At 39.8% G+C, this 127,327-nt stretch overlaps 2 protein-coding genes across 2 annotated transcripts; one reads left to right on the top strand and one right to left on the bottom strand.

The window, feature by feature from the left end:
* The first annotated feature begins 33,499 nt into the window (after positions 1-33,499).
* Positions 33,500-51,310, top strand: S1PR3 (sphingosine-1-phosphate receptor 3). Its single transcript, XM_070736290.1, has 2 exons — positions 33,500-33,873; positions 48,495-51,310. Exon 2 carries the CDS (start codon positions 48,656-48,658, stop codon positions 49,784-49,786), a length of 1,131 nt encoding a protein of 376 aa, XP_070592391.1. The 5' UTR covers positions 33,500-33,873; positions 48,495-48,655; the 3' UTR covers positions 49,787-51,310.
* Positions 51,311-59,132: 7,822 nt separating this feature from the next.
* On the bottom strand, positions 59,133-116,408 carry SHC3 (SHC adaptor protein 3). Its single transcript, XM_070736291.1, has 13 exons — positions 115,887-116,408; positions 96,105-96,175; positions 92,001-92,064; positions 90,654-90,773; positions 86,412-86,465; positions 85,826-85,877; positions 78,324-78,450; positions 73,082-73,214; positions 67,847-67,943; positions 63,988-64,120; positions 63,926-63,951; positions 61,849-62,144; positions 59,133-59,261 (listed from the first exon to the last, which is right to left on the bottom strand). Exons 1-13 carry the CDS (start codon positions 116,406-116,408, stop codon positions 59,133-59,135), a joined length of 1,824 nt encoding a protein of 607 aa, XP_070592392.1.
* Between the last annotated feature and the right edge of the window lie 10,919 nt (positions 116,409-127,327).

The raw sequence follows: 127,327 nt of genomic DNA on the forward strand, positions 1-127,327 counted from the left end.
GTTGGGCCAGAGCTAACCACAACATTGTTTGCCCATTCTTACAGTTCAAAAATAAAATAACACAATTTGTAAATATGATACCAGCTGGTATTGCCTGTTTCAAAATGAATGGTGATCTCATCCAGCTCATCTAAAGCCACCATCCCACTTGCCCTTGGACTTCTGTGGTAGACCTCAATAGTTATTCTTACATGAACTGATCTAAGAAGGCTATTCTAAAGATGGAAATTTTGAATATGTTTGTGTTATAATATAATGGGTTCTCCTATTATGCAAGATTTCAAAGCTATAAGGTATTTTATCTTCCTTCCTTAATGGGTTTTTGGTTATGAAAAAAAAACAGAAGATGCAATGGGGAAAATAAACAAGTGTTACTAATGGCAATAATGGGCATCTAGATTTTCAGAAGAGTCCAGATCCAATGTTAAGTGCTTTCATAATAAAAGCCCCAGGGATTTCATTATAAAGAGATATCTAGCAAAAGAAATTCCTAACTTCCTGAAGTTCTTCTAACTAGAAATTCTGTACACTGAATCTGGAAGTTTCTGTGCAACAAAATCAAGACTTTTCTATATACTGGTAATTGTTTCAAATAATCACATAGTGGTCTTTATTCAAACTTGTGTATTTTTCTAGAATTAAAACATGCAAGCGTAGAAGTTCCTGCCCATTTCATAAATGGCAAGAAAAATCAATACTGAGAAATAAATTAGCAATATGTATCACTGTGATTAGGTTGTGATTGGCTGCCAATCAGTTTCCGGTCACAATTCAAAGTGATGGTCATGACCTTTAAAGCCCTACATGGCATTGGACCAGATTACCTCCGGAACAGCCTGCTACTGCATGAATCCCAGCGACCGATAAGGTCCCACAGAGTTGGCCTTCTCCGAATCCCGTCGACTAAACAATGTCATTTGGTGGGCCCCAGGGGAAGAGCCTTCTCTTTGGCGGCCGCGGCCCTCTGGAACCAACTCCCCCTGGAGATTAGAATTGCCCCCATCCTCCCTGTCTTTCGTAAACTACTCAAGACTCCTTTATACCGCCAGGCATTGGAGAGTTGAGATATTCCTTCCCCCTAGGCCATTACAAGTTATGCATGGTATGTTTGTATGTATGTTTGGTTTTATAAATAAGGGTTTTTATTTGTTATATTATTGGATTGTCACATGTTGTTTTTATCATTGTTGTTAGCCGCCCCGAGTCTACGGAGAGGGGCGGCATACAAACCCAATAAATTATTATTATTATTATTTGGTTCCCACAATCCATTCATTGACTTCTGTTTGATGGTGGGACAAACCTGATAATCCCATCCTAATGAGCATAATTCTTAACTCTTAGTAACTATGTAGCCCTAATGTGATTGCCTCTGTCTCTTCCCCAAACCACTACAGAAACTACCTAGAGACCAAGGTTGGGTTCCACTTACCTTTGCCATGATTTGCATCACAATGTTTCACACACTTCATGCGAATTCACTTCCGTGCACGCTCAGAAGGTGATTTCAGCCCGAAACACAGCAGAGTAAGAAATAAAGGTCGGTATTAACCCACGAGCGGGCAGGAGGGCTTTTTTCACAGCAGAGGATGAGGAGAAGCCATAAAAAAATTGCCAAAAATTACCAAAAAAAGAGATGGTGGTGTGTACGGACCTGCACAGACAGAAACTGATCCATGACGCCATCTCCATATCACCAGTGAGTCACTAACAGTTCAGGCGATCTGGTCTGAACCAGGAGGAACTCACACCTGCTAGAGACTTACTTACTTACTTACTTACTTACTTACTTACTTACTTACTTACTTACTTACTTACTTACTTACTGGTTGATTGTTTGATTGGTCGTTTGATTGGATTTATATGCTGCCACTCCCCAAGTACATGATGTGCTGGTGGAGGAATTATATTTTTGAAATTTTTCTGACATAATAACTGCCAAAAGAACAGTTAAAGGAACCTCAGGAATAACTCTGGAATAAATCATGGGATAATGATCTGCCCAGCTCCCATTGGTCACTTAACTCTGAAAGCATGTCCTCCTCCCACACCCAAATTTGACTGCTAGGCAATGACATCATTTTATCTTGGCTGCAAGAGAGATACTGTAGTTACACAACCTCTTTTCTTGTTGGAATTTTTTAAAATGAAACTGTTAACCTATTGGAAACATATGATGGGGTTTATATAAGCATGTAATGCCTCATTAATATCTTCATACCTGTATTAAATCGCACTTTGAGATCAATACATTTGCTAGAGAGAGATCTAGATTATAGCCCCCAGTTGGTAGTCAAAGGGCAAGTAAATCTTCAACTCAAAACCAATTAGGTAGATAATTCTAAGTTAGAAAGACCAACAATAAGATTCTTGCTAGGCAGTTTTTTCATTACTAAAACAAAAATGTCTACACTATCAGAACAGGAGTAGACGACTAGACTAGAACAGAACAGAACAGAATATATTTCTTTATTGGTCAAGTGTGATTGGACACACAAGGAATTTGTCTTTGGTGCATATGCTCTCAGTGTACATTAAAAAAAGACAAGATACATTCATCAAGAATCATGAAGTTCAATACTTAAATGATAGTCAGAGAGAGAGAGAGCAATCAGGAAACAATCAATATCAATATAAATTGTAAGGATACAAGCAACAAAAGTCATGCAATGATAAATGGGAGGAGATGGATGTTAGGAACAATGAGAAGTCTAATAGTAGTAGTAATGCAGCCTTAGTGAATAGTTTGACAGTGTTGAAGGAATTATTTGTTTAGCAGAGTAATGATGTTTGGGGGGGGGGGAATTGCAAAACAGGAAAATATAACTTTTGAATATTTTTTTCCAATTATCTGGAAAAAAATGTAGTATTTTGTTCTGAATAGCCACACAGGAGCTGTGCTTCTTAACCATCATAACTAATCAGTCACAATAGAATTCAGAATCTCATTCCTATTCAATCTTGTGTAATCAGAATTAATAAGTTTGAACTGATGTTCATTTATCTTAAAAACCAGTTGTTCCTATATGTGTTCAGAATCATCTAAAGCAAGGCTGACAAACTCTCGACCCGCAGGCCAGAGGCATCATGGGCTGGCCACACCCACGTATGGTTTAGCAAAAGGGGGGAAAGTCCCAATACACCATGTGACACCACTGTGGCAATGTGCGTTTGACACCCCTGATCTGAACAATAAAATTATTTACAAGAACACAGCTAACATTTCCCCTTCCCTGTTCATTAATAATCTGCAGTCTTAGTGATTTTGTCAATTGATGTTTGTTGAAATCCTTCCCCTTTTGTACAGAGCCTTAAAAGACTTAAAGATACGTTTCTTAGCTACATGAGATGGGATTTCACACTAGCAAAATCACCTAAATTTGCAAAGCAAGAAATCTAGAGCAAGGCCATTTCTAAGGATCAGGTATGGCAAGTGTTGTGGTTGGCTCTGGCCCAGCTCCTGTCCCAGGGAATGGGGAGGTGAATGCAGGGGAAACTTCAACATGTCACAGGCCTGTGTTATTGCCAACAGAATCAGTTCAGAGTTTAGTTTCCTTGGACGAAGAAGAAGGTGGGAGTGACTCGGCAGAGAAGGGCTTGGCACACAGCCAAGGCAGTCAATCTTCCTTATCTTCTATAGCTTCAGATGATGACATTTTGGACCCACGCGAGTGCAGAATTATGGGTAGAAGAGAACAAGTAAGAACATATTACAGGAAATAAGGGAGGCCACCTGTGTTTGGGTGGGGCTCCAGTAATTAGGGCTGCTGCTATAAATAGCAGCATGTGGGTTTGGCCATTGTGGAAGAATATCTGTTGCAGTTTCATCAGGAATCTTGTGTGCTGGACTTTGTAGTTTTTCACATCTTTGAAACTAAAGCAGATCAATGTGTGTGTGTGTCTCCCTTTGTTAGAAAAGGAAGGGGTGTGAAGTTTCTCCACAGCTGCTAGCTAAGTACTAATGACTGCTTAAGGGACATTGTACCAACTACCCGGTTATTTTGGGAAGAGTGCTCTTTGCAATACAAAAAGAGTGCTTAGTTTATTTTGACTTTTGTGATAAAGAACATTGTTTTGAATTTTCAAACGTGTGTGCATCTGAAATTTGTATCCTTGAATTTTCGGGAGGCTTCTATCAGAGAGCCTGGCAGAACAGCAAGTGGCATTTGCTGCCATATAATAAGTTTCAAATTACATCTCGCAATGAACAAATTACCTTCCCATCTTTCCAGAAAGTCCTTAAAACTCAACATCATCTTAAAATCACAAAAATGACACACTTTTGATGGTGTGCTTTCAAGTTAAAGTGAGTCAGAAGCAGACACAATTTAATTTGGGAGAGACATACTGTATTGCAGAATTGAACCTTTGAATGCTGATCTCTGGGTGCGGTTAAATAGTTAATGCTGTTACTGCAAATGCAGCATTAGAATTTTATCCCAAGCATTAAAGACTTCCGAGATTTAGCACTAGGCTTTAATTCTAGAATAGGGGTTATTTCTCAGGCTAAATCACCCAAGGGAAAAAAATGACTGGAGCCTCCTTCATTATAATGGTGCTTCCTTTGTCTATAGCTAAGGACTGAATTGTGGTCTACTGCCTTAGACAGGAAATAGCTGGAATCTCGTGTGTGGGCAGTAGGGACTACCATACTTCCTTTCTGTTCAGAGCAAGTCCATCTCAAGGGAGATTTGTTTTGCAAGGAGTCAAGGACAATCTCATGTATCCTCTTCTAAGCATTTACACCTTCTCACAGATGCCTGCCCTTCTTTGGAGAACTGTATAGTGATCTAGATAGCAAAATACTTTAGCATCCAGTGCATCTCACTCTTTCTATTACGCTTTGAATTGCTAGATTCAAACCCAGAGAGCTTATGTATTCTTTACATTTAGATCTACTGAAGCAGCAAAACAATGACAGCTGCTTGCTCCCTCCTAGGAGCTATGGTAGAGTACAGAGTAGCAGATTCTATTATTGTTTGGGATTTGTCATATTACCTCTCTGTACCATCTATATTTGTGCCGATTCCTCACTATTCCTCCCTCTTCTTCCAAATCATCTCACTAACGTTGAAGGCTGGCAATTTTTTAAAAATTTCCCATGTCTCCCAACTCTTTTCTTCTGGCCCTCCTGGATGTTTCGGCGGGTTTAACTGTGTTGATGTATGTAGCTTTAATGTATGCTATTTCTGATTGGTTGATTGTGTTGCAGGTTGCCATAAGAGGGAGCTAGAAATATTCTTTTCTCTGTAGTATCTAAGCTGTGTTTATACCTTGGTATCTATGTTTACTATGCATGACACATACAACTAGTAAGAAAACTTTGGATATTCTTTGGACTGTTATTCTATTATATGTATGACCTGGGCTGTTTATTGGATTGTGCTATTTCTTAAAGTAAACTTTAACTCAAGTTAGTGCATCTGTTTGTGGCTGAATAATTATTCACAACTATGCTCATAAACATTTCCATGTGCATACTCTTGTTATTCAAGGGTTACTTTTCACCTACATTAACAGCCAGTAAATGCCATCTCTGACTGGTCTCACACCTATTTATTCTCTGTCTAAGTCCAAGCTAATCAGGAATTGGGATTTTTCAGTAACCTTCCTCTGGAGTGGGGTGGGAATGGAGATTTCACAGAATCCTTCTTCTGCGATGCCCATCAAGCCACGCCCACAAAGTCACAACCATAGAACTGGTAGTAAAAAAATCCTGAATCCCACCACTGCATCAATCATAGTACCCTTCTGGATTTGCTGTGTGAATTGGGAATAAGACTGTCTTTGATGGTTATCCTCCTTCTTCCACTGCTGGTACCAAATGGTAGGTGTGGACATGTCCAATTGTAAGCTCCTAGAATGAGGGGTGTCTCAGGGTCCAAGCTGTTGAATCCTATGTAAATAGTTGGTTCCAGGAGAAACGTTGTCTGAGCTGAAACAGGAAGTCGCGCCTGATTGGCTCAGACGCTGGCTGGCTCTCTTTGGCGGGAGCCGCAAATGTATAAAAGAGCGGTTACTCTCCAGGTTAGCCAGACGTGTTCCCGCTGATTGTCACTTCCCTTTTAAGAGCTGAATAAAGGAACCGTCTTTACTTAAGCCTTTGTCTCTGGACTTTTCACAATCCTAATGGGGTTGTAACCTCTAATTCATACTTTATACCAGTACTAAACTGTTCCTTTTTAACATCTACATGAAGCTGCTGGGTGGAGTCATGATAATGGCATTATACCTGGTAGGTGATATCACTTTAATGTTAAACCATTGCCTGAAGGTTGCAAGAGTCTGGATGGGAAGGAGTTGGCTCTGGCTCAACCCTAGCATGACAGAAAGGATTGGAGTTTTTGGCTATTCTGGGTCCAGTGGTGTATTATTTTTGGTTTTTAATGAGGTAACACTGCATCAAAGCTGGTGTACAATTTGAGTGTTCTCCTAGACTTGCAACTCCAATTCAGGTAGCAGGGAACATGTTTGTGGGTACTTTGCAATAATTGTCTTGTGGAATAATTGTGCTTATTCCTGAATAGAGAGGCCTTGCTCATGGTCACTCATTTCCCAACTGGACAGCTCTACATGGCCTTTGAAGACCACCCAGAAATTACAAGATAGCTAGCATAGTATTGGTTTGGGCCTTGATTTGAGCCCATCATGTGTCCAGGTTACATCATTGCTGCATGAGCTACACACTGGCTCCTGGTTTCTTTCTGGGTACATTTAAAAGTGCAGGTTATACACTAAATGGTACAGAGTTAGATTATTTGTGGGACCATTTTTCTCTGAAGTATCTGCCTGTTTCACCACATCACATAAAGTGGACACACTCCCGGTTTCTTCCCTTAAATATAGCCAACTATCAGGACCAAGGACGCATGCCTTTTCACAGGATCTTCCCCTTGAGATCCAGAAGGCATCCAGCTTCTGAACCTTGCAGAAACCTATAAAGATTGTGGAGTGAATCAAACTGTTGTTAAATGTAAATATTGTTGCTTTTAATGCACCATTATACCATATAATAAATATAGAGGAAATGAAAGGAAAGGTAGAGAAATGGATATTAATAAATTAAGGAGATTTATGTGTATTAGTAAATACGAACCAAAATGGTTACAAATGAATAAGCTGCAAAAACCAATTATCCTGCAATCTAGCAGGTATGTTTATTAAGTTCTGGTACCAAAACTGCTCTATGTATAAAGCATAATGCTTTGTTTTGTTTTGATTGTATGTATGTATGTTTCTTTTTTCTTTTTCTTTTCTTTTTCTTTCTTCTGTCAATGTTGTGTTGTTTCTTTTTCTAATGTAAATAATTAATAAAGTTTTTTTTTTAAGAAAAAAAGATTACGGAGGGGATGGGGCTCCCCCAAGCATTGGGATAATAAATTTGGAGCCTGGAGATCTATGATGGGTTACATATTGTTTGTGTGTTTTGTTTTGTTTGTTTGTTTGTTTGCTTGCTTACTTGCTTGTTTATTATTTTGTCAAGTATGCATTGGTAAAATACATAGATATAACATTGTTTATTATCTATAAGATGGGTACTGATAAGGGATAATATTAGGACAGGGATGGTAGGCATGCTGGTGCACTTAGCACCGTTGACTGTGTTCAAGGCATTTATATAAATATTTTAAATAAATGCAATAGGTTAAGGAGGTGTATTAATGGCAGAACTAATGAACGGCTTTGATTGAGGCTGCCGATTTCTCCTCTTGTAAAGGTACATTTCAAGGTAAATGGGAAGTAGCACTCTTTATGTTGAAGTGTCTAGACATTGGCCAAAAGTTGGGGAGAAATAAGTATGTGATCTTACTGGTTACAAAAGAGTTCTAGGTTATTGCAACGTTTCCATGTCCTCATGCAGTCATGGTTTTTGTAAATGTCAAGGAAATCAATGGGACAACAGTAGAAAAGCAATGTAGAGTCAAATGGAAAACAATTGGTGGTTTTATGACGAGTCTAGACAGGAAACCATAAGGTTTTACTAGTGAAAAATGTGCTGTGAGCTTCTCTAGAAAAAAAAAATCCAGTGTGATAATTATTTGCTGCTACCTGTCAGAAGGAGCCTGGTAGCATCTTTTCAGACCAGCAAATGTGATTGAAAGGCATAGGTTTTTGTGAACATTTTTCCCTGAGTAAGAGTTCCCATCCCAGACAAAAGGCTGCCCAACCATTGCTTGAAAACTTCCAGATATGGAGCCCTCACAGTTCAAAAGGCAGGCTGTCCTACTGGTTAATAGTTCTCACTGTCAGGAAATGTCTTCTTATTCTGAATTTAGATCTTCCTTTGTAATTCTTCCACCTTTCTTCTCGCACCCTTGAAAACTCTGGTGGATAATTCCACACTTTTCACTATAACAGTGCTTGAAATATTTAAAGATTACCATCATAATCTTTAAATATTTGAAATATTGAAAATGTCCAAAGATACTTCACCAGAAGAGCCCTTCACTCCTCCACTCGAAATAGAATACCCTATGAGACTAGACTTTCAATCCTGGGCCTAGAAAGTTTATACCTAAGACGCCTTAAACAAGATCTAAGTATTGCCTAAAAGATCATATGCTGCAACGTCCTGCCTGTCGGCGACTACTTCAGCTTCAACCACAACAACACAAGAGCACACAACAGATTTAAACTTAATATTAACCGCTCCAAACTTGACTGTAAAAAATATGACTTCAGCAACCGAGTTGTCGAAGCGTGGAACTCATTACCGGACTCCATAGTGTCATCCCCAAACCCCCAACATTTCTCCCTTAGACTATCCACGGTTGACCTATCCAGATCCCTAAGAGGTCAGTAAGGGGCGAGTACAAGTGCACTAGAGTGCCTTCCGTCCCCTGTCCTATTGCTCTCCTATATCTCCTATACCTTTCTTCTATTCCTATATCTCTTCTTCTATTCTTTCATTGATATGTTCTATTACTATACCTTATTTTCTATTATTTCTTAGATATATTTTACTATGAGTATCTCCTCTATAACCTTCATCATGTATTTTACTATGTGTATATAGATATATACCCACTAAAACCCTCATTGTGTATTGGACAAAATAAATAAATAAGTGAGTGAGTGAGTGAGTGAGTGAGTGAGTGAGTGAGTGAGTGAATGAATAAATAAATAAATAAATAAATAAATAAATAAAGTATCTTCTCATAGCCTAAAGATCCTCAGTTCAGTTCACTGTTCTTCATAGGATTTAACCTCTTGAGCCATTTAGCATCTTCATTTGGTTCTTTTCTGTCTTTTTTCTCGTTCCTGGATGTGAGCAACCTCTTTGTATTGTGGCAGTCAGAAACTATCAACTCTCATCATTTCTTTGTCCATATTATCCATTTCTTGTAATCTAATCAAAGGAATCGTTTCAAGCATGCTATAAATAGCATATTGTTAGTATATAGTTTCAGCTACACTTTAAATAGAAATTGAAGTGCTCTCAGAAAGGGATTATTGTCTTAGAACACAAGTGAGGTCTAATTACTTTTTGGAAAAATCAGAGAGAATAGCCTGTGATCTTTCCTCTTTTTTTTTTTAGCCCAACACTCCAGTGTTCAACATTCATGAAAGAAACTGACTTTGTTTGCATTGCTATGTAGACATTAAAGATTCCCTGAGCAAGACCTTGGGAGCATGTTATGTTTTACCATGGGATAAATGATTTTTCCTGATGTTTGTCAGCTGTCCCATCACAAGCAGGCAGATTAAAAAGATGAGTTGCAATTTTTTTCCCCCAGAGGCAGTTTGCTTAGATGCAGTGAGAATTGGATCTAAATATTCCTGTAGAATACATTTGCACATCTAGAGAAAAATAAGCTATACTCCTTGGTAGACTCACAGGAAGTCAAATAGAAGTGTTCTCTTTTTGGAGTTAGGTTGTTCTCTTATTTGCACGTTCTGCTTCTTCCTTTGAAGGAAGAATGTCTTCCTTCTTTCATTTGAAGAACTGTTTAATTCAACTTGGTGTAGAGATAAACAATGATAAGAATGCAAAGTGGGGAAACTTCAAGTTACCTTTCAATAACTTTTTGCATAAGAGAATCAGCAAAAACACTGATACCCCCCCCCCCCCCCTGGTTATAGTAGTTCCACTCCATGGTGAGATATATAACATTTAAATTTTCATTATAATATTTAGTCCTGAATTTAAGTCTTGGAATGTAAATTAGCATAGACATTTTCTATTAGGGTAATGCAGCTTTCCTTTTTTTTTTGCTTTTTATAATACCTTTCCTGGTGTTTGTACAGGTGGTCTTCCGCTTACAACAGTTCCATTAATGGAGAGTCTATGGAGAGGGGCGGCATACAAATCTAATTAATAATGATGATGATGATGATGATGATGATGATGATGATGATAATAATAACCTTTCAAAATTACAATGGCACTGAAAAATATGACTTATGACCATTTTCCCCACTTATGACCATTGTGGCATCCCCATGATCACCTGATCAAAATTCAACCACTTGGTGTCCTGGAGTCATGTAATTCCCTTTTGAGACATTCTTCCAAGCAAATTCAATGGGAAATCCAGATTCACTTAATGACTAGGCTACTAATGTAACAGTTGCAGTCATTTACTTAACATTCATGGAAGGAAGTTTGTAAAATTGGGGGGGGAAACCACTCAACAAATGTCTCACTCAACAGAAATTTTGGGCTCAATTGTGGTTGTAAGTTGAAGACTACTTATATAAATCCTCTTGAGTCAATGGATATAAATCACTCCCTGGTTTGTATAGTACTGTTTGATTCAAAAATGAACAAGAGTGTTATCAGAATAGAGTGAAAATTATGATCAGGACTCATAGGGAATAGGGAATCATGAACAGGTAACTGCAGATAAATACTTTTGATAAATACATTAGATAAATACATCTGAACCTTTTAAAACATTTAGAAGAGTTTTTCAAAAAACAAGATAATATACTCTGCTCAAAAAAATAAATAAAGGGAACACTTAAACAACAGAATATAACTCCAAGTAAATCAAACTTCTGTGAAATCAAACTGTCCACTTAGGAAGCAACACTGGTTGACAATCAATTTCACATGCTGTTGTGCACATTCAACTTTGTACAGAGCAAAGTATTCAATGAGAATATTTCATTCATTCAGATCTAGGATGTGTTATTTGAGTGTTCCCTTTTTTTATCAGTATACAGTACTTTAAAATACAATAAAAAGTATCCCAATATTTGAAGTGCTATCTCACTTCAGGGTGTGAAGAGGGGGTGTCAAACTCTTTTCCAAAGCTCCGGAAGACAAGAAAGAAACAACCAACAGATGTAAACTAAATAAGGAAAGAAACAAGCTAGAACTAAGGGGAAATTTCCTAATACTGACAACAATTAACCAGTGGAATGGCTTGTTTTCACATGTTGTAGGTGCTCCATCATGGAGACTTTTAAAAGGAAATTGGACAACCATTTGCCTGAAATGATACCGGGGTCTCCTGGTTGAGCAGGGGGTTGGACTAGAAAATCTTCAAGGTCCCTTCCAACTCTGTGATTCTGTGTTTACTACATTAAAATTTTGTGCTTTGTTAAAATATGCAGATACTGCAGGTGTGTTCAAGTTAGGAGAGGTCAAACAAAGTATTAGTTAGATCACCTGATAATTAAAGAAATGCATGGTCTAATTTAACCTTAACTAACTTATAGTAGATGTGATTACCCAAAATATGTTACGAAGTATCGATAGAGAACAAATCAATTCTTCAGCTGATTTTTATTTATTTGTTATTTACTTATTTATCAAATTTACATAATTGGCCCATCTCACCTGAAGTGACCCTAAGTGGCATATAACAATCAAATAAATCAAAAAGCAATAATTTAAAAAGCAATCATAAAAATATGGGCAACAATTATTAATATTAAATGATTATTCTTTTTAAAAAATCGAATATACAAACCACAAACAGAGTAAATATAGCAACCACATTTTCTGACTAACTCATCCATTTCGGGAATGGAAATAGTCCAGAATTAGTTTTTTTCTTCTTTTTCTTGTTCCTATCAGAATTCTGGATTGGTCAATTTACGGATGCATTTGAGTGAAATGCCAATCCTCTGGGAACATTTCTCTTTAATTTAAATGGTAGAGGAAACGCATAAACTATTAGGCCCTGACCTTTTGTGTCCTTTTGTCTGGTTGTTAGCAGTTGGCAAAACTTCAGCTTTGCTGTTTTCCCTGAAACAAAACAGATTTTTGAGCTAAAGTGTCCGGGTAATGTCAACAAAACATGCAAGGCTCAATTGCATATAAATAGAGAATGAGAATGTCTAAGCAGCTTTGTAACACCTTCAATTGATTTACTGGTGATTATTTTAAACAGCAGTAGTCATTAATACTGTTCTCCAGAAGTGATAGCCACTTCTAATTTTTTCCTTACCTCCAGTCATTGAAAGAAAAATATATTATTTCTTTGCCTCCTTATCAAGTATGCAAAACCACATAAGTGCACTGGTGTGCCTTTCGTCCCCTGTCCAATTGTTTTTCCTTTCTCTCACTTATCATATATATTTTCTTTCTTTCATATATCCTCTCTTCTAAGTTCACTTTTACCCTTATATATATTACTACATGTCTATTTTTCTTCCTATGTATTTGTGTATTGGACAAATGAATAAATAAAATAAAATAAATAAACTATCTTTTGCTTCTAAGGAAAATAAACCATTGCTATCAGATAAGGTCACAGAAATAAGAGGCTATTATCCTTGTTTGTTTTCCAATCCTTGGGGTCCCCTATGTGCCAATAAAAATATAAAAAATATACAAAAACAAAAGCCTTTCAAATGATGAAATAACTTAACTGGACTTAGAAGCAAAACATAGAGTTTGCATACCATATGGCCCTTTCAAGATTCAATGATTGATACTTCATGAAGTAGTTCGATGTTTCCTCCACTAATTGCCTCCAGTTACAGTATTTGAGGTCTATAATTCCAGAATTCTTAGCCAGGTTGATTAAATTGTCTGGAAATGCTGGGACTTATATTCCAAAGAAACTTGAAGGTTGGGAATAACTAATATAGGCTCTCTGAGTTTTGTTGAATATATTAAAAGTGTGCGATTTGCCTCTGAAGGTATGGAATGTGCAGAATTTCCTCACGAATTATTTAAAACATTTCCTAATGTCACATTGTTGGGGAAATGTTATTGCTATTGTTATATCAAGGCAACAATCATTAGAAAATGCTATAAAATTTTATAAATCTTTATTAGGCTTAGACTTGTTTTTCATCTTTACTGTGTTTGAATTAGGTAAGCATAAAAAAAAATCTAATTCCATTCTTGATGACCCCAGAAAAGTATGTCTCACTATACATTCCTATAACCAAGTATTTGTTTTAGCCACTTGGCCGAATATAGCTTGTTTTTAGAATGTAGTGCTTAAAAAACAGAGAGATGGTATAATATCCCAAGTATTACAAAGAATCTGTAATGAACCTGGACAATGGACCATTACAGCCATTGATACAAGGTGAAATACACATTTATTTTAGAAACCTTCTGAAACCCATATTACAAAATTATATAGAGGTTTTTGTTCTATATCTTCTACCCATCAAACATCTGTTTATTTTCAGTTACAAAAACTGTGTACATTGAATACACCATAGGTTTGTTGCAATTTTATGGTCTATGCAATATCTTATGAAATTGATAACCTGGCTAGATTAAAGTCTTCAGGATGTCTAGTTGCTGATATTGCCATACAGGAAAAGATAATCTGAAGCTGCAAAGATAGCATTTCAATAGGACCAGTGAATCTAAGAGGTATAAACATAGGAAAGGTCAATGAAAGATGAAATAAAGAACCAAGAAGAGTCGGAATTCTATAAAATCTGGGATAGGGTCTATATTTGGTTGAATAAAAGAAATTCTCAATGAATTCAATGTTATATACATTTATTTTTCTGAAATGTATATAAATAGAGAAATGAAGTAGATATATTTTTCTTTTTTCTTTCCCTCTGAAATGATCTAAGCAACAAAAGTTTTCCTTTTTTTACCATGGAGACTTCAATTCTGAGCGGAGCGATTGTAGCTCCTTTTTTGTTATATGTCTTGTATTGTACTTTTATGTATGTGTGTTGTGTCTTGCTTTTAAAAATAATAAAAAAATTATATTAAAAAAAGATGAAATGAAACAACTACAAATTGACATCTTAAACATCAGGAAATTGAGATAAACTGGGATTGGACACATTCAGTCAGAAGATTACACTATTTATTACTTAAGGCATACAAAAAGGGTGTGATGCTTTTATAATTAGGAATGGTACGGCAATATAAGTGCTTGGCTATAATGGAATCAATGTCCAGATAATATAAATTTGACTTGATGAAGAACACTTTAATACAGCAGTCACCAACTGATGGTCTGTGAGAAAATTTTGGTGGTCCACAGAAAAATGATTTGCATTTTTAATATTGCACTAAATCAGGGTTCCTCAAACTACAGCCCTTGGGCTGGACACGTGCAATGAACATTTGCATTGCTGTAGAGAGTCTCCCTCTTCAGGGTCTTTTTGTGCAGGTCAGGGGAGGGGTGGGGCCTTGGAAAGGCTGGAGGGAAATGACACTAGTGGCTAAGAGCCGGAGGGCCTTGTTCCAGTGGGAATGTGCCGTGGCCTAGAACTGGCTGACCTTCTCAGCCCACTAAGCCTCCAGGCACCACTACTTGGTCTTGAACTCCTGCAGGTCTTTCCGCTGCGTGGAAAGGCTAGGCTCATAGTCCTCAGTGAGGTGCTTCTTCTGATCCTTCTTTTTTGCCCAATCCAATTTGAACTGATCCAGCTGTTTTGCCAACTCTTTCTCATGGTGGCTGCTTAGCTCTAACAACTGCTTCCTGTTGGAGCCCTAAGGAGCCTGGGCAGGCGAGGAATAGCTAGGAGAAGAGGGGCGACTAGAGGCTGGTGAGGCAGGCCTTCTTTTTTTTTTAAAAAAAATATATTTTATTGGTTTTGCACATAGTTACATAAACAAACATAAAACAGTGCACAGTGCATGTGCCCATCACCCGACTGACAATACCACCACCACCACCAATTGAGGGGGGTTCAAATATTTACTAGTTTATATTTTTTTATTTCCTTAGCTCTACTTTGCATTTGTTATTATTAAAAGAGTGATTGGAGTTAATTTTTCACATTTTCATCACAGATTCTACTCAGCATATAACCTTTCACCTTATTCCATCGTGCCATCAGCTTCTCCAATTTGTTTTCATCAAAGTTGTTTAATCTTATTTCCATGATTTCAAAATGAATATGATCCACCATGTACCGATACCAGTTCTGTAATGTCCATTTTATAGACTCTTTCCAACCCAATACCACTACCGCTTGAGCGCTTTCCAGTGCTGCAGTTTTTATTTCTTTAAAATCTCTTAATTCTCTTTGTTTAATTAGTATTGCTATTTCTTTTGTAATTATCCAGTTAATATTTAACATTTTATTTATTTCATTCTGCACTTCCTTCCAAAATTTCTGAACTTCAACACACTCCCAGAACATATGCATGAAGATTCCTTTCTTTTGGCAACCATGCCAACAATTACCTTTCCCTTTCCCCTGGAAGTGTGCAAGTTGTGCTGGTGTATAATACCATTTATGTAAAATTTTTCTTCTCATCTCTTTAACTCTTGTATTCTTAATCTTATATACATTTTCTACTATTTCTTTCATTTCACTTTCATCTATTTGTAAATCATTTTGCCAGCATCTTGTCAAGCCTTTTATTACTCCCTCTTCTGCTTGCGATAACATTCTATATATATTACTAGCTTGTGCCCTTCTTAACATGATGACTTGGCCACACCAGTCACCCAGTCACATGACCCTATAGCCATGCCCAGCCAGCCAGTCATTAGGCAGATCATATTAGTGGTCCGCAGCATTTAAAATTATGCATTTAGTGGTCCCTGAGGTCCAAATGGTTGGTGACCCCTGCTTTAACAGATAAATCATTCAAGCTTATGCTTCCAGTGCAGAAAAAGAAGAAGGTTTATTACTTCTGTAATCAAATTCAAAATGAAATGGACAAAACATGCAAGTAAGATGTGCTGTTTGTGATTGGAGACTGGAATACCAAAGTTGGAAACATGAAATAAAAAATATAGACTTGGATTGTTTAATTTAGGAAATTAAAATCAAGCATGAGAGCAATTTATCAATTTCTGCCATTCCAATTATTTCTTCCTAGTTAACACTGTTTTCAGACAATCAAAATGATGCTTCTGAACATGGTCATCATCAGCTGGAGTATGTAGAAATTAAATTGGCTCCACTATTGCCAAAAGGAAGTGGGGGAGCTCAATTATAGCATCAAAGACACGGCCATGTGCCAATTTTACAACTGTTCATGAATTGCTTATGTTCAAGCTCCAAATTAAGCTAAGAAAAATCTAGTTAAATTTCTACAATATGATCTTGAGCATGTATCACCATTTTCCAGGAGAACATTCGGAATCACTCTGAAGTCTCAAACTGGAGAATCAAGGAATTATCAAGGAATTATGGAATGAATTGTAAGAAGTCATTAAGAATATTTTTATTTTATTTTATTTATTTATTCATTTGTCCAATACACAAATACATAGGAAGAAAAATAGACATGTGGTAATATATATAAGGGTAAAAGTGAACTTAGAGGAGAGGATATATGAAAGGAAAAGAATATATAAGGTAGGTGAAAGAAAGGAAAGATAATTGGACAGGGGACGAAAGGCACACCAGTGCACTTATGTACGCCCCTTACTGGCCTCTTAGGAACCTGGAGAGGTCAATCATGGAGAGTCTAAGGGAGAAATGTTGGGGGTTAGGGGTTGAGACAATTGAGTCCGGTAATGAGTTCCACGCTTCGATAACTCGATTGTTGAAATCATATTTTTTACAGTCAAGTTTGGAGCGGTTCGTATTAAGTTTGAATCTGTTGTGTGCTCTTGTGTTGTTGCGGTTGAAGCTGAAGTAGTCATTGACCGGTAGGACGTTGCAGCATATGATCTTGTGGGCAATACTCAAATTGTGTTTTAGGCGCCGTAGTTCTAGGCTTTCTAGGCCCAGGATTGTTAGTCTATTTTCATAGGATATTCTGTTTTGAGTGGAGGAGTGAAGGACTCTTCTGGTGAAATATCTTTGGACATTTTCAAGGGTGTTGATGTCTGAGATGTGGTATGGGTTCCAGACAGATGTGGGGAAAAGGGATTACCAGAAACAATGAAATAGAAGAAAGCAAATTGGATGTCAGCATAAAGTATGGAAATTGCCAAGGTCAAAAGAGAAGGCAGAGCCAAGAAAGACAAAAATCTCAGAAATGAAATTAGCAAAGAGTTCAGATAGCTGTTAGAAGAGACACCAGGCAGTATTACAACATCTGTAAAGACACTGTGGATGGAAACAGACATGGAAAAACCAGGGAAGTCTTTCAAACAGGTTCTGAATTCCAACCTCAATTTGGTATGCTAAAGGATGCCAGTAGACAGATATTAACCAACTAAAAGGAGATAGAAGGATGAGGGAAGGATATACTGAAACCTTATAAAACAGAAGTCAACATCCAAAATTCTTTAGAAAATATTTCTTATTTACAAAAAAACCTCTAGCACTAGGAGATGAAATTAGATGTGAACTCCATTCATTGCCAAGTAGAAAGGCTACAGGAGATAATAGAATATCCATTGAAATATGGAAGGGAAACAAATGAAGTATAACTTTCAAAGTTCTAACCAAGCTATGCCAGTAAATCTGGAGGGTGACACAGTGGCCAGCTGATTGGAAGAAGTCAATCTACATTCCAATGCGCAAAGTATATATAACATCCTTAATTTCATATGCTAGCAAAATAATGCTTAGGATCATCCAACACAGATTAGAATCCAAATGGGAAAAGCTATGCCAGATGTTCAAACTGGCTTTAGAAAAGGCCAAGAAACATGAGACATTATTGCAGATGCACATTGGACAATTGAGAAAGCTGAAGAATATCAAAAAGAAATCAGTGTGTAGTTCATCAATTATAGAATGTGGTTAAATTGTTCCGGAAAATGCTCAAACAATGGGAATCCTGGAATATCTCATTGTCTTCATGAAATATTTATACAGGTCAGGAAGTCACAGCATGGGCAGAACATGGTGAAACAAACTGGTTCCAAGTTGGCAAATGAATGCAAGGAGGCCCATGCTCTCCCCTTATTTATTCAATATGTGTATATTTTATGGGAAACTGGCTTGGAAGAAGCCATGAATAGCTTTAAAATTGATGGATGAAACGTCAATAATCCATGCTATTGCCAGTAACACTGTCCTGATAGCAAAAAATGCAATGAAATTGCAAGCCCCAGTATTGCATTCCCTTAGCAAGGCTCATAGTTGGTGCTTCCAATAGTTTTTGGTGTTTCTTTTCCGCTTTAGGGGATATTTTCCCAATGAAATCTGTCATTTTAGGAAGAAGAAGAAGAGGAAGAGGAGGAAGAAAGGGGAAGAGGCAGAGACTCTTTAATCTGAACTTTATCTGGAAATGTGACGAAAACTACCAATTTAATTTAGGGTAATTCTGCCCTTCAGCCTCAGCTGCTTTCTCATGTGCTCCCAACTGTTCTTAAGTCAGCTTCAGAAAATCCATTTCCAGTTTGACTGCAGTGGTTTGTTAAGGTCTGAGCTTGTATTCAGACTAGACTGTGGATTGTGTAAGACCTCATTGACAGTGATGGGCTGCCAAAAATTTTACTGCCACACTGTGGGCTTGGCTTATTTTGTGGGTTGATAGTAATGTGACCAGTAGGAGTAGCTTGCCAGGCATGTGACCAGATGGGAGTGGCTTAACAATCATGTAACCAGGGGTGGCTTAAAGGTCATGTGACTGGGTAGGAGTGGCTTACCGACCAAGATAAATTTTCAAATAGGTGCTTGACCAGCCTACCAACACTGCTTCTTTTAGGGATTGTTCCCTCCTAACTAGCCCCATACTGTTGAATTACTCTGAAGCTGCAATAATCAAAACAATAAGGAGCAAGTTATTCTTCTGTTCCTCATGTTGTATCCTGTAATGGCTACCTGGTAACTCTGTAAATAGTTTGTTCCTCTTTCAGCGCTGTCTGAGCCCAAGCAGGAAGTCGCTCCTGATTGGCTCAGACGCGGCCGGCTCTAGCTTTGGCGGGAACCGCAAATATATAAAAGGAGCGGTTCCTCCAGGCAGAGTCAGTCGGTACTCGCTGAATTGTCACTTTACCTTGCTGAGCTGTCACTTGTTCTCTGAGCTGAATAAAAGTACCGATTGCTCAAAACCCTGTCTCTGGGTCTACTTCACTGGCGACGAACGGACGGAAGAAACTTCGCGTGCAACATGGACAAAATCCAGATCGGCCAGGCTCCGGAACTCTTCGATCCCGAGAAATCGACATGGGACGAGTACATGGCCACCTTCGAGATCTTCCTCGAGGCGGCGGGAATGCAGGACGCCGAAGCCGATCGCAAACGGGCTATTTTCCTTAACTACTGCGGCGCAGAAATCCGTAGACTTGCCCAAACTCTCACCGAACCGGAACAAGCAAGAGCCACAGCGTGGGACGTCCTACAACAAAAACTGGCGAGCCATTTCAAGCCGACCAAACCAGCCATGGTTTTTCGGCATCAATTCCACATGATGGCTCAGAGGGAAACCGAGTCGATCAGCCAGTTTACAACGCGGCTTCGAACGGTACTTGCCCAATGCAAGTTTAAAGACCCGGAAGCTCGCCTCACCGACGCCTTGGTTTTCGGCATGAAAAGCAGCACGGTGAGAAATAAACTCCTCATCGAAGAAGAGCCGAGCCTACAAACCGTGATTAAACTGGCGCAAACCGCAGAAGCAGCCGACGCAGCGGCGAGAGAATTGAAAGAGCACGGAAGGCGAGAACTCATTGCAAAAATCGACTCCGCGTCTCCCAGCGCCGTGGAAACAGACAACAGCCAACAAATTCCCAGCGGAGACAACTGCCTCCTGGTGCAAGACCAGCCGAGACACCTGAGAGCTACTCACCCAGCCCCCTGCGCGGGCTGCCGGGGAAATCACCAGCGCCATCGATGCCCCTTCCGAGACGCTACATGCCGCCGTTGCAACCGGAGAGGCCACATCGCCATCGCATGCAGAGCAACAGCGCCAGAGGAAACATTTGCCACACCGCAATACCAGCGACCTCAAAACCAGACCCCCCAAGCGCGAGAAAGGAGACCATTCCGCAACGCGGGTCAAAGGAACTACTCAACCGCTAACCGCGACTACTATAGAGGTAACTCTCAATTTTCCGTGAATAACACGGCAACCAAAAAAGGGGCTAAAATTGTTATATCACTGTTACTCAATAACCAACCTTGCTCAATGGAGCTGGACACGGGCTCTAGATATACCATCATGCCCTGGGAAAAATTTAAACTGTATATGCCTAATGTATCTAAGGCTGACCTAAATCAAACCTCTTTGGTGATTAGAGACTTTCAGGGGGGAGTAATCTCGGTCCTGGGAACAGCAAATGTACCTATCGCATTCAAGAATGTTAAATGTACCCTTCCCATGCTTATTGTAACAGGGGCCAAACACTCTCTTCTGGGTTTAGCATGGATGGAACCACTGGGGATCGAGATTTCGGGTGTGTGCAATGTAAACTGTTATGATATGCCTAACTTTGTGAAAGAGTTCCCTGAGGTGTTCAGCCCCACACTGGGATTGTATAAGGGGCCCCCTATATCTTTCTCTATTGACCCCAAGGTCCCACCGATCAGACTAAAACCTCGCAGGGTCCCCCTGCCGCTCCTCCCCAAACTAGACATACAGCTGGACAAACTCATTAGCCAAGGTATTTTGGTCCCTGTGGAGCAGGGGCCATGGGAAACTCCCATAGTTACCCCTCTGAAGCCAGATGGCTCCCTAAGAGTTTGCGCTGATTACAAATCGACCCTAAACAAGGCGCTCCAACACCACCCCTACCCCATCCCGGTCGTGCAACAACTGTTACATTCCCTGGGGGAGGGGAAAAGGTTTGCAAAGATCGACCTGGCGCAAGCTTACCAGCAACTTCCGGTCGATGAACAAACAGCAAACGCTCAAACAATTGTAACGCACAGGGGGGCTTTCAAATGCACGAGGTTACAGTTTGGGGTAAGCATAGCCCCAGGAATATTCCAGAGCATTATGGAATGCCTATTGTCAGGGGTAAATGGGGCCATTCCATACTTTGATGACATCTTAATTGCAGGGGAGAACCAGGAACAAGTAAACAAAAGGATAAGGGAAGTACTTAAGAGGTTACAGGACAAAGGTTTAAGAATCAAGCCTGATAAATGTGTCTGGGGAACCAACAGTATAGAATTCCTAGGATATAAAATAGATAAGGAAGGAATCCACCCCACAACAGAGAAGTTGAGAGCAATTAGAGAAGCCCCAGAGCCACGAGATAAGAATGAGTTGCAGGCATTTTTGGGCCTCCTTAATTTTTATTCCGTCTTTTTAAAGCAGAAGGCAACAGTAGCAGAGCCTCTCCATCGTTTACTCCAGAAGGAAGCCCGCTGGACATGGGGGAAAACTGAACGTGAAGCTTTTTCTCAAATAAAAAATTTATTAACTTCTAAAAGTGTAGTAGTCCAATATAGTGCTTCACTACCCATTAGGCTCACGTGCGACGCTTCGCCGTACGGCATAGGAGGAGTCCTAGCTCACGTTCTACCTAATAAGACAGAGGCCCCAATAGCATTTTTTTCAAGAACCATGACCAGCACAGAAAGGAATTATAGCCAGTTAGACAAGGAGGCTCTAGCATTAGTGGCAGGGGTAAAGAAGTTTCACAATTACATTTTTGGAAGAAGCTTTGAGCTAGTCACTGACCACAAACCTCTACTAGGCCTGCTAGCCCCCAACAAGCCCACTCCACCTTTTATGTCTCCAAGACTAATCAGATGGGCTCTTTTCCTCTCAGGGTATCAGTATGAGCTCACCCACAAGGGGGGGAAGGAAATCAATCATGCAGACGGTCTCAGCAGATGCCCCATAACAGACTTAGTGGAAGACCCTGTTCCTTCCACAGATGTGCTAATGATAGAACTCGAGGAAAACCCACTAACCACAGCAAAAGAGGTAGCTGCACACACGCAGCAAGATCAAATCCTTAAACAAGTGGTGAACTGTGTTCTAAAGGGATGGCAAAATGATGTTGTGAAACCTGAATTGTGTGATTTTAAAAACAAGAGACTTGAGTTATCATATGTAAAAGGTTGTTTGCTGTGGGGGGATAGAGTGATCATCCCCAAAAGTCTAAGGGGAAAGGTACTCAAAATGCTACATGTGGGTCATCCTGGGATTGTCAGGATGAAGAGCCTAGCAAGGGGGCATTTATGGTGGCCAGGGCTGGATGCTGATATTGAAAGCTGGGTTTCAAAGTGTGATCCGTGCCAAGAGTCACGGCCCAGTCCCCCCAAAACAACTCCGGCTGAGTGGGAACAGCCTGCTGGTCCTTGGTCTAGAATCCACATTGATTTTGCTGGCCCAGTGGGGTCTCAGTATTTTTTAATAGTGGTTGATGCCTTCTCCAAATGGTTGGAAATAATAGCAATGAACAACATAACCACAAGTGCCACTATCAAGGTATTGAGCAGACTGTTTGCATCCCATGGTTGCCCAGATCTCTTAGTGTCTGACAATGGGCCACAGCTAACAGCCAGGCAATTCGAATTGTTCCTAGATGGCCTAGGGGTCAGGCATGCCCTCATCTCGCCTTATTCGCCCTGGGCTAACGGATTGGCAGAACGTTACGTACGGGTGGCAAAGGAGGCATTGCGCAGGTCAGGCCCTGGGGATGTGCAACAGAACTTGGACCAATTCTTACTCACCCAACACATCACCCCTAACTCGCACACACATGTAAGCCCTGCAGAGTTATTGATGGGAAGGAAGTTGAGGTCACCACTAGACAGGTTAAACCCAAGGTTCTGTGTTAATAATAACCAAATGTGTACCAAACCTGAAAGAGAAATGTATTTGGGACAAAATGTATATGTAAAAAGTTTTGATGGAAATGTAAACTGGATGAAGGGAATCATTGTGAAGCAAAATGCACCTAAGACCTATGTTGTTAAACTAAAGGATGGTCGTTTGTGGAAACGACACATAGACCACATTCGGAAGCGAACAGAAAATCAATTGCCACAAACCGCTGACATGGACTCTCCCCCTTCAACAGACTTTAGTACATTGCCCGAAATAAGAGACACGCAAAGAGACTTATCGGGCCAGGGGGAACCATCCAGCGACGCCGAACCATCCTCGTCCTCCGAAGCCTTCGTTGGGCCCGCCAGGCCAAGTCCGCCACACCGGGAGAACAGCGGCGAGCCATCCTCCACAGTCGGTGGCGAAGGAGAAATTGAACTGCGCAGGTCAGCGCGAGCTACTCAGAGGCCCCACCGATTGGACGACTTTGTCACATGGCTTTCTTGATGGATGTGTCCAACTATGAGGGGAGGGGTGTTGTATCCTGTAATGGCTACCTGGTAACTCTGTAAATAGTTTGTTCCTCTTTCAGCGCTGTCTGAGCCCAAGCAGGAAGTCGCTCCTGATTGGCTCAGACGCGGCCGGCTCTAGCTTTGGCGGGAACCGCAAATATATAAAAGGAGCGGTTCCTCCAGGCAGAGTCAGTCGGTACTCGCTGAATTGTCACTTTACCTTGCTGAGCTGTCACTTGTTCTCTGAGCTGAATAAAAGTACCGATTGCTCAAAACCCTGTCTCTGGGTCTACTTCACCTCATTTCTTCTAGGATCTATGGAAATTTTGCAGCAAGGAACAATGGTAAAATCAGATTCACAAAACGTAGCATGTCCATGAACAACCTCATTCTGTTTTGTCGCTTCCACCCTACCTTAATGCCTGTAACTTAAAAGCAAAGCTATCTTGGAATTCAGGCTTAAAAGGTTTTCAAGAGACCTGTGCTCAGCCCTTCTGGTATATTATAGGTAGTAAGAGTAGGTGTGTTACAACTACTCCTTATTATCTATAATAAACATGATGCCCTTTCCCTTCCCCTGCCTATCTCTCCTGCTATCCTTCTTCTGCACCTATAACCTCTTACCTCTTTCATTCATATTACATCTACTCTCTATATGTAGATGGTGAACCTTTTTTCCCTCAGGTGCAGAAAGAGCGTGGGCACATGCTATCGTGCATGCATGATAGCCCACATCCATAATTCAATGCCCGGGGAGGACGAAAACAGCTTCTCTTGTCCCCCTGGAGGCCCTCTGGAGGCTGGAAATGGCCTGTTTCCCAATTTCTGGTGAGCCCAATAGGGTCGTGTTTTGCCCTCGTCAGGCTCCAAAAGCTTCCCTGGAGCTGCAGGAGGGTAAAAACTCCTCCCCCATCCCCCCAGAGGCTTTCTGGAAGCCAAAAATGCCCTCCCAGAGCCTCTGTGTGAGCCAAAACTCAGCTGGCTGACACACACATGCACTTTGGAGCTGAGCTATGGCAACAGCTCGCGTGCCAGCAGATAAGGTTCCATGTGCCACCCGTGCCATAGGTTCGCCATCACTGCTCTACATAATTATGAGAGAGGGGGGTGGATTTTACTTCATAATTAAGTCATGGTTCATTTTTCATACATTCCAAGGATAACTTTCCATGCTTACCACTAGGTGAGTCCATAGATACAGAACTTCACTATGCATGACTGAAGATGACAATTAGCAATCATATGCACATTATCTCCTAACAGCATGCAGACTACCAGACAATTTTGGCATATTTTGCCCATTATGCCACAAGTACAAACAAAGCCCAGCTTTATCTCAAGTTGTTCATGTGATTCTGTGCAAAATCCAGTGTCTACCAGTCATGCTAACATACTGTTACCTATATCCTATCAACTTGGAAGCATTGTTGTTTGTAAACATTCAGAAAATTACTGCCAGGCCGGGTGCATGTTTCAGACCCTGGTGTGTGCATTGGAGGCTTATTATTATTATGGCTTGTACCCCTGGAACAACATCTGGTGTCCATAGGTTCCTCAAGCCGGCTGTACTGCTTCTGATTAGAAATTAGTTCTGTGCTACTTGGAGCATAAAAAGAAAATGTACTAATCCTCCCCTCGAAAGCTACCTTTAGGGAAATGTTGAGAAATGCATCAGTCCAGAATTAATTAGAAGTGGGACAAGTTTCCTGTGTTCAGTTTGACTTGGCTTGGCTTTGCAATGAGCCATTCTCTTCCAGAGAAACTCTGGAGAGGGCTGGTTACATCTCTTATGCCCCATAGATCTTGTCTCATGGTGTGCTGAATTCTTTCTTTCATTGATTGATTCATTAATTCTTCTCTCCATGCATTATCGTTACTGCCACTATAGCCATTAAAACCCCATTCATCCCAAGGTCAAATGTGGCTCATGTTGAGACTTCAATGCCATAAAAAAACCGTAAACTGGTAACAAAAACTCTGAATCTTAGCCTTGCTAATTTCATCTCCCTACAGCCCAGGATATGTTCAAGGCATCTCCTGGACATGAATAAATTGCCCATCACTAAGTTAAAACGTCAGCATCTGTTAGGCAGACCAGGAATGAGGCTATTTTTGGTATATTTGCTTGGGAAACTATAAAAGCTAATTTGTATTAATTCAGAGTGCAGTTTCAAGGTCAAAATTCCCTTCTTCCGCAGCCCCATCACACAGCCAAAGGGTAAAAAAAAATTGAGAGCCACAAGTGACAAAAGTTGACAAATGAGCTGCATCCTCATACTTACTGGAAAGCTGGTAGGGTATGATAATTACTCTTGCTTCGTAACTGATGCATTCAATAGCAGGACCATGCATTCTTCCGAAGCAACTTCATTTGATATATTCAAGCATTTTAAAGTGTTTGATGATGCCCCGAAGCATTTGTCAGATTTTCAAATTGTGCATCTTTTCCCAACTGCCTGTTCTGATATTATTGTCCGTGTATCTGGAATTCATTCACTTTCCCAGAATTCTGTGTTCTTGTTCAGCATCTCTGCTCCGGTCAGCTTGACCTCCCCCAAGACTTGTACTGTGGAGAAAAGGTCAAAAACTAACAGTGTCTTTGCTTTTCTCTGACGCATCAGTGGCAACCATCAAAATAAGTTTCACACATGGTGTCTGCACTGCCCCTATTGGGCTCTGGAGATATTTCACTGCCAGGATGACAAGAAGTAAAGGAATGCCAATATCTTCAAAACGCCTAAGTAAACAAAACGATTGTGGGCTGTTTAAAATTATATTTCTACCTCAATGCACAGTTCGAAGACTGTGTGTTTATATTTCTGTGATAATGTTCAGATCCAAATCCCAAAAGTGCTTTTTCAGGAGGAAACTAGACTTTCTTGTTTTCTTTCCTTTTGAAGATGTTTCACTTTTCATTCAAGAAGCTTCTTCAGCTCCGACATGATAGTGGGGAATGGAAGGATTTATATTCCTTGCAGACAGCTGGTAATTTCCATCCTTTTAGCAGTCGGGGTCATTGAAACACTTGAAGGTTTATCTGTGTTCTCAGGGTCACCTGAGTAGTGCTCCTGGTTCCTTTAGTCTGCAATTTCTTTGGAGGGGGGGGAATCCATTCCTTCTCCCACACCATTCAAAGGGTGTTCATCTCAAATAATATAGCTAAAAGTCTGTAGAGACTCTCAGTCATGGTTGCTGTCTGCAAGAAATATACAATGGTACTTCTACTTAAGAATGCTTGGCTTTGCAATGAGCCATTCTCCTCCAGAGAAACTCTGGGGAGGATTGCTTACATCGCTTATGCCCCATAGATCTTGTGTCATGGTGTGCTGAATTCTTTCTTCCATTGACTGATTCATTAATTCTTCTCTCCATGCATTATCATTACTGCCACTATAGCCATTAAAACCCCATTCATCCCAACTTTTCTAGATAAGAACCGGGTGTTCAAGATTTTTTTGCCTCTTCTTAAGAACCATTTTCTACTTAAGAACCTGAGCCCAGAAAAATTTCCCAGGATATTTGAGAGCGGCACGAAGGCCCAGCCAGTTTCCTGCCTTCCCCTTGGGTTTCTCTCTCTGGTGCAGAGTATGGGAGGCAGCCTCGCACCAGGTGTGTGGGAGGCGCGTGCTCCTATTTGCTGCCTCAGAGTCCCTCTTTTTTAAAAAAAACCTTAAAGTTTTGGATTTTTTTGATTCCCCTCATCTCACCTTCTTCTTTCAGCAGCAACCGTCCTCCTCCTCTTCTTCCTCCTCCTTCTCCCTCCCAAATTCCAACCTTTTATTTCTTTCCTAATGGGTTTGCGCGCACTATTTGCTTTTACATGGGAAAAATTGCTTCTACTTACAACCTTTTCTACTTAAGAATCTGGTCATGGAACGAATTAAGTTCTTAAGTAGAGATACCACTGCAAATCCTTCCATTCCCCACTATCTTGTAAGAGCTGAAACAGCTTCTAGGATGAGAATTGAAATGCCTTCAAAAGGAAAAACATGAAAGTCCAGTTGCCTCCAGAAAAAGCACCTTTGGGACAACCATGACCTGGACAACTGAGAATCTCTACAGACTTCAGACCCAAATATTATTTGATGTCTTTCCAACTCCCATTGAAAACAATGTACATAATAACCACCAAATCAAACCCACACGTGTCTAATTACAGTTGCTGGACTTGCAAACATGTTTATAGTAAGTGGGTGGTTGGCTCTTCTTACTTATGATAAAGTAGCAATAAAGAAGTGGGTAGACCCAGGGAAAATATTAAATCTGATTTAAAAGCCATCAAATTAAATGCTTAAGTACAATTATAAAATCCTCTTCGTTATGCAAATTAAAATTCGCTGGCCATTTTTGCAGGGGCTCTGTGAGTTACATACTGTACATAAAAATGTAACCGCATCCTACAGTGGAATCGACACCAACGGCTTCAGGGATACTACCTGGACAGCTTGTCAATTTCTCAAATCTACAATGCTGGAATCCCCTTATGGCTTTCTTCTCATACTGACCAAGTTTAAGTTCAAAGCCCAGGCTGAGCTCATAGGAATTAGTTTGTGGGAATTCACAAAGGAGGGGTGGATTCAAAGCAGGGGGGGGGGAGAAGACTGCCACATTAAAGTACAATCCATTAGTTCTTAAGCTGGCAAAAAAAAAAGGTTCCAGTACAAGTTCCATTGGCTGTTGCTGTCTTTATGTAGGACAGAGACCGGTGGATTCCTGTAGCTTTATTTTGCCACCCACTGAGCATTATTTGCGAGCTGGAAAAACAACCGCCAATTGTGCTCTTTAATATGTGGTGGGGCTGGTCGAGTATTATGTAGACGGGTGCTTTGAATTGTAGGCTTAGCCACCTTTCAAAGTTGCCGGACTTTCACAGTTCTGCAATGAGCAATTGTAAAGCCATGTCCAAAATAGGCCAGCGGGCAGATCGCAGGTAGGGAGGAAGGCTGGTGGGACTTTCCCAGTCTTCTTGCTTAGAGCATTCACATCAGACTTCTCAACTCTCTTTCTCAAATGCTCCCCACACCCGTCACCCATACATACTCAATGGGAAATCACCAGAGTAATGCAAAGGATTTCAGAAGTGAAGTGAAAGGATGGTTGGAGGAAGTTGGAAAACTAAAGAACTGCTTCAAAGCCCCAGGTGGAATCTGACCTGAAAGTACATTTCTGGCCACAGAGCAGATGTCTCAAGGTTTTCCAACCCTCCCTGGAACAGTTCAGAGGAAATAAATGAGGGACTTTCCTTCTCCAAGATATCTTGCCCAGATTCTCCTCCTTGTGCTCATACACCACTTATATTTCTCCCTCCCTCTTGTTCTTTGTTGCACAGACAACAAGACAACCCCAGAGATCTTATATGAGATGAAGAGCAGAACAAAAGCCGATCCTGGGATTTTCCCAAGGATAGAGGGTCTTGAGATGCCCGGCCTTTTCTTTCCCTAAACCACAAGTCTTCTCTGGCATCTTTCCTTTCTCCACTTCCGGAGTTCAGATTTTACTCTGGTCCCTGCAACTCATCAGCTGCCTGTCTGGAACGAGTCCCCTCCCTCTCCCAAACCACAGAACTAAAAGTAAAATAAAGAAATGAATGAATGAATGAATGAATCCATGCGTAAACACAACTGCCCACCATCATAGTGTACACAAAATGATTACGCATGATTCCTCCTCTCAACAACCTTTTCCTTTCCCACACCCGACATACTGTCCTGTTTCATCACCAAAGGAGACACAGAATTGGAGAAGAGACAAGATCTGAGAGAGTAAGAAATCTCATGCAGAGTTTTGTTTTGTTTTGATTTTACTTTGGCCATTTCTACAGGGATGATTGAGAACATCTCCTTTCTGCACAGCACATGTTTTAAAAAGCAGACCTACAGCTTGCTGAAAACAGTGTCAAACCCAAATAAGAGCTTTAGCTAGACATTATGCAGGCAGTGTCCGGTCTCTCCTGTAACCCACACTCTTTCAGAAACTCACATTCTAATCTGCACACTCTTTCGTGGCAAATTGGCCACAAAAGAGTGTGCATGTTCTGCCGGGCTCTCTGGTATGAGCCTCCCAAAAATTCAAGGGTACAAATTTCAGACACACACACACGTTTGAAAATTCAAAACAATGTTCTTTATCACAAAATTCAAAAGAAACAAAGCACCCTTTTTGTATTGCAAAGATCACTTGTCCTAAAACAACCTTGTAGCCTGTACAATTCCCTTAACCAGTCCTTAAGTACTTAGCTAGCAGCTGTGAAGGAATGTCACAGCCCTTCTTCTTCCACGAAGTGTAACACACACGTTGCTCTGCTTTGGTTTCAAAGGCGTGAAAAATCAACAAAGTCCGGAAAACAGCAAAGCACGGTCCTGAAGAACTGTGATCAGATAATCTTCCACAACAGCCAAACCAACACGCTATTTGTATCAGCAGCTCTAATTACTAGAGCCCCACCCAAACACAGGTGGCCTCTCTTATCTCCTGTAATATGTCCTCAATTGGTCTCTTCTACGCATAACTCTGCGCCTGCGTGGGTCCAAGACTTCCGTATCCGAATTGACCGAAGATAATGGAGATTGGCTTCCTGGGCTGTGTGCCAAGCCCCCCTCTTCCAAGTCACCCCCACCTTCTTCTTCGTCCGAGGAAACTGCACTACCTGCCTCTGTCGGCAATAAAACAGGCCTATGACATGTTGATGTTTCCCCTGCATCCACCTCCACATTTCTTGGGGCAGGAGCTGGGCCAGAGCCAACCACAACAGTGCAGATAGGGCAAACAGTGCTGGGCAGACCCCAGTTATGATGATCTTAAGGGCACAGAGGGCCGCAAGAAAGGACATATGCAACTTATCACAAATTTTTGTCCGAATGGCATTGCAATGTCACACCTCAAACTTCAATCCACTAAGGCCATGATGGCAAACTTATAGCATGTGTGACATAGGTGGTATGTAAAGCCATATCTGAGGGCACACAAGGTATTGCCCTATATCTGCTTAAGTGTACATACACGCACTGGCCAGCTGATTTTCAGCCTTGGGGAAGGCCATTTTTGCCCTCCCCAGGCTTCAAGAGCCTTCCCCAAAGCCTCTGGAGTGTGAAAAACAGCCCAACAGGCAAACCTGAAGTCTGTTTTTCTAAACTTCTGGTTTGCCTGTTGGCCGTTTTTCACACTCCGGAGGCTTCAAGGAAACCAATGGTGAAAAATGGCCCAACAAGGGGGCACATGCATGGGAATGCACACATGCGCAGTGTGGCATGCATGGGGGAGTTGTGTGCTGGTCCTAGCACACATGTACACTTCAGCGCGCACACGCACTCCCATTTTTGGCATGCAAGAAGAAAAAGGGTTTCCATCACTGCTCTCAGGTATGAGTGCAATGTCGTAAGTCACAAAGAAAAAGGTTAGGACTGTGACGCTGCTTTCATCAATCTGACTTCCCATTAATCCACAACACTGCTGGAGGCAAATGGTGAAACATGTATAACCTCATTGCATGCATGTCACGATCTGGGCTTCGTCACTGCTTGTGGTGGATGCAACCGATCTCACACCTTAACCACATCAAACATCCCAGCATCAGTGAAATCTCCAAAGGAAAAATTGTCTCAAAAGAGGGAAGACACTGCTTTAGAACCAACACTGCTAAGGGGTACTGAAGCAGCCTTAGCTGCAGACAAAAGCCATGGTGACAAAGCGACATGGTGACAAAGAAGTTCGCACACTGTTGGAGGAAAGGGAGGAAAGGTCCAGAGAAAGCCAGCAAAAAAGAGACCAGAAATTACAGAGAAAGCCAGCAAAATGAGACCAAATGTCCTTGATTTACTACTGTTCATTTGGTGACTGTTCAAAGTTCAATGGCAGTGAAAAAAGTGACTTATTTCCCTAGGTATGCCCATGTTACACCAATACTCCGCAGTCTGCATTGGTTGCCAATCAGTTTCCAGTCACAATTCAAAGTGTTGGTTATGATCTATAAAGCCCTTCATGGCATCGGGCCAGAATATCTCCAGGACCACCTTCTACCGCACGAATCCCAGCGACCGATTAGGTCCCACAGAGTTGGCCTTCTCCGGGTCCTGTCAACTAAACAATGTTGTCTGGCGGGACCCAGGGGAAGAGCCTTCTCTGTGGCGGCCCCAACCCTCTGGAACCAGCGCCCCCCCCCGAAATTAGAACTGCCCCCACCCTCCTCGCCTTTTGTAAACTCCTTAAAACCCACCTTTGCCGTCAGGCATGGGGGAATTGAAAAATCTCCCCCGGGCCTATACAGTTTATGTATGGTATGTTTGTGTGTATGTTTGCTTTTAATAATGGGGTTTTTAGTGTTTCTCTTAAATTATTAGATTTGTTATATAGTGTTTATTATTGCTGTGAGCAGCCCTGAGTCTACGGAGAGGGGCGGCATACAAATCTAATAAATAAATAAATAAATAAATTTTTCACACTTACGACCACTGCAGCGTCTCCATGGTCATGTGATCAAAATTCAGACACTTGGCAACTGGCTCATATTTGATTGTAAACTGCAGCGGTTGCAGCGTCCTGGGGTCACGTGATCCCTTCGGTGACCTTTTGACAAGAAAAGTCAACGAGGAAGCCAGATTCATTTAACAACAGTGTTACTAATTTAACAACTGCAGTTATTCACTAAACAACTGTGGCACCAGGGGTTGTAAACTGGGGGGGGGGGGATTCACTTAAAAATATCTCGCTTAGCAACTGAAGCTTTGGACACAATTGTGGTCATAAGTCGAGGCATACCTGTACTTTTCAGAAAATACACAGAATAGAAATATTTTCAGCAGATATAACATCATGTGCTTCTGAAGTTCCTATTTATTGGTTTTCTTTCTTTATCTTTCATCTTAATTTATGCTACTCAATTAAAAAAAAAATTAAAAAAAACTACTGCCAATCTGCCTTCCATTGAAGACTTGTATACTGCATGAGTCAAAAACAGGGCTGAGAAAATATTTACTGACCCCTCACATCCTGGACATAAATTGTTTCAACTCCTACTCTCAAAACGACACTCTAAAACACTGCACACCAAGACAACTAGACACAAGAACAGTTTTTTCCCCAAATGCCATCACTCTGCTAAACAAATAATTTCCTAATCACTGTCAAACTATTCACTAAGGGTGCGTTACTATTACTATTAGCCTTCTCATTGTTCCCATCACCTATCTCCCCCCATTTATGGCTGCCTGACTGTAACTTTGCACCCTTGCAATTTATATTAATATTGTTTCCTGATTATATATTTGTACCCTTTGACAATCATTAAGTCTTGTACCTCATGATTCTTAACAAATGTATCTTTTCTTTTATGTACATGGAGAGCATATGCACCAATGACAAACCCCTTGTGTGTCCAATCACACTTGGCCAATAAAGAATTCTATTCTATTCTATAGGATTAGATTGCTTATTTGTACCTGGACTATCATTAAGTGTTGTACCTCATAATTCTTGACAAATGTATCTTTTTTCAAATGTACATTAAGAACATATGCACCAAAGACAAATTCCTTGTGTGTCCAATCACACTTTTGACCAATAAATTCAATTCTATTCTATTCCTTTCCTAAAGAAGTTATGGAAAGTATTTTATAAAATATGCCCCACAGCCTCCCACATATCAGTGCGGGGAAAACGTCCCAGTTCTGGAAGGGCTGAGCTCCCTTAGATCAAACGTTAAAGTGACAAGCAGAACTCTTCTCTTCCTTCCGTGCGTTTGCCATCCCGCGCCCATTGCCTCAAGAAGGCCCAGGGAATTCAGTCGAGCTCCTTCTCCGCCCAGGGCCGCAAGAGCGCACCCACCGGCCAGAAACGGGCCACCTTTTCCAAGTCCTGCTGGCTGAAGTACAGCGGGACTCCTTTCCCACTCCGCGGATCCGGCTGGGAGAGAGGAGCAATTGGCAAGAGCGCGGAGCTCAGGGCTTCTTGCCGTGGGAGGTGCGTTGGAGGACACCAGAGGCAACCGGAGAAGGAATATTAGAGGCAGCCCAGCGGGGAAGAGAACAGGGGAGGATGTGGCGGCGCGTGTGAACCGGGACTCGTCGCTGAGGAGAGTCCGGCGGGAGGAGCTCCGCGCAAGGCCGAGAAGAGGAGGCGGCGGCGGAGCGAGAGAAAGGAGGAGAGGAGGGGTGTGTGAGAGGTATCCGCTGGCAGCCGGCCGGAGGAGTTTTCTCCCCCTTCGGCTGGACGGCGCGGTCTGGAGGCGCTGCTCGTCCGCGCGCGGCTGCGCTCTTGTCTTAAAGCGGGAACTTTATGGCCCCGGGAAAGTGGGACCGGGCAGAGCAAGCGCGCTTTGGCGCCAACAACCCCCTCCAGCCGGCATGAGGCGCGCCGGGCGAAGAGCGGGCGAAGGGGGAGAGGAGCGGACGCCAGGTGAGCAGGAAGGCAAAACGCCGCGCGGCGGAGTTGGAGGGCGAAGCGGGAGGGGGGCACCTCAGAATGCGAATAGGGGCGAGTCGCTTGAAGAACTGGGCAGTTTGAAGGGCGACGGCGCCGACCGCCAGCCGAGAGAGAAAGAGAGGCGGCGACGCCCCCCTCAAAGCGCCAACCGTGCCATTTGGTAGCTACAGTATTTGGGGTCGAGGGGAGGAATTCGGCTCGGGAAGGGGAACGAGGTGGGACCGTTTTACAGATATCGCGTCGCCAAAAACCAGGATCCGGGAGGCAAATCCTCGTCCCCCTTTCTGAACTTGGTGCCCCCACAAGTATATCCCTCCCTTCAATGAGGCGGGTTGTGCTGGGCGCCGGTTCTAAGCGAACTTCAGTTCACCCATCAGCGGTTTCCAAATTCGTTATGTTGGGCGGGGGGGAGGGTTGAAGACTCCTCCCCCCCCGGTGGGACCCTCGCCCGGAGCAACTTTCCTTACGCGCGGGTTAAACAGACCAAAAGGGCCAATTCGGAATCTGGGTTAGCGGAGGTCAAGCTTGGCCTTTCCAGTTTCGGATGGTCAAGACGTTCAGACGATGGAATCGAGCTAACTGACCGATTGGGGGGAGAGACAAACTAACAGGGGAGATGTGCATGGGATCGCCTTGGATCGACCGTTCCCAAACCCGACACCTCAAAAAAAAAAGTGGAATTAAAATTGAGGATTGTGGAAGAGTGCCAGACGGGAAAAATTTAATTTACAGCACCAGTTTTTAAGCCAGGAGGCATTGTTCTCCTCCCCTGCTTTGGAGTTTGCTTGTGCGTTTATTTGGTTAAAATGTTTTTTATGTACTGAATTTACACCCCTCCTTTCCTCCAGGGCAGCTCAGGGTTTAGTATACCTAGCGTGATCCACCTAGGTGAGTTGGACTGAAAGAATATGACTGACTTCAAATTTACTCAGAAAGGCAGACTTGAAGCCCAGTCTTCTGGTCCTAATTCAACATTCTTTGTGTTTGCCTCTGGTATGATCCGGTTAATTCATTTTCAGGACCACCCTATCTCTTTTGGGGAGGGAAAGTTCACAAAAAGTGGATGAGATTCAGGATAACCGCAGCAGGATTTTTTAAATGGCCATTTTAAATAGCTATAAAGAAACGACTGAGATTCAAAAGTTTGGAAGATGAGGAGAGAAGCAATTTTGAGGAAACAGCCTAGTCTTTGAAATGAGAAGATCTCTATGAAGGTAGCTTCTGAAAAATAAATATTCTCATTGTGTTCTTTGGAAGTATAATGGAAGAAGATAAGAGTAGTAGAATAGGAGGTGCAATTCCAAAATAATGGTAAATTTAGCAAAATGTGGTAATAAAATATGGGCAGCCATCCAACTCATGAGCCAACAAATGCCATTCGCTTGCAACGAAGCATGCAGCTTCTATTGAGCCAATGATTGTACAAGCCTTTGAAAAGTATGTTAGAGGTTGGATTCAGGAGGTGGGTGGGTCAAATCCAGAAAAAAGATGGCGTCTTTTAAAGGTTTTAGCCTTTTTTGCATTAAGGTTTAAAGTGAAATTGAATGATGGTAGCGAACAGTTCAAATCCTTTCCTATATAATTAATTACTAAGCAAACACACTTAATTTATTTCCTATTCCATTACAGATTACATTTAAATCTCTTCCCATTTCAGACATAAAACTGCATATATGAGTTTTCAAAAGTTTTTTGGGAAAAGGTAATTTAGACTTCATTCAGGACAGTATCTCTTTGCTACAAATTAAAGTAGCCACACTTCCCCCCACCCAGGCAATTAAAACTGAAATTCAAAACTTCTGCATACTGTTAGTGAATATCACATACAGTGGAACCCCGACATAAGAGCTGCTCTACTTAAGAGCAACTCGAGATAAGAGCTGGGAGGGGAGAGATATTTTTGTTCTACTTACAAGCCCAAATTCGAGATACAAGCGCCAAGGAGCTGTCTCCTGAAGCCAAACGCTAACTTCCGCGTTCGGCTTCAGGAGACAGCTGCGAAGCGGCGCGCGTGTTTTAAAAGGTTGCAGCCGGCCTGGGGGGCTCGGGGGGGTGCTTGCAGCTTTCTTTCTTGCTCTTTTTCTTTCTCTCTTTTACCTTCTCTTCCTCTATTTCTTCTTTTCTTTCTCCTTCCCACCTTCTTCCCTCCCTCCCTCCCTCCCTTCACTCATTCCTCTCTTACTCTCCCCTTTCATAAGTTTCCTTGCTTCCTTCCTGTTCCTGTCCCTTCCCCCTTTCTTTCTTTCTTTCTTTCTTTCTTTCTTTCTTTCTTTCTTTCTTGCTCTTTTTCTTTCTCTCTTTTACCTTCCCTTCCTCTATTTCTTCTTTTCTTTCTCCTTCCCACCTTCTTCCCTCCCTCCCTCCCTTCACTCATTCCTCTCTTACTCTCCCCTTTCATAAGTTTCCTTGCTTCCTTCCTCTGTTCCTGTCCCTTCCCTCTTTCTTTCCTTCCTTCCTTCCCACCCTCCGTCCATTCATTCACCCATTCCTCTCTTGATCGCTTAAAGCCGGTCCCTGGTGCAAAAAGGGTTGGGGACCTCTGTCCTACAGGATTGGGTGGCAGAGAAGTTGAACTTATGTAAATTTAAAAGTTTAAGAAAGTTTACAAGTTAAGTGAAAGAAACTTCATTATTCATTTATATGTACATGTACATTTCTTCATTAAAAACATGTCTTTCTGCATAATTTAGACTAACTTTGTGAGTTTTTTGAGGGCTGGAACCAATTAAAATTATTTACATTAATTCCTATGGGGAAAAGTCGTTCGAGATAAGAGCTGCTCGACTTAAGAGCCCAGGTCCGGAACGAATTAAACTCGTATCTCGAGGTACCACTGTATAGGTGTTTTGTGCAAGAAAATTTAATCTGATATGCACACAAGCTACAAGGAAGGACAATCCAAATATTTATTTTATTTAAACAATTTATATGACCACCCATCTTTCTATTATGCCTTTGGATGGAAGGATCCTTCCTTCCTTCCCTCCCTCCCTCCCTCCTTGCTTCCTTCCTTCCTTTTTTCTTTCTTTCTTTCTTTCCTTCCTTCCTTCCCACCCATATGAATGGATTTTGCATAAAATGCAACATGTTATAAAATAAACTAAATTGCAACTGGGAAGTTCTGTAGTGGTTGACTTCAAAAATATCTTGTCGATCAGTTTGAAATGTCATGTCCCAGTGTCATTGTTTTATCAGACAAGCAAAAACATGCTGGGCAGACGGTTACAGATCATACAAGGTCAGAATATTCACATTACATCATATTCGGCTTGTGGAGCTATTATTTCATTTGTGGACTGTTCTGTGGGGTATTGTAGCTAGATCAGAGTGACAGTAGTCTTAAATAAAATGAATATGGACTGGAATTCTGCATAAACATGATTACAACAACTTTCTGATAGTAAATACAATAAAGCAGCCCTGTCTTTTTTTCAGGCTGGCGCCGGATCATGATTTTAATGAGTAGAAGAAGTTGTGAGTTTATTCAAAATCTGAAGCACTTCTCTACTTGTTCACCCTCATATTCACACTCTCTCCTGCTCTTTCTCTTCCTCTCTGTTGGAAGTGAAGGACAAGGGGGGGAAATAGACCCGCATCAGGGGACAGCATCTGGTGAGCCTGGCAAGGACAATCCTCCTCCGCTTATGATTTCATGATTCTCTCTGGGTTCAAACTTATGGGAAGATGGTTTAAAGGTACATGGACTGCTTCTCATATTCACTCCCTTTCCCACAGTCTCCCTCCTGTAAGAATCCAATTTCAATGCATCCACCATCTGGAAAGAATATTAGTTCAGCTAGACTTGAGGAACATGAGAACGCTTTTCTTCAAACAGCCAGTCCATACATCCCCTCAGCTTCACAAATATTTATACAAATCTAAAAACCCCAATAATCTTAACTAAATCACCTTTTTTGGGACTAGTATATCCCAGTGATATTGAGCTGCAGTGCATGAATTGACTGGTCTGCTTTTAATTTCCTCTCATAAAATGATGTCATTTCACTGCTTTCTTGAATATGGAAACCTAACATTGAGTTTGCTGTTAATTTTGCATTCATTTTACAAGACCTGAATAGTCTATTTTCACCATTCTTGGTCATGAAAAACTGGGGTGCTTAGGCAGAATACATCTGTCTGTCTGTCTGTCTGTCTGTCTGTCTGTCTGTCTGTCTGTCTATATCTATCTATCTATCTATCTATCATCTCTCTCTCTCTCTCTCTCATATCTATATCTGTCTATCTATCATTTATCTATCAAGTTATCTATCTCACGTGTGTCCCTATCAAACAGCTAACAGTCAATTGGTGGCCCCGATATCAAATATGTAAATGGGGTTCGGAACACATCAAATCCTATCAACTAGAGCAGGGATCCTCAAATTTGGCAACTTTAAGACTTGTGGACTTCAACTCACACAAGTTTTAAAGTTCCTAAGTTTGAAGATCTCTGAACTAGAGCACAACTTGTAAAGGGACAGGATGATACTGATAAATTAAAAATCATTGCAGGCTGCAAACAAATACTCGGTGTGCCATTCAGCTATTCTGCAGCTAATGGAGAAAGGCAATGAAATTGTTGCTTGCTAAAAATTACCAGCAGGCCACACAAAGACTGCTTCATGGGATACTTGAAGAGCTGGGGTGGCGCAGCAGGTAGAGTGCAGTACTGCAGGCCACTGAAACTGACTGCTAGATCTGTAGGTCAGCGGTTCAAATCTCATCACCGGCTCAAGGTTGACTCAGCCTACCATCCTTCCGAGGTGGGTAAAATGAGGACCCGGATTGTGGGGGCAATATGCTGGCTAAGTTAAAAAGTCCTATTGCTTACATGTTGTAAGCCGCCCTGAGTCTAAGAAGGATGGCATTAAAAATACATACATACATACATACATACATACATACATACATACATACATACATACTTGTGGCCTGAAGATCATATGCTATGCATAGGAGCCTTTTTTTCAAATTATAACAAGCATGCATTGGTTGAAGTAGTTAGTGCACATCTAAGGGAATACATATTGACACCTTTGAATGTTCTGATATCAGTTAGATATTAGATAAAATCTCTGAACATTCAAAACAGCCAGAGCTACACAAGACTTTCAGTTTCTAGAATAATTGCTTAATGGCATCATTACCAGGTTGGGTTTTGAACCTGATACTGATATCGCTCATAGGTTGATATTCAAAATAATAGAAGTATCTGCTTTGCCTGGTAGTCTTTCTTTATCAGGGCTCTCAAACCCGTGGCCCACAGGCCAAATGTGTTATGCACTGGCCACGCCCACACCCAGTTTAGCGAAGGGGGGAAAGTCCCAATGCACCACATGACACTGCTGTGATGATACAAGTTTCACACCCTTGCTTTAGATTAATCATTTCCATTTGTAAACAGTAAAGTCTGAGGTGACATACAAGTAGTAGTAGTAGTAAAAGCCATGGGTGCTGGAGTTCCAATGTCTTAAAGATGTACAGTGTTCCCTCGATTTTCACGGGTTCAAACTTCGCGGATAGCCTATACCACGGTTTTTCAAAAAAATATTAATTAAAAAATACTTCACGGTATTTTTCCTATACAGTAATCCCTCACCTATCGCGGGAGTTACGTTCCAGACCTTGCCGCGATAGGTGAAATCCGCGATGGGGAATTTATCCTCCTTCCCACCAGCTCCGGATGCCTGGAGGCGAGCAACGGCCGGCTAACCTTTCCCCCCCACTACTACTTACTCTGTTCTTTGCAGCAGTTCGGCCAAATGTTGTGTTTTTTGCCTTGCCCCGGCTGTAAAGTCCCTGGTGAGCTGCCCCGGCTGTTTCTTTTTTTTCTCTCTCTCTCTTCCGCCCTCGAGCCCAGTCTGGAAATCCCTGCCGCGTCACGTTCCTTTCTTTTTTTTCCTTTCGGCACTGGCGAGGGGGATTGAACGAGGGGACGGGCCTCCGCCGGAGCTCAGTCCCCGCCCCGCTCATCATTTGGGAGTCCCGCTGGGGGATTCTAGCGCTTGTTTGTGTGGTAAAATCATTCAAATGAAGCTGACTTCAAAACCCGCGATGAAGTGAAGCCACGGCAGGTGAAGCGCGATATAGCGAGGGACTACTGTACCATGTTTTTTTCCATCTGATGATGTCATACGTCATCGCCAAACTAATAATTTTTGCAAATAAATAGCAAAAAAAATAATTATCGTTAATAAATAATTATGTTTATAAATATCAGGATCACTATTCAATGGTGAGTACCAGTAATAATGGTGAGTAAATGGTTGTTAAGGGAATGGGAAATGGTAATTTAGGAGTTTAAAGTGTTAAGGGATGACTTGTGATATTGTCCATAGCCAAAAATGGTGTATTTACTTCCGCATCTCTACTTTGCGGAAATTCGACCTTCGCTGGCAATTTCGGAACGCATCCCCCGCGGAAATCGAGGGAACACTGTATAGCAGCATCTTTATAACAGCATTTCTTCAAAGACTACAATCCAACAGTAGGCAGAGTCGGGATATTTGAGTGAGTGAGTCTCTCTGTGTGTGAGAGGGAGAGGGGACGGGGAGATTTTAAAGGTTCCCTTTATATCCACCTGCTGTTTGCTTTTAGCATAAAGTTTACATGAAATGCTTTATTGTCTTGGGCCCCTGGACATGAGTATCTGTAAGAAAGTATTTCCCAGATTGCCTGTGCCCATCCCTTCCAATTTTCTGAGTGAAGAAAGACATTTCCGGAATAGATAATGCCTTGGAGAAGCACACATAATGGACAGGGCTGAAGCAAGCAGCAAATATTGGCTGCAACCCATAACGGGTGAGGATATTTATCCTCTCGTGCCCATCTTTTTTCTTCTTTCTGTTATCTCTCACTCTGAAGTGGCAGATATTTTACGGAAGGGTTGTGAAATTAATATTTCACAATAGGACGGCAGGCTGATCATCTAGGACAAGGAATGAAAGTGCTGGACAAAAGACTCTATGTACATTCCTTTGACAGGTATGAAATTATTTTTCATAGAATAGCCAATAGATTGATAAATAATAGATAAAGCTGCCACAATGTGCCAATTAATGTTATGATTTGGTGTGTGATCTGCAGCTATCTGTCTGGCAAGTTTGTGTGGTCTGGAATTAGCCCTTCAGAGGGTGCATCAAAGAACTAAGACCGTAAATGCTTACATATGATATTGCCTTGAAATGAAATGAAGACACTTCTTGGATGAGAAGTGAAATATTTTCAAAGAAAGAAAAAAACAAGAAAATCCAGTTGCCTTTTGGGGGAAAAAAAAACCCTTTGAGATAATTATGACCTGGATGGTTGAGATTCTCTATAGACATTGAAAGTACGTGCTTTTTTTCTGGTGCATCATTTGTGGATCTGATTCACTGGAGTGGAGTGGAGTTGGATTGGAAGTTTTCCATTGTTTGGTTTATCAAGAAAAAAAGGAGGCGGGAATCAATGTATAAATAGGAGCGTATAACTGAGTAATTATCTGATGAAGATTTGTTCTGCCATGGAAATATACACTTCGTATTTTATCAGGAGATACTCTTATTATCTCGTCTTATTGTTTCTCCAAAGCATTCACAATGCCATACATGGTTTCCCAACCCATATCTTATCTTCACAATATCCCTGTGTAATAAATTAGAAAGGGAGATAACAATTGGCTTAAGATCAGCCACTGAGCTTTGAAGAATGGTGGGATTTCCCAAGGTCTATTTAATCTTATTTGTTGATTTATTTATTCGGATTTGTATGCCGCCCAACTCCCAAGGGACTCTAACCTAACTCTTTTACCCAGAGGGTAACATTAGTTCTGAGTTACTTTCTTAGCCTTAGTCCACTGAGTCAGATGATGCTTCATAATGAAATCGTGTATATACTTGTTTTGCTGACATATTTAACTGTTCTTATCCAACAGAGGGTTTAAATAAGAGGCTCTCCCATAGTTTGTCAGGTTCTAGGAGCCAGCCCTGCTTTTTTCAACTTGAAGCCCTCTTTGCTGGTTGGAAATTCTTGGAAATGTATCCAGGGTGCCCAGATTCCCGAGAACAGGTGGAGAGGTTTTATGTATTAAACCTGTCTTTGGTTTGGACAATAGAAATGATTCCAGGTCAGCCTTAACCAGAATTCTCCACTTCTAATTTTCTGATTTTTAAACTGCTTATGTTTGCATAAATATTAGAACAGAAGTAAAGTGTGTTGTGTTTGGTAATTAGTTACTTAGCTGGATCTCCTTATAAGAACTACTGGAAAAATAGCAAAGTTGAGATCTAGGAAACTGGAGTGTTTTGCTAAAATTTTGTTAGGAGCTTTTTTTATTGCCACCAGCAACTATACAGAAAAGAGGTAAACCGGTAAGCAAAATTTCCATCTCTAGGCCAAAGTAGCTTGTTGGCAAGTCCCCCTTTTTTTCCATTTCTGTATTTTTTTCTCTGCAGTTCTCTTCCCCTCCTTCCCCTATTTGGAAACTCTGAGTTTGCAAATAGCATCCCAGGGCTGCCAACTTGCTCCCCTTCAAATTACTTCTCTTGTTCCCTTTCAGCAACCAACATTTGTGCTTCCAGTCTTGCTATTACCTATACCTTCTGAGTGCTCTGTATAGGCTTGCATGTGCAGTTCTAATTATTTACAGTTGCTAGGAGATTATGGGAACCTCCTGTTTAAGGTGTTAAAAGTCTGTAGGAGAGTGCCAACAGTTTGCTCTTCACCTTTAGTGATAAAAGTGATAAAAGAAAGACAATGGCAGCCCTCTTTTTCTGCTCAACTTATTGCATATTCCCCTGCTGGAGAGTTCCTTCTTTCAATTTCTTTGGGTAATTCAGCTATCTTCTCCCTACAGTAATGGAGGTAGTAGCCCAAGAAGGGAAGGAGGGGATCCTTTCCAATGGATGGAAACATTCTCTATATGCAAAAAATACTACAAACTCCTCCTATTTTCTGCAGGAGGACTCGATGCTTAAAAATGAATATGGATGTCTGCTAGAAATGGGACCAGAGCAGGAAGATTCATAGGCTTTGTATGTGGTGCAGTGGTGAGCCAAAGAGACCGTGTCAACCAATATTGATCTGATATTAAAAATGCCAATATATGAGGGTCGTCCAGAAAGTAATGCACCACATTTTTTTTCTTCAACAATTATTTATTGAACACAATGAAACTTACACATAAGAAAGAATGATGTTTCTTCTACACTCCCTATTTTTCCACGTAATCTTCGTCCCGTTCTATGGCCTTCCTCCAGCGAGACACAAGGGCGTGTATGCCCTGTCGGTACCACTCCTTGTTTTGGTCACGAAGCCAATTCTGCACTGCGCGAATCACCGAACCCTCTTCTAATAATCTTACCCTCTGTGACCAGTGACTAATCGTACTTCTGTCGACTGCAGATTCTCCATAAACTGTACACAAACGTTTGTGAATGTTCCCAACAGTTTCTTTCTTCGCAGTGAAAAATTCAATGATGACACCCTGCTTGTAATGAACATCACTTACAGATGCCATTTCGAAACACTGCTGCAGCTACGCTATCTGTCTAAAGAAACGCAAAATTTACACATGCACTCTTGACAATTCAAATAATGTATATCTAAAGTTTTGCATTCGTACCATTACTGTAGGCTGAGAAAAAAAATGTGGTGCATTACTTTCTGGGCAACCCTCGTAATGTTAATAAATCTGTGTGCTGAACATCCATTCTCTTTTTTACCTTGACTTTAATATTTGCATGAAGACAACTTCCATGCCAGAGCTGCATATTTCTTCAAAGTCAACCCCAGAATTTTTCTGCAAGGTGCCATGAAATTATAATTTCTAATATAATATCATAGTAGAGAATAGCTAGATAACAGTCGTATTTAATTTTAATTATTTAACAAGCCAATGCATGCCATGAAAAGAGCTTTTGGAAGCATTCCGGGCATTTGTTAACCAGCATAAGCCTTTCAGTATAAGAGAAGGATAGAATAAGTTGTCAGACTGGTTAGGAAAGAGGCTGCTCCAATGCCAAATCTCCGTTTTATTTCAGTAGTCATCCTGGCATTCATTGCCAATTCTCAAGCATGTCATTGGTGGCTCAGCATTTTTGACCGGATTCACTGACAGGAGAGAGAAATGTTCCCTGGTCAAAAAAACCCTCAGTTGCTAAAGAAGTCATGATCCTTGGACACTCTTGGTTGACTGAAATGCATTCAGTGGCTTCAAGAGGAAGGAAGAACTGAAGAGCCTGCCTGAGGGGAGACCCCTTCAAGGAGGTCAAGTGATGCAATAATGTGCTGTTGTTTTATTCATCCAATCATTTAAAATGTGATAATGTGAAGTTGTAATTTTTAAAGGACCCTAGAGCAATGATGGTGAATCTATGGCACGGGTGCCACAGGTGGCATGTGGAACCATATCTGCTGGCACACGAGCCGTTGCCCTAGCTCAGCTCCAACATGCATGTGTGTGCCGGGCAGCAGATTTTTGGCTCACAGGGGCTCTGGGAGGTCATTTTTGGCTTCCAGAGAGCCTCCAGAGGGCTGTGGGGGAGGGAAGCATTTGGAGCCTGGGGAGGGCAAAACATGAGCCTTTTGGGCCCACCAGAAGTTGGGAAACAGGCTGTTTTCGGCCTTCAGAGGGCCTCCCGGTGGGGGGGGGCAGGGGAGGCTGTTTTGCACTCCCCAGGCATTGAATTATGGGTGTGTGCACTTGTGCATGTGCAATAGCGTGCACACAACCTATTTCGTCACCGAAGGAAGAAAAGGTTTGCCATCACTGTCCTAGAGCAATGATGGCGAACTTATGGCGTACATGGGTATGCAATGGGTGAGCAGTGTGGTCGGGCAGTAGGAAAAGCAAGTAGGATGCTTGGCTGCATAACTAGAGGTATAACAAGCAGGAAGAGGGAGATTATGATCCCGCTATATAGAGCGCTGGTGAGACCACATTTGGAGTACTGTGTTCAGTTCTGGAGACCTCACCTACAAAAAGATATTGACAAAATTGAACGGGTCCAAAGATGGGCTACAAGAATGGTGGAAGGTCTTAAGCATAAAACGTATCAGGAAAGACTTAATGAACTCAATCTGTATAGTCTGGAGGACAGAAGGAAAAGGGGGGACATGATCAAAATATTTAAATATGTTAAAGGGTTAAATAAGGTTCAGGAGGGAAGTGTTTCTAGTAGGAAAGTGAACACAAGAATAAGGGGACACAATCTGAAGTTAGTTGGGGGAAAGATCAAAAGCAACGTGAGAAAATATTATTTCACTGAAAGAGTAGTAGATCCTTGGAACAAACTTCCAGCAGATGTGGTTGGTAAATCCACAGTAACTGAATTTAAACATGCCTGGGATAAACATATATCCATTGTAAGATAAAATACAGGAAATAGTATAAGGGCAGATTAGATGGACCATGAGGTCTTTTTCTGCCGTCAGACTTCTTCTATGTTTCTATGCCACAGGTGGCAAGGGAAGCTAAAAAAGGGCACATGAGGTGTTCCTCTATGTCAGCTTCAGCACGAATGCGCGTACTGCCCAACTAATTTTTTGGGCTTCCTTTCTGCCAGTTTCACTCTCCCCATGGCAAAAAGTGACCAAAGGGCCAACCGGAAGTTCACTTGTGTGCTCACCCTTAACTTCCTTTTTACTGTCAGAGGTCTTCAGGAATGTCTTCGGTTTTGGACAATTTGCAGGCAGGCCTCTCACATCCTGGTCCATTTCTTCTGCAACCAGGAAGGCTTTCCTGAAGGCCTCTGCAGCTGATAATAGAGTTCTGTTATCAGCTGTAGAGGCCTTTCCTAAAGGCTTTTCCAGAAGGCCTCTGCAGCCTATAACACAGCTCTGGATCAATCCGGAGTTCTGTTATCGGCTAGAGGCCTTCAGGAAAGCCTCCTCGGCTCCAGAAGAAATGAGTCAATGTGTGTGAGGCCAGGTTGCAACTGTCTGAACGTAACTAGTAGGGCAGCTCCATTTGCTTTCATTTCCAAACTTCCAGTTGATCTGTTGGGCCATTTTTCACCATCCCCAGGCTTCAGGAGGCTTTCCTGAACCTCAAGGAGAGCGAAAAACAGCCCAGCGGGGAATGGCTGAGCAATTCTGGGAATTGAAGTCCACAAGTCTTAAAGTTGTCAAGGTCGCAGACCCCTGCTGTAAAGAACAAAGTGACAGTTTCCTACAATTCTGGCCTGCCTGCAATTGTGCAAAGCTGAAGAAGTTCCTGAAGACCTCTGACAGTTCTGGAAACATGGTGATGATTTTGGCTGAGCCAAGTAAAACAGTAGCAGTGATTCGGCCATTTTGGAGGGCAAGAAGAGCCTCGGCTTCCCCCCTTGTTTCAGGGGGATCCTTGGAGGCCGGTTTGGCCGGTTCGGGAATCAGCCCTTACTTTGGCCCTTTGGGTCATAAGTCACTTTTTTTCAGTGCCGTCACTAAGTCAACTGTTGTAAATTGAGGACCACCTGTAAAAGAAACTGAGGGATGCAATTTCCTCCTTTGTGGCATCTTCACATGAATTGCGATTAGGTCCCACAGAGTCAGCCTTCTCCGGGTCCTGTTGACAAAACAACGTCGTCTGGTGGGACTCAGAGGAAGAGCCCTCTCTGTGGCGGACCCGACCCTCTGGAACCAGCTCCCCCCGGAGATTAGGATTGCCCCCATCCTCCTTGCCTTTCGTAAACTTCTTAAAACCCACTTCTGCCGTCAGGCATGGGGGAACTGAGATATCTTCCCCAGGCCTATATAGTTCATGTATGGTATGTTGTGTGTATGTTTTATAAATTATGGGGTTTTAGTTTTTTAAATATTAGATTTGTATTCTACATTGTTTTCTATTACTGCTGTGAGCCGCCCCGAGTCTACTGAGAGGGGCGGCATACACATTTAATAAATAAATGAATTAAATTAATTAATTAATTAATTTCATTGAGGGCCGCATCAGGGTTGTGTTTGATGTCAGGGCTGGGGTGGGCATGGCCAGAATGGGCAAGGCCAGCTCGATGTCACTCATGTAGATTAGATTAGATTAGATTAGATTTATTGGATTTATATGCCCCCCCTCTCAGCAGACTCGGAGCAGATGTGGTGACCCAAGCGCTCTGCTAGAGAAAATGGGCTCCCGAATTCCATTTTCAGTTGCGATGGTCTCCTGCAACCCTCTGCTAATGAAAAAGGAGCTCATTTTTGCTGGCAGAAGTTCTATAGGCCACTCTTACCGGTGCGGCTCTGTGGGCCAGATCTAAGCACCTCATTGGCCCAATGGACCCTTGGGCCTTGTGTTTGACATCTCTGGTCTACAGGATGCTACAAGTGGTGCTACCCATCATTGTTGGGGTTTTTTTAATACAATTGAAGTGTCTTTGTCTAATAAAAGGGAGAAGAACAGATCAGATAGGTAACGTGCAGAAGAGGAGGAGGTTAAGAAACAAGAAGTAGAGGGGTGAGAATTTGGATGGCTTGGCAGGAAGCATTTCCCCTATGAAGTGAAGGAATTCTATTTCAAGTTCTATGCAGCATTTTCCCAGGCAAGGTTTGTATTGGATTGCAGTCTGTGGTGTATTTAAAATGCCATTTCAGACAGTTGCAGTCAGGACCAGTTCTATAATTAGGCACAGCCTGACAAGTTCAGACAGCACATTTTGGGTGTTTTGAAAGGGCAAAAATGGAGAAGTTATGAATTTATTAATAACACACTATTACTGCCAGAAATGAGATGTCCTTGTGGCATTGCTCCTCTCCTGTGGTCAGCTAATTTAACAGGCCTTGAATTCTAGTCAGATGATTCTGTGGCAGGGTGGACGAGAAGAGGATAATATCATCTAATGCTTGTATTTTAGGTGATAAATATCAAATTTATCACCTGAAAGAGCCGAGGTGGCGCAGCAGGTAGAGTGCAGTGCTGCAGGCCACTAAAACTGTCTGTAAATCTGAAGGTCAGCTGTTCAAATCTCATCACCGGTTCAAGGTTGACTCAGCCTTCCATCCTTCCCCAATATGCTGGCTCTGTTAAAAATTGCTATTGCTAACATGTTGTAAGCCGCCCTGAGTCTAAGGAGAAGGGCAGCATAAAAATTGAATAAATAAATAAATCAGGGCTGCCCTGTGTGTCAACAATCATATCTATATTTTAACTCATCTATACTTTATATTATTTTTATCTTTTTAATTTTTATTTATTTATTTGTCAAACAATTATAGGGTGATAATTTATACATATTAAACATTAGATAAGTAATGATAAAAAGTAACAAAAGAAGACAATAGGACAGGGATGGTAGGCACAATTGTGTAGCATTGTTCTTTTGTGTATGAAAATCATTGCTTGGAAATTCATTCCTATACTAATTCTGCCCTTCCCCTTAATATGTAATAACTTGCTCCAGTTTTTCAGCCCCATGTGATGATATAAAATCATCTTAGCTTTTTTTGGCAGAGTAGCAATGTATTTGATAAGGAAAGTCCTTTATAATAGTAGCGTCACCTGTTTGATAATTATCTCCTTTGCCTTGAGCATCTGATTGCTCTCTATTTAAAGGAGAGTTGCCTGTTCCTACTTTGTTACAAGGGAAGATTTGTGAAGTTAAGCCTATTGACTAACATTGTCTTTTGCTTGTTTTTTAAAGGTCCTGACACCCGAGCCTGAAGATGCTGAGATGCAACCAGCTTGGAGACATCTTTCAAGAACCTCACTTTAAAGAGTGTGGCGTGAGCTCCCCCTGGTGGAAAACGATTAGAACAAAAAGTTCCTTGATGTTCAAAGTGCATCGCTCTCAAATTTTAAGTCATGGCTATTGTCAGCACAGCCCCGCCCAGTTTATTTTTATTTCAGGAAAATGAAGCCATGGACCCTGTGATAGTACTTCATTACAATTATACCGGAAAGCTTAGCCGTGGAAAAGAAAAAAATTTGACCATCATTGCACTTCTCATTATCTGTGGCTTTATCATCCTTGAGAACTTAATGGTGTTGATTGCCATCTGGAAGAACAACAGATTTCATAACCGCATGTATTTTTTTATTGGCAACCTGGCCCTTTGTGACCTGTTGGCGGGAATAGTTTACAAAGTGAACATTCTGATGTCAGGAAACAAGACTTTGACTTTGTCTTCCAGGATCTGGTTTGTTCGGGAAGGCAGCATGTTCGTGGCGTTGGGTGCTTCTACATTCAGCTTGTTAGCCATTGCCATAGAGCGGCATTTGACCATGATCAAAATGAGGCCATACGATGCAAATAAGAAGTACAGGGTTTTCCTGCTTATTGGAACGTGCTGGCTTATCTCTCTTTCTCTGGGAGCTTTGCCCATCCTTGGCTGGAACTGTATCGGCAATTTAAGAGACTGCTCCACTATTTTACCACTCTACTCCAAAAAGTATGTGGCGTTCTGCATCATTATCTTCATAGCCATCCTAGTGGCCATCGTAATCCTCTACGCCCGCATTTATGTCTTGGTGAAATCGAGCAGTCGGAATGTCACCAATCACAACAACTCGGAGAGATCCATGGCCTTGCTGAGGACTGTTGTGATTGTGGTTGGGGTTTTCATTGCCTGCTGGTCTCCCCTGTTCATTTTGTTGCTGATCGACGTCGCCTGCCGAGTGAAAGAGTGCTCCGTTTTGTATCAAGAAGATGGCTTCATAGCTTTGGCGGTCCTCAATTCCGCCATGAATCCCATCATCTATACGCTGGCAAGCAAAGACATGCGCAGGGCCTTCTTTCGCCTGGTGTGTGGTTGTCTGGTGAAGAACAATGTTGCCATGTCTTTGCCTATCCAGCCCACCCCGGATCAGAGTCGAAGCAAATCCAGCAGCAGCAACACTCCGAAACTGAACGAAGACTTTCTGAAAACAAAAAGTTTGTCCTACATCACTGAAAAGAATAAACCTCCATTTTATAATGGAAACATCTGCAAGTGAAATCTGCTGACTGGGCACTTCAAGGATTCTTGTCCTGTGGCTTTTACAGAGCCCAAGAGAAAGGGGTTTGTTGTTTTTTAAAGTGGCATTTCCTGCACTTAACTCACAGGAGGGGAAAACTTGAGACGGCTGATTAATTCAAAGCGCCTATTTTGAGCACTGAGTTTTAGGTCTTCACCAACTGATTCAGGAAAAGTTTGGCTGCCTCTGCAAGTTCCCTTGAGGGTTGTGTAAAGAAAAACAACATGCTGTCCCTGACATTGTATTCTTGATGCAATTCAACTGAAAAAGTGTACTTACTAGAGAGACAATGTAGAAATGGCCACCGATTACTCTAAAGCACTACATGAAATTCACTTCTTATGTTCCAAAATGCAACTGTGGAAGCCCTTACAGGACCCCAGCAGAGCCTTCCTCGGCCCACATAGCAGTAGCACTTATATACTGCCTCATACTGCTTTACAGCCTCTCTAAGCGGTTTACAGAGTCAGCATATTGCCCCCAACAATCTGGGTCCTCATTTTACTCACCTCAAAAAGATGGAAGGCTGAGTCAACTTTGAACCTGGTGAAATTTGATCTGCCAAATTTCAGGCAGCCAGCAGTCAGCAGAAGTAGCCTGCAGTACCGCACTCTAACCACTGCGCCACATCCATCTAGAATCAACGTTTAGGATTTAAGAATGGGTCTGGATAATTTAGCATTATATGACTGGCTTTCTCTTCAGTAATAGAGACACTTATAAACATTCTGTGATGTCCTAGTAATTCAGCAAGCAGTCTAGGGAATAGGGCAAAATAATTTCATGGTGATGGCTGGTCAGCCGGTTGTATATGTGTACAAAATGCCCTTCTCCACTGTTACTGTTCATTGACCACGGAAGACAAGACTTTCCCTCCTATATCCTAATATACAGATATTCTATCCAGGCTGCACGGTTACTGATTTCTGTTAACATTTTCCCAAATATTTATTTATATATTTTGAGATTTGTTTATCAAGAAATCAGGGCTTAAGTTAGAATGCGGTGGTTTATTTTGCCAGGCCTGACAAGCAGTCCCAGGCCCAGAATTTGCTGTGTTGAAGTACACCGATCAAGGTGTCTTAGGGAGAGAAAAAAAATAAGAGGGATTTTAAATTGGGGCACCAACCTTTGTTTTTATTTTATTATGCCTGCTGTGTGGCATAGGTTTACATTATATGGCATTATAATATGCTAATCTGTATAATATAACTCGTTAATGTAAGAAGTACTGTGAACATGTAATCTTCAAATATTTTTTTAAGTAAATGAAGAAAACATCTTTAAGTTTTGTGAGACAGAAAATAGATGCTCGGTTAATCCAGTAATGAGTCTTGCATTTATAAGTGCAAACTTCCAACACAAATGCAGCAATTGTGACTAGAAGCCATTTATTGTTATTCTGTAAAAAAAAAATCATAATCATTGTTTTTCACTAAACCAGTTTTTTTTTATTATTATTTAATGTAGTTCGATGGTAAAATTAAAACATGTGACTTGGAATATCATGTGCATTTCACCTATATATATTTCACCTATATAATGTGGGTTTTGGTTTTTTACTATTTGGGAAGAAGGTTTCAGATTGAGAAATCAGTCCCCATTATTGTTGTTTAAAAGAGAACCAGATAAATAGTCTATTGGAAATGATCTCAACTTCCCCCAAATCATGAAAAGACAAAACACAGGAAAATTGTGGTTACTTAAACAAAGATATACAAATCACAAATTATATTTCACTGTTGGTGTTCATTGGCCAATTGGCCAAATATCTTGGTCCAAATTGAAATCTCTTCATTGGGATCTTCCTATATATTAATGCATTCTTATCTGCCTAAGTGATGGCAAACCTATGGCACGGGTGCCATAGGTGGCATTTGGAACCATATCTGCTAGCACGCGAGCTGTTTACCCTAACTCAGTTCCAATGTGCGTGTCTGTACTGGCCAGCTACGTTTTGGCTCACCCAGAGGCTTTGGGAGGGCATTTTCAACTTTCAGAGAGTTTCTGGGGGGATGGGGAAGAGAATTTATGCCCTTCCCAGGCTCCAGAAGAGCTTCTGGAGCTTGGAGGGGGGGAAATGGGCCTACTGGGCCCACCAGAGTTTGGGAAATGGGCTGATTCAAACCTCCAGAGGGCTTCCAGGGCGACAGGGGAGGCCATTTTTGCCATCCCCGGCTATTGAATTATGAGTGTGGGCATTTGCGCATGTGCGATAGCACACACACACGCTTTTGGCACCTGATGGAAAAAAGGTTCGCCATCACTGACCTAAGCCTTTTATACAAGCCGTCCTCAGCTTGTGACCTTTCACTTAATGACTGTTCAAAGTTACAACGGCATTGAAGAAAGTCTTTTACAACTAAACCTTGCGTTTATGACCATCACAGCATCTCTACGTAATGTGATCAAAATTTGGGCATTTGACCGCCACAATGGTTGTAGCATTCCAAGAGTTATTTATTCCCAATTTTCCCAGCCAGTTTCTGACAACAAAGTCAGTTGGGGAAGGCGAATTTCCTTAACGACTGCATGATTCAGTTAACAACTGCAACGATTGCTTAACAACCACAGCAAAAAAAAGTGGTACAATCAAATGTAACTTACTGAACAAGCTTGCTTTGTAGCAATGGAAATTATGGTCCCTTATTGTGGTTGTAAGCCAGGGATTCCCTGTATATGCTCTCTGCTTATTTTGGACTTAAACCTTGTTTTTCTTCTCATTGCTTTGTTAATAGATCTGGCCTTTTGTTTGTCAAGATCAACTTCTTTACTCTCTACACTGGCACCACTCTCCAGGAGGCTTAGACATTTCCTTAAATATATGGCATAATGAATTGCTGTTCCACAATCCATCTGGCAAATATAATGATTCTCAGAGAAACTTATTTATTTATTCGATTTTTTTATGCCGCCCGTCTCCTTAGACCCAGGGGGGATTACAACAATCGTACCACTGACTGGCCCCTCCCCTCCCACTCACCCGTTCTCTCCTCCTTCTTGGGCTCTTACATACAGAGAAAATATGAGGAGGCGAGAAGTAGCCAGGTTGTAGCCAGGAAGTAACCAGGTAAGTGTTGTACCTTGTTAGCAAATGTATATTTTCTTTACGTACACTGAGAGCATATGCACCAAGACAAATTCCTTGTGTGTCCAATCACACTTGGCCATTAAAGAATTCTATTTTATTCTATTGAACGCTAGAAGACTTGGCTGAACTTTTCTGTCAGTTCTGTGGCAGAACTACAGAACCGGTAGGGGGGGGGATTTGAATGTCACCCCTGAGTTATGCATATGAATCAAAATGGAAGAGCAAGAAACCAGCCCTTCTCTCTCTAAATGATGGCAGAAAAATGAGACAAGGAGGGCAAGAGCAGATAAGACTGTCAAATACATCTTGAAATGCCGGAGACTGTCTGAGTCAGTCCTTTTCCTAAAGCCAAGTGGGTCCACCCATCAATCTGCACAGCCCACAAAATGTCATGAGCCGCAACTATCCTCCAGGAAACGGGTGGCAGGAAAACGGTTCTGGCTTTTTCTGCACTCAAGCCAAGGCTGCAATGATGGATGAGATGTAAAACAAAACTCAGCTGGTTTTCTAAGGAGGAGGGAGAAATCCTTTAGATTTCCAACTTCACATACAGACATCTAGCAAATACCAAGGTATCAAAACCCTGTACTGATGTTATCATTAGTAAGGATGTTATTATTATTCAGGATACGTTTATAAAAGGAATCTTTCTCAGTAGTCCTGGGGTTTTGGTGGACAGCTCAATGAAGATGTTAACCCAGTGCGCAACAGCAGTAAAAAAGGCAAATTTCATGATTAGGGAGGGAATCTAAAATAGGTCAGCAAGTGTTGTATTGCCTCTACAAATCGATTATTATTATTATTATTATTATTATTATTATTATTATTATTATTATTATTATTATTTAGATTTGTATGCCGCCCCTCTCTGTAGACTCGGGGCGGCTCACAGCATACAATAAGACAATTCATAACAAATCTAATAAGTTTAAAAAACATTTTTAAAAAAACATTATTAATGGGTGAGATCACATTTGGAATACTGTGTACAGCTCTGGTCACCGCACCTCAAGAAGGATATAATGGAACTGGAAAAGGTGCAAAAAAGGGCAACAAGAATGATCAAGGAAATTTATTTATTTATTCTTCTTTTTTTTTATGCCACCCTTCTCCTTAGACTCAGGGTGGCTTACAACTTGTTAGCAATAGCACTTTTTAAAATAGAGCCAGCATATTGCCCCCACAATCCGGGTCCTCATTTTACCAACCTTGGAAGAATGGAAGGCTGAGTCAACTTTGAGCCGGTGATGAGATTTGAACCGCTGATCTACAGTCAGCTTTAGTGGCCTCCAGTACTGCACTCTATCTGCTGTGCCATCTCGGCCCTTATGGAGCACCTCCCTTATGAAACCAGGTTGCAACGCCTTGGTCTCTTCAGCCTTGAAAGATGGTTAAAAATTCTTTTCTCTATCACGATATCACAAGGGGGCACTCCTTAAAGCTCAAAAGTAAGAAAGTGAGGACAAATAAAAGGAAATATTTCTTCACCCAGAGGGTCATTGGTTTATGGAATTCACTTCCAGAAGAGGTCGTAACAGCTGTCAGCCTGGCTAGCTTCAAGGCAGGATTAGACAGATTCATGGATTCCAAGTGTATCAGTGGTTATTGAAATGGATCTCCAAGTGCCGCCTCTATGTTGGCTGAGGCAAGCAGGATTACCTTGGCTACCATTTGTTGGGGGTCAAGGGAAAGGGAGGGTTTTGCCTTCTCTTTCTACTCAAGATCCCCATGTACAATTGGTGGGCCACTGTGTGACACCTTACACTACACCGTACTGACTAAAAAAGGTTTGGACCAGTAGTTCCCAACTTTTTTTTTTGCCATGCCCCACTTAAGCATCTCTAAAATCCTGATCCTCCCCCCCCCCCCTGACATACAATTCTTACTATTCAAAAAGTGAACTCCTATTCACGCAGAGGAAGCCTAAAAGGCCATTAACTTGGTTAAAACAAGGTTCCAATTGTTCCCATTGAAAATCAAATTGCTCTCCTGTAGAGCATGGGGCTAGTTGTAGAGCTGGTATAAACAATTAGATATCCTCTATATGTTGGGAACTAATTTCATCATTCTCAGCAAACATGGTGATTGGTCAAGAATACTGGGATCAAAATATATGAAGAATATATTGCCTGTCTTGTTAACTGTTCCAGGCAAAGTTAAAACTTCAGAATATAAAAACTACTTTGCATTTCATAGACTATGAATTGCATAGTCAACTAGCGAAGTGCAGTACTAAATCTAATTTGATATCATTATTTGATGGGCAATGCTGAATTTCTGAGAAAGTAATAATTATAAATCAGTACCCCAAACCTCTTGGTTTGAGAATTGGATGTCATAGCCTTTATTATGTGTTTGGTGATTCAAAGGTTTGGAACTGTTAATTTTGAACAGGAAAATACATACTTTGGGAAGGTAGGAGAAGAATTGCTAGTTAACAATGCTCTGGGCTTTGAAGCAATGTTTCAATAAAATATATTAAATCAGGTAATTATAACTGCTCCATTACATTCTTTAGGATTATAGTTACTTGAAAGATTCAGTATTCATCATATTCAATTTTGAAGAAGAGCTCCAGAATTTTTATTAATGAGTTCAATTTGTGAGTTCTTACCTTCCCATACTATTCAGCCAAATGATTTGTAATCTTAGATGACAGAGCTGTAATATTACATATCTGGAAAGTATAAATTCAGAGAAAGCTGTAATACTGCATTTGCACACAATTTTAAGTACCTTTTTGATATGTCATCAGGACAAAGTAATTACATTAAAAATGTATAGATAAAAACAGATATGATTTTTAATTGTAATGAAAAATTGAATCTTTCAGATTTGCAGTTTGCTGAAATTGTGGGCAGGAAAATCATGTTTTCTATATTTAACTCCCTCCCGTTCCAAAGCAGCCAAGAGCCTTGTTTTATGTTTTTCTTTCTTTTTTAGAAACTGCCTAGGATGGTTAGCAGCTGTTCTTTGTGAAGTGACTTGAATCATAAGCAATGTTTCATCAGTCTCCAATTTAAAAGTCTCTGTAAGAAATTATGTTTTTTCCCCCTGAAATAAGTTGGAGACAAAATACTATTGTTCAAATGGTAATATAGCTCATGAAGAGACAACTTTCTGCCAGCTGGGCTGCTAGCAAGGAGGACTCTTCAGTTATCTTCTCCAGATGTTATTTTTCTAAAATAGAAATGGCTTTTTGTAAGATTTGTTGAATGTGACCTTGCTACAAATACATAGCATTAAGAGTTAAATATTGACATTATAGAAAGTTAAACCTTTTTTTTTTTGCTTCCACGGTTCCTGAAATGATGAGATCGATACAGACAAAAGTGGCTAGAGATACAGGAAAAAACACATTTTTTAAAAAATGTACAAAGCGTTTGGGAATTGAAATTCCAAAAATACAGCAGACACCTATAATTATCTTCTTAATGGCAAACCATTCATATGTTAGTTATTGCTATGTTATAGTGGTGGGTTTCTACCAGTTTGGTATGATATAGTCGTAGGATACTACCAGTTCGGCACAGTTCAGCCGAACTGGTAGCAGCAGTAGGAGGAGGCTCCATTTACCCGCCCATATGTCATCATGGACATTCTGTGCATGTGCAGAAGCATCACCGCCCCGAGTCTTCAGAGAGGGGTGGCATACAAATCTAATAAATTATTATTTATTATTATTATCAAGTGCGCCCATTCCCATTCCCGAACTGATAGCAAAGGTAAGTGAAACCCACCACTGATATAAATATTCCTGCATCGGGATCTGATTAACCCACCTAAATTAAATTAATATATTTCTTCTTAGGCTATTATTTTATGCAGCTGATCCAAAAAGAATCCTTGAACTGCACATTTTTAAGGTTCCAGAAACTGTTTGTTGTGCATACCTTAAAGAAGTGTTAGTCTTAGTTTTGTGAAGATGAATTGCAAACTGCTTCAGTTCTTTAAAGTCAGAACTCACTTCTAGTAACAAATACCACTAGAAGAATCACAAGTCAGGTGTGAAAGATCAAATCCACCCATGAAGGTCCAGTTAAATTGATTTATTGCTAATCACGCCTAGGTACAGGAATCTTCTCAACTAAAAGTTAGCATCTGCTTGGAGTTAGGTCAACAGAATTCAAGGGAGGTTGGATAGTTCACTTGTGCCTAGATAGGGATTCTAGGCTGATCCCTCTTTTAATTCTGCCCCCAGGTTCTCCCACTTCTTAAAGATTAGTGATTTAATATTGTTTCTATTAAAGGAAGTGTTGTCAATTAATGTAATTTATAGATCTAAATGTCAGAGCAGGTGGTTGCAGAATAAATGGGTGGGTCTTTGGATGAGAAACCACCAAAACGTCTCTAGACCAGTGTTTCTCAAACTTGACAGGTTGAAGATGTCTAGAATTTAACTACCAGAATTATCCAACCAGCATGGCTGGTCATGGAATTCTGGGAGTTGAAGTTTACACATCTTCAAGTTGAAAAAGAGTAGAAAAATGGTTGTTGTCTTCAGCGGATTGACTTCAAAAATAAACACTGGTCTAGCATGTAGGCAGAAATCTGCAGTCTAAGCAGTAGACTAGGCTGGGAAGCTTCAAACCAAGTCCAGAAGATGGCAAAACATTTATATTTTGTTGCCAAAACCACAATCTAATTGAGGTTAGATTAGATTAGATTAGATTTATTGGATTTATATGCCGCCCCTCTTCGCAAACTCGGGGCGGCTCACAACAAAGTAAAAACAATACATAATAACAAATCCAATACCCACCAATCCAATTACAATTTTAAGCTTAAAAATTCATAAAAAACAACCCCAGAATATTAAAAAACAAGCACACAATCAATCTAATATACAGTATTATACAGTATTGGCTCAAAAGTGACTCCATTTTTATAGCTGCCGATAGGCTTATCTTTCATTAATTGAACCAATTCAACATTTTGCGTCTGCAGACAGAGGAGGCATACAAATCCAATAAATAAATAATAAATAATGTTTTTTAAAGCCTCAGAGCAGTTAATTTCATAATGTGAAGTGTGGTTGGATTTTTTAAAAAAAATTCTATTACATTTATAGTATGAATAAATGTAATTATGAAGTAAATGTGTATTTTAGTAATCAAAATTCTTATGATAGGATAATAATGTTCTTTATTATTTCCTTTATTAATTTTAATCTTAAATACACTATTGTGTTTCCAGCAGGCTTCATATAGCTATTAAATAGATAGCATCATCACTCCACCCCCACCCCAAAATCAGTAACAGATCGAAAACAGGAAACCCTATTCTAATTTGTAATGTTATAACATTACCACTACACCACTTGCCCCTAACTACATATGCTTTCTCCACCACCACCCCAAGCATTATTGTAGATAAAGATGGGCCCATAATTTTAGGCTTGACTGCAAAAGAAGAATTACATGTCTAAAATAATCTTGATACTGAACACTCTTTTATTAAATCAAAGTAATTTCATACAGCATATTAATAGAAAATTCAATGCATTTACTTCATACACAGATCACATCAAGTCAAAGTCAAAACAAATCGCAAACAATCTGGAGTAGTGTTATATACGAACCGAAATGAGACATCTGAATTGTGGCAAAATGATCATTTACTTGAGAAACAGGAATGTGCTAAAAAGTTGATTCAGGATAACATTGCTTGTTGGAATACTATCTCACAGAGTCATTTTCCTTTGTCTGATGCTTGCTCTTTGCTTTTTTTCCTGTTTACTTTCTACTATTGTGCTTATTATATTACATTTCTACTCCTACCTTTTTTTAAAGCTTTAATTTTCTAAAGGAAACAAGACTTGTGTCACTTATATTCTAACTTCACAATCATACACAACTCAGATCTTTTCTTCTGTTAAAACTGCGCTGAAGAGTAGAAAAATGGTTGTTGTCTTCAGCGGATTGACTTCAAAAATATAACTATCTACCATGTCTATATAGAATGGAACATGTGTGTATGTACACAAGCAGTGTTCCTGTTAAGGAATCAGAACACTTTGAGTAAAGACACTTTTCTGAAAATCCTTCTAAGAAGTGGTGGTGGTTTTTTTAATGCTTCCCTATTCCGAAGTCCTAAAACCATATTATTCTAGTACCCTGCAGAACTGGTATTTCTTCAGCCTACAAAAACCTCAAAGGAGGATGTTCTTTTTCTATGGATCTGCAGCTACACTTTATTGTGGCTTGTTGCACATCTTACTAGCCACAGGGCCAGTCACTGGTTTTTTTCAGCAGCCTGTTGGAGGCAGAGTTCAGTTCCAGAAGAGACAATGGGTAAATTGTACTCAAGATGATGCTTGATCAGGTGGCTAATGCTATCAAAAGTACGATCCTTTGTACGAATCTGAAAATAAGAAAAGATATGGGATCATATCATTTGCCAGATTTGATGATGCTTTACTTAAGGCCCAAGCCAGGTGAAACAATACAATCATATGAATTTGATAGGCATGGCAGCCTGGAAAATTATAGGGTTTGGAAAGTCAGGCTGAGAGAAAACCAATTAAATTAGTGAGGGATCAGCTTCAAATTGAACATATTTCTTTGGTCTATATCTATTTAGCTTTTTGAGCAGAAAAAACAGAATGCTACTTCGCAAATGTGTCATATTTCTCTCTTTATGAAGCATCTCATCACCTCGAGGTTCAACTACTGCAACGCTCTCTACATGGGGCTACCTTTGAAGAATGTTCGGAAACTTCAAATCGTGCAGAATGCGGCTGCGAGAGCAATCATGGGGTTCTCCTGTTATGCCCATGGCTCATCAACACTCCGCGGCCTGCACTGGCTGCCGATCAATTTCCGGTCACAATTCAATATGACCTATAAAGCCCTACATGGCATCGTACCAGAATGCCTCCGAGACCGCCTTCTGCCGCATGAATCCCAGCGGCCGATTAAGTCCCACAGAGTTGGCCTTCTCCAGGTCCCGTCGACCAAACAATGTTGTCTGGTGGGACCCAGGGGAAGAGCCTTCTCTGTGGTGGCCCTGGCCCTCTGGAACCAACTCGCCCCAGAGATTAGGACTTCCCCCACCCTCCTCGCCTTTCGTAAGTTATTAAAAACTCATCCTTGCCACCAGGCATGGGGAAATTAACACACACCCAATTGTTAAGATTGATGTATGGTTTGATTGGATTGTGTGATTATTTTATTATAAGGGTTTTAAATTGTATTTTTTTAAAATTGGATTTGTACACTGTTTATGTTGTTGTGAGTCGCCCCGAGTCTTCAGAGAGGGGCGGCATACAAATCTAATATATTGTTATTGTTGTTGTTGTTGTTGTTGTTGTTGTTGTTATTATTATTATTATTATTATTATTATTATTATTATTATTATTCCCCTTGCTTTGCAACCTCAGCCTAATATGGCCTCATTGATGTGGTGAGAATAATCTTTGACTGCCCTCTGCTGTTCAAACATGAAAATTACACCTATTATTTCTTAGTTCTCCATCAAGAACCAGCAACCAGCCTATAAATTTAGGGCCCAGAAAAAGGGTGGTGCATCCTACTGATGTTTTATTGGCATTGGGGATTATACAGAATCATTCTTTCTACTTCAAATGATATCAAGACAAAAAAAAAATCCCTCCCCTTTCCCCCCTTCTCTTTCCTGATGAGAAAGCAATTCCCTTCTAAACTAAGGTAGATCTAAGCCATTTCAGAGATGGTTTCAGGGAATGTGGTTTAGCAGGTTCATATGGAAAGTTACTCAGTTTTGAAAGAAATCGTTTGGGAACCACAAGTAGATCTGCTGGTGTATTCTCGGAATAGAGATTTATTTGTAAATAAAACTGATTCCACAGAAAGAATCAGCATCAGAAGAAAATGATTCCATGTACAATCTAGCTAGTTATGCTGATCACTTGAAATGAATTTGATACATACTGTGTGTCAAATCATGTAGACTCTTGCAATTTTAAGGATCTTGGTTACTTCATATCCTTCTCAGAACAGACTTCTCTTACCAATAAACCTTTCCAACTACCCTGGCCAGCCAAGTAAAGAACTTGTTTTTTTAAAAAAAAATTAAAAGACTTTATTTTGAAATTAGAATATAATATTCTTTGCAGTGGTTCCACACAACTGTGTTAGCTTTTGGATAGGCAATTCAGGGTTATCAGGAACTGCAGTGGCGCAGTGCTTAGAATGCAATACTGCAGGCTACTTCTGCTAACTACTGGCTCCTGCAATTTGGCAGATCAAATCTCACCAGGCTTAAGGTTGACTCAGCCTTCCATCCTTCTGAGATGGGTAAAATGTGGACCCAGATTGCTGGGGGCAATATTCTGACTCTATAAACCGGTTAGAGAGGGCTCTGAAGCACTGTAAAACGGTTCATAAGTCTAAGTGTTATTGCTATTAGGCTGCCTTGTTCTTCTCTTACTGTCTTACCTGAAAAGAAGTTGCAGAGATAATATCTCAAAACATAATTGAGGTTATTAAGATGAACCTCTGCAGCATTACACTCCCTTAAAAATTTGTCCCCCTTTTGCTTTAATCCCATTCGTCGTCTCCCCCATGAAGCAGTTGTAGATATTATGATGTTTATGGTTTAAACTTTTATTGACCCATTACCAGCTGAACTAAATCGTACTGCTTATGAATTTCAAAATGAACCAAATGAATCAAAATGAATCAAATCACACAACTATTGAATCTCAGGTTATCGAGCTGAATGAAATCGGGGCTAATTTACACACACTGAACCCTTACAGTGGGTTTCATTAAGCTGAAGCATCTCTTCAAAATTGCCCTGGTGGTTCCTAAGATAAAATTCTCTATTGCTTTGAATATTGTATTGCGCCACCACATTATGTGTGAATCAGTCTGCTTTAATGATGAAACCAGATAGTGCAGAAGGCTGGGTCTTATCTACAAGCTAAAATAAAAGAGGTCTTCCATCTCCTTGGGATAACATACTTACAACTCCTTCAGGATCTACCAACAGAAGATGTTTGGCTTGTCCATTCTGTAATCCAGTGAGTACATAGGATCCTGGATTGGAGGTACTTTTTCTAACCAGAAAGTCTCCACTTTTCTTTAAGAGATGTTCTGCTTCTTTCCTGGTCATTTCTCCTTGATACCAGGGCTCAGTGCTCAGTTCTTCAGCTATAGCTGCCCCACTTGCTCTATAAAGAAGAGAACTGGTACATTCAACTGAGGTAGCCTTATTCACAACAGGCCTAGGCATTTGATTCTTGAGAGCATCTTCAAAAGGGCCTGGTAAACAGAGGAAATGACAGAGATAAATTAGCAACACAAGCAGCCCAGAAATCATTTATGCAATACAAATTCCTTATTATTTTTCTGTATACTGTGCTCAGGAAAGAGCTCTGGCTAAATTGCAACTATTGTTCTCTTCCAATGAGACCAAGGGGTCTTAAAACCAGCTTAATTTGAACTGGTTGTTCTGCTGCATGTTGGAAACCTCTGAACTTTTATACTTAATTCAATAGGGTGGAAAATAAATTATATTTTAACTTTTTCCCAAAACTAAGTACATTTCAATATAATTTTTATTAATAACATTAGCGTGCCTCTGTGCTTCAGTTAAGATGTGATGAAAGTGCTCTTCAGATTAAAAGTTGGGTCAAAAGAGAAGCTGCAGGGTGCTAAAATGATATATAATAAAAGAATAAAGGAAGTCTATTACTTTAGGAGAGTAAATAAATTTGAAAAAGCAAGAAGTTCCTAGAAGTTTTCAAGCATCGCTTTCTGGACACTGCCTAACAGGAGGGATAAAAACTAAGATCAAACCTCAACCTATAGTCCAGGAGGATCTCATGATTTTTGATATTCAAAGCCTTAAACTAATCATATATATTTCAAGTCATTTTCCACAACAAGTCATTCCCTAGGGCAATTTAATAATACAAGAGGGATATTGGGTAGGCAAACAAATGATGGCCACCTTCACATATTCTATTCTAATCAAGGAAGAATGCTGGACTCAACTATCCTGGACAATTTCTCTCCAGACTCCAATCTTTCTTTTTTAGAGCTGAGCTAGTACAACAGCTTGCGTGCCAGCAGATATGACTCTGTGTGCCACCTGTGGCAGCCATGCCATAGGTTTGCCATCACTGCCCTATATCATTATGACAAATGGCTGTCAAGTCTCTTCTTGAAAGTGATAAAGCTCCCACAACTTCTGAAAGCAAGCTGTTCCATTGGTTGATTGTTCTCACTGTTGAATCTCTCCTTGATCAGTTTTCATCCATAGTTCCTTTCTGATGTTCGGGTAGTTTGGAAAATAGGTTGATCCCTTGCTCTCTGGTTCAGCCTTTCATAGAGTGGGACACTGCCATCATGTCATCCGTATTGCTTCTCTTCACTAGACTAGTCAAGCCCAGTTCTTGCAACCGTTCTTTATATGTTTTAGCCTCCAGACCACTAATCATCTTTGTTGCTTTTCTCTGCACTCTTTCTAGAGTCTCCACATCTTTTTTATAGTGTGGTGATCAAAATTGGATGCAGTATTCTAGGTGTGGTCTTATTAAGGCGTTATAGAGCGGTATTAGTACCTCACATGATTGTTCGCCTGTTTTCTGTGACCAAGTTCACTTACAATTGGAATATTAAATTAAATTAGAACATCAATGGAAATTGCTTGCTGATTATTTCTGTGAATCCTAAAGTGAAAATTAGATATATTTTTTTAAGCAATTGTTGGGGAAGTTGAATCATGTCATAATCTTTTTAGCCTATAACAGTGTTTCCCAACCTTGGCCACTTGAAGATATTTGGACTTCAACTCCCAGAATTCCCCAGCCAGCAAATGCTGGCTGGGAAATTCTGGGAGTTGAAGTCCAGATACCTTCAAGTGGCCAAGATTGGGAAACACTGGCCTATAAGTGTCCATTTTGAATCTCTTTCCAGGATTGCACTTTTTAACCAATATAACGGTGATTATACAATTGTTGACACTTAATAAATTCTCAAAAGCAAAAAAAGATCATTTACTTCAAATTAGATTTTTTTTTTTAAATGATAAAACTTACTCATGTCAAAGAGATCTTTTCCTGGCCTGCTGTCTTTGGTGCTTTCTAATTTTTCAGTAAACACATTTTCAGCCTCTGTCTGAAGGGCATGTAGAGTTTCCATATTTATATGTCGCGTATTCACATACATAGGCATCTCTTTTGATAGATCAACATTGGATTTTCCTTCTGGCATACTGTAGATGTCCAGAGACCCTGTGAAACCAATACATCCAATGAAAACCTATATATCCTGAATTCAAGAGGTCACTTTGCTTCAACTCTAGAAACTAAATTCTCACTGTGGAATTCATTCTGCATGACTGTTGACCACAGCATTATTCCGATATTATTTTTTCCTATCCTGTGAACAATCAGACTTATGCAGTTTTTAAAATGTTTATTTGTTTCAATATTAATTTTATAACCTTGTTTTTCCTCATTTTCATATAGTAAAATAACATTATCTGGACGCAAAAACCATACAAACAGATAAAATTAAAATATGGGGGAAACTGTTCTTGTCCTTTACAAGTACAGCTAAATGTAATTATTATAAATCACTTAAAGTCAGTTAATAGCAATTCATCTGAAATACCACTGCTACTTTTAGAAGAATACAATAAAAGTGACAGAGGCAGACAGCAGGAGGTTTTTAATTAGTTTTGGAAAGATTCTTTGCTAAATAAACAGACTTCAAGTAAACCTATGGGGGATTTTTACAACAGAAAAGAACTCTGCTAGATATGTTTGATAGCTAAAGAGCTATAGTGTGAAAACAAAATTTAACCAGGATAAAAATATTGTGTCTTTTAACACAATATTCTCTAATCTGTCAGTTACAAAAGTCCACATTGCTTGGATTCTCAAATATACTACACCGATACATTACCATTTCCAAGGTGCTGGAAGGAACTCAAAAGTAGACAATGCCAGCTAAAGAAATGGCATCTGTGATTTCACATTGTGATGATGATGATGATGATGATGATGATAATGATGATGATGATGATTATAGTAAGTAGTAGTAGTAGAAACAGTAGTAGTAGTAGTAGTAGTAGTAGTAGTAGTAGTAGTAGTAGTACAATTTATCGATGTCACTGTACCGGGAGACACCAGAGTTGAAGAAAAGAACTGGAAAGAATCATGAAAAACATGACCTGGCCATTGAAACTATGTGATTATGGATGAAACATATAACAGTGATACACATTGTTATCAAGGCATTTGGTACCATGTCCAAGAATTTTACAAAGTACAGTACATCAAAAAATTGAAGCGTGCTACAATAACACCAACGGAAGTGTAAAAAACTGTGCTACTTGGAACACTGTACATTTTAAGAAGATACCTGGTTGATACGTAGGATGCTGGCAGCAATCCATATCAACCATCAGCACCAGTCAACGATAGAGCCAGGGTGGCACAGCAGGTAGAGTGCAGTACTGCAGGCCACTAAAGCTGACTAGATCTGCAGGTCAGCGGTTCAAATCTCATCACCAGCTCAAGGTTGACTCAGCCTTCCATCCTTCCGAGGTGGGTAAAATGAGGACCCGGATTGTGGGGGCAATAGGCTGGCTCTGTTAAAAAGTTCTATTGCTAACATGTTGTAAGCCACCCTGAGCTTAAGGAGAAGGGCGGCATAAAAAATAAAAAATCAAATTTATGATACTTTTTTAAATATTCAGTTGATTGAGTTTCATGTTTAATAAATAAAAGATCATCATCATCACAAAATATAAAGATGTGTAAACAGAAGAATGATTGTGGCAAAAGAAAGCAAAGATAGTATCAATATTAAGAGGCACCTTGAGTACAATCCAAAAACATCTGGTGCACCACTTGAACACCATCAGCAATGACAAAATCATGTTTTGTCAATTTGTCAAGGCAGCTTTGCTTGGAACAGCTTACATCCTATAATGATACCTTTAACATAATCAAAAAGCAACATCTGCCTATCCTAGATCCTTGGGAAGGACTCAATAAGTAGATAAAAATACAGACCTTGTTGTTCAGTAACATCAATGTCAATGCCAATGATGTTTAGCAATAGCACATACGTATATTCCACTTCCCAGTGCCTTACAACCTCCTCTAAGCAGTTTGTAAAGTCATCATATTGTCCCCAACAATCTGGACCCTCACTTTATCAACCTCAGAAAGACGGAAGGCTGAATCAACCTTCAGTCTGCTTAAGTTTAAGCAATACACCTGGAATTATTGGAATTGTTTTTTTACCCCATCCTTTCTATGTATAATTAAAACTGTCTCCAATCAAAAACAATGAAAGATGGGCACAAAAGCCAAACTCAGGAAAAGCCAGATCTACATTGTCTTGCGTACTCTCCAAAAGTTAAGTAGGGACAGTATCATATGAATTATGTGGGGCCAGGGGAATGCTATTCCATATGACAGGTCCGGTGATGGGTAATTGGGAGGGGGAGTGCACATTTTAAAAGCAGCACTGGAAGGCAAAGCCCCCAGCACTGGCTTTCTCTCTGAGGCCCCAATTCCATCAACAATATCCGGGCAAACCAGGAGCAGGGGGAAATACGTGTCATCGTGGAGAGAGGCAGCCCATTGCAAATAGAGCCGTGGATAGAGCTGGAAGGAAGAGCACTGACAGCTGTGAAGTCAATTGGCCACAAGAACTGTGATTATCTGGCTGGCTGGTGGCTGGTGGGCAGTGATGGGCTCCAATGGGTACGGTCAGGTACGTAGAACCGGTAGAAAAATTTGGTCAGGTATGCAGAACTGGTAGGAAAATTTTGATTTTTTTTTTCTTTTTTTCCCTTCTGGGCTCTGGATATGTTTTTCCTATCGCAGTAAATGAGGTTGAATGTGTATAATTTTAGAAGCTGTGCATGTGTGCGTGTGTGTGTACCTAAACATACAGTTTATATAGTAAATACAGTGTTCCCTCGATTTTCGTGGGTTCGAACTTCGCAAAAAGTCTATACCACGGTTTTTCAAAAATATTAATTAAAAAATACTTTGTAGGTTTTTTCCCTATACCATGGTTTTTCCCGCCCAATGACGTCATATGTCATCGCCAAACTTTCATCCGACTTTAATAAATATTTTTTTAATAAACTTTAATAAATTAACATGGTGAGTAATGATCTAAATGGTTGCTAAGGGAATTGGGAAATTGCACTTTAGGGGTTTAAAGTGTTAAGGGAAGGCTTGTGATACTGTTCATAGCCAAAAATAGTGTATTTACTTCTGCATCTCTACTTCACGGAAATTCGACTTTCGCGGGCAGTCTCGGAACGCATCCCCCGCAAAAATCGAGGGAACACTGTAATGTATATTTTTGGGTGCCTGTGTGTAATATATATGTACACATATGGCATATATACATAGAATTAAATAGTATATTTTGGATGTTCAATAATAGTAAATAGATAGGGAAATTGTAACTCTTTGAGGTGAGGAGAGCCAGGCACCCTAACCCAAACCCTTGACGTGAGTGATGTCAAGTTGGCCACCTTCAAGCCAGTTACATAACCTTTAAGCCACCCCCAGTCACATGATCGTCAAGTCACTTCCACCTGGTCACATGGCCAGCAAGCCACACCCACAGTGTGGTAGTGAAAATTTTTGCAGCCCTTCACTGCTGAGCTCCCTTCCACTGCAGAGGTCCCAGCGCTGGCTTTGCATGGACATCTTTGAGGCCAACTTGCTTCGTTCTGAAGCTCAGGTCTGTTTGATAGAATTACGGTAAACACTTGTTTTTGCCGCACTTGTGATCACATTTGTTATTCTTGCCAGACCCGCCCTGACAAGCTTAGATCATGTTTCTTGTGCCTAACTAAATGAGAACCTACTGTAGAACATGATTCCTGATCATCTGATCTTATTGAATAGGCAGAAGTAATTGGAAGTATGTAGTTCTGTACCTTGAGTATACATATAAAATACAAGCATATAGCTTACCTTGCCTACTGGGTGCCTTTTGCCGGTCTTCACCACACAGATCTCGAATGTGCTGGCTCTGGTAGTATGTTTGCTCTTTCCCCAATGCTGATGCAGACTAAGGTGGTAGTAAAAATATTCTTCATGCAAATATTACATTTAAAAACTGTAGTGCATTTTCAGTAGGTCTTTTTTTATGATTGGTCCAGGTGCAAGTCTACCCAAACCCAGTTTTCATTCATTCATCACGTATGACACTATGCCTGAGCATGAATGAATAAGTTTGCATAGGAGGATGAGAGTAATGATGGCCTTCTGGAAAACTGCCTTCCTTTCCTGTTTTATTAACCCCTGTAATTCTAAATGACAAAGTTGGCATATTACATCTATAAAAGGAACTCCTCCAGTTGAATCACTCTCTCGTAATCAAAGAAAGAAAGAAAGAGAGAGAGAGAGAGAAGGAGGGAGGGAGAGGAAGGAGGGAGGAAGAGGAGGGAGGAAGGGAGGAAGGAAGGAAGGGAGGGAGGGAGGGAGGGAGGAAGGAAGGAAGGAAGGAAGGAAGGAAGGAAGGAAGGGGGAGGTGACTATTTTAATTAAATTAGGAGAGTGTAAAGAAGAAAAGGTACCGAAGCAGTGCTTTCCTTCACAATCTTATAACCGGTTATTAAATATTATATATATATATATATTGTTGTGGTTAGCTCTGGCCCAGCTCCTGTCCCAAGGAAGGTGGATGTGGGGGAAACATCCACATGCCACAGGCCTGTTTTGCTCCCGATAGAATCTGCTGACGAAGTCTCCTCTGACCAAGGAAGTGTTAGTGACAGGGAAGAGGGGAGTTTGGCAGACAGCCCAGGAGGAGATCAATCTTCCTTATCATCCCTGGATTCTGAACAAGAACTTATGACAGACCCACGCATGCAGAGAGTGATGCATAGGAGACAACAACTAAAGGATTATTACAGGAGATAAGTGAGGCCACCTGTGCTTGGGTGGGGCTGCTGTAATTAGTGCTACAGATAAAAAGAGCAGCGTGCTGATTTAGCCTTGTGGAAGTTTATCTGATTCATAGTTCATCAAGATCGTGGTTTTGCTGTTTCCCTGTTCAAGACTGTGTGTGGACTTTCTGGACTTTGGAATTCGGACTCAATTTCCCAGTTACTGGGTGAGAAATTGGATTGCATTTAACCTGTGCCTTGTGTGTACCAGAAAATCCCTTTGACATTTAAAAAGGGAGGTTTTTTTCTGCTTTTCTGTTGATAAAGACTTTTGGTTTTCCTTCTATCATGTGGTGTGTGTCTTTCTGGACTAATTACCCTGTAATTACTTGCGGTTGGGACACGCCGGCAGAACATATATAAAATAAATATTAAATATTTCCTTCATTCTATTATTAGATGCAAGATAGCAGAACATTTAAAAACTCAGTTAATGCACATTGGAGAAAAACCAAAACAAACTAAAGATAGTTTCAAACATGACCAAACAGGAAAGAGATCATCAGCTCAACTACACCAATATCTCTTTTTGGCCTATGGGTCACTTGTGGAAACAATATAAGGTATCATTGTCCTTATGCTACCTATTGAATTTAAATGAAGATACTACATGCATTAATATCTGCCCAAATAGTAATGGCATTTAAGGGGAGAAAAGCTCAGAGATGCCTTAGATGTAAACTGAAATCCTAAGTGAAGATCTTGTTCCCATGAGCAAAAGGAGTGGCAATACAGAAATAGAGATTTATGATAGGGCCGCTCTTGTGCACACAATAATACTGCCATTTTGAAAAGATATTGTAGACCTGGGAAGGGTTAAAAAAGAAATTGCAAGAAACGAGGACAATGGGCAGCTTTCATGGGTCAAATAAAAATATGGATTAGGACTTCACTGTTCTACAAATTTTCAATTGTTTTTAGTTGCAGAAATGAAATGTGTCATTTCTTAATGAATTTCACATGCTGAATTCAAATATAATAATGCTAATGGCTCTAGTTTTCATGCAATGGACATTTTCTACCTACAGGTAATGGGCAATTAATGCACCAAAACTTAATACATATATATAAACCTGTACATTTTTATTAAAATTAAGTGAATTATATTCACAACAGTGAATACATGAAATAATCTATTGTATATGTTTATCAATAAAAAACTAAATTAATAAACAAATTTAAAATGTTCAAAAGTTTAAATTTCTCATTAATCTTGCCTTCAGTTTGTGTCCCTTTTGCTTCTCTTGACTTTTATTTTGTATTCAAGGAAAGGATTGTCTCTTACAGTAACCTGCAAGCATTGATGGGCTCCATTTACCTTGATTTTTTCCCCCATTGCTGCAACTTCTTGATGGAAGCTCTCCCCATGCTCATCACTCAATGCTCCACAATTTGATGGAAAGATATTCAGAAGACAGTGTAGAAAATGAATTTTGATGGACATGTTACAACCAAGATTTTTGTAGGCCTGGATGAGTTTTTCAACCAATTCCTTATAGTTTGCTGCTTTATTGTTTCCAAGAAAATTTGATGTCACTGACATGAATGATAGTCACACAGTCTTTTCCTTGCCAAGCAACAGGGAAAGAAACTCATCATTGTTAATAAGTTCACGGATCTGTGGGCCAATAAAAAATCCTTCATTTATTTTTGCAGCACTAAGCGATGGGACTTTACTTTTCAGGTACATGAAAGCTACTTTATTTCCTGTCCATTGCCTTCAGGAAGTTTTCCATTAATCCCAACTTGATGTGTAATGGAGGCAGTAAAATCTTTTTGCTATCTAGAAGTGCTGGATACTTTATATTTTTATTCCCTGGTTGCAGTGTCTGCTGTAGCAGCCAGTCTCTTTTGATATAGTGCAATTCTTTCACACCACTGTCCCATTCACACAGGAAGCAGCAATACTTAGTGTTCTGTCGGGCTCTCTGGTAGACTCCTCCCAAAAATTCACAGGTACAAATTTCAGACACACACACGTTTGAAAATTCAAAACAATGTTCTTTATAATGAAAATTCACTTAAACCAAGCCCTCTTTTGGTATAGCAAAGAGCACTGTCTCCAAACTAACTGGTAATTTGTACAAGTCCCTTATCAGTTCTGTGATACTTAGCTTGCAGCTGTGAGGCAATTCACAGTCCTTCTTCTTTCACAAAGTGAAACACACTTTGCCCTGGTTTAGTTTCAAAGCGGGGAAAAATCAGCACACAAAAAGTAAAGCAGTCACGAAACACAACGATCAGATAATCCTCCACAATGGCCAAACCCACAGGCTGCTATTTATAGCAGCTTCACTAATTACCACAGCCCCACCCAACCACAGGTGGCCTCATTTTCTTTGATAATAATCTCTCAGTTGTTGTTGCCTACGCATCATTCTCCGCATGCGTGGCTGTATCATTAACTCTTGTTCTGAATCCAAGGAGGAGCTAGATAATTGATTTCCTTCTGAGCTGTCTGCCACACTCTCCTCCTCCCTGTCACTCATGTCTTCTTGGTCAGAGGAGCCTTCATCAGCAGATTCCACCAGGGGCAAAACAGGCCTGCAGCATGTGGATGTCTCCCCCACATCCACAGTCCTTGGGGCAGGAGCTGGGCCAGAGCTAACCACAACAACTTAGTATATCCATCTTGAAGACCAAGTAAGATAGCAACCACTTTCAAGTCACCACAGATTGACTATTGATGTTGATCATTGTTCATGCATCTTAGGAGCTCTTTCACATTTTCATATTTTCTTTTCATTGCAACTGCATAAGCAACTGGAACGGATGGTAGCTGATTGCTATTATGATATATTATGCTATTATTGCATAATAATAATCCAGAGCATGATACCATGGTCTTTCAAGACTGAAGGATGCCAATGTAAAAATTGCATTAATCATAATCATATCATATCATATTATATTATGGAAACTAGAGCCAATACATTTTTAAATGTTATTTTTGTTTTTAGCACCCCAAAATTATGGAATGCTAAATTATGGAGTTTTCATGCTCACAACGTTTTACCTGTAGAAGAGTGATATACTTGGTACAGATAGATATCATATACCAGGGATGGCAAACCTCTTTTTGCTCAGGTGCCAAAAGGGCTCATGTACGTGCGTGATAGTGTGTCCGTGCCCACACCCATAATCAAACTCCCTCCTCCTGTGCATGCACGCACAACCCCTCCTGCACCGCATCCTTCCCCCACGCATGCACATAGACCTCACTGAAGCCTTCAGACTTCCAGTAAGCCCCTTGGGCTGTTTTTTGCCCTCTCCAGGTTTCAGGATACCTTCCGGGACCTGTGGATGGTGAAAAACAGGCCCAATGGGCCTATCAGAAGTTTAGAAACAAACTTCCGGTAGGTTAGTTAGTCCGTTTTTCACTTCCACCCTCTAGAATGCCAAAAAACAGCTGACCAACACGCACATGTGCCCTGGAACTGATATAGGGCAATGCCTTGGGTGGCCTTAGATATGGCTCTGACTGCCACCTGTGGCACGTGTACCATACGTTCGCCATCCTGGTCATGTACCATACTTGGCATAGATAAAATTAAGAGGGACAAGTAAAGCCCTTCATGGCACCGGACCAGATTATCTCAGGGACCGCCTTCTGCTGCACGAATCCCATCGACCAGTTAGGTCCCAAAGTCTCTTCCTCCAGTCCCGTCAACTAAACAATGTCACTTGGTGGGAGCCAGAGGAAGAGCCTTCTCTGTGGTGGCCCCGGCCCTCTGGAACCAGTGATTAGAATTTCCCCCACCCTCCTTGCCTTTCGGAAGCTTCTTAAAACCCACCTCTGCCATCAGGCATGGGGGAACTGAGATACTCTTTCCCCCTAGGCCTTTACAATTTTATGCATGGTATGTCTGTATGTATGATTGGTTTTATAATAAGGGTTTTTAACTGTTTTAATATTGGATTGTTATATGCTGTTTTTATTACTGTTGTTAGCCACCCCGAGTCTATGGAGAGGGGTGGCATACAAATCCAATAGATAGATAGATAGATAGATAGATAGATAGATAGATAGATAGATAGATAGATAGATAGATAGATAGATAGATAGATAGATAGATAAATTTCATTCTCTGTTGTGATATCAAATCTTTGGGTCATACAGCTACATGAATTGGCTGGAGAAGCATTAGCAAAGTACCTCGCAATCCTTTGCTTCTCTGTATCTTTTAGGCAGCTATTTTCAATCTGCTTTCAACCTTAATCCTCTCTAAATGACTTTCATAGGGATTGTTTTGCTTACCTGAGCAGGATCTGAAAGAGGGGGAATTTTGACCTTGACTCTTTCGTCTACTTTATTTGGAAAACTATTGTAATAGGGATGTTCTGCCACTTCGCTGTCTTCTTCCATCCACAGTTCATCCAGACTTTGCATCCTGCAGAGAGATGCTTAGTTAATTACTTTGTGGTTTATCTTCATTTGTTATCACAATGAAACAATATTTTAATATGGGAATGGCTTGTAAAGAAGGTTTTTTTTAAATATGACAGTGTATCTGTGGATCCTAAAGTTTGAAATAATGTGGGCACATGATTACTGTTCTTTTAGTCATTAAACAATTAGGACTATTTTATTTGGGTACTTTTTCACTCTGCCGAATGAAGGTGAATACACATGTGTCCCAGGATAGTGTTGCAGGATCCAATGTAGGTCGGTCACCAGGACAAGAGCAGAGGTGGGTTTCAGCAGTTCTGGAGAACCAATAGTGGATATTTTGAGTAGTTTGGAGAACTATATCTGACTGGCCCCACCCTACCGCCATATATTCTCTGCCTCCCGAGTCCCAACTGATCAGGAAGAAATAGAGATTTTGCAGTATCCTTCCCCTGGAGTGGAGAAGGAATGAAGATTTTACAGTATCCTTCACCTGCCACACCCACCAAGCCACACCACGCCCACCAAGCCATGCCGACAGAACCAATAGTGAAAAAAATTGAAGCCTACCATTGGACCAGAGATTTTTTTTCTTCTGAGCTTTCGGACTTTTGCTGGAGGCCATCTTCAGGGAACTTCTCTGTAGCAGAAGCCCTGAAGATGGACTCCATCTTCAGGCAGCACATGTCCCAAAGCTCAGAAGATAAATGCTTTGGTCCCAGTGATTGACTCAGATTGGATCCTATTTTTCTCTGAGTTCAGGTCATCCTCCAAAGGGCAAATATGAAGTTTGATAAGAATGTCTCGTTCCATCTTCCATAGTGATGTTACAGATGGGATATTCTTTATTGGAATCAGGGTTTTATGCATTAGAACAATGCTTTACTATGGTACAGTTTGAGTCCTCATTCCTTTAAACAGAGTACAAATAAATCAAGAAAATTACTGAAAATTGTTCCTGCTCCCAGATGTTTCAGCCCAACTTCTAGATCTACTTTGAAGTCTATTTTATAATAGTTATTCAAAGGTTAATAATAACAACAATATAATTTATTCAATTTATGAAACCACCATCAGAACGCAATGATATACAAGTACCACTTTGCCCTGCCTGATTCTCAATAAACAAGCAGGACAATTCAGTTATCTAAGATCTTCAGCATAAAAACAGACATAGGCTCAGTCTCCTACCTAATGAACTTATTTATCCCATTAAAAGGCATCCTAACAAACTTTATTGCTCTCTTAGATGCAGAAAAATAATTAAAATAATATAATATTATATCATGTGCAGGTTAATCCTTGACTTACAACCACAATTGAGCTCAAAATTTCTGTTGTTAAGCGAGAACATTTGTTAATTGAGTTTTGGCCTATTTTACGACCTTTCTTATCACAGTTGTTAAATAAATCACTACAGTTGATTAGTTAGTAACCTGGTTGTTAAGTGAACTGGCTTCCCCATTGACTTTGATTGTCAGAGGATGGCAAAGGTGATCGCATGACCTTGGGACACAGCAACAGTCATGAATATGAGTGTTGCCAAGCATTTAAATTTTGATTACATGATCATGGCGATGCTGCAAAGGTCACAACTGTGAAAAACTGCATAAGTCGTTTTTTCAATGCCATTGTAACTTTGAACAGTCACTAAATGTACTGTTCTAAGGTGAGGACTACCTATCTATCAAATATATATTATTGAGAGTTGTGATAACACAGTGGTTAGAATGCAGCATTGTAGGCTAACTCTGCCGACTGCCAGCAGTTCAGTTCTGACCAGCTCGAGGTTGACTCATCCTTCCATCCTTCCAAGGTTGATAAAATGATGATCCAGATTGTTGGGGGAAATATGCTGACTTTGTACACCACTTAGAGAGGGTTGTAAAGCACTATGGAGCAGTTTATAAGTCTACCTGCTATTGCTAAATATATAATATAAAGTATCAAAAGAGAATTTCTTCTGACATGCAGTTATCATATATTTATTTTATTTTTTATTTATTTATTTTGTCCAATGAAGGTTATAGAGGATATAGTAGAGAAGATTATAGAGGATATAGTAGAGAAGAAATACGAGATATAGGAGAGACTATAGGACAGGGGACGGAAGGCACTCTAGTGCGCTTATGTACGCCCCTTACTGACCTCTTTGGAATCTGGAGAAGTCAACCATGGATAGTCTAAGGGTAAAATGTTGGGGGTTAGGGGATGATACTATAGAGTCCGGTAAGGAGTTCCACGCTTCGACAACTCAATTACTAAAGACATATTTTTTACAGTCAAGTTTGGAGCGGTTAATATTAAGCTTGAATCTGTTGTGTGCTCTTGTGTTGTTGTGGTTGAAGCTGAAGTAGTCTTTGACAGGCAGGACATTGCAACATATGATCTTGTGGGCAATACGTAGGTGTTGTAGTTCTAAGCTTTCAAGACCCAGGAATGTAAGTCTAGTTTCGTAGGGTATTCTGTTTCGAGTGGAGGAATATATATAAACACTCTAGTTAAAACATTTGCATCTAGATCTAGTATTAAAATTATTGAGCAAAATAATTCTATGTTATTCCACTAAATGAAGAAACATATGTATATAAAAATCTCAGTGATAGTACTCACCTGTCTTTTTTTTTTTTTGAAAATAAATTTATTGAATATATACAATAAAAACGAGATACAGAAAGACAAAAGGGATATGCATACTGTACATTTTAACATTTACGATCTACTTATGTAGTAATTGGGGAGTGAGAGAAGGTTAGGGGGTTGGGAAGGGAGGGAAGTAGATATAGGAGGAAGGGGGATAGGAGAAAGGGGCAAAGAGGGAGGGGGGGATAAAGAAGCGAAAACCAGCGTTAGAGCTGGGTCTTTCATGATTTGCGGCCTGTAGTTTAAGCTCGTAGTTGGTGTGTTTTACCCTAAGGTTTTATCGATATGTTTTGAATGTAGTTTTTAGTGCCAATATGTATAAGTGATTTAGGGGTTTATTTTCTTTGTAAAATTGAAGTCCGTGTCGATCGATGTTTACAGTTTGTTGTTTCAATTTGATGTTATGATTTGTGATGTAGGTTGCTAATTTTTCAAGTTGTTTTTGTTGGATATTTTTCTTGATGAATAATTTTTAGATAATTCCTTTTTTTTAACCAGAGGTACCATTTATCCCAAGCTTTGTAGAAATCTGTCTCATCCTTGTTTTGCAGTTCCATTGTTAGTTTGGACATTTCTGCGCATTCCATTATTTTAATCAAGAGTGATAGAGCAGTTGGGTTTTTTTCTTGTTTCCAGAATTGTGCATATAAAATCCGTGCGGCTGTAATAATGTGGATTATAATATATCTGTTTTCTTTACTAAAACTTTGTCTTATGATTCCTAGTAAAAATAGTTCGGGTTTCGCATGTATGATCTGAGAAGTAATTTGTTCTAGCATAGTTTTGATTTTTCCCCAATATTTTTGGGTGGTTTCACATGTCCACCAGATGTGGTAATATGTACCTGGTTTTCCCCTGCACTTCCAACATAATGGTGATAGATTTGGATACATTTTTGCAAGTCTAGCAGGTGGCAAGTGCCATCTGTAGAACATTTTATAATGGTTTTCCTTATATGAGGTTGCCATCGTTAGTTTATAGTTAGCAGTCCAAATTTTTTCCCATTCGTTTAAATAAATTGTGTACCCAAAGTTTTGTGACCACGCTATCATAGTTCCTTTAACTATTTCTTCAACGGTATCGTGTTGGAGGAGGATATTGTATATATTTGATATTTGCTTTTTTTGTGGACCAAAAATTATCTTATCGAGGGGGTTATTTTTTTGGAAGCCTGATTTGTTCTTATCTTCATTATATTTTGATTTTATTTGTAGGTAGTGTAACCAATCTACTTTAATACCTTTTTCCATGAGTTTTTGCTTAGGGATTAGATCATTATTTTCGTTTAGTAGTTGGTCGTATGTTATAATTTTATCAGGGGTTAATGCATTCGGGTATATAATGGCTTCTGTTGGGGAAATCCATTTTGGGATGCAGAGGTAATGGTTTTTTTTAATGAAGTGCCAGGTGTTAATTAAGGTTTTTCGGATGTAGTGCGATCTGAAATATGTTGGTATTTTATCTATGTCTGTCATCAGAAACTTGTGCCACCCGGATTGAAGGTCATAGCCTTCAAGTGTTAATATTCTAGAATTTTTAAGTATTATCCATTCTTTCAGTAGGTTTACAATAGAGGCATGGTAGTATAGTTCCATGTTTGGTAACCCAAATCCACCCCTTGACCTATGGTCTTGTAGGTCTTTAAGTTTTATCCTGGCCTTTTTTTTTGTCCATATAAATTTGCTCTTTAGACTCTTTAGAATACTACGATAAAAACATAGATAAACCAGTAGCATTCCTATTCGTAGATCTACAGAAAGCTTTTGATAGTTTATACTGGCAATTCTTTACAACACAAAAAGCGTCAATGCAACTTGGTAATAAATTTACAGAACTCATTAAAACTATATACTCAATACAAACAGCCAAAATACTGATAAACAATGATATGACAGAAACAATAAGTATAAAAAAGGAGTGAGGCAGGGCTGTCCCTTAGCCCCCCTGATTTTTATCTTTGCACTAGAAGTTCTACTAAATAAAATAAGACACAACAAGGAAATCCAAGGATTAAAAATTAAAAATGAACACTATAAACTTCAAGCTTTTGCTGATGACATGGTGTTCATTGTACAAGACCCCTTAAAATCTGCACCTATCCTAATTAATGAAATAAATAAATTTGGAGAGATTGCTGGACTAAAAATCAATAGAGAAAAAACAAAAATGATAACAAAAAATATGACAAAACAGCAGATATTGAAATTAGAAGAATCCACTAAAATAAAAACCGCCAAAAAAGTTAAATACTTAGGACTATGGATTACCGCAAATTGCAGTACTATCAAGAAAGACAATTACGATAAACTAATCAATGAAATGGACAAAGATTTTTGCAGATGGTCGAAACTCCCACTCTCTATAATGGGGAAAATTGCTGTAATTAAAAGCAATATACTCCCTAGATTTCTATACCTTTTCCAAACTGCACCCATTAAACTAAACAGGACCTTTTTCAAGTACTCACCTGTCTTGAAGTGCTGGAATCTTAGAGGGGCACTGCAAATATTGCTTAAAACGAAGTTCAAATGCTTGCCCTATGGTGCTGATTATATCCTGGGCAAGGCCATCACAACATTCAAGAATATGACATGCTAAAATTGATAAGAAAACAAGACCATTATTCAAATATATACCCAGGAGAAATCTGTATTACAGTTTCCAGTTTTATTTGCTGACTTTTATAAATATGAGAAAAAAATCATCTAAACAATGTTAATGACATTATACTGGCATTGTTTTAATCCTCTCTGAGTAAGTCCTCTTTTGAACTCTGCTACTTCATTTGCAAAATGTTGAGAATATGGCCCTTCCTTTTGAAGGGCATAGGTTTAAAGGGACAGGAAGCCAATCCAGGAGCATGGCAAATACCACATATCTAACAATCCTCAACAAAGTTCTTATGAAAATTTCCTGTAAATGTAAGTTAATCTCACATTCAGATGCAATGCAGTCTGCTGGACTGGCTGTTAATACAGTCATTCTTCTTCCATTGCAAAGTCTATGGTGACATAATGGTTAGAACGCAGTATTGCAGGCTAATTCTGCCAACTGACAGCAGTTCAATTCTCACCGACTAAAGGTTGACTCAGTCTTCCATCTACTGAGGTCAGTAGAATGAGAACTTGGACGGTTGGGGACAATATGCTGACTCTGCAAACTGTTTAAAGAGGGCTGTAAAGCACGATGAAATGGTATATAAGTAGTGTTGGGCGAACCCAACAAAGTTCGGGTTCGGCGAACTCACCTGAACTTTGCCGTGATTTTTGGGTGAGTTCGCCGAAACTGAACCCAAACAGCAGCAAGCCACTGTGGTGTCCTTTTCTGTAAAAATAAACAAGGAGGTGGGGAATTCCCCACCTCCTTTTGCTTCCTTTTATTTTTACAGAAAAGAGTGCCGCAGTGCCGCTGCAAGCAAAGGTGGGGAATCCCCCCATGGGATTCTGGGGGTGGGGCTTTGACATCACGGAGATTCCTCCGGAATCCCATTGGGGGATTTCCCACCTCCCATGATGGGATTCCCCACTCTCCTGGTCGGCGGCGTTTCGCGGTGTTCAAGCGAACGCCGAACCCGAACTTTTTAAAAAGTTCGGGTTCAGTTCGGCATGCTGAACACTGCAAAGTTCAGCACGAGCCCGAACTTTGCAAGTTCGGTTCGCCCAACACTATATATAAGCTCTTTCTATTATTTATTTATTTATTTATTTATTTATTTATTTATTCATTTATTCATTCATTCATTCATTCATTCATTCATTCATTCATTCATTCATTTAAAATGTATAACCACATTTCTCCAGCAGACTCAGGGCAGCGTACTAGATACAACAAATACAAAATCCTAAAAGCCTCTACGTTAAAAGACCATTCATCCATAATTCATTGAGTACCACTAAAATACTATCAGCCGGAGAGGAGTATTAACTCTCAAGTGCCCTAGGCCTGCTGGCAAAGGCATGTTTTTAAAGCCTTTTGAAAGGCCAGGATGGTGGGGGCAGTGTGAATCTCTGGGGGGAGTAGATTCCAAAGGACTGGAGCCGCCACCGAGAATGCCCTTCCCCTTGGCCCCGCCAGCCAGCAATGCTTGGCTGACGGGACCTGGACAAGACCAACTCTGTGGGATCTGACTGGTCACTGGGATACATGAGGCAGGATATGGTCCTGTAAGGAATTTGGTCCTAAGTCATATAGGGCTTAATATATGAAAGGATGGGAGAAGAACTGTTGTACCTACCTGAACGGTCTTCTCAGTGCACTGGAAGGAGAGTCCAATATGGGTTATTCTCAATCCTATTGGTCGAGACTGAGTTTAGAATTAACATATTATTAGGCACCGCCCCTTGCCTGCCCCCAGTGAGCTCAGTTTTAAAACGAAAAGGTAATATAATCCAACACAATTTTATTGAACTAGAATCCGTATATATATATATATAACAATCAACAACAACCGAACCCAGCTTCCCTGAAACAATCTAATGCTGGGTGGGTTTGGACTCTCCTTCCAGTGCACTGAGAAGACCGTTCAGGTAGGTACAACGGTTCTTCTCCATTGCATCTGGAAGGAGAGTCCAATATGGGATATACCCAAGTTCCAATCAAATGGGAGGGAGATTGTTAGCAAGGGCAGCTGGAGAGGAACACACCCTCTGTAATACCCTTCTCCCAAAAGATGCCTCAGCTGAAGCATAGGCATCCAATCTGTAATGTCTAGTGAATGTAGAAGGAGTCTTCCACGTCGCAGCCCGACAGATGTCCTCAATCGAGGCTTGAGTCCTCCAAGCTGCAGACATGGCTGCACTGCGAGTAGAGTGCGCCGTGACCCCTTGAGGTGGATTCTGAGCTCTAGCCTTATACGCCTCCCCTATGCAGTCCCGGATCCATCGGCTGATTGAACTGGGAGAGACGCCCAGACCCTTTTTTGGTTCTGCAAATGAAACAAACAATGACTCGGACCTTCTAAAGGCCTCAGTCCTCCTAATGTAAATTTTAACAGCTCGCCTAACATCTAGTTTGTGCCACCTAAGTTCTGTAGGGTGGCTCCCTTGCGAGCAAAAGTCCGGCAAAACTAGTTCTTGCTTCCTATGGAAAAGCGAGTTGATCTTAGGAAGAAATGTCGGGTCTAAACGTAGAACTACCCTGTCCGGATAAAATATACAAAGGTCTGGTCTGATGGATAATGCAGACAAATCCGATACACGTCTGGCTGAAGTGATAGCCACTAAAAAGGCCGTCTTGATGGAAAGAAATTTGAGCTGAACGGATCTCAGAGGCTCAAAGGGAGGCCCAGTCAGGGCCTTCAACACCAGAGATAAGTCCCACGATGGAAACCTATGAAGAGGCGGGGGACGACTGTTTGAAGCTCCTTTTAGAAAGTCCCGTATCCAAGGATGAATTGCTAAGGAGCGGAATTCCGGTAGTCGGATAACGGTTGCCAATGCAGCCACCTGTCTCCTAAGGGTGTTAGGAGACAGTCCTTTTTCAAGGCCCGATTGCAAGAATTCAAGGACTGTCAGTATCTGGGCTCTTTCTGGTTGCATGTCCTTCCCGGTGCAGAACTGACAGAAGGCCGACCACGTGGCCTGGTAAATCCGGGATGTTGACGGCCGGCGGGCAGCCTGCATTGTGGCAATGATACTGTCCGGCAGACAATGCTCCCTCAGTTTGTTCCTCTCAAATGCCAAACGGCTAATTGGAGCCATTGAGGGTCTGGGTGGAATATTGACCCCTGACTGAGGGAGATTATCTTGTCTGGAATCCTCCAAGGTGGGGAGATCGACAGTGCTACTAAGTCCGAGAACCACGGGCGGCGTGGCCAATGTGGTGCAACAAGTAGCACCTCCGCTTCCTCCAGTATAATCTTGTCTATCACTCTCTGGACCAAGTTTGTCGGAGGGAAAGCGTACAACAGACCGCGAGGCCAGCTCGACCGTAGGGCGTCGACCTTCTCTGCCATGGGGGAGTGGAAACGAGAATAGAACCTGGGGAGCTGCGTATTGTTGTGAGTGGCGAACAAGTCCAACAGCGGTGTCCCGAATCGCAGTGTGATCTTGTGGAACAACTGTGAGTCCAGCCTCCACTCTGTGGGGTCCAAGGTGGTTCGACTGAGCCAATCGGCCTGGACGTTGTTGACGCCTGCTATATGCTCCGCGGATAGAGAAGCCAGGTTGCACTCGGCCCAAGTGAAGAGGGCCATGGTCTCCCTCATGAGGCGAGGGGACCTCGTGCCTCCCTGGTGGTTGAGGTAAGCTTTCGTGGCCACATTGTCCGTTAGGACTAAGACGTGTTGACCCCGAACCAAGGTTACAAAATGCTGGAGCGCTAAAAACACAGCCCTGAGCTCTAGAAGGTTGATGTTCACAGGGAGGAGGTCCTCCCTGGTCCAGAGTCCCTGAGCTACCTGGGAACCGATGTGTGCGCCCCAACCCGACAAACTTGCATCTGTAGTCATGACTAGATGATCGGGAGCCTGGAAGGAACAACCCTGGAACAACGCTGGAGAAGTCCACCAGTCCAAGGAGGTCTTGACGCTCCTTGGTAGCCTGATCAGCCGGTTTGACTGGCTGAGTTTCGCCTTCTGGGCCGGCAGTAGCAATCCTTGTAGTGGATGAATGTGGTGCCTGGCCCATGGCACAATCCCTATACAGGAGACCATGGTTCCCAGTACCCTGGACAGAAGGGCTAGGGATACCTTTGGTTGTCTCTGGATGGAAGCTATTAAGGCCAAGATATTGTCTAGTCTGTCTGGTGAAAGCGACACTGTGCATGTCGTGGTGTCTATCACTGATCCCAGATGTAGAAGTCTTGTAGCAGGGATCAGTTGGCTCTTGGGAACGTTGATGGTAAAGCCGTGTTCTTCCAAAAATGTCATCGTAAGGTGGAGATCTCGGTGCGCTCCTGCCTGGGACTTGGACAACACGATGATATCGTCCAAGTAAGCCATCAGGCGGACGGACCGTGTACGGAGATGAGCTGTGAGCACATCGAGCAATTTTGTGAAAGTACGAGGAGCCGATGATAGGCCGAATGGCATGGCCCGGTACTGATAATGCTTCCCTTCCACACAAAATCTTAGATACCTGCGATGTGGTGGAAATATCGGCACATGTAAATAAGCCTCCTTCAGGTCTAGGGAAGTGAGAAAGTCCTGAGGGCGTACTGCCGCTAGAATAGTATGCAAGGTGTGCATCCTGAATCTGCGGTAAAGAATGAACTGATTTAATAATTTCAGATTCAGAATTAAGCGACAGCCCCCGGATGCCTTGGGGACTATGAACACCATAGAGTAAAATCCCCTGCCTTCCATGTGTTTTGGCACAGGCTCTATGGCTTGAATCTGAAGAAGGTGGCTGACTTCCTGAAGCAATTCCTCCCGTTTGGTAGGGTTCTTTGGTGTTGGACAGTGTAGAAACCGGTTGGGCGGGGGCTGAATGAATTCCAACCGTAGACCTTGTGTCACTGTCGATAGAGCCCATTTGTCTGAAGAGGTGGCCAGCCAGGAGGCGCTGAAAAGGTGTAATTTCCCTCCTACTGGCTGTGTCAAAGCAAAGTCATTTGGTTCGTTTAAATCCACGCTGGTTGGAACCTCGAAACGGCCGTCTGTTTGACTGATAGCCTCTGGCCCTGTCTTGGAAGGGGGTACGGTCATTCCTGTAGGCATTCTGGCCGAAGTTGCTCTGGGGAAAGGATCTAAATTGCTGGTTTGACCGAGAGGTGTCCCAACGAAAGGACTGACGTCGGTTGTATGGAGTCTGACGACGATCCTGACCCCTCCTGGACCTTGGAAGAATCTTCCGTTTGTCCTTGTCCTCTATGAGGACCTTTTCTAATATGTCGCCAAACAGCTGAGACCCCTGAAAGGGCGATGATGCCAGGCGCCATTTAGATTTGGTGTCTGCTTGCCAACTGCGCAGCCATAGCATTCGGCGTGATGCGAGGGTAGCGGACATCCCTCTCCCAGCAAATTTGGCAGCATGTAAGGTGGCATCGGCAGAAAATTCAGCCGCAGCCAACAACTTACTAAGGTCCTGGCGCATCCGTCCTTCCTCTGGCCCCAGGCGAGACAGCATGTCCTCGATCCAGACGATGGAGGCTCTATTAAAAAAGGAAGCAGCCGCTGCTGCGCGAAACCCCCATCCGGCCATCATGTGGGTCTTCCTGAGGAGCACCTCAGCCTTCTTGTCCTCTGGCTTCAAATTGTCTCCCATCTCAGCAGGAACCAGAGCGTTGGAAACCAGTGTCACCACTGGTGAATCTATGGGAGGAAACTGTAAGAGAGCCTCTACTTCGTCGTCAAACGTGTAGAACTTCCTCTCTATCACTGATGGTCCCTGGGCCGCTGCTGGATATTGCCACGGTCTCTTGATACTTTGCACGAAAATCTCTGATGCCGGGACATGGTCTGTTTCAGGCTTAGGCTCCTTTAATAGAGTAGAGGATCTAGATGGCACGGCCTGAGATGGTTGGGCCGGATCCTTCAACTCCATAGTCTGTCTTGCCTTATATAAAAGAGTCCTGAACGAGGACTGTTTGAACAGTCCCGCCACCTGCGGTTGTTCTGGAGGTGCCTCATCCTCTGACATATCATAGTCTTTATCACTGTCCTCCATTAACACAGGCTCCTCAAGTACAGATCCCAAACCTGAAAGGGGCGGTGCAGACCAGAGATCCCGGGTTGTGGCTTGTCTTGGCTGTTGAGGCCCTTGCTGTGCTCCCACTGCTATGCCCTTAGTATAGACATTGGTCAGTAATTCCTGAAAGGCCGGTGGCATATCCTGCCATGTGTCAGGGTTGTCCCTGAGCCCCGCAGCTGTAGGGGTGAAGGTAGCTGCTGGAACCGTTTTGGCCTGAGGTGAAAAACCCCATACTGGTCTCTCCTGGGTGGCTGATCCCGGCCTGCTTCTGGGAGTTTGAAGCTGAGTCAGAGCTGGGTGATCAGGAGACCAGTCTCTCTCAACCCTCTCTCTTGGGGTTTGTGAGCCAGCAGCCACATCAAGGCCCATGGGTGGTCCAGGCCTGGGCAGTGGAACACTGTGGAGGGCTGCCTCCAACTTCTGTTCAAGGGCCTGAATTCGCCTCTCGGCCTCTTTGATGGCTGAGGAAGAGGACTGGGATGATTTAGCCTTTATCTTCCCCTTATCCTTGGGCTTGGCCACCGGGGCAGAAACTGCAGATCCCAAAGCAGGGGCTGGATCTGCATTGCCACAGGAATCCATAGTACTCACAGTATTTGAGCAGAAATCAGTGTTAAAGCAATTAACGGCACAGAGCTGTATTAATTAAGCAATCACCTCCGACTGATAAAAACTCCTCAAAATGGCCCCCCGAAGCTGCTGCCCAGTGCGCCTGCGCCTGCCAGCCGTTCTAACCGTTCTTCGCGCCTAAATTAGGTCGCTGAAGCAATGAGGGAAGAGGAGGGGGGGGAGGAGTTCCCCTCAGCCGCTCAAAATGGCGGGCGCGGAGCGCAGTCTTGGTACTTAGACTGAGTTTTAAAACTGAGCTCACTGGGGGCAGGCAAGGGGCGGTGCCTAATAATATGTTAATTCTAAACTCAGTCTCGACCAATAGGATTGAGAATAACCCATATTGGACTCTCCTTCCAGATGCAATGGAGAATCAGTCTCAGCTCTTTGATTATTTTATTAATTTGGCCCTCATCATTTTGAAGGCAAGTAAAACTCCACATTGGTGATAGGAAGAGCATCCAGTAAAATGCTAGCTCTATTCAGTTGCTCAGACTCCACCCTGCAAGGGATTATGGGGTCATTAAAAGAAGAGGATGTGTTTTAAAGGAAACAAATATCTGAACAAATAAATACAAGCCCCTTGCTAGCCAAATACCTGCAGGAAGCCATTAGAAATAGAATAATTGAAGAGAAATAGAATAATTGTAGATAATCCTCTCTAATTGAAGAGAATCTGGATAATATGTTTTCAAAAGGAATATGAGACTAAAGATAAGACATTCTTTACCTCTGTGATTAACAGGATCCTTAGCTATATATGCAACATAGTCTGTTGTATCCTGTTGGAAGAGGATAGAGAATAAAAAAGTGAAGCATCTACTATCATGATTATGAAAGTTTCCTTTTGTGCTAATTCAGAGGTCAGTTCAATTTTCATCTGCCTGGATCTCACTTATGCCTGGATCTCACAGGGACAAAACTGTTAGAAATATCAATCATATTAGGTTTTAGAATAGATACAGTGATCAAGCAAGGATTCTCAAAGTCTTGCATGGATAATTTCGTAAACAACAGAGGAAATCTTTAGGTTAGAAAATCAACTGAAAGCTTAAGATGCTATTTTCAAAAAGTTGGCTATAGTTTTCAAAGTCTGTTAAATGAAGCTCTTACGAATGATGAAATCTTGACTAAACATCATCCATATTGTAAACCCCACTGAAATCACAAGCACGATCAAATAAACTGAAATATTATTTGTCTTTCCCCCTTACCGCTGAGCCACAAGGTGTAACAATGAGCATTTTCCCCCCAAGAAAGATAAGTAATAAATTTGGCACAATGACCTCTTGCATCAATAGCAAGAAGAGACTTACCACATCTACTCCAGATGCAAAAGAAATAGATTGCATATGATGGTTTGCTATAATCTGTAGGGTTAAGAAAACATAATGTGTGAGATACACAGAATGCTATTTTTCTCTTTTTTTCTCTCCAGCTGTGTTCTTGAGTATATAAAATCAGAAGCCCAAACTAGAAATACAAGGGTATCAGTGACAAATGTCATGTACAGTGTTCCCTGGATCTTCGCGAGTTCGAACTTCGCAAATAGCCTATACCACGGTTTTACAAAAAATATTAATTAAAAAATACTTCACGGGTTTTTTCCTATACCACGGTTTTTCCCACCCGATGATGTCATATCTCATCGCCAAACTAATAATTTTTGTAAATAAATAACAAAAAAAATAAATATTGTTATTAAATAATTATGTTTATAAATATCAGGATCACTAAGTGTCTTATTCAACCAGTAATAATGGTGAGTAAATGGTTAAGGGAATTGGAAATGGTAATTTAAGGGTTTAAAGTGTTAAGGGAAGGCTTGTAATACTGTCCATAGCCAAAAATGGTGTATTTACTTCCGCATCTCTACTTCGCGGAAATTCGACTTTTGCGGGCGGTCTCGGAACGCATTCCCCGCGGAAATTGAGGGAACACTGTATCTCTAATGCCTCCATTTAGAGTACATTCAAATGACAATTCCATCTCAGTGGAGAAATCCCTTTTTTTTAAAACTACCAGTTCTGTGGGCGTAGCTTGGTGGGCGTGGAGTGGCTTGGTGGATGTGGCAGGGGAAGGATTCTGCAAAATCTCCATTCCCATTCCACTCTTGGGGAAGAATACAGCAAAATCCCCATTCCTTTCCCACTTCTGGGGGAAGTATACTGCAAAATCTCCATTCCCACTCCACTCTTGGGGAAGGATACAGCAAAATCCCCATTCCTTTCCCAGTTCTGGGGGGAGGATACTGCAAAATCTCCATTCCCACTCCACTCTTGGGGAAGGATACAGCAAAATCCCCATTCCTTTCCCACTTCTGGGGGGAGGATACTGCAAAATCTCCATTCCCACTCCACTCTTGGGGAAGGATACAACAAAATCCCCATTCCTTTCCCAGTTCTGGGGGGAGGATACTGCAAAATCTCCATTCCCACTCCACTCTTGGGGAAGGATACAGCAAAATCCCCATTCCTTTCCCACTTCTGGGGGGAGGATACTGCAAAATCTCCATTCCCACTCCACTCTTGGGGAAGGATACAGCAAAATCCCCATTCCTTTCCCACTTCTGGGGGGAGGATACTGCAAAATCTCCATTCCCACTCCACTCTTGGGGAAGGATACAGCAAAATCCCCATTCCTTTCCCACTTCTGGGGGAAGTATACTGCAAAATCTCCATTCCCACTCCACTCTTGGGGAAGGATACAGCAAAATCCCCATTCCTTTCCCACTTCTGGGGGGAGGATACTGCAAAATCTCCATTCCCACTCCACTCTTGGGGAAGGATACAGCAAAATCCCCATTCCTTTCCCACTTCTGGGGGGAGGATACTGCAATATCTCCATTCCCACTCCACTGTTGGGGAAGGATACAGCAAAATCCCCATTCTTTTCCCACTTCTGGGGTAAGGATACTGCAATATCTCCATTCCCACTCCACTCTTGGGGAAGGATACAGCAAAATCCCCATTCCCACTCCACTCTTGGGGAAGGATACAGCAAAATCCCCATTCCTTTCCCACTTCTGGGGGAAGGCTATTGCAAAATCTCCATTTCTACCCCACTCTGGAGCCAGTCAGAGGTGGTGTTTGACAGTTCTCAGAACTACTCAAAATTTCCGGTACCAGTTATCCAGAACCTGCTGGATTTCAGCCCTGCTCTATCTGTAAGATCTTCAAGAGACAGTCAGATGTGAACTTGGAATTTGGCAATGAAAGCCAATGTCTCCCTTTGCCTCCCTGCTCTATTTTTTAATTTTCTTTTTTAATTATTCCAGTATGGCCGCCCCAAGTCTTTGAAGAAGGGCGTCATACAAATCTAATAAATAATAATAATAATAATGGCTCTTAATATACAGACAGCCTTTCATTATTAGATGCTTCGCAAAACAGTGCAAAGAGCTACATCCTGTCCTTATGACACTGTTCTTGTCTCATCCTCTGGTCATGGTTTACATAGTCCTACCCAACTGTTTTCTCTACTGACAAACATCCAATCCTTTCTCTTTAAACAGCCAAAGTCACATCATAATGCTGTGTAAAATTTGTAACACTGATCCCTAGTTGAAGTTTTAGGCATAATAAAAAGCTAAATTATTCTCTTCTTTAGTTCCAATTTGAATACCTTTTTCTTTATTGTATGGTTTTAAAATCAAGATATGGAAACGGGGGACATATTCATTTCTTTAAAACACTGACATTTATCTTTTCTAACTAAAAAAACCAAAAAACCATAAATATCTAAAACAATCTAACAACATACAAAGCAAATTCACAGCTTGAAAATGGCATAATAATAAGTATGCAATTAAGTATCCCTGGTCATTACCCACTTTACACCTGCAGGAAGTACTTGAAGGGATGGAGAAATGATCTCAATTATTGGTGAGTTCAAATGGAAGAAATGGCCTCTGTTGGGCAGAACTACTCGGCCCATAACCTATTGGGCAGAGTGAGAGTTTTGCGCACACAGAAGTTAACCCACCAAGTAGCCACAGTTAACCACTATACCTAATTGAAATCTTCAATGAAACACAGCAGCAGGCTTTATTGTACAAATATATTTTACTTCTCTTTTATCAAACTGTTTCTCTAAATAAACTATCATTCAATACTTTCATATGACTCTTATAATATCCACCACTGCAGCCACTAAGCACTAACCACTAAATTACAAACCACTCTCTGTAACAAACCACTCTGTAACAAACCATATAGCAGTGATTTTCAACCTTTTTTGAGCCGCGGCACATTTTTTACATTTACAAAACCCTGGGGCACATTGAGCGGTGGGGGGGGGGGCTAAAAAAAGTTTGGACAAAAAAATTCTCTCTCTCTCTCTCTCTCTCTCTTCCTCCCCTTCACTCTATTTCTTTCTCCCTCCCTCTTTCTCTCCCTTCCTTCCTCTTTCTTTCTCTCTCTCTCCATCCCTTTCTTTCTCTTCCTTCCTTTCTCTTTTTTGCTTTCTTTCTCTCTCCCTCCCTACCTCCCTCTATGTCTTTCTCTCTCTCTTTCTTTTGTTTCTCTCTCTTTCTCTCTCTCTCTCTTTCTCTCTCTCTTGCTCTCTTTCTTTCTCTTGTTTTCTCTCTTGCTTTCTTTCTCTCTTGCTTTCTCTGTCTCTTTCTTTCTTTCTCTCTGAGCTTCGCGGCACACCTGACCATGTCTCGCGGCACACTAGTGTGCCATGGCACACTGGTTGAAAAACACTGCCATATAGGATACAGCCAATCAGGTTGCAGTACAATTAACAAACCCATGATTACATGCTGATAGTGATGGGCGAACCCAACGGTGTTCGGGTTCAGCAAGTTCGGACGAACTTTACGCAAAATTCGGACGAACTTGAACCAAACCGAACCCGAACAGGGAATCCCACCAAGAGATTCTGGGGGCGGAGCTTTGACATCACGTATACCAGCAGGTTGCTAAGGACACCAAGGTGATCACTTCCTGGATTCCATGTTTATTTTTACATGAAAGGACCGCCCTTTGCTTGCAGCGCCACTACGGTGTCCTTTTTCGTAAAAATAACAATGTTTATTTTTACGTGAAGACCTCCCTTTGAAGGAGTTGGGGAATCCCTCCCACGAAGAGATTCTGGGGGTGGAGCCTTGATGGTGATCAACCAGGAAGTGATCACCTTGGCGTCCTTAGCAACCTGCCAGTGACATCAAAGCTCCGAACGCCGAACGCGACCCCGAACTTTGCCTGAAGTTTCAAAAAAATTTGGGTTCATGTTCGGCATACCGAACACTGCAAAATTCGGTACAGACCCGAATTGTGCATGTTCGGTTCGCCCATCACTACATGCTGATTATGGCTTACATCAGCCTCTCCCTTGGTTACAAAACATTTACTTGCATTATGATATTACCTTCAGAAATGAACATATTTCTGACAGCCTCGAGTTAGACACATATATCTATATTTTTACTGAAATAAATTGGATAGTGAAATGTTACTTTTTAAAAAAATTATGAAAATTAAGAATGGAAATAGCTTGCCCAAACTAACCATAAGATTTTAAAAAGAGAAAATGGGAATGTTAAAAATACCAACCTGCTTACAGTCGGGAGTCATCAGGTTTAAGCTGGTAGTAGAAATATTTAGACTGATGTTCATTCCTGCAAACTGAAGATTGCTCTTCCCCAGAATATTAGAGAGTGCTTTACTTGGTGGCTGGAAAAGTAAAATGCATGTCTTTCAGCACTCTATCCACATTTGATACCATGTGAATGCCACTCAATAAATTGACACCTCTAAAATTTAATAGTCAAGGACATGACAATTTAATCAACAGTGTACGGAGGCTTTAAATACTGATTTAAAAGAAAGAAAATACTATAGGGAAGAAAAATGGATCTCGTTTTGTATAACAGAAAGATGGCAGGAATAGTTTTAAAACTGGAATCATCAACATTTCTGGAAACTGGAATCAGTATCGGATTCCTACCGGAATTGGGGGGGGGGGGACACGCTGCACTCATAGTGGAAATGGAGCTGCGTGCGGGCAGGCACATGCGTCAGAATGAGATTTTGTTCCTGCGCATGCACAGGAAGCAGAATCTTGTGAAAGGACACATACGTGTGAGATTTCGGCAAGTTTTGGCACTTGTTTGCTTCCACGCATGCGCAGCAAAAGAAAATTGCCAAAATCTCACGCGCCTACTGCGTGCCTTCTTGCGAGATTTGCTTCCTGTACATGTGCAGAAATCTTGCTCCAATGCGCACACACATTGGATACACACATGCACCCGCCAGTCACCCAGAGTTGCGCGCACATCAGTTCGAACCCCCATCTGACTGGAATCAGTAACCTCGATTGCTGGTGAGAATTTGCAGGATTGCAAAACTTAACTCCTGCTTAAGATTTTTTATTATTTGTTTTCAAAAAGCATTTACAGGCAGTCCTCAACTTACTACTACAATTGAGCCCAAAATTTCCAACCAATTTTCATATGTTCAACCATTAAATAAAAAGATAAATGACATATACCAGTATGTTTAATGTTCCTAACACTGCCTCAAATCCATTGTGCTTAATGCAATGTGGACAAGAACAGCAGGTAAATAATTATATAGATCCATGTAAATTAGCAGCAATGTTTGAATTGAAGTACCCATGAGTTAATTTATCCATGCAAAGAAGATTGCATGGGGCTCTATTCTTGCAATGCTTAAGATAGATAGCATACATTGAAAGAACCCTAGCACAATACTTCTTGATATAAAAACATCATGCTTGCAAACAGCTAAAAATTACATAGATATTCTACTTAGTCTTTTCTTAACGTGGCTCTATCTGCAGTGGACTATTTGATAAAATAATATTAAAACTGGAGAAGGACAAGATAGTTGGGCAACAATATAATGATAAGTCAATAAATAAGTAATTAAGATTACTACCTTTCTTCTTTTAAAAGCTCCTTTGGTTCCTGGCACAGCTTCACAAACAAGGCCAATTGCTTCTCTAAAAAGATGGAAGAGGATGTCAAAAGCAAATGCTTATGCTATTTTTCTTCATTTGTTTTTACAAACACTGCTTGAAAATCTAAATTGGTCCCTTATGACATATACACACACACACACACACACACACACACAAGGGACCAATTTAGATTATTTATATATATCTGAATCTACAGAAAAATCTGGAGTTAAAATTAGCATTGTATGATATTAGGTAGTTGAAATATTGTATAATTTGACAATTTCATAACTTGCATTAATTGCACTAACAGGATGACTCAAGCGTCAATTTCGAATGTGATTTAATAGCATAATATATTTTTAATGCATGGATTTTCCTTCTACCTGAACGATATTTTTGGGATTTCTGGAATCAATGAGATTGGTTTCAGATTAGATATAATAGGCACTTCCATACCAAAAAAGAGTATATGGACATTTATTATGAATCAATGCAAACAATCTATGGCAAACTGTATCTTAACTTTCATTTTCTTGCAGATTTTGTTTTAAATGCACACAAGCACATAAACATACACCAACATGAAGCATAATCCCTCACAATCAAATCAGCTCAAAAAGCTCTTATTGAATATGATGTCAGAGTCATTTGAGTGCTATGTTATAGAAAAAGAATCCTCAGTCTTAATATTTACTTCTATTATAGAGTGACTGTTAATATTATTAATTGTATGCTGTTAATATTATTAATTGTAATAAAATAAACTGAAATATAATGTAAAATAAAAATTTAGCATTGAATAAGTTCATAGTTTCATAGCCAAAAAGGATTAGTGGTAATGTTTTATAAATACTTGATTTACAATTGCAACTGAGTCCAGGATTTATGTTGCTAAGTTAAATATTTGTGAAGTGAGTTTTGTCCCATTTTATCACTTTTCCTGACACATTTGTTGAGCGAACCACTCAGTAGTGGTATTCACTTATCTTTGCTACCAGTTTGGACAAGGGACCATGTGTGCAAGCTTGCATCACTTGTGTATGGTGATACAACACTTAATGCGTAGAATCTTCTGTGCATGCACAGAGTATCTGTGATGACATCCGTATGGAAGGGCGGAGACTCCTGCCGCTGCTACCGGTTTACCTGAACTGGTGCAAACCAGTAGAATACCCCCAGTGGAACCACTGCAGTTAACAACATGGTGGTTAAGTGAATATGGCTTCCCCATTGACTTTGCTGGTCAGAGGGTCACTAAACGAACTGTTGTAAGTTGAGGGTTACCTTTATAGGAAAACTAGAACTGATGAAGAATGATCCATGGTGCAGAATGACCATATATACAAGAATAAAGAATTCATCCCTACCTTCCCCACAAACCATTTTGCTTAGCGTGTTTTAGAGAGGATTTCATTACATTACATATATCCAAACCCTTTTCAGAAATACCGCTGCTTTTTTTCACTTTTCGTCCACAGTATTGCCAAGACTGTATTTTTATTTTTGTTGTCAGGGAGATAGTATGATTGTTGAAAGGCAATATTACATAATACAGAAGACGTGGTGTTTTTGGAAACTTGACCCTAAGATATATAGGACTTTCAAAATAATTAGTGGTTGAAAGAAGGCTTAAGAACAGACCAGAAGATTGTGAACTTGATACTCTCTTCTCCTTTTTTTCTCCTTCTTTTTTATCCATCCCATATATATTATGGCATATGTCCAGTTATTTATATACACAAATAAAAATGATTTTGAATACAGGCTCAAACTAATTTACTGCCCTCAAAAATGGGCTAAAAATATTAAATCAGGCTTTATTAACACACTACCATAATAAATAATTTTTAAAACTGATTTACTTGGGCAGCATTGTGTACTTTTCAATGTGTATGTGTATTCACAATGGACCCAGCCTGTTATTGAATATTACCATAGTTTCACCTTACTATTTAGGAAACTTATTGTTTTCCCAGGTGACAGAGACAAGGCTTTGCCACAGAAATGATTATATCCTCCAGTTTATAACAGCATATCCTCACTTTCAAATATATATATCAGCGGTGGGTTGCTCCCAGTTTAGACTGGTTCTTAGAACTGGTAGAGCCAGTGAAGGGAGGCTTCTCTTATCCACTAGGGATGTTACTGTGCAAACCAGTAGCAAAAATATTTACAACCCACCACACACACATACACACAGAGAACACATATGTATGTATATGTATGTATGTATATATACACATACATACATACAAACATACATACATATACATATACATACACACACACACACTTGTGGATTTATAGAATCAATCACAGCTTTGAAACTATACAGAAACTGTATTGAAAAAGTGTTCTGAGAAATGGTGTGTATATATTTTTCATTGAAAACATTGATCCAAAAGTTACAGCAGTAAGTTTTAAAGATTAGACTCAAGCAATACAGTATAGCTAGTTACAATATTTCCTGCCTTAAGAAACATTTCACATGACAAAACAGAGACAAATAAAACAAGCTTAGAAATCTTAACTTGACATACTGTGTTATTTATTTGCAATTTCATACATAAAGCAGCCTTTTCCAACTTAGGACATTTCCCCATAGCTCAAATAAAACACTGAGCTGCATTTCACAAAAGCTTATTGGTGTTAATAAATTTGATAGAAAAGGGGTGTCACCAGGCTCCATGACTGATAAGTTAATCACCCAGTTGTTAAGTGAAATCTAACTTCCCCATTGACTTTGCTTGTCAGAAGGTTGCAAAAGGGGATCACTTAACCCTGGAACTCTGCAACAGTCATAAATATGAACCAGATGCTGTGGAGCTAAATTTTGATCACATGATCATGGGGATGCTGCAAAGTTACTTATGATTGTTTATGGAAAACAATCATAAGTAACTTTTTTCAGGGCCATTGTATCTTTGGACAATCGCTAAACGAACAGTTGCAAGTCAATGACTGTTCTTACTGTCAGGCTTAGCAATCCTGGGTGATATTTCATATAAAGTGAAAAGTAGAATGTATTACCATATAAGGTCAAAGGTAGAATGTAAGCATGCTAATGCTAAGTGATTGGGTGTGAACTGCAACCGGATTTGGCCAGGGCATTATAAGATGCTGATCAACTTCACCATTCCCTTGTGGTTGTTTGCTGTTGATGGTGGTTGTTAGTTGGCTGACTGGAGCAGCTTGAGCATGAGTTAGATATTGAGTAGAACTGAGATATTGACACAAAGAAACCTGGATTGGTTTTGTATCTACATGTAAGCTGGATTGATTGAACATCTACTTGTAAATAAGCTGAATATAGCTGATGTAAAGTTCCTGTATATAGAAGACTGAAGATATTTTTCACTGAAGAGTAAATTACTGTTTTATACAAAAGTGTCTTCGTCATTTATTTGGTTCATTAAATTGTCACAATATATTCTGGTATTTTATCTAGTCCTCCTGTGTTACTCTGCATGTGTGTGTGTGTGTGTGTGTGTGTGTGTGTGTGCGTGTGTGTGTGTGTGTGAGAGAGAGAGAGAGTTTAGTGCTCTTGGTGCAAAATCCATGTTCAAAAGAATTCCAAACAAGAGGAAGATATAGTGGGCATGGGGTTGTGCTATGAATTGGCTTTCTTCATCCTTTATCTTCTCCCCACAAACCCCACAACCACTACTGCTCCACTGTGGGCTTTGTGGGGAGAAGATAAAGGATGAAGAAAACCAATTGCTTCAAGCTTCTTAATTGAGACCATAGAGCTAATGAATATAGAGTGGGCAAGTGCTTGATCAGAAAGAACTGGACTTCCTGCTAGCTAGCCAAAGTAAAATGGTGCCTAAAGACACTGTCCAAAAATATGTCAATCATTTATATGCTATATTGTACATCCATAAATAACTTTATATTATTTTCACTATTTTAAGGCAGAGCAGAACTCTAAAAACATTTGTTATATGTACAAAGTTATATATAATTATCAGCAGCAGCAACATGCACTCTACACTATTGCTCGTATTTGCCTCCTTCAAGTAAATTGTACCTAAGTCAAAATACAGTGATGGGAATGTAGCTAGAATATATTGCCTTACCTTGTTATCTGTGTTCTAGTATTAAAATCCAGAGATTTCATGGACCGCAAGACCTCTATACATCCCAAATACTACAAAGAGGAAAAAGGGTGCATATAAATATAAATGAAATAAACTTTGTACAGTTATACCTTGTCTTACCAACTTAATTGGTTCCGGGACGAGGTTCTTAAGGTGAAAAGTTTGTAAGACGAAACAATGTTTCCCATAGGAATCAATGGAAAAGCAATTAATGCGTGCAAGCCCAAAGTTCACCCCTTTTGCCAGCCAAAGCGCCCATTTTTGTGCTGCTGAGATTCCCCTGAGGTTCCCCTCCATAGGAAACCCCACCTCTGGACTTCTGTGTTTTTGTGATGCTGCAGGGGAATCCCAGCAGGGGAATCCCAGCATCGCAGAAACAAGTGCTTCGCTGTCAATGGAAGTCCAGAGGTGGGGTTTCCCCATGGAGAGGAGCCTCAGGGGAATCCCAGCAGCGCAAAAACAGGTGCTTTGCTGGCAACGGAAGTCCGGAGGCAGGGCATCCCAGTGGCGGCAGTGGGTTTGTAAGGTGAAAATAGTTTGTAAGAAGAGGCAAAAAAATCTTAAACCCTGGGTTTGTATCTCGAAAAGTTTGTATGACGAGGTGTTTGTAAGATGAGGTATCACTGTATATCATAATCCATACTCATACTTTGATAGATGGAGGTTATGATTTTATTTATATCGGTTTTCCAACAAATAGTCCATCAAAATGGCTTGCTAAGCATGTATAGTAAAACAAATCCCATCATCCCTTTTCTTATTCTCCCTCCCCACCTATATATACACCAGCAATAATCATTTTTTTAAAAAAATGGAACCCTCCCTTTGTTTTCCCCTATTAGCTTAGAAGCCACACAGAAAGCCCTTTCACTAGTATGCAGGCACATTTTTAAGTATACTATTATTAGTCTAGGTTGCATAATTAACTAATGCTGCAGAAAGTCCCTTAGGCTTATGATTTAATTTGATGCTACCCATAATAGCTGTGCAAGGACAGAATGAGTTAGAAAATTTGCATCACAATATTATTTGTGTCTACTGTGGGAAAATATGTCTTGTACCGTATGCATGATCCTCAAATTGTGAAAGGCATCAGAAGCCATGCAGACTTGTTTCAGGTTCTTTTTATAAGTGTTTGCATACCAACACATCTGCACCAGAATATAGAATATAGAAACCTATATTCTCTTTTTTTTTCCCTTAAAGGATAACTGCCTATTGACAATTCTGCAGCTGTGTAGATATATTTAAATTAGACTAACTTGATTATAATAAGGTCTGGCCAAACTCTCCTGTCTCTGCTGGAAAAGAAATAGAAGGCAGCTGTAAATTTCCTGGCCATAAACATCTTTTGCCCCATCTAGATATTTCAGTCAGTAAACAACTTTGGGCCAGTTACTGGGATGCTGAATGTTGAGGGATAATAGTTGGAATTCAACTTTGCAGGCACCAGTTTTCTGCACCAGTAAATCGATTGACTATTGGGCATAGTTCCCTCTAAGCTGAGCAGTGAGCAATCGCTCACTTAAAAATCATCATCAACTCAGAGTTTTCCAAACTTGCCCAGAAGCCGAGAGGGAAAGAGTGAGAGGGAAGGAGAGAGAGAGGAAGAGAGGAAGAGAGAGAAACAGATAGAAAAAAGAGAGGAAGGAAAAGAGAAAGAAAAAGAATGGGAGTAAGGAAGAGAGAAAGAAAATCAAAATCTAGCTTGAAACTAGCTCAACTATTTAAGTGGCATTTTGATATTGATAGAGTTGCCCTATTATGAGCTCACTGTTATAGACACACAGTACAGTATTTTATTTTGAAATTCTCTGAGGCAAAACAGGGTGGGTTTTTTATTTGTTTGTTTGTTTGTTTATTTATTTATTATTTCTGTGCCGCCCAGTCCCAAAGGGACTGTCGCTCAGACACTATACTTTTCCGCCCCGCCCCCCCAAAAATTAGAGGGAACACTGCTATTGGGGGCTATAGATGCAGACATAATTGACAGAGGGACTCAGGACTTTTCTCTCCTTTCTTTGTCCTTGCTTTGTATGGTTTTTTTTTTTTTCTAATGGACCTTCTATGGATTACGCTGAAATTTGGGAGGGCTTTCATCTCCTTCTTTCTTTCTCAGTTCAGACTTCTTTCATTTCGGTCTTGAACCTACGCAAATTTCATGGCTAATCTGACAACTCAGATTATGAGTTGAGATGAACATACAAATACAGAGATACAGATTAACAGAGTTGGAAGGGACCTTGAAGGTCTTCGAGTCCCACCCCTGCCCAAGCAGACCATACACAATTTTTGACAGATGGCAATCCACTTTCTTCTTGAAAGCTTCCGGTGATGAACTTTCGGAGGCAAACTGTTCCATTGGTTGATTGTTCTCACTGTCAGAAAATTTATCTTTATTTCCAGGTTGCATCTTTCCTGGTTCAATTTCCATCCATTATTCCTTGTCTGGCCTTCAGGTGCTTTGGAAAATAGTTTGACCCCTTCCTCTCTGTGACAGCCCCTCAAATATTGGAACACTGTATTACGGCTCCCCTGGTCCTTCTCTCCACTAGACTAGCCCTACCCAGTTCCCGCAACTATTCATCATATGTTTTAGCTTTCAGCTCTAGTCCCCTAATCACTTTGGTTGCTCTTCTCTGTGCTCTTTCTAGAGTCTCAACATCTTTTTTATAGTGGGATGACCAAAACGGGATACAGTACCCTAAGTGTGGTCTTAGTAAGGCTTTATAGTAAGGCCCCTCAGAGAGGGTACGCAACTTGGGCGTCCTCCTCGATCCACAGTTGACATTGGAACACCATCTTTCGGCTGTGGTGAGGAGGGCGTTTGCCCAGGTTCGCCTGGTGCACCAGTTGCGGCCCTATTTGGACAGGGAGTCATTGCTCACAGTCACTCATGCCCTCATCACCTCGAGGTTCAATTACTGCAACGCTCTCTACAAGGGGCTACCTTTGAAAAGTGTTCGGAAACTTCAGATCGTGGAGAACGCGGCTGAGAGAGCCATCATGGGGCTTCCCAGATTCGCCCACGTTTCTACAACACCGTGGCCTGCATTGGCTGCCGATCAGTTTCCAGTCACAATTCAAAGTGTTGGTTATGACCTTTAAAGCCCTACATGGCATTGGACCAGAGTACCTCCAGAACCGCCTGCTACCGCACAAATCCCAGCGACCGATAAGGTCCCACAGAGTTGGCCTTCTCCGGGTCCCGTCGACTAAACAATGTCGTCTGGCGGGCCTCAGGGGAAGAGCCTTCTCTGTGGCGGCCCTGGCCGTCTGGAATCAACTCCCCCCAGAGATTAGAACTGCCCCCACCCTCCTTGTCTTTCGTAAACTACTCAAGACCCACCTATACTGCCAAGCTCTTTATATTTTATGTTTGGTATGTATGTGTTGTCTGGTTTTAATATGATAGGGTTTTATATATTTCTTTTTAATATTAGATTTGTTTCACTATAATATTGTTTTTATCATTGTTGTGAGCCGCCCCAAGTTTTCGGAGAGGGGCGGCATACAAATCTAATAAATTATTATTATTATTATTATTATTATTATTATTATTATTATTATTATTATTATTATTATAGAGTGGTATTAGTACCTCCCATGGTCTTGATTGTATCCCTCTGTTAATGCAATTTAGGTTTGCATTGGCTATTTTGGCTGCTGCCACATAGTGTTAACTCATATTTAATTGGTTGCAATGCATATAATGCAATGCATACAATCCATACAAATTTTAGGTTGTTATCTAAAGACAGACCTGAGTAGCTTAGGTTTGTCATTGTTTCCTATTGAGGAAAAGTGACTATTTCAAAACCCAGCCCTTCTCATTTACTTTAGGTTTGACTAAGACTTTAAACTAATGCAAACAAAGATGTATAGGTCACACATGTACACAAACATGCTTTTTATGGCATTTATGATTTCAACTTGCATAGGTGGTAAATAAATTTATCCGAGATGTTCAGCATGTTATGTAAATCAATTAGAAACATAAACATTTCTGAGTAACGTTCACAAATAATTTGAAATTTTGGATTATTGGTGGAAGCTTGAAATTTTAAGGGAGCAAGCTAGAATGAGTATTGATTGATTGATTGGTTGGTTGGTTGGTTGGTTGGTTGGTTGGTTGATTTGTTTTGATACATATTAACTTTGCTATCAATAAATGCCATAAGAAATATATAAATAAATATGTATAAAATATATTTATTTTGGTTGGTTGGTTGGTTGAGTGATTTGATTTGATACATATTAACTTTGATTTGATACATATTAACTTTGCTATCAATAAATGCCATAAGAAATATATAAATAAAAATGTATAAAATAAATCAAATTGGCTTGCTGAAGAAATGAAAATGATTATGCAGAATTCTGCAAAAATGATCTGTGATGAGAAAACTGCAAAGAGCAGGTACTAAATTCTATAAGAAACATGCCATATCCCCAAATATGAGATAGGAGCCTGAACAAAATACTATATATATGCACTATTATTGCAATTTTTAATCATGAAAATAGCATTTTTATAGCTGTTTCTAATGCTAGCACTAAACCCCTCCCCTACGTTTGGTAGTTTGCCAGTCAGCCAATAGTCTAAAAATAAGCTTGCAAAATTAGGCATTTCTTATATAGGTACATTTGAATTCATGCCTGTTTGAAGGCAATCTGTCTCACTACTGTGGCATAATACCTTTAGCTGAGCAAAATAACTCTGTCATTGAAAATTTGCCAACAGTTACTCATGTTGAAATTATTATGTGTATAGCAATGTCATAAAACAGAACGGGCTTCATTAAAAAAAAATTCCAGGCTAATGCATATGAATAAAGGTTAAAGATACGTTTTGTTTCAGGTATTTTTATGTGTGAAGCATCAATGCACAGACTCTATAAATAGTCTGTTATATTTGGTTGAATTTTATTTTTAAGATGGCAGAACTCTGCATGATTGCATTTTACTATTCTTAGATTTTCAGTTCAATACTACAATATAAATAGATAAAATTCCAACTTGTACTTGTCCTGTCAAAAGACCCATTGCTAGGCCCTACTGGACACACCTACACCTTACCCAACACAAGACTTCCTGTTCACACAAAACCCTTATAAACAGAAGAGCACGGACATCCCCTAAGCTCCACTGAAGATGTTACCTAGCCTGGTAACAAAACTTTCAGAAACCAACCCACAAGCTCGGAGAACGAATCTTCACCCTCAAAATTAAATTACTTAAACAAAGGAATTAAAAAGAATTTTTAAATTTTAATATCTTAAAAAATAGATAAAATAAGCAGAAGGAATTAATTACATTACTATATTGGAAATATACAGTAGTTCTTACTCTTACCCATTTGGGAAAGTACTGCAATAATAGAGAACTGAGGCAAATACAATAGTAACTACAATAGTAAATACAACAGTAGTTATGCAAATTAGTTCACATTTTCTAAAACTCAGAAATAAAATTAAACTAAAAATGACAAAGTGGGGAGAAGGCTATGAAATTATATGATATGATGAGATGTGATATAATATGGTTTGTTGGTTTGTTTGATTTCTATGCCGTCTTTCTTCACAGATTCAGGGCGGCTCACAACAAAATAAATATAATAATACAATATATAAGAAATCTAAATTTAAAATTAGATCTAAAACCCCAATACTTTACATTCCAGTCGATGGCCAGAACTAGGTATAAAACTCAACAGCCCAAGCCTGCCGGCAAATGTGCGTTTTTTTTAAAGCATTGTAGAAGGCCAGGAGGGTGGGTGCAGTACAAATCCCTGGAGGGAGTCGATTCTAGAGGGCCGGGGCCACCACAGAGTAGGCTCTTCTCCTAGGCCCCGCCAAGCCGCCCCGAGTTCGCGGAGAGGGGCGGCATACAAATCTAAAAAATAAATAAATAAATAAATAAATAAATAAATAAATAAATAAATAAATTGCCTAGCTGACGGGACCTGGAGAAGGCCAACTCTGTGGAACCTAACCAGCCGTTGGGATACATGAGGTAGAAGGCATTCCTGTAAGTAATCTTATATCATAATATATTATCCCATAATATTATATCCCATAGGTATATTATGATATACCTCCTGTACCTTTGCAGGGGTATCCAAAGGAAGAAGTAAAAAACAAAAACAATTATTTGACACTACAGTGTTCCCTCGATTTTCGCGGGTTCGAACTTCGCGAAAAGTCTATACCACGGTTTTTCAAAAATATTAATTAAAAATACTTCGTGGTTTTTTCCCCTATACCACGGTTTTTCAAAAATATTAATTAAAAAATACTTCGCGGTTTTCCCCCCTATACCACGGTTTTTCCCGCCCGATGATGTCATATGTCATCACCAAACTTTCATCCGCCTTTAATAATTTTTTAAAAAAATAAACTTGAATAAATAAACATGGTGAGTAATAATCTAAATGGTTGCTAAGGGAATGGGAAATTGTAATTTAGGGGTTTAAAGTGTTAAGGGAAGGCTTGTGATACTGCTCATAGCCAAAAATAGTGTATTTACTTCCGCATCTCTACTTTGCGGAAATTCGACTTTCGCAGACGATCTCAGAACGCATCCCCCATGAAAATTGAGAGAACACTGTATTACTATCTCGGTTGTCCTTATTATTGCTGCCAATATGTCGAGGAATCTGCATTGAAGTTGGAGGGAAGAGTTAAGAGACTGACTAGTCTGGAATTACGGAAGGGGAGGAAGCAACAGAAAATAGACGCCCTCTCCTAACCTTGGAATGTTTATCTGGTTGTACCATAGTGCACACAGCTAGTCTGGCAAGATTTTTGTAAACAGCCGAACAGCAATAAAAATACTGGTCTGATTAACTTTTAGTCTCATTCTGGTTTCTGTGCCTGACAAAATATGAAGAAACAGAAGTGGGAATATCCCTCTATGTTAGCCAGTGCATTCCGAAAATAAAGAAAAAATCAGCTAAGATTTTTTGACCCTTAATACCATTTGCTTAGATACAGAATTTTACTAAATGTGCACTCACAAATATGAATATTTCTAATATACACCTCTCATTAATGTATATATTGAGTATCCTTTTATTTCCAGATCAAAACTATGGAAAGTAAATATAATTTGATAAGAAATGGTACATAAAATGTAAATACCCAGAGTACGGGCCAGGAAGAAAATGTTTCCCCCCAAAAAAATCATCCTTGAACTAATCAATTTTATTGCTCAGAAATTCCGCACAGACCAAGAAAGAGTCATACAGCACTATGCTTTATTTATGAAGTTGGTTGAAATCTAATTTTAGAGCAGCTTTCAAATTAAAGTCCTTTGCCCTATGCCAATTTTTTCTAATTATATTGCATGTTGTTATTTATGCTTTTGGCCATAATTAAATTATTGTATAAATTAAAGTAATTGTTATCATAATATTTTTAATAATTTCCTATAGCCTTTTTTATTATATCTGATTGTCAGATCATGGTTCTGTCACTAATGAATACAGGGATCAGTCACAGTAGTTTCAGTGGTGATGCAATATCAAAACTCCCAAATGTTTCTGTAGCAGCTGGATTGTTTATTCCTGTTCTTGATTTATGGTCTTGATGTACTTCATGGTAGGGAAGAGGCAAGTTATTGGCAAGCCCTAGTTGCTTTGTATCGATATGAACCTATGGCCTATATTCACATTCCTTTATCTGCAGCATAAACTTATTACAGTAATTATCTTGGTGAAGCTGACTTTATGTCAGCTTCACCAAGATAGGTACCGGTATGTTAAAATCATCTTCACCAAAACAGGTACCTGTATGTTAAAATCATCTTCAGCTGTTCCAGCTTCCAAACCACATATTCCCACTGCATTTAGCACAATGTCTATCGTTGACATGTCTCCGCTGTTGGTGAAGTTGAGAACTTGGGTTCACCCTATTATTATTGGATAATTTAAGCCACTATGGGTGTAAATCCTTGTCCTCTCGTCATTGAAACAGGCCACAATCTACCACTTCTAAGATGGGATTCAGTTTCTCCTGGAGTCAGCCTGAAATATTAAGTACTAGTCCTTTACTAAGAGAATGTTATTCCTTGGGTGAGTAGGAAGCCCTTTTAAACTAACAAAAAAGAAAGCCAGATTGTGACAGATTTTTGTTCCTTTCAAACATTGCTTTAACTAATTGGATCACTTTCAGATCACTGCTGATTGTAACTCTAATTCAAGATCCAGAACATAACACTTCAAATTTCCACAGAGTCACAGATTCTTTGCACAAAATAACTAAGAAGGTCTGATTAAAAGAGAAGTATTAAAATGCTTCTATACGATTGTGACATAAACCCCAGACCTTATTACTTGCACATGACATCACAACAAAAGTAGAAACAGTGAATTTTTTACTGCAATGTCACAGTATATTTCACCATTTTAGTATCACAATGTTTAAGAATTGATGCCTATGTTTCTAAGCCCTTCTAGAAAAGGAAAAACCTTTGAAGCTTTGTATTAGCTTACCAGGGATAAATGATTAATACATTTCTTTTTTTTAAATATATTCTATTGTATTTTTTTTACAAATACTTACAATTTATACATGACTATGCTCGTTTACCATTATATTATTATTATTATTATTATTATTATTATTATTATTATTATCATCATCATCATCATCATTATTTATTAGATTTTTATGCCGCCCCTCTCCGTAGACTCGGGGTGGCTCACAACAATAACAAAGACAATGTAAGAACAAATCTAATAATTTGAAAAAACGCTAAAAACCCCATTATTAAAAGCAAACATACACACAAACATACCATGTATAAACTGTATAGACCCAGGGGAGATGTGTCAGTTCCCCCATGCCTGACGGCAGAGATGGGTCTTAAGAACTTTACGAAAGGCAAGGAGGGTGGGGGCAGTTCTGATCTCTGGGGGGAGCTGGTTACTTATTGTTACATATTGTTTACTTATCATTGCATTTACAAATTATTTACATGTCTTTACATTTAAATCCAAATATATTCTACACATTTCATTTATATATTTTACTTCCCCTTGAGATTTTTTTGGGTTTTTTTTCCTATGCTCAATCCAGGAGTGAAATTCTCCTGGTTCATTCATGCCTGTTGGTCATTGGAGAGACGGTTGCAAAGGCAGCACAAGACTCCACTCACCCATCCACTCAAACGCCGCCATTTGGGTTCTTTTACCCTCTGCACATGTGCAAAGTGTTCTGGGAATACGCAGAGAATAAATGAACACAAATAGCAGTGTTCAGGTGGTTGGGTGAAGCCTCATGCTGTCTTCATGACTGGCTCTCCTACAGGCATGAGTGAACCAGGAGTATTTCACCCCTGCCTCAATCCAATCGTACCATTTCTTCCATATTGCATGATATTCCTAATCCATTTGTCCTTTCAAGTCAATTGTTAGTTTGTCCATTTTGGCACGATCAAATATTTCTTTCAGAGATATTTCTTTCAGAGATACACACCTTCAGAGTGTCTATTCTTTTGTCTCCAACATTGCACAAGTGCAATTCATATATATAGTTGTTTTGTTATATCCCCCTTTTGTGATTCCTAACAAAAGTAGCTCTGAATTGAATTCTAATTGGAAGCCTGTTATGTATCCATCTATGAATTTGTACCCAAATTTTTTTCCCCGTGCATAACCACCATGTATGACAGAAGGTACCTTGCTTTTACCCATATTTCCAACAGTTTGGTTCCAGATTTGTATAAATAATTGCTAATCTATCAGGTGCCATATACCATTGATAAAACATTTTGTAAACATTCTCTTTATATTTTGCCAATTTAGCTATTTCATAGCTCCTATTCCAGATCCACCCCCAATTGTCTAATTCTATAAATAATTATAAAACCCCATTATAAAACCCCATACTAAAATAATCAGTACTCCCCCCCTGACTATATCCAATATTTTTTATCCATGTATCATCACTCCTTTCACTGTATCTTCTGCTCTGTCAAATTCTAATAAAAATTTATAATTTTTTGTAATTAATTTTTCATCCGGGCCAATCAATATTTTATCTAATTGTTGTGTGACTGTTTCAAATCCACATTCTTCTTTATCTTTTTTGCATCATGATTGAATTTGCATATATGGCCACCAATCTATACACTGATCTTCCAATTCTTGTCTACTTTTAAAATTCGCTTGTCTATCTAGAAGTCGCTAATATTTAACCATTTTATTTATATCCAAAGTATTAAGGTGGGCTATCGCTTCCATTGTGGATACCCACCGAGGAATTTTCTTATAATGTTTTCTTATAATCTCTTGCCCTACTTGCATCAAAGCTTCTCTAATTTTGTGTCTTATAAAATAAGTATGCAGATTTTCTCTTTGTCCCATAGGAAGGCATGCCAACTTTTTTGTAGATCATGCCTCTCCAGTGTTAGTAATCTTTTATTTGTTAGATTAATCCACTCTTTCACCCATACCAGTATTGTAGCTTTGTAGTAAAGTCGCCAGTCAGGACGCCCACTCCATCTCTGCTTCTATCATCCTGAAAATATATTAATATTATTCTTGCTTTTTACCTGTCCAAATAAATTTTGTTGTAATTTTATTCAAATCCATTTTTTAAAAATCCAAAAAGATAGAGCATTTTCAGTAAAATGTTCATTTTTATGGATGCAATTCAACCTAGTATAGATAATTGTAATGTTCCCCATCTTTCCAAATCTGTTTTTATTTGTTGTATTAATTTCCCATAGTTAGCCAAATACCTAAACATTTAAACTGTTTTGTATATTGTAGTCCCAATATTCAATCTAATTCTTGCCCTGTTTTAATGTTAGGTTTTTCACAATCATTTTTGTTTTTGTTTTATTAATTTTGAGATTTATTAATTAATAAATCTGCTACTTCTTCATATTTCTCTACTTCCCTGAGTAAAATTTGTTCTGTCTCCTTTGGATCTTCAATAAAAAAAATACTAGGTCATCTACAAACATTTGAATTTTATACTGTTCCTTTCTAATCTTAGTTCATTTAATCTCTTTATTTGCTCTAATCTTTATTAACAAAGATGCTAATAATAAATAGCAAATGGCATCTCTGATGGACACCTTATGTTATTTCAAATGACCTTGTGATATATCTGTTTATTATTATATTTGCTTTTTGAGTGGAATATAACGTTTCTATCATTTGTTCAAATCTATCTCCAAATTTCATTCCCCTAATCTGTCTAATCATATACAGTGGTAACTCTTCTTAGGAACTTAATTCATTCCGTGACCAGGTTCGTAAGTAGAAAAGTTCATAAGAAGAAGCAATTTTCCCCATAGGAATCAATGTAAAAGCAAATAATGCATGCAACCTCATCCCAAAAGTTACCCCTTTTGCCTTGCACCGCTAGGAATCCCTGCCTCCGGATTTCCATTGCCAGCCGAAGTGCCCGTTCTTGCATTGCTGGGATTCCCATGAGACTTCCATCACTGGGAAACCCCACCTCCGGACTTCGTTTGCCAGCTAAAGCACCCGTTCTTGCACTGCTGGGATCACCTCAGGCTCCCCTCGCTGGGATTCCCTTCATTTTTGCCAGCGCTGCTTTGAATCCCAGTGAGGGGAGCCTTAGGGAAATCTCAGCAACACAAGAACGGGTGCTTTGGCTGGCAACGGAAGTCCAAAGTCTTGCGTTGTTTGGATTCCCCTGAGCTTCCCTTCAATGGGAAACCCCATCTCCAGACTTCCATTGCCAGCCGAAGCGCCCGTTCTTGCATTGGATTTCCCTGAGCCTCCCCTTGCTGGGATTCAAAGCAGTGCTAGCAAAAATGAAGGGAACCCCCGTGAGGGGAGGCTCAGGGGAATCCCAGCAATGCAAGAACGTGCGCTTCAGCTGGCAACAGAAGTCTGGAGCTGGGGATTCCCAGCGAGGGGAGGCTCAGGGAAATCCCAGCGCTTTGGCTGGCAACGGAAGTCCAGAGGCAGGGAATCCCAGCAGCGGCGGCGGCTCGGGTTCATAAAGTGAAAATAGTTCGGAAGAAGAGGCAAAAAAGTCTTAAACAATGGGTTCATATCTTGAAAGGTTCGTTAGCAGAGGCGTTCGTAAGAAGAGGTACCACTGTATTCCTAATTTAGATTATCAATTTTTTTTGCGCATCCAAAAAAAAGTGTGATTTGTTTTTCTGGATGTGCTTCATAATATTCTAATATATTTCATACTGTTCTTGTATTGTTTCTGACTTGTCTCATTGGGAGAAAACCCTTTTGGTCAGAGTGAATTATCTCATTTTTAAAAGAATTAATTCATCCTGCAATGATGGTTATAAAAATTTTATAGTCCACATTTAAAAGAGAAATTGGCCTACAATTTCGAATTTGGTTCGAATCTGTACTATCTTTCATAATCACTGTGATATATGCTTCTCTCCATGATACAAGCATATTAGCTTCCATTAATACTTCATTGTAAAGTTCTAGGAGTATTGGCCCCATCAACTCCCTTGGTATACCATCTGGACCCAGAGTTTTATTATTTGTATGCTTTTGAATTGCTTCTTTTAATTCACTCACTATTATCTATTTAACATCTCTCTTTTTTCTTCTTCCAATACAATCATACTTTATTCTATTAAATAATCTTTTATTTTACCTGGATCAATTTCCTCCTGCCTATATAATTCCTCAAAATAGTTAATTGCAATATTTTTAATTTGATTTTCATTGTTTTGAAAATGCCCTACTTCATCCTGCAGTTGGTGAATTATCCTATTTTCTTTTTCTTTTTTTAGTTTAGATGCCAACCACTTCCCTGGTTTATTTGCATTTTGAAACTTTTGTTGGTTCATATGTTTGACATTGTTTACGTATTCAGCTTGTTCTATTAGGTTTAATTTATATTTGTTTAGTGCAGTGGTTCTCAACCTTTCTAATGCTGTTACCCCTTAATACAGTGCCTCATGCTGTGGTGACCCCCAACCATAAGTCTAGCAACAATTTTCCCAACAGAGCTTTAAGCTGATTGGCAGGAAGTTCAGAGGAACAGCCCCACTATAAATGCCTAATTGGTTGGATTGTAAAAATATGTTTCAAGGCGCCAGAATAGAAGCTTTAGTTCCTAACACCATGGGAAATTTGTCTTAGGCAACCCCTGTGAAACAGTCGTTCAACACCCCACCCACCCCAAAAGGGTTCCTAACCTCAAGGTTGAAAATCACTGGTTTAGTGATAACATCTCAATAATTTGTTCATCTCCTTTTGGTTGGAATTGGTTTTCCAATTGGCCTATTATGTCCTATTGTTTCTGTTTTTCTTTTTTCCCTTTTAACATATAAGCTATTGTTATTCCTCTTGTATATTTATTTATTTATTTATTTATTTATTTATTTATTTTGTCCAATACACAATACATATTGAAGAGAATAGACATGAAGTATTATATATAAAGAAAAGGATAGAAGAAAAGATATAAAAATAGAGAAGATATATAAAAGGAAGAAAAGATATATGATATATGCTTTCAATCCATACCACAAGTTTTTGTAGGGAGGTGTGTTGTTTTTTATTTCTGTGAAGAAATGAAATCAATTATTTTTAATTCTCTGAAGATATTCCTGTTCTTGTAATATCTGCAGATTCATTGTCCACCTTTTAGTTTTCTGTTTTTGACCTTTCCATATTATTTTTGGGAATTACGGTCTGCCTAAATGTTCAGACTAATCAATTTATTCAATTTCAATTTATTAGATTTGTAGGCCACCCCCTCTCTACCATATCTATCATTTTACTTAATTCTTTGTTTTCCCGTATCATATCAATTCTCAAGAAGGATTTATGAGAGTTTAAATAAAAAGTATATTTTCTCTCACTGGGGTTTAATATCCTCCACACATCCATCAGATTTAATTCTTCAATCATATCAAAAAAACCTTTCGGTAATACATTTCTCTTTTTTTGTTTTTCTTATTGCTCACATAGTCCTTTTTATAGTCGCTCTTCTATTATAATCTCCTACAATGCATATATTTTAACAATGTATCTCAGTAATTTTCTCATGAATTTTTTGTATAACTCCGTTTGATTTTTATTTGGAGTATATATATTTACCAATAAAATTTTTATTCAAATCAACAAAAATTGATTGGTCTTGTTTAGTTTAGTAATAAGGAAGCTAACAGAAAGAAAGTTTACTCTCTCCATAGTCACTGATATCCATCAAAAAATGTTGAATTAGATGGCTGGCTTTGAAAGCATGGCTGTTTTTAGTGTAATCTAATTATATGTTTATAAATAGGAAGGTCTGCTGATTAGAATTTCAGATGAATTATATGGCCCTATTTTATGTTGTCCTTTTCTATTTCAGATAACAAAATATCTTGCCCATATTACTCAACTTGAGTTGTTGGTGCTAGTGTAAGAAATTTGGAATGTTTAATTTCCTTTTCTATTTCAGATAACAAAATATCTTGCCCAACATAATTTCATGGTACTTCTGAATAACATAATATGCCCCCCCCCCCCAAAGCCACTAATAGAAGTTAGAACTTGTCATAAATGGAACAGATTGTTCTGGTGCAAAAATGGAAAAAACAAAACATAACAAGAAATCCCCAGGACAGGTCTAATGCATGTTAGATACAGTATATCCCTATATGTGTGTCTAATGCATGTTAGATATATCCCCATATAAAGTATTGCATTGTCAATTATAAGCAGCAAAATTGCATCTTTCGATAATTATTTTTAAAAGGTTCTGAATTTAAGATGGCAAATTAGACTGGAAAAAAAAGTTGGCTTCATTTTATTTTCAGCAAATGTACTTTCAGCATCCCCTTTTAAAGATATATACATTGGAGTGGCATAGTCATCCTTTCCAATAAATATGCTAAGAGCTGGTGCAATTTAAGAGGAAATTGGACTGCCATTTGGCTAGGGTTCCTGCTTAGGCAGGGGGTTGGACTTGATGACACGCATGGTCCCTTCCAACTCTAACAATAAATAAAAATAAATAAATAAAAATAAATTTCCTAAACTCAGAGAGGGGAGGCATAGAGTCCTCATAGAGGGGCGGCATAGAAATCCAATGAATAAATAATAAACCAATAAACCAATGTAAACTCACAACTGTTTAAACAACAATAGAGATCTTAGCTGTCTTCAGCCACTGATCCTTGAAGTTAGATGGTGCTCATGGTTCCAAATGGTTAGGTATTACAGAACTGAAAAGGGATTGCCTTGAAGACATGATTTCCATCCATCATATGAATGGATGTTCTGCATTGCACTAAGCATTCTGGATGTCTGATAAAATAAATACTAGCGCTTTGAATCTCCAATACTGTACATCCTGAGAGTTATCGTACTATATATTTGAAAGCAATGCCTATGTATTTATTAAATTTCTTTATCATCCTCTCCTTCTTTTAGTAGCATTTAGTAGAAAGGAGCCTAACATATTCTAGGACGCTAATTAGATCACAGCAACTGCCATAATACAAATTATATTTAAGGATTTATAATACATACAAATTAACCTGGTGCATATCTGGTGATAATCCTTACCAACATGAAAGTACTTTTCTTCTGCACAAAGAGAATGTTTTTCTTTAGCTAATTTCTGGTTATCTTAAGTTGGCAACTTGTACAGACACTAAATTTTCCTGTAGAAATAAAAGACACATCTGGCAATAAATTATATACATTTTGAAACTAGTCTTTGTATATGTTTTTATTGAATGAAAAAGAAGTATTAATCAGATGGGGGGAAAAGATAGCTACACATTTTCCCTTTTAATTTAATTGCTTTACTGTGGGATGCAACAAAAACATTTACCTCTGTCTTCTATTAAATATAAATTTAACAAGTGGTACATTGCCAAATCAGAATTTTTATTAAATTGTACCAGGCATAGATGCTGGGGAAGAAAAGAAAAATCTAGGAAGCTGATGGCCTTAAACAAATTTAGTAACTGCATCTGTACCATTGTATACCTGGAAAACGTATATAGATTCTAAACCAATTGTATTCAATAGTTTTCAAAATTTTACTTCAAACTGAACAGTTCAAATTTTTCATCAATAGATAACAGGATTATTGCAGGACTATTTTCCTAACATTGACTTCAAAATATTGTGAGCATAACTGAAATTTATTGTTTTGTAGAAATCTGCTGATCTTAGTGATTTGTGATCCCAACAAATTTTATTAACCACCACCCCCGCACGGAATTTAATAGGTGATATACATCAAAGGTTTTGCAAACCTCTTCTTATTTCTCAGTTTCAACTGTGTACACGAACACATATACAAACACACAGAGACACACACAAACATAGATTATCAAGTCTTAAAAATCCAATTAAGCAGCTGTTTCTTTAAATGTTGATATTAAGATTTTATCATCTATCTTGGCTCACAGATTACTGCTTGTTCTGCCTAATATTGCACAACCCCTTAGATTGGATTTCTGTCCAGTCATAAAAGTTCTGATAATCTTAAATTGTTAATTAATGAGAATCCTGCACTTATTTCTTAAGATGCAAAGGAAGTTTTTGATGTAATTTTCTCAAAGTTTCTGACACAGATGTCGATATATGTCTTATATGATTGTCAATGGTGTGTCACCTCCTTGGTTAAAATTTACCTTCGATGTAAGAATTAATTTTCCAATGTATGAATATTTGAATGTTATTTCAATTCTCACAGTCTGAACTTGCCCTATTGCCATATTTTGACTGAAATTCACAGGATTGCTAATATGACCAAAAATAATCACTGACTTCTAAAATTATATATGGTTGGCTTCGTGTATATAATATAAACCTAGTTTTATACAAGATACAGAGAGAAAGAAAATGGCAAAAGGAAATTTCTAATTCATTCCTTTAAAGTAAGGCAGATCGAGTGGTGAGTTCCTCCTAGTTTGTACTGGTTCTATAGAACCAGTAGCAAACTGCTGGTGATGTTACAAAGCCAGTTCTGTTGATGCCCATCCTTGGATGTCACCATAGCTTTTTTTGGAATTTTTTTAAATAGAAAAGAAAGTAATTTTTTGCTGATTTTTTGTGTGTGTGCATGTGCAGAAGCTGAGTTTCTGGCACTCGCATGCACTGCCATCTTGTTTTCAGATTTATTGTTGTTGTTATTGTGAATAAATTATTATTATTGTTGTTGTTGTTGTTGTTGTTATTATTATTATTATTATTATTATTATTATTATTATTATTATTATGTCAATATAACACAGCAAACGAGATCACTATGCTGGATTTCGTATTTCATCACCAGTCGGGCGCTTCCCAAGCACCTAAGCCTGAGTGATGTAGCGGCGAATTATGTTTGCCGATCCCAGTAAAGCAGCCTTTTGCAATTGACAGATGGTTTTCAAATGTCCTCTGAGATCCTTTGGCACTGCGCTCAGCGTGCCATGTACCACTGGGACCACTTTCACTGGCTTATGCCAGAGTCATTGCAGCTCGATTTTTAGATGTTCGTATTTCACTAATTTCTAATTATTGTACAGTATTCGTATTTCAATTATTATTATTATTATTATTATTATTATTATTATTATTATTATTATTAGGCATTGTGCATGGCTGTATGGTGTGGGAGGAAGTGAACCGGCGGCTAGGTAAGTTGTTAGTAAAATACTAGACAAAATCTAAAGTACAGTAGTTAAAAGTTAAATTAGTTGTTAGAGAATTAATAATGTGAATTATTAAAATGAAGAATACAAAAAATTAAAGTTCTAAGATAGCAATAATGAGTTGTGTTTATTTATTGTGTATAACATTATAGATAATGCAAATTTTAAATTACTTCACTAATAACTTAGCAGATTAGAATAAAAATACTCAAAAATTTAGATAATTAACTAAGGTATTATATGGGCAGTATATCTTTGCTGCATGTATTACTGATTCATGACTTTCTCATTAAATCATTTTTTTTTCAAAATTATCATTCATGTTTATCCCACTATATTATTTTTTAATTCTGTTTATTCATGTAATGACTTACATATATCAGGGGGACTAAGAGAAACATTAAAAATTCCAAATAATAAAATATTATTAAAACAATTATCAGTGAAGTCTGGAAAGAAGTGAAAAAATCACTACGCAGCCAACAATCAGAAATACGTGGAATTATAATTCATTATTCTCAATAATAATAACATTAAAAAAACTTTAATAATTAAAAAGAGGAAATGGGGGTAAAAGCAATCTAAAAAAGCAAAAATACGAGGCAAACAAAACTCAGTAAAATAGAAATACATAGTTCATTTTGAAATACAAATTAAACTTGGTGCACACAGAATAACACTGGTCTACCTTCCATTCCATTCCAAGTCAATTCATAAGCAGGTAGCAAAAAACAATGTCCAATAGAATGATAATCTTTTTATCCACCCAAAGTCAGCATCAATGCTTAAAATGAAAATATTTCTATCAAGCATATTATTTCATCCACCAACAATATTGTCTCATCCGTCAAGTTTTTAAAGTCAATTGAAATTTGCAACTGATACTTCTTTATCAGAATATAAGGAAGAAAATGATACAGAATAACTATTCTAAAATCTGACACTTTATTATATATTTCCTTCATTATCCAGTAATGAGTATTCTGAAAGATAGCAATGAGAAGCATATTTTACTCTACATGCTATGATCATATTTTCTGTTAAATATGCTTCTTAAGTAATCTAGTTATAATTACAATCACAAATTACAAACATTAACATTTTCCTAGTTTTGTAAAAGCAAACTTTTAAAACAGATAATTAAGAATATAACTGAAATAAAAGTACAGTCTGTGTGGAATCTTGAGCAATGGGAAATTAAAAGTCTGGACTCTGTTGTACTCTACAATATATCATAATTTTCCCTTTTAAATAATCATTCCTATTTTCATATGTTTCTGTTTAATCTTATGAAACATCAAATTATTTTTATGAAAATCTGCTCTGTTACAATAAATGTTCATTCTCAACAGTGCCATTTTAGAGCCAAGTAACTATCGGCATACGGACACAAAATAAATCATCAATTTTCCCTTTAAGTCGTAGACTTCACCTGGTCAAATGAGACCTTAACTACATTGAATCAAAAAACTGACCTAGAAATGCACAAGGATTTTTTTTGTCCTACTCCTCAACTATCAGGGAACAGAGAGAGAAAAAAAGTCCTGTTAAAGACTGTTATGTAAAACCTGACTGCATTTTGAATGCACCACTTCAAGGAAGAGTATTTCTGTTTGCAAATAAGACGGGTTCTACAAGCTGTTGCTCTTCTAGCCATAACATGCAAATAAAAGAGTGTGTGTCTATACATGCACACACACACACACACACACACACTTCATTTGATATATTTGACGTTTGAACTCAGAATTATCATATGGAAAGATGTTACTCTTACCTCCCCTATTACAGATCCTCTAGAGACAATACTAATGATTATATACAAATACGTCCGGCGCTTGGAAGAGCTGGATCTATAATCCCTTTAATTTTGGAAGTGCTCTTTCCCACTGCTTTAAATCATTTAAACTGCCAAGGAGTCAGCTTGAATGCTCACTTAATGAAAGCAAATTTAACATCGTGTGTTATTTCACAATAAAGTATTTTGCACTTAACAGTCTTCATCTGACTTCCAGAGAAGAAATGCTAGCATTAAAAATCATCCAACCTATTTGCCTGGTGCTTAGCTCCCCCCCCCCCACACACACACACAATTTATTAAACATATACCCCCCAAAAAAACAGAGCATGGGAAGAAAGAACACCAACCTTCACAATGTACATCACTCCAGGTCCTAGGATCTTCTCATTTGAATGCAGCCATCCTTGGGATACTTTGTTGGCAGTGTTGCCACACTGATTCCAGTCCTCACCTCCCAGGTACATTTCCTCCGACCACAGTTTTTTCCCGGTATTCATCTTGTTCTTGTCCTGCTGAGAAGACAGGGTGGCAGTAGCAAGGCTACATGTGTTGTCTGAAGTCTCGGCTGCCGAGCTAGCCTGTAACTTGGAGACAGCCAGCTCTTTCACTGCAGAGGAGAGGTTCTTGATGCCCCAAAGGCTGCCTGCGGAGGAGAGTTTTAAGTGGGACGCCTTAGGCACAAGAGTGGAAAGGGTGGTGTTTCCACCATGCTCCTTCTGGAGGCTGTCAGGTGAGGCCAGATATGGTGAAGACGCTGAAATGGTATCTGTTGAGGAGAACTTGCTGTTGATGGACCACTTATGGACGGTATCTTCCACTGATGTCACCGAATCATTCCTGAAGCGGTTATACTTGGAACGCTGAAGCATGCCCTTCTATCTGGAATCTTGGGTATGTTCCGGCAAGCAGGAAACTCCTCTACTAACATAGCAGATGATTCAGAGTATCCAAGATGGTCAGTGAAAATGTGGCCATGGGGAGGAGCTTGTGGTGGGTTGCTTTTTTTAAAAAAAGAAAAAAAATGAAAGGAATTTTGCTTAAGGTTCCATGGTAAGGCTAGGCAAAGCGGTAATTTTCTGTGCAAGAGAAAGATCCCAGTCCAGCTCAGAGCTGCCAAGTCTCTCACAGCAAAAGCATGAGTCACACAAATGAGAAGGACCCTTTTCAACAAAAGGCTCAGTGAATGCTGCAAAGCACTTCCTGTAAGGAAAAAAAAATCCACCCACTTACAGCACACTACTTCCAATCAATTCTCACATTTCCTATTTGAAACAGATATTTAGCCAGCCAGCCTTCCTTCCCTTCCCGTCCTTCTTTCCTTCCTTCCTTCCTTCCCTTCATTCCTTCCTTTCTTTCCTTCCATATGGATGTCTGCAATGGCTCAAAGCATTAACTTTTTTCCCTACGTAAAGTACTAACCTAATCCAATGACTTTATAAAATGTGCCCCAGTGTGCAACTATCCAAAACAGAAAGCAATGCTACAAATTCTATACAGTACAGAATCTCTCTTTCTCTGTGTGTTTTCCAGAAAAGCTCATTATCAATTAAAATAGCCATATGTTTTGTCACCATAATCACTAAAGTGCAGCCTTTCTTTCAAAACCACAGTGTTCTGATTCTGGAATGTTTAATGCCAGCAGTTTTATATTAAATGTTGTGCTGTACTGTATAATTTGTATAAAAACACACATATGCATATTTTCTTTAATCTAATATTTCAGGACAGCTAAAGGACAGCTGAAAAATATTTAAGACAAAACAGTAATGCCTCCCTTCCGAATTGAAAATAAATCCATTAATAAGCATTTTGATTTTCATCAATAATAATAAAAGGTATATAAAATTCTCAATATGAAGAGATAAGCAGCACCCTAACCTTTAAAACATGTGTACTGTATATATTTATTGTAATCATGCAAAATGTAACATTCTTAAGGAAACTAATATTGCTAATGTTTCCTTAAATTAATGTATTTATATTTGAAACTATGATTTCAAATAATTATACTGACAAAGGCAAATTTCAGAATAATTCTACTCCAACTTAAAACAAAAAACAGAAAAGAGAACGGCAGCGCACAACTTAATATATTATCCAGAGAACAGATGAAAATGTTCTCACGGTAAAGCCTGAATTATAGAAAAAACAATCACACAACAGCATCTTTCAATGCAAGTATTTAATGAGACAAATTGATGATACATAAATGAAGGCAGCACCTCTGATCCCAGCAGTGATGAATGAAAATGTCCCATTCATTGTAAAAAGCAAATTTCTAGTGATCTGCAGAATAGCCTTTCATCACACTGCAAACCTGCTACAGCTTCCACACTGCATTCATTTTTTTTCCCTTTTCTCCTGCTACCCTAGCAACAGCAAATATACATGGTATGGATCGTTTCTGATCTTGTGTTCTGCAATAAGCCGCAATCTCTATCATTCAGAAATGATTCCTTTCATGAAAAGTAGATTAAAAAAAAACACTGGAAAATATGAATGGATTTCTGTATATGTGAATGAAAGAGCTGGCTAGCATACCAGCATTTCTGTGAATGAAGCAGGGCCTGGCAGACTCTACCAGGCAGTAATTCCTTGGATGCTAACTATGTGAACCAATAAGATGCAGCCAGGATGACTCATTCAACAAAGGCTTGCTAAATAGTGGAAGATTCCATTTCACACACAGGTAAGATATTTCTATACGTGTACAATCCACAACTAGGAATCAATACATGTCTCCAAGTAAATAATGAATACATTATTGCAATATTTTTTTCTCCAGGAAAGGGTGTGTGTTTGTGTGTGTTCTTTAAAATTCATTTAGCTGGTTTATGTTTTCTGGTCAATGAAATAAATTCATATATACCTTGATGCTTATGAATTCTTACTGCAAGTGTACTAGATGCTGGGCATGAACCAATCTTTGCATAGAGTTCCTTACCTGGGTAGGAAGATTATTGGGACTTTGGAGTTATGATAAAGGTGAGTAAGAAGGGGACGCAGAAATGCATATTATTATGCATGAAGTGGAGAAGTGCATAGCTTTTCTCTTAGTTCTACAACTTAGATCAACCCACACACAAATTGTACTTCAGACAATGCATAGTCATTGAATACTGCTGAATTCAATGTTACAAAATGGAGGCAGCAAACAACCTTAAGTGGCTTAAAAGGGGATTCGGCAAATTTATGAGGGATAGAGCCACAAATGGCTATTAATCAAGATGGCCAAAGCTTATCTATAGTTTAAAAAGTACTATCCCTCCAAATAACAATTGCAATGAAAGATCTGTGCCCTTCATGGCCTTCCTGAAATTGTTTGAAAAAAATCATTTCATAAAAAAGAGGAAACTAAAGTGGAAACACCAATGACCTGAATGGAAAGGTCTTCTTAATGCAGGAGTAGGCAAAGTTGGCTCTTCTACCACTTCTGGACTTCAACTCCCAGAATTCCTAAGCCAATCAAGCTAGCTCAGGAATTCTGGGAGTTGAAGTCCACATGTCACAGAAAAGCCAACTTTGCCTACCTCTGTCTTAGTGCATTGTATGTACACTTAGCATACCATGACATTTCTATGTGCTTCTTTAATGTTCCTAGGCAGATTCACCAAGCAGATTTAGTTGTTTCTGCTACATTGAAGCAACAAATAACAATTATCTGAGATAATGTGGAACCTCTCCTGACACTTTAGCTCAGACTGGTATGGAGATTTATATAATTATATTATGTGGCAATGACTACTTTTCATTATTTCCAAATGAATAGAATTTAAGAGATATAAACAGTTATCACAACTTTGAGGGTGCTATCGTGCATTTCACTGTGCTTAAGTCTCTACACAGAATTTAGAGCTCTAGATCAGGGGTCCCCAACCACCGGGCCGCGGACCAGTACCGGGCCGCGGGGCATGTTGCACCGGTCCGTGGAGTCAGCAGCTGCCGGCCCTCATGCCGCCACCCCCTCCCTCCAGCGCTTCGCCTCCCGCCGGGCAAGAGGCCTCGGGAGGCAGGTTCTGCCGGCCACAGGACGATGGATGGGACAGAGGGGCGGGAAGGACTGAGAGGCTCAAGCCTCTTTTGGCTTCTGCCGCGGGGAGCTTTTGCGTTTTTGGCTGGGGGGAGGCAGGAGGGCCAGCCTGACCCCCTCTCTCCAGCGCTTAGCTCCCGCTGGGCAAGAGGGCTTGGGAGGCAGGTTCTGCCGGCCACAGGACGATGGCGGGAAAGAGGGGCAGGAAGGACCAGCACCCCCGTGCTTAATCCCGCCCCCAACCACGGCCCTTTCCGCCCCCACTGGGCCATAGAAAAATTGTCTTGCTGAAACTGGTCCCTGGTGGAAAAAACGTTGGGGACCACTGCTCTAGATGATACTATGTTGCTTTCCACGGTAGGGAAGATAATGCTAGAGTTTTCTTAATATTGAATTTTGGAATGAGCTAAATTTTGGAAAAAAGCTTTTGGGCAATGTTTGGACATTTGAAAGATTCATTTAAATCTTTTCATTTAACTCTGGTTGGGAGTTTACTCTTAAAAAATTGAGAATCTGTTTTTAATCTCAAATTGGCATTAAAGATGCCCTCCTAAAATCCTTGGGTTTTTTGCCTCTAGATTGTCAGATGTGTGGGATTTGACAAGCCTGCCACTAATATGAAGTACAAAAAAGGAATTTTGGTATAATTATGAAGTAAAAGAGGCTGTGAATGAGAGGGAAATGCATGTCAGGGAATGATTGCTTCAAATTATATAATGCATATATAGGGGGAAGTTTCAAAGAATATTGTCAAGGGGGTTGAGAAAATTAAAAGAGAGGAAATATAGCTCAATGGTGACAGAATATAACATAGTAATGAATAGATTACCTGGATGAAGAGAGAGATTTGTATGAGGGATGATAAAAATGAATGCTACAAATGTTAGAGGTCATGAAAAAATTGATGACAAGGACATATACTGTATAATGCAAGACCTAAGTGCTAAAGCCCACTGCAACTATATCGCTAAAAAGGCTTCCAGAGTTGTTAACCTGATCCTACGTAGCTTCTGCTCTGGCAATCTCACACTACTGACTAGAGCCTACAAAACTTATGCCAGACCCATCCTCGAATACAGCTCATCTGTCTGAAACCCACACCACATTTCAGACATCAACACTATCGAAAACATCCAAAGATATTTCACCAGAAGAGCCCTTCACTCCTCCACTCGAAACAGAATACCTTACGAAAACAGACTAACTATCCTAGGTCTTGAAAGCTTAGAATTGCGGCACCTAAAACACGATTTAAGTATTGCCCACAAGATCATATGCTGCAATGTCCTTCCAGTCAACGACTACTTCACCTTCAACCGCAACAACACAAGAGCATGCAACAGATTCAAACTTAATATTAACCGCTCCAAACTTGACTGTAAAAAATATGACTTTAACAATTGAGTTGTCGACGCGTGGAACTCATTACCGGACTCTATAGTGTCTACTCCCAACCCCCAACATTTCTCCCTTAGACTCTCCACGATTGACCTCTCCAGGTTCCTAAGAGGCCAGTAAGGGGCGTACATAAGTGCACTGATGTGCCTAACGTCCCCTGTCCAATTACCTTTCCTTTTCTCATATATCCTATATATTCTCTCCCTCTCATCCACTCCTCTTCTTTTTTACTTACTGTCCCTATATAGACTACTTAATGTCTATTTCATTCCATATGTATTGTATATTGGACAAAGAATAAATAAATAAATAAATAAATAAATAAATAAATAAATATTAAAAATGGCTAAGGCTGCATGAATGGATGGTATAACAGGAGAAACGTTAACCTATAAATGTGGTTTGTTTATGGAACAAATGAAGGCTTTTGATAATGTTACTGAAGTGCTACTGTTAGAGACACGAATCATTGTGTGACTTTGTATGTAGAGAATGATTGTTGCTGGATAAGAACCTGAATGATTTTCGGTGCATGTTAGACAGAGTGAATGCTGCAATAAGAATATGGATCTGAAAACTATTATATCAAAAACCAAGTACTGTACATGATAAACGGAATGAACAAGTGCAGGTTGTACATAAAGAGATAAAAGCAGAATATACGTCATGCCTACTAAAAATAGGGAAATGGATGCAGAACTTTTCAAATATACAAATTTGAATAGAAAAATGGTAGGTGGCATTGGGTCTGTCATAAGGAACGAACACTTCACAAAAGGGCTACACATAAGAATGTACTTCTTCTCATTTTGTGATGTAGAATTAAGAATTGGGCATGTCACCGATGATGAATCAGAAGGATTAATGAGTACTGATTGAATATGGATTACATACAAACAGTGAGCAGTACAAAGGAAATATATTTGGGTGGTTTATTCATATAAAGGGAATCAGTGAAAACTGAATCACAAAATAAATGTGTTAAGGAAAAGTAAATGGGTTGAAAGGAAGAAGACAAGAAATTCTAAGTAAGATCATGAATTCCTTAAAAAGTAAGAGATGCAAAGTTAAAAGAGCCAAAGACGATATATGAAGCATTGTGTGGATATGGAGGAATCACATACGTTTTGCAAGAATATAATGCTCTGGAGAGGTATAATGAAATGATTGATATAAACAAGACTTGGCTGTGGTTCCTTTGCATTTTCTTATCTCAGGCTTAAATTAGTTTAATGTTCCCAATTCCTTTTCTGTTTTTTCATAATGCTTACCATGGAAAGCTGAAAGATTTGTATATATGTGTGCATATATATATTCAAGGGCAAGGAATTCCCACAGATCCATTTTTGAGATCTCTTTTGTTCACAATAAATTATTCCCTCAATTCTACTTATTGAATCTAACACTAAAATTCCTACCTTCTCGCTTTTTCTTATGTTCAATGTGTCTATATTCTCTTTTTCTCCGAATCTCTTTAGTCAATGTCTCTCAGAGTTTCAGATGATGTCTCTACTTTAATAGAGCCAAGTCCTTATTCAGAAGGCTTTTTAAAAATTATGAAGGACCTGAGTCTCCCCTCCTGTTATCTTCTCACTGCTTTCTCCACTGATTAGTTTTTTCCTACTTTTCTTTTAAATCCAAAACCCATGGACTGCGGGAACTTAAAATCCCACATGTTGAGTGACTATTTTACTGCTTTGACTAAAAATATTGATCTATAAAACCATTTAAAATCCTGAATTATATGAAGAATGCCCTCTTCAGTGAGGGACCAGAACAATTGGTTATCCCTTTAAAAAGGCTTTCATTCATCATAATTTAGGGACTAGGTGATCAACATAGTACTATTTTACAATTACAATCTTCTTGTGTCTTCATTTATACAACTTTGATCATTGTTTTCCTTACCAGAAAAGGAATAAACTCAGAAATGTAGAAAAGGGAAAGAAAATGCATGGCTAGAAACTCTAGAAAATGTTCAGAGATACTTTACTAGAAGAGCCCTCCACTTCTCCACTCGCAACAGAATACCCTACGCAACTAGACTTATAATCCTAGGTTTAGAAAGTTTAGAACTACGTCGCTTTAAAAACGACTTAGGCATAGCCCATAAAATCATCTGCTATAATGTCCTTGTCAACAACTACTTCAGCTTCCACCACAACAACACACGAGCACACAACAGATACAAACTTAAAGTAAACCGCTCCAAACTCGACTGCAGGAAATACGACTTTAGTAGTGATGGGCGAACCAAACCCGCACAATTCGGGTCCGTACCGAATTTTGCAGTGTTCGGTATGCTGAACACAAACCCGAAATTTTTTGAAACTTCAGGCAAAGTTCAGGATCGCGTTCGGCATTCAGAGCTTTGACGTCACCGGCAGGTTGCTAAGGACGCCAAGGTGATCACTTCCTGGATTCCATGGAATCCAGGAAGTGATCACCTTGGCGTCCTTAGCAACCTGCCGGTATACGTGACATCAAAGCTCCGCCTCCAGAATCTCTTCGTGGGATTCCCCGTTCGGGTTCGAGTTCGGTTCTGGTTCAGCCCAATTTTGTGTAAAGTTCATCCAAACTTGCCGAACCTGAACACCATTGGGTTCGCCCATCACTAGACTTTAGTAATCGTATAGTTAATGCAAGGAACTCACTACCTGACTCTGTAGTATCATCACCTAACCCCAAAACTTTACCCTTAGACCATCCACTGTTGACCTCTCCCAATTTCTAGGAGGTCAGTAAGGGGCGTGCATAAGTGCATCAGCGTGCCTTCCGTCTCCTACCCTAATGTTTCTCTCTTACTAGTATCATGTATATAAACATTGTTATATCTTTGTACACTACCAATATGTACTTGACAAAACAAACAAACAAACAAACAAGGCAGGAGGAGCTGTCTTTGCAGATTTCTTGTGCCTCCCCCCCCCTTTCCTTCCTTCCCTTTTCCCATACATATACCCCTTAGCTAATAAAGCAAAAGTATCAGTGAGTAATTTTGTTTTGTTCTTTCTGTTTTATACTTTGAGCTTGTTGGCAAGGGGGCAGTTGTGGCTTTCTTTATAAACATAGTAGAGTCAATGGACACTCCCCTCCACTGCATCGGTGAGCTAAAAGAAGAGACGAACAGATAATTTCTCCTCCCTATCCTGCTCCCCAAATTATTTTGATGAAAAGCATCAGTGGGAGAATTCCCAAGGTAATACTTTCTCAATCCTTATATGATGAGCAGGGCTTATTATAGTTGAGACATTGCAGACAGATAGTCCGTGACTAGCAATAGTTCATATAGTAACTGTATGAAGTTACCACGGCACTGAAAAAAGTGACTTATGACCATTTTTCCTACTTATGACTGTTGCAGCATCCCCATGGTCATTCGGATGCTTGGCAACTGATTCACACTTATGACGGTTGCAGTCTTCTGGAGTCATGTGATCACCTTTTGTGGCATTTTGACAAGCAAAGTCAATAGGGAAAACAGATTCACTTAACACTTCACAGTGTTACTAATTTAACAACTGCAGTGATTCACTTAACAAACATAGCAAGAAAAGTCACAGAAAAATGGGACAAATTCACTTAACAAATGATTCACTTAGCAACATACATTCTGGGCTCCATTGTGATCATAACCCGAGGACTACCTGTAGCTCCTAGTAGAATGTAAGATAAAAATAGAGAAAGGTGTGCTATTAATATCAGCAAGCTGGTGTTTCTATGGTATTGCAAAGCTGTATAGAAATTATTATGAAGTAGATTCTAAAATTGACTAGAGAACCATCATTTACAAGGAATGTAATAAGCCAACTTCCAGTACATTTGTATTTGTTCATAAACACAAATACAATTGCAATCCTCTAACTCTGTTCTGCAGGTACATTTTGAAAATTAAACATATGGTATGTTCCAAATAGCAAACTTACTATTAGTGCAAATTAACATTTAAATCTAAAAAAATACTACTCTGTGCATCTTTTGTGCTAGAAATACACAAAGAGAAACTTAAAACCAGCAAATTTAAGTGCTTCAAAATTTCAAAGTGAACCATGGAGAAAAATAATAAACTGAACATTGGTGCCGCAAAACAGGAAAAGATAGGAAAGGATCTTCACTGCCATCTACGCGAGGGCAGCTCACCATTTATAGAACATATTCTCTATCAGAACAGAATCAGAGCCCTGAAAATGTAGCTGGTCACATTACATCTGCACAGGCTCTGTCTTAATCTCCTCTGTTGTCCTTAAGGGTGGTAACACATTAGATGTTTTTCCATCCCTGGTATCAGTCAGTTTTGTAACAGAAGATTTCTCAGTAGCTGGGGTGGATCATCCACCACTTTGTTCAAGTAGTGCCTATTGAATTCTATAGAGTGTGTAGAATTCAGCAGAACTGCAAGAAGAGAAATGAGTTGATACAAGCAGTGATTTCATTCAATTTACTTTCTCCTACACAAAAGGACAGGCTAACATAGGGGGATATAAAGCAGGGCATTTGGAAATGCCATGGAGGAGAGCAAATCACACCCACGATCCCCAATTGTGGTTCTTTCTTCACAAAATGGGCACTCTATTTAGGGCTACATTGTGCCTCTGTAGCATAATCAGCCCTTCACTTATTTTAATCAAAAGGACAGGGAATGGAAACATTTGACAGAAAGGGTGGTTTGAAAGAGCATCCTTTATAGGCCTGATGAAAAAGACTAGCTTTGCCAACAGTTCATCCCTGCTTTTAAAAAAAAATCTGCTGATCCTTATTTTAACACTTGATAAAACAGGCAGAACTTTAATTAGTGACATTTTCTCTAAGCATAACATTCCAGCAAACTCAAGAATGTTAGAGAATTGTTTATTTTTATTTAAAGTAAGCCCAAGCCCCCATTATAAACATTTTTTTTTTTGGCAAGCTCCACTTTTAAAGACTGGCCCACCTCATGGGATTGTTGTGGGCACAACACAATTCATAAAGCACCTTGCAAATTTAAATTTAAAAAAAAAGACGAAAGAAGTGATGTTTTGATTACAGAGCTTTTTTAAAAAAACAAGACATAGTCATCGCCATTCTCTGGGTCCCATCGACTAAACAATATAGATAGGCAGGACCATGGAGAGGGCCTTTTCTGTAGCCACCATGGCTCTATGGAACCAACTCCCCCCGCCCCAATTGCCGACAGGCCTGGGGGCTGTGAATCTTAATATCAGGCACACCCAAATCATGTTCGATTGGTATGTATGTTGTTGTTAGATTGGATTTAGGGATTTTAGAGAGGGTTATTTTAATATGGGTTATCCAAAGATGGGCTACAAAAAAATGGTGGAAGGTCTTAAGCATAAAACTTATGAGGAAAGACTTAATGAACTCAATCTGTATAGTCTGGAGGACAGAAGGGAAAGGGGGGACATGATGGAAACATTTAAATATGTTAAAGGGTTAAATAAGGTTCAGGAGGGAAGTGTTTTTAATAGGAAAGTGAACACAAGAACAAGGGGGCACAATCTGAGGTTAGTTGGGGGAAAGATTAGAAGTAACGTGAGAAAATATTATTTTACTGAAAGAGTAGTAGATGCTTGGAACAAACTTCCAGCAGATGTGATTGGTAAATCCACAGTCACTGAATTTAAACATGCCTGGGATAAACGTATATCCATCCTAAGATAAAATATAGGAAATAGTATAAGGGCAGACTAGATGGACCATGAGGTCTTTTTCTGCCATCAATCTTCTATGTTTCTATGTTATGATGGGGTTTTATAATTACTAATATTTGACTTCTTTTTATTATTGTATTATTGTATTGTTCTGTATTGTTGTAAGCCACCTTGAGTCCTACAGGATTGGGTGGCACAGAAGTCGAATAAATTAAATTAACTTACAAATTAAATCACAGACATGCCAGTGCATAAATATAACTGCACTAAAGGCAACTATATTTCAAAAATTGGTTTCTTTTTCTGTACACTTTAAAGAGAACAGAAATGTTTACTTGTGAATATTTAATACACATATGTATTTAGTACATACATAGTAAATATAGTATAGTATATAATACATACTACACTGCAGGTCCCTTCTTAAAGACCTCCAGTCGTGAAGCAACCACAACTTCTGAAGGCAAGCTGTTCCTCTGATTAATTGTCCTCACTGTTAGGAAGTTTCTCCTTAATTCCATGTTGCTTCTCTACTTCATTCGTTTCCATCAATAACTTCTAAATTCTAAGAGCAGTGAATTATTTCGCCTTGAAATGGATTGAGATTTAAAACAGGTTCTTCCAGCCCATCAGAAACCTTATGCAGAGGACTGGATCAATGTGGTTAGAGAAGAAATGGTGTCTCCGAGAATCATCTGGAAAAACAAGATCC

This window comes from Erythrolamprus reginae, chromosome 2 (genome assembly GCF_031021105.1).
Source record: "Erythrolamprus reginae isolate rEryReg1 chromosome 2, rEryReg1.hap1, whole genome shotgun sequence".
Lineage (NCBI taxonomy): Eukaryota > Metazoa > Chordata > Lepidosauria > Squamata > Dipsadidae > Erythrolamprus > Erythrolamprus reginae.

What these genes read in the sequence shown, in the direction of transcription:
- SHC3 (XM_070736291.1), bottom strand. Translation starts at nt 116,408, where the DNA reads ATGCTTCAGCGTTCCAAGTATAACCGCTTCAGGAATGATTCGGTGACA. An exon ending in ACTAGAACACAGATAACAAG is followed by an intron (nt 92,065 to 96,104) that starts GTAAGGCAATAT and finishes CCATCTTTTTAG; the next exon opens with AGAAGCAATTGGCCTTGTTT. An exon ending in CTCTTTCAGATCCTGCTCAG is followed by an intron (nt 67,944 to 73,081) that starts GTAAGCAAAACA and finishes CTACCACCTTAG; the next exon opens with TCTGCATCAGCATTGGGGAA.
- S1PR3 (XM_070736290.1), top strand. Translation starts at nt 48,656, where the DNA reads ATGGCTATTGTCAGCACAGCCCCGCCCAGTTTATTTTTATTTCAGGAA.